At 43.9% G+C, this 144179-nt stretch overlaps 3 protein-coding genes across 10 annotated transcripts in view; 2 read left to right on the top strand and 1 right to left on the bottom strand.

Annotated features, from left to right (window-relative positions):
• The first annotated feature begins 7912 nt into the window (after positions 1 to 7912).
• Positions 7913 to 92098, top strand: LOC115165836 (histone deacetylase 7). 7 transcript variants are annotated; one of them, XM_029719257.1, is made up of 28 exons: positions 7913 to 8250; positions 10683 to 10798; positions 22383 to 22483; positions 35983 to 36051; positions 70240 to 70421; positions 70703 to 70790; positions 72229 to 72349; positions 73863 to 73963; positions 74606 to 74728; positions 74874 to 74998; positions 77431 to 77532; positions 77713 to 77884; positions 78230 to 78432; positions 78612 to 78812; positions 79055 to 79265; positions 79512 to 79645; positions 79778 to 79898; positions 80975 to 81024; positions 81827 to 81934; positions 82063 to 82118; positions 82752 to 82839; positions 83554 to 83673; positions 83910 to 84007; positions 87099 to 87217; positions 87880 to 88013; positions 88228 to 88309; positions 88664 to 88802; positions 88930 to 92098. In XM_029719257.1, the coding sequence occupies exons 3-28, from the start codon at positions 22465 to 22467 to the stop codon at positions 88970 to 88972; spliced, it is 3009 nt and encodes a 1002-aa protein (XP_029575117.1). In that variant the 5' UTR covers positions 7913 to 8250; positions 10683 to 10798; positions 22383 to 22464; the 3' UTR covers positions 88973 to 92098. The 7 variants fall into 7 exon arrangements, with proteins under 7 accessions (XP_029575117.1, XP_029575119.1, XP_029575118.1 ...); XM_029719259.1 differs by lacking the exons at positions 7913 to 8250; positions 10683 to 10798 and having other exon boundaries at positions 22093 to 22483; positions 77740 to 77884; XM_029719258.1 differs by lacking the exons at positions 7913 to 8250; positions 10683 to 10798 and having other exon boundaries at positions 22093 to 22483; positions 74874 to 74983.
• Positions 92099 to 92544: 446 nt separating this feature from the next.
• On the bottom strand, positions 92545 to 97167 carry LOC115165838 (twist-related protein 2-like). Its single transcript, XM_029719265.1, has 2 exons — positions 95032 to 97167; positions 92545 to 92995 (listed from the first exon to the last, which is right to left on the bottom strand). Exon 1 carries the CDS (start codon positions 95768 to 95770, stop codon positions 95189 to 95191), a length of 582 nt encoding a protein of 193 aa, XP_029575125.1. The 5' UTR covers positions 95771 to 97167; the 3' UTR covers positions 92545 to 92995; positions 95032 to 95188.
• Positions 97168 to 107921: 10754 nt separating this feature from the next.
• Positions 107922 to 144179, top strand: part of chchd6a (coiled-coil-helix-coiled-coil-helix domain containing 6a) — a 74404-nt gene continuing 38146 nt past the window's right edge. The window contains exons 1-7 of one of the 2 annotated variants that reach the window (XM_029719266.1): positions 107922 to 108166; positions 113942 to 114038; positions 120331 to 120439; positions 120856 to 121000; positions 129014 to 129037; positions 130304 to 130387; positions 137824 to 137894. In XM_029719266.1, coding sequence (XP_029575126.1) covers positions 108083 to 108166; positions 113942 to 114038; positions 120331 to 120439; positions 120856 to 121000; positions 129014 to 129037; positions 130304 to 130387; positions 137824 to 137894 — 614 coding nt within the window. In that variant the 5' untranslated portion in view covers positions 107922 to 108082. The remainder of the gene's footprint in view (positions 108167 to 113941; positions 114039 to 120330; positions 120440 to 120855; positions 121001 to 129013; positions 129038 to 130303; positions 130388 to 137823; positions 137895 to 144179) is intronic. The other variant, XM_029719267.1, reaches the window with a different exon arrangement.

Here is a 144179-nt window from a genome sequence, read left to right on the forward strand (position 1 = left end):
CAGACAAACGACAAGCCTGCCTCTCCTGAGACACATTGTTTGAGCAGCGGAAAGTAATGGACCTTTTGGTTTCCTACCCAACAGCACAGAAGCCACCGTCCGGCCTTCCTATCTGTAGCTAGGGAGGACAGGTGAGATCCATCTTGACACAACATACAGTTGAAGTCGGAGGTTTACATACACCTTAGCCAAATACAGTTAAATTCAGTTTTTCACAATTCCTGACATTTTAATCCTAGTAAAAAGTCCCTGTCTTAGGTCAGTTAGGATCACCACTTTATTTCAAGAATGTGAAATGTCAGAATAATAGCAGAGAATTATTTATTTAAGCTTTTATTTCTTTCATCACATTCCCAGTGGGTCAGAAGTTTACATACACTCAATTAGTATTTGGTAGCATTGCCTTTTAAATTGTTTATCTTGGGTCAAATGTTGTTTTGAGTAGCCTTCCGCAAGCTTCCCACAATAAGTTTGGTGAATTTTGGCCCATTCCTCCTGACAGAGCTGGTGTAAATGAGTCAGGTTTGTAGGCCTCCTTGCTCCCACACGCTTTTTCAGTTCTGCCCACACATTTTCTATAGGATTGAGGTCAGGGCTTTGTGATGGCCACTTCAATACCTTGACTTTGTTGTCCTTAAGCCATTTTGCCACAACTTTGGAAGTATGCTTGGGGTCATTGTCCATTTGGAAGACCCATTTGCGACCAAGCTTTAACTTCCTGACTGATGTCTTGAGATGTTGCTTCAATATATCCACATAATTGTCTTTCCTCATGATGCCATCTATTTTGTGAAGTGCACCAGTCCCTCCTGCAGCAAAGCACCCGCACAACATGATGCTGCCACCCCGTGCTTTTTTCCTCCAAACATAACGATGGTCATTATGGCCAAACAGTTATATTTTTGTTTCATCAGACCAGAGGACATTTCTCCAAAAAGTACGATCTTTGTCCCCATGTGCAGTTGCAAACCGTAGTCTGGCTTTTTAATGTCAGTTTTGGAGCAGTGGCTTCTTCCTTGCTGAGCGGCCTTTCAGGTTATGTCGATATAGGACTCGTTTTACTGTGGATATAGATACTTTTGTACCTGTTTCCTCCAGCATCTTCACAAGGTCCTTTACTGTTGTTCTGGGATTGATTTGCACTTTTCGCACCAAAGTACGTTCATCTCTAGGAGACAGAAGGCGTCTCCTTCCTGAGCGGTATGATGGCTGCGTGGTCCCATGGTGTTTATACTTGCGTTCTATTGTTTGTACAGATGAACGTGGTACATTTAGGCATTTGGAAATTGCTCCCAAGGATGAACCAGACTTGTGGAAGTCTACAATTTATTTTCTGAGGTCTTGGCTGATTTCTTTTGATTTTCACATGATGTCAAGCGAAGAGGCACTGAGTTTGAAGGTAGGCCTTGAAATACATCCACAGGTACACCTCCAGTGGACTCAAATGATGTCAGTTAGCCAATCAGAAGCTTCTAAAGCCATGACATCATTTTCTGGAATTTTCCAAGCTGTTTAAAGGCACAGTCAACTTAGTGTATGTAAACTTCTGACCCACTGGAATTGTGATATAGTGAATTATGAGTGAAATAATCTGTAAACAATTGTTGGAAAAATGTATTGTGTCATGCACAAAGTAGATGTCCTAACCGACTTGCCAGAACTCTAGTTTGTTAACGAAACAATTGTGGAGTGGTTGAAAAACGAGTTTTAATGACTCCAACTTAAGTGTATGTTAACTTCCGACTTCAACTGTATGCTGTGTTGTGAGCATGTTCTTGCTTGCTCTTTAGTGATTATGTATTCGTGTGTTTCTATTGACAAACTGATCAGTCTGTATACACTTGAGTATAGAAAACATTTGGGAAACATGCTATTTCCATGACAGACCTATCAGGTAAATCCAGGTGAAAGCTATGGTCACTTATTGATGTCACTTGTTAAATCCACTTCAATCAGTGTAGATGAAGGGGAGGAGACAGGTTAAATAATGATTTTTAAGCCTTGAGACAATTGAGACATTTTGTTACGTTACTGGCTTATTTCTAAAATGGATGAAATAGTTTTTTCCCCCGCATCAATCCACACATAATTCCCCATAACACCCATTTTTTTTGTGCAAATGTATTCAGATCCTTTACTCAGTACTTTGTTGAAGCAGCGATTACAGCCTCAAGTGTTCTTGGGTAGGCTTGGCACACCTGTATTTGAGAAGTTTCTCCCGTTCTTCTTTGCAGATCCTCAAGCGATGTCAGATTGGATGTGGAGCGTCACTGCACAGCTATTTTCAGGTCTCTCCAGAGATGTTTGATCTGGTTCAAGTCCGGGCTCTGGCTGGGCCACTCAAGGACATTCAGAGACTTGTCCCACAGCTTGAGACTAGGCGGATTGTGGCCTACCCTGTTCATAACTAAACTGCTAATGTACGGGGAATTCTAGGTCTCAATTACACCCCCACCCTTAACCATACTCACAGAAGCTTACAGTCCGCATCGAAGAATGGGGAGCCGCCTAGACCCATCGTAGTCAAATTCCACTACCTTCTTGGGAAGGAGGATGTCCTCTGTAAGGCATCACAATGTAGTTGGAATAGTACATGGCACAATTAGCTTTTACCAACTAGCTGCGGCTGGATAGCCTCGGTGCTAGGAGGCGCAGTACTAATTAGCCTAGTCGTTGGAAGGCTTGACTGTAATTCCATGATGGCCCAAGTTGGACCATCCTTGTTTTCAAATGTAGAAACCTAATGAACACATTTAGATAAATTTGCTGACCAGTAGTGGTGTAAAAAATGGGGGCTTAAGGATATACCTTTCTCATTCATGGATTTGACTTATTCCAAATTAAGTTGGAAATGTAGCTGTCCAGTTGTTTTGAACATTGACTTGGGAAATGGGAATCATTTGGAATAAGTGCAATAACCTAGGTAAAACAGTCTTAACAGAATGAATGTGACCTGCTAATGAAAATGGGAAGAGACGACCACCTTATGAAATCCTTCTTAGTGCGCGCCAGGACTGTTTTAAATTCAGTTTAAACAGAGCCTTAAATGAGCTTGTGACCTTTATCCCCAAATAAGTAAAGACCTGATGCTCCACCTTAAATGGGAAATTGGCAAACCCAATTCCTTCTGCTTACTGATTAATAGGGAGGAACACATTTTTTGTTAGGTTTAACTTCTAACCAGAGAATATCCAAGAGATAGGGTATGGACTCCACAGGGTTAGAGATGTATGAAAGAAGATTGTCTGCATATAAGGACACCTTGTGAGTTAAGTCGCCCCTTAATCCTCTAGTCCACGTGCAGGCTGATAGCAAGAGGCTCAATAGCCATATCAAATAGGAAAGGGGATAAACAGCAACCCCCCCTATGGAGAGGGAAGTAGCTGGAGGTAACATTGTTGGTGCGAACAGAAGCTACTGGGGACGAGACAAAATCTTAATCCAGGAAAGGAATTTCTTTAGTACTGTAAATAGATATTCCCACTCAACCCGGTTGTAAAGCCTTCTCAGCATCAAGAGAGCTGACCCAACCCTCTGATGAACACAGTTTTGCATGTGTAATTTAATTTAACATCACTTCTGTTTCTATCTTTTGCATTACGATGTGTCTTATGATACTCGTATGATCCAACATTTTTACTTGGCATTTGTTCGTTTTGAATTACATGTATATCATAGATATTCTGGGTGATCTATGCTTTGCGGAGTATTCATCCCTCCTTGCATGTTTATAAGCAAAATATCAATGATTCCCTCTTTATTGTCTCTCTACAACCTCTGGCTGTAGAGTTGAGAGGGCAGAATAAAGAAGAGTAAATAGCCAGCTCATATTATAGAAAGATTACCTACCTGAGACAAATCAGGTTTGGTCAGAGTTAATTATATTAGCCATCACTGTCTCTAAATGGCGCAAAAGGACCTTGTGAGAATTGTATAGTCGCAGCACAAAAGACTTATAGGGCGGTATGAGCCACAGTCTAGGGGATTCTTGTCCTTTTAAGCAAAACTGAAATAGTCGCCTGGGGCAGTGTCTGACTAGAAAGGCTTTCATTGTACATTGAGCTGAGGATAGGGGATAGTTTAGAGGAGAAATTCTTTATAAAATGCAATAGGGAAGCCATCAGGCCCAGGAGCTTCACCTCTCTGCATGGACTGGATCGCCAGAGTAGCTTCATCATTTATTGAGGCATCCATGTTAGTTGGTTCATCTGAATTGAGACCGGGGATGTCCAGATTGTAAAGAGCAGAGTAGAATTACTTAAATTGATTTGACTGATTTCTTTGGGATTGGTAGAAGTTAAATCTGCTGCAAAATAGATTTCAGGTATGGTGATGCAAGCAGCAGATTGTCGAAGCTGGTGAGAACTTGCCAGCTTTCGCTCCGTGTTCATAAAATGGCTGCCTCGACTTAAACAGAAGCTGCTCCATTTGTTTAGTGGAAAGATTGTCAAATTCCAATTGGTGTAGCAGTCTCTCTTTGTAGAGTTCAAGAGTCAGAGAAGAGGCATACCTGTTGTCCACATCTAGAATGAGTTGAGATAGCTCTGATAAGCTTTTAGTGCGCATTTTTTGTCATGCGCTGTGTATGAAATAATTTGGCCCCTTGGATATGCTTTTAATGATTCCCAGTCAGTAGAGTGAGACACATCAGGGGTGCAGTTGATCTGTAAAAAGACATCGATGTGAGTTGATATGTATTTTTTAAAGGCACTAAAGGATAGTAGTAGTGAGTCAAGTCGTCACTCGCGTTGTGACACAGTACTGTCCGGAAAGTGGATATCTAGCAGGACAGGGCTATGGTCTGAGATAGGACAGGGCTATGGTCTGAGATAGGACAGGGCTATGGTCTGAGATAGGACAGGGCTATGGTCTGAGATAGGACAGGGCTATGGTCTGAGATAGGACAGGGCTATGGTCTGAGATAGGACAGGGCTATGGTCTGAGATAGGACAGGGCTATGGTCTGAGATAATGATGCTGTGATATTGGCTATTAGTTAGAAAAAGAAGAATGATATTTTCCAGCAGGAAAAAGTCAATCCTAGAGTATGAGCGGTGGACTGGAGAAAAAACAGTACTGTGTAGCAGTGGGATTGCTCCTCCTGCATGGATTAGACAAATTATAGGATTCTAGAAATGAGTTGATTACTGCACCTGATTTTGAAATAACATTGTTGGGCTTCAGTCTGGATCTGTCTAGACTGGAATGTAATACACAAATGAAATCTCCACCCAGTATCAAATGATGAGAGATAAGGCCAGGAAGTGTTGCAATGTGGTCTGAGCATAATTGAGCGTCATCTCAATTATGACCATAGAGGTTAGCTAGAATAACCTGTGTGCTAAACCATTTCCCCATCACTATAATATATCTGCCATTAGTATCTGAAATTACTTTGGAGGAGAAACACAACGTGCCTTTTCTGATAAGGATGGCTGCCCCTCTGGCTTTAACACCAAAGTTTGAGTGAAATATTTGGTCTACCCATCCTCTCTTTAGTTTATCATGGTCGCTGGACTGGAGATGGGTCTCTTGGAGAAAAACAATGTCCGGATTTAAAGACTTAAGATAAGCATACACTCGGCTATGCTTGACCACATGGTTAATTCCTTTTAAGTTTCAGGTGATAAAGCATGTGGTGCCTGGAGTTCGTGTATTAGTCATAGTAATCGTACTAACATTCATTCTAATCACATGGCCAATGTGCTGAAAAGTTCAGAGTAATGAAATATATATAAAAATAAATACAAGAAAATACCCAGAAAACCTTGGACCCCTATGCTGGCCTTGCTGCATCTACCTCTCCTAGACTAGAGCAAAATACTACCATGTTAAACCGAACCTCAGTAGAGGTCTATCCAACTCACTTCTCTTATGTATCTTATGCAATATAATATTTAATTAGTGTCTAGCCTTAGGTAGCTTGGCACCCATGTTTTGAATCCCACTGTCAAGAACTCCCTTATATTCTAGTCCCAATTCCCGAAATCACTTTAGCCTTAAACAAGCAAGCTGCTTCTCTCCATTAACATCTAATCTTTTAATTTTTTTTAATTCACCTTTATTTAACCAGGTAGGCTAGTTGAGAACAAGTTCTCATTTACAACTGCGACCTGGCCAAGATAAAGCAAAGCAGTTCGACACATACAACAGCACAGAGTTACACATGGAATAAACAAGTGTACAGTCAATAACACAACAGAAAAAAAAGTATATATACAGTGTGTGCAAATGGCGTGAGGAGGTAAGGCAATAAAATAGGCTAATCTTTTCCCAGTGTAACAGTGTAGGTTCCATCCCTCTTCGCCCCAACCTGGGCTCGAACCAGGGACCCTTGCACACATCAACAACTGACACCCACGAAGCATCGTTACCCATCGCGCCACAAAAGCCTTGCAACGCAAGGGGAAACCCTACTTCAAGTCTCAGAGCGAGTGACGTCACCGATTGAAACGCTATTAGCGCGCACCACCGCTAACTAACTAGCCATTTCACATCGGTTACACCAGCATCACAGATTGACACGGCATTCCAGTTCTGACATAGGAACGGTCTGGTGTTTTTATGTGACCTATTTGTTGATGACACATTTGTCTCATTCGATGCTCTGAGGGTTAATATTCCCAATACCCACTTTTTTAGATACCTGCAAACTCTCAGCTTTGCCAAAAAACATTTCCCTTCATTTCTACTAAGTGTCCAGTCGAGAGGTGCTTAGATCTTAACCCGTATCTGAAGGGCAATCTCCAGATTATATCACATAACACAGAACATTAATCTCGCCTTCCTTGGCAAATTCTAAATCTGCATGGGAGCAAGACATGGGTGACAAGCTACCCGAAGATGTATGGTTACAAAGTATTGAGCATATCCACATCTCATCATTTTGCATAAGGCATGGGCTCATTCAGTTAAACATTTTGCACCGTCTCCATTACTCAAATGACAGATTGGCAAAAATATATCAAAATAATGACCAAGTGTTTGACATGACACCAGTGTCCAGTGACTGTGGGATACATTTTGGTCGTGCCAATCTTTGAGTGGCTTCTGGGACCCCATTTTGAGGCACATATGTGTAATACAACTGTTAGCCTCAACTCATTCACCGCCATTTTTGGGGTACTTCCCCTAGACCAGAATACTACCACGCATCAGGCGAATGCAATAGCATTTGCCTCGCTGCTAGCACGCCGCCTTGTCCTCTTTCACTGGAAGTCTATAAATAAAAATATATAAATAAAGTACAAAAAAAATAACAAAGGGATAATGGCCACTGTGTTCTTGGGGACCTTCAATGTTGCAAAAATGTTTTGGTACCCTTCCCCAGATCTGTGCCTCGACACAATCCTGTCTCGGAGCTCTACGGACAATTCCTTCAACCTTTTGCTCTGACATGCACCGTCAACTGTGGGACCTTTATATAGACAGGTGTGTGCCTTTCCAAATCATGTTCAACCAATTGAATTTACCACCGGTGGAATCCAATCTAGTTGTACAAACAACTCAAGGATGATGAATGGAAACAAGATGCACCTGAGCTCAATTTCGAGTCTCATAGCAAAGGATCTGAATACTTACCTAAATAAGATATTTCTGTTTAAAAAAAAAAAAAAAATGTAACTTTGTCATTATTGTGTGTAGATTGATGAGGAAAAAAAATGTGTTTAATCCATTTTTGAATAAGGCTGTAATGTAACAACGTGGAAAAATTGAAGGGATTTGAATACTTTCCGAATACATTGTAAGTGCCTTACAATGGGGTATGGTAGTAGGTGCCAGGTGCAGCAGTTTGTGTCAAGAACTGCAACGCTGCTGGGTTTTTCACACAACAGTATTCGTGCGTGCGTGCGTGCGTGCGTGCGCACACTCTTGGAGCAGGTCCAGTGGCTGGTATTTCTAACCCTGCTGTCAGGGCCTAGCTACAGTCAGACCGTGGGAATGTGGTTAAGGATTTCTGTGGTATTTTTAATGTTTGTTATTAAATACTCCCACATGGGACCATGACCAAACCCTCTGCCCCCCTCTCTCGCTCTCTCCTTCTTCTCTTCCTCCCCTACATATTTTTCTTTCCCGGGGAGGAAAAGCGCCCTGTATCCGATAACAGCGTGGCTCACGTTACCGTGGAGATCCGGGAAGAGCAGCTGACAACTGTTACTGCAGCTGAAGAAGCGAAGCATCCATTGTCACTGCCAAGAGGCAGACTCTACTTTATACCAGCCCCACCCTGCACACCAGCTACAATATACAGGTAACTGACAAAATAAAGGAAACACCACCCTAAAGTGTGTTAAATGGCTTTGAGCCGCCAGACTAGCTTCAATGCGCCTTGGTATAGATTCTACAAGTGTTTGGAAATTCCATAATTTGGTATTTTGTTGATGGTTGTGGAAAACGCTTTCTCAGGCTCAAGTTTTACGTTGGTTTGAGATCTGGTGACAGACAGGCACACACCCTATGCTCCTTTTGAGACCCCTCTTTCAAAGTCACTGAGATCTCTTCTAGCCAGGATAGTCAAAAATAATAGGCAACTAGACATTTTTATACATGACCCTAGGCATGATGGGACGTTAATTGTTTGATTAACTCAGGAACAACACCTGTGTGGAAGCACCTGCTTTCAATATACTTTGTATCCCTCATTTACTGAAGTGGTTCATTTATTTTGGCAGTTGCAGTACATGTAGCTGCTATATCACTGGCTTGCACTGGGAGGAATTTGTCAAAATATGTATCTATCTGTTTGCGATACCAAAGCTGGACAGTTTCAGTTATTTCAGCGAGACATTTCCCCCATTACCCAGTGGGATTCCCAGTTAGATATGGAGCAACAGGTGATACTGTGTCCGTTAGCCAACGCTTAGCAGACAGAATTGAACAAATATCAGCAGCCTATTTAGCCAGTGAGAGCCAACCCTCTGATGAACACAGTTTTGCATGTGTAATTTAATTTAACATCACTTCTGTTTCTATCTTTTGCATTACGCTATGTCTTATGATACTCATATGATCCAACATTTTTACTTGGCATTTATTAGTTTTGAATTACATGAATACCATAGATATTCTGGGTGATCTATGCTTTGTGGAGTATTCATCCCTCCTTGCATGTTTATAAGCAAAATATCAATGATTCCCTCTTTATTGTCTCTGTGGACACTCAATGCCAGCCATTAATGGACTTAATCATACACTAGTTTTATCCCCCAAACTTTCCCCTCAACTATCTTTTTTTAAGGATGCACGCAAGAGAGCATTCACAGAGACATAAAAAACGTCTTTTCCACACAAGCAGCCAAATTTATCCTTGTGGTTTTCCGTGTGTTTATTTTCATTTCTGGAGGGACAACATATCTGCGGGAAAACCAAAAGCTCAGGGCTGGTGCTTTCCCTCTATGGAGTGTAACGCTGGTAAAAATAGGACGTCTTTTTTGGGGACTGGAATTGGGATTGAAATGTGTATCCCAGGGGGTTTACTCAGATTGCATGATGGGGAATCATACTCTTCTCACTCCACAGAAAATGGTAAAAAAAAACATTCACCCTCAAGACAATAGGAACTGGAACATTGTAATTGTCCATTTGATATCCCAATGATTTATTGTATAACTTTCATATGGAACAGCCGCTCTTTTTCCTCAATTCCACTCACTTGCACGGCTCTCCATACCAGCTAATTACATGTTGACGGCTGTAACTGTAGGAAGTATGTGTGGGTTGAGAGGAATTCTGTCATTGGAAAATCCTCCTCTGCTCTGACCTTTGGTTTGAACTATGTTAAGTTAAACTTCTTCGGGATCAGTGTCCCTTCCACGGGACGGTTGAGCTAACGTAGGCTAATGCGATTAGCATGAGGTAACAAGAACATTTCCCAGGACATAGATATATCTGATATTGGCAGAAAGCTTTACATTCTTGTTAATCTAACTGCACTGTCCAATTTACAGTAGCTATTACAGTGATACCATGCTATTGTTTGAGGAGAGTGCACAATTTTGAACATAAGTTATTAATAAACAAATTAGACATATTTGGTCAGTCTTCATACAACAGTTTGGACATAAATGCAATGGTTCATTGGATCAGTCTAAACCTTTGCACATACACTGCTGCCATCTAGTGGCCAAAATGTATATCGCACCTGGGCTGGAATAATACATTCTGGCCTTTCTCTTGCATTTCAAAGATGATGGTACAAAAAATACAAAAGAACGGTTGTTTTTTTCTTTGTATTATCTTTTACCAGATCTATTGTGTTATATTCTACTACATTCCTTTCACATTTCCACCAACATCAAAGTGTTTCCTTTCAAATGGTACCAAGAATATGCATATCCTTGCTTCAGGGCCTGAGCTACAGGCAGTTAGGTTTGAGTATGTCATTTCAGGCGAATTTTTTTTTTTAAAGTCCTTATTAATTTCAGGAATCCATGGTCACTACTTCAAGGGCCACATTAAGCACAGCAGCACAACAAATACCAACAGACCCTGGATAACTGGCAGTCTGGGACTGGCCTATTGTACCATGTTTACCTCTGAGTTAACAAAGGAGAATTCTATAGGACTCAAAGGCCCATTCCACTCTAAGTTATCCATAATTAGAATGTCTGTAGTCTGTGTGTATGCCAGTGTCTGTCAGTGTGTCCATCTGTCTGTCAGTGTGTCTGTCTCCTCTCTGTCCAGCTCCAAATTGCAGACCTGGTCCATACTCCACAGCCTGTCATCATATCACTGCAGCGGCTGAGAGATGGAGTGGAGAGAAGTGGCTGTCGCCGCTGGATTGGTGGCTGGATCTTCTGGTGAGTCAAGTCTCTCTGCTGCTCCTGGATGGGAGGAAGACCTGGCTGGGGATAACAGGTTCGTATGGGCTTAGTGTCACATCTAGAGGCTTGTCTCTGTTAGTGACAGTTTCCTCAATGACTTGTCATCTCCCTCAGAGATCATAGTATTCGGCAGCAGTCCGCTGTCCGTCAGGGTGCGGATGGTTGGCCGGTCCTCTGTAGGGGCCGGCCAGATAGTGTAACTGTGACTAATAGAAAACACAGAATCATGCAGCGTGCACAAACAAAGATGTGCCTGTGTGTCTCCAGAGCTGGGAATGGCCCAGATGATTGGCTGCAAGAGGAAATCATTTCCACAGTTGCCGCTCCATTTCATATAGAGGGGTTTTGTATCTGTGTATTTTGTTCTGCATGTCCTCATACTCTCCAGTTGTAGGACTTTACTACAGTGCCTTGCAAAATAATTCATACCCCTGGGATTTCTTCACATTGTATTGTGTTACAAAGTGGGATTACTCAAAATACTCTAAGGTCAAAGTGGTTGATTAATACAAATTTAATAACTAAAATATAGTTGTCGCATACATATTCAGCCCCTTTGTTCAGGCAAGCCTACATTAGTTCAGGAGTAAAATTTGGCTCAACAAATCACATAAGTTACATGGACTCACTCTGTGGGAAATAATTAGGGGTTAACATAATTTTTTGAATGACTAACCTTTCCTTTGTCCCCCACGCATACAGCATCTGTAAAGGCCCTCAGTCAAGTACTGCATTTCAAGCACAGATTCAACTACGAAGAACAGGGTGAGCCTCAAAGAAGGGCAGTGATTGGTAGATGGGTAACAATAACAAATCAGACATTGAATATCTCTTTAAGCATGGCCAAGTTAATAAGGATGCTGTGGATTATGTATTAAACCACAAAAACAGCTCAAAGATACAGTCGTACTTTTGAACTGAGCTGCAGGACAGGAATGAAACTGTTTAGGGATGTCACCATGAGGCCATTAAAACAGATATAGTTCAATGGCTGTGATGGGAGAACTGAGAATGGATCAACAACATTGTAGTGACTCCACAATAATGACTTAAATGACAGTGAAAATAATACAAATATACAGAGGAAAAATTCCAAAACACTATTTTGTATGCGACAAGGCACTAAAGTAATACTGCAAAAAAACACTGCAAAGGAATCCACTTTTAGGTCTAAACACATCACCGAGTAACTGCCTCCTTATTTTCAAGCGTGGTGGTGGCTGCATCATGGTATGGGTATGCTTGACATCAGCAATTACTGGGGAGTTTTTCCAGGATAAAAGGAAACGAGATGGAGCTAAGCACAGGCAAAATCCTAGAGTAAAACCTGCTTCAGTCTGCTTTACACCAGACACTAGGAGAGGAAGTCACCTTTCAGCAGGACAATAACCTACAACACAAGGATAAATGTACACTGGAGTTGCTTACCAAAAAGACAGTGACTGTTCCTGAGTGGCCAAGTTACAGTTTGACTAAAATCTGCTAGAGATTCTATTGCAAGACCTGAAAATGGCTGTTTAGTAATGACCCCAAACATCTTGACAGAGTTTGAAGAATTCTGAAAAGAATAATGGGCTAATATTGCACAATGCAGGTGTGTAAAGTGCTTAGAAACTTACCCAAGAAGACTCACAGCTGTAATCACAGCCTAAGGTGTTTTATAACATGTATTGACTCAGCGCACTGAATATTTTAGTTATTTAATTCCTATTAATCTTAATTCCTATTAAAATGCTAAAACTGTTCTTCCACTTTGACATTACAGAGTATTTTGTGTAGATTGTTTGCCACTTTGCCCACTTTGGTCAACTGGAAGAAAAAAATGTCTTCATATTTTTAAAGCGGATATAGTATATATGGATTCCTCTCAAAGGGGCTAGGAAATATTATCGAAGGTGCCATAAGAATATCAGCCACCTTCAGTCTGTGAGTAGAAGTGTAAAATAAGGTTATAGACTATAGTAGAGCAGCCAGATGTATTTGATGACTAGATGGTGGTGCAACTACTGCGAGGTCTGAACATGAGGGTGTAGCCCCCAGACCTGTTACAGTATGGAGGACTGCAGTCATGACTGGCAAAAGACGGCAGGCTGCAGCAGCCACAGAGTCAGGGCTGTGCTGTGTGTCTTACAGGAAATGACTTCACGAGGTGCTGGGACCTCCACCCCGCTCCGGGGTTGGTCTCTCTGGTCTCGCTCTCTCTCTCTTGGGCCGCATCCTTCAGTTCAGCCTCAGACAGCCTAAAGTGGGTTATTTATTTTAGTTCGCTTGTGAGAGTTAAAAAAGGAATGTTTCAGCAACATTAAAGGTTTCCTGTTTTGATGACTCCCCCTCTGAAAGCATTCCCTCTGCAGAAAAGTCTCTCAAAAAGGAGCAGTGATAGTCTGCAAAAACAAGTATTTATCCAATTGAATCAAATCATATGTTATTTGTCACATGCTTTGTAAGCAACAGGTGTAGACTAACAGTGAAAAACTTACTGCCCTTCCCAACAATGCCGAGAGAAAAATTGTAAAAACATAACACAAGGAATAAATACACAATGAGTAACAATAACTTGTTATATACATGGGTACAAGGTAATTGAGGTAGATAGCCTATGTACATATAGGTAGGGTTAAAGTGACTAGGCAACATGATAGATAATAAGCATTAGTAGGAGCGTGTGATGAGTCAAAATAGTTACGTGCAAAGGGGGTCAATGCAGATAGTTCATCAAAAAGCTACCTGGACTATTTAGCAATCTTATTGTTTGTGGCTATTGACGCTTTGCCTATTGGATGGCTCATCGGAGGTCGTAGCAGGATTTCTTATAAGTGTCTGGATTAGTGTCCCGCTCCTTAAAAGCAGCAGCTCTAGCCTTTAGCTCAGTGTGGAAACAGAAACAGTCCTGTATCACGTGTACTGTGCATCTTAAAATGCCTGTATCTTTGCACGTGACAGGGTCGTTTGATTACTTCATCAGTAGTGCCTCTATGCAGTTGCAGAATTGGTGATGTGATGTGAGACAGTGTGGGGATGTGAGACAGTGTGTAGTGCCTCAGTCTCTGTCTGCAGCTTCACACCATCAAAGCTGTCTGAACCCCCCCAGCCAAGCCCTGTGGGACCCTGCTGCTGCTAACCTAGTGAATGGGGAACTGACTGTATCTGGGCAGAGCCTTGGCCCCTGTCTCTCTCCCTCCTCTGGGTCTGACCCCCCCTCACATTCCTCCCTCCTCCTGCCTGAGCTCTGCAGCTGCTCCTCTTACTCATGCTGCTGCATGAGAGAGAATTTGGTTTGGGGGCAGTTGTTATAATATGTATGTTTAATACACTATATACAAAAGTATGTGGACACTCCTTCAAATTAGTGGATTTTGCTAATTCAGCCACACCTGTTGCTGACAGGTGTTTGCATGACTATGTGTTTGATTGTAATCTCCAAAGGCAAACATTGGAAATGGAATGGCCTTACTGAAGAGCTCAGTGACTTTCAACATGCCACCGTCATAGGATGCCACCGTTCCTACAAGTTAGTTGGTCAAATGCTCAGCCGCAAAGTGGTAGGCCACACAAGCTCACAGAACGGGACCGACCTTTGCTGAAGCGCAATGCGCGTAAAAATCATCTGTCCTCGGTTGCAACACTCACTACCGAGTTCCAAACTGCCTCTGGAAGCAATGTCAGCACAATAACTCTTCGTCAGTCGCTTCATGAAATGGGTTTCCATGGCCGAGCAGCCGCACACATGGTTAAGATCACCATGCGCAATGCCAAGCATCAGCTGGAGTGGTGTAAAGCTCGCCGCCATTGGACTGGAGCAGTAGAAACGCGTTCTCTGGAGTGATGAATCACGCTTCACCATCTGGAAGTCCAACAAACAAATCTGGGTTTGGTGGATGCCAGGACAACGCTAAAGTTTGGTGGAGGAGGAACAATGGTCTGAGGCTGTTTTTCATGGTTCAGGCTAGGCCCCTTAGTTCCAGTGAAGGGGAATCTTAACACTACAGCATACAATGATACTCTAGTTGATTCTGTGTTTCCAACTTTGTTTCTACAGTTTGGGGAAGGAACTTTTCTGTTACAGCATGACAATGCCCCCGTGCACAAAGTGAGGTCCATACAGATATGGTTTGTCAAGATCGGTGTGGAAGAACTTGACTGGCCTGCACAGAGCCCTGACCTCAACCTCATCAAACACCTTTTGGATGAATTGGAACGCCGACTGCAAGCCAGGCCTAAACGCCCAACATCAGTGACCGACCGCACTAATGCTCTTGTGGCTGAATGGAAGCAAGTCCCCACAGCAATGTTTCAACATCTAGTGGAAAGCCTTCCCAGAAGAGTGGAGGCTGTTGTAGCAGCAAAGGGGGGGACCAACTCCATATTAATGCCCATGATTTTGGAATGAGATGTTCGACGAGCAGGTGTCCACATACTTTTGGTAATGTACTGTACGTAGGTGGCACTGTGCATTATCATTTGTGTGTTTTCACGCTTATGGCATTTACCAACTGTGCTAATCTGCCAAATCTCTTCAATCACCATGTTTACATGATGTTATAATTATTTTGCAAGATAAATGTTTACTTGGCTGAGGATCTGAAATAGCTGTGTCTCTGACAGACAGGCCACAGCTGACTGGAACAGCAATCCCCCATCACACACCCCAACCCACGCACACACACATACAGTCTCTCACACAAATACCTTACTGTGTCTAAAGCACATTTGTCTCTACCAAACCAAAGCCTTTTCTGATGGCTTTCTAAAACCCCTCCATGTTCCTCCTCTACATTTATGGCTGGACCGACTGGACGGTGGGGAGAACACTATCCAATCAGCCACTACATGCCCTGAGACAACTGGCTCTGCTGGCCCCTGGAAGATCCAGCCTCTGGTTCCTTGCTGCCATTTTCCTTCCTCTGTTTCTCCCAGACTCTCTCTTTCCATGGGAATTTCAGTAACAGGGAAAAAGGATTTTCCTCCGACCAGAAATGCTACACCAATGTCTACTGGGATGAAGTAATGAAAGCTAATCTGCACAGACATAATAACAATAAAGGTCAATTAATAGTCTGTCAGATACGTTAATATTAGGAGGACAGTAGGACATTGAGTATGCACAGGGTGTGTTTGTTCATATCTTCCGTATAGGTGTGTGCGTCTGTGCGTGTGCGTGCGTGCTAGAGAGAGTATTATGTGTGGCGAGAGAAACCATGCTCTAGTTTAGCACTACTCTGTAGGGAAGAGAAAAACATGACCCACTGGGCAAAAACTGGTTGAATCAGTGTTGTTTCCACATCATTTCAACCCCAAAAATCTATGTGATGGTGTTGAATCAACATGGAAAACTAGTTAGATTTGCAAAAAGTATTTTTTTCACCTAACTTATAACCATTTCACAATGACATGGTGAAATGTTTTGTTGATTTCACGTTGAATTCACATTAGTTGATAACTGAAGCAAATGGAAATCAAAACTAGACATTGAACTGATTTCTGTGCCCAGTGGTGACCTTTGGGGTGCACTACTCCCCAGCCTGGTCTCATAGATGAGACGTAACATAAAAAGTGAATCCGTGACACTCAAATTAGTATGGTATTTTACGTTTGGTATGGTTGCATAAGAGAGATGGTTACTTAAGTCAAAAACAAAACTATGGTGGTTGGTCGGGATGGATGGGTTGCCGTATAACGCGAAAGTCTAGCAAACCCAAAGGTTGCGAGTTTGAATCTCATCACAGACAACTTTAGGATTGTAGCTCATTAGCAACTTTTCAACTACTTTGTACTTATTAGCTACTTTGGAACTACTTGGCATGTTAACTAACCCTTCCCTAACCCTTTAACCTCTAAACTTAACCTCAGCCCCTAACCCTAACCCCTAGCCTAACTAACATTAGCCACCTAGCTAGAATTTGTCACATACAGTATTGGGCCACAACAGGCAGTACATTTAGACAGTACATTTAGCAAATTCGTAACATATATAATACGAAATAGGTGATGCACATACACAAATGAAGACATACCGAAAGATATCATACTAAATGGAATGTCTCACATTTGTGACTCGTTTCAGGAAACTATGCGTATGTCGCGGGTCACTACTTCACAGGAGAGCCATTTGAACGTTAACTTTTTTTTAAAAATCAAAATGCAGTTTTTGACAGAAATGTCTTCTGGTAGCTTCTGGTAGCTCGTAAATTCACTCTGGCTATCTACTCCGATATCAGAGCACTCTCGTCTGAGTGTGCCAGAGTGCAGAATAACTGACAAATGTACAAATGCTCAGCACCCGTTGAATATGGCTGGTGTCAGTAAACGTTGGCAAAAAAAGCGTAAATTGTTGCCAGCAGCACAGTTGCAGTCACCAACACTCTGGATAACATAAAAACAGCCTGCTAGGGTGAGAAATGGTCAGTGTGCAGTTCTCTCACGTTAGCTAGTTAGCTTAAGTAATTGACTGTTGTTAGAACAGAATGCTCAGATCAAATATTGTTGTCGCTGCGGACTAAGACACTGCATCTCAGTGCTAGAGGCGTCACTACAGACCCTGGTTCGATCCCGGGCTGTATTACAACCTGCTGTGGTTGGGAGTCCCATAGGGCGGTGCACGACTTGCCTAATTAAATAAAGAATACAAATACAAATAAAAAAAGAGATGGGTGGGGCTAAAGCTTAAGAGGGTGTGAACGATGTTGAATGGGTATAGACAGAGAGGAGCTCTACAGTAGGTACCAAATATTCAAAGGTCATTTTCTCAAAAGTGAAGTTACAAGTTTATCAACTTTCAAAGCGGAATTACTTTCCCATTGTTCCTCAAATGCAGTATATGATATACCATTTTGTAGCTCTGTGTCTCTGCTTTTATCTAATGTAAAAACAACAATTTCAAATGTTGTTACATAAGACTGAATCAAGGCAGTTGGTCACATTTACTGAATAATACGAAATGCTCTGAGGCCAGGTTGCACTCCCTGAGAGGCCAGAGTCAGTACTTAAACCCTGGGACCAGTCAACATGGAGTCATTCATCACATAATACCAGACCCAAACCCTCCTACTCGTCTGTCTGAGAGCGCTCTCCCAATAGCCAACCTCTTAAGGATCGGACCCTTTTTTTCAATTTTCGCCTAAAATGACATACCCAAATCTAACTGCCTGTAGCACAGGACCTGAAGCAAGGATATGCATATTCTTGATACCATTTGAAAGGAAACACTTTGAAGTTTGTGGAAATGTGAAATTAATGTAGGAGAATATAACACATTAGATCTGGTAAAATATGATACAAAGAAAAAAACAGGCGTATTTGTTATATATATTTTAATCATCTTTGAAATGCAAGAGAGAGGCCAGAATGTATTATTCCAGTTTAGTCGCAATTTCGATTTTGGCCGCTAGATGGCAGCAGTGTATGTTAAAAGTTTTAGACTGATCCAATGAACCATTGCATTTCTGTTCAAAATGTTGTATCAAGTCTGCCCAAATATGCCTAACTTGTTTATTGATACATTTTCAAGTACATAACTGTGCACTCTCCTCAAACAATAGCATGGTATTCTTTCACTGTAATAGCTACTGTAAATGGGACAGTGCAGTTAGATTAACAAGAATTTAAGCTTTCTGCCCATATCAGATGTGTCTATGTCCTGGGAAATGTTCTTGTTACTTACAACCTCATGCTAATTGCATTAGGGCACGTTGGCTCAACCGTCCCGTGGGGGGTCACCGATCCCGTAGAGTCCCAACCCCTTCACATAATGTGCACCCTACAAAATATGTGCCCCCTAACTTCTTACATATTACTTTTGAACTTCATTAAGGGAATATTCTAATCTGCGCATCCAGTGATGCAATTTCTCTCTTATTTATTACTGGAAACCAAGGTAACCTTACTCCATAATTGATACAGTGAATAATGTTGAGAAACCAGAGTATTGCCACATACATAAATCTAAAAGTAGGTCAAGATGAAAAGTGTTTCCAAGTCTTTTCCATAAACATGTTGATGTAATGGTGACCTACAAAAGCAGATGGGGTTGGGGGCCCTCTACAGTCGCCTGGCTGTTTGGGCCCAAATGCCTGTTGGCTGTACAGGAGAAAAAGAGCACCGGCCCTTTAAAATCGCCTTCTCAACACACCGTTATGTCCTGCTCCCTTTTTGTCTGTTCTTAATGTTTTTCAGTTTGATTTCTGGCCGTGTCAATATTAAAACTGGATGAAAACTATTTCCCAACAAATTCCTCCACCTCCGTGAAACAAAGCGATAGAATACATTTTTTTTTTATCCAACTGTTGTTGTTCTTTTTTCCAACAGCAGGCAGATATGTTCCACTTGATGGAACATAAAGAGTAGGGTCTCCTCTGAGTGAGCAGCAGCAGCCCAGGCTCTCTGTCTCCACAGAATCCATTATGAATCTCAGAATCATTACTAAGGTCAGGGGGTCAAAGGCTTATGCCTGCTCTTACATCACAACCACGACCAGTGTTAATTAGCATTATCCACCATGGCCTCTCAACTCAACTTTCTCAACTCTCAGGACCAGACCAGGCCGATCGAACCTGTGCTCAACCATGGTTTGACCATGTGATCCAGTTGATGACGACAGAGGGGACATGATGTACCAGATTTTAACCCAAGGAAACAGTCCTCTGGAGATGTTAAACATCCTCTTGTGTGACTGATATTGGTGTCTAATACATGGTGCAGAAGCATCCAAAGCATGCTGTTAAACCCACCACTATGTCCTTGAGCTGAGAGCTCTGTCTGCTACAATCATCAGATATGGCCTTAAAGATGGGCCTCACAGAGATTTTAACCCAGGCCCAGGCAAGCATCTGCAGCCTGGGCAACAGGGAGGGAGGGATTGGACACGGAGGAGGAGAGAAGAGAGCATGCATTCTTGCTCTGTTCTGGTTGCATGTGAAGCTGAAGGCTACATTGCGTTACTGTGGTTCTGTGTGCTGTGGTGAGTCAGGCCTGTTTCCCAACAGCACCACATACACAGCTGGACCAGACCACACAGACACCAGGACCCCGCTGGGACTCTCTGCCCGCCTCTCACAGAATCTCTCCCTCTTGCTCTCGCTGTGTGTGTATTAATCCCACTGGACTGTTTCCTCTGTCATTCTATGTCCTCAGTTCCCCATGTTTTTCTTTCCACCGTCTTTTTATCTAAATGTTGAAGATTCTTTGTCAGTATGCGGAAGAGGAAGCGACAAATTATACTGGAAATGAAATAGGAGTCTGCAGCTGAATGCACAGTGATCCAAAAACAATCTGAGTATTGTTATCATAGGGGTAGATTTATTTGACTGGTTGTAAGGGTTGTGTACAGGCCAATATTAAACAAGATGAAAGCCTAAATCAAGCAGGAGAAAGGGAGGTTGACTTGGTTCCAGCCCAGAGAAGGAATTCCTCTTTCCCAAAGGGGAGTCGTCACATGTCGATTTTTTTTTTTTAAATGTTGCATTTTACAAGGGAATTGTAACGGAGCTCGTTTCAGGATACAGTGAGGGGAATGTAAAATAAGACATCCCCCTAGCCACTGTCATACAGTTTAGTTTTATAAATCCATGGTTCACTCATTTGTGTTATGAAAATAAAGCTAATAGACATAGTAACATATACAGCAACAATCCGGCAGAGAAACATTCCATTCATACACTCTAAGGCTTCCAAAGGAGTTCTTCGGCTGTCCCCATAGGAAAACCCTTTTTTGTTCCAGGTAGAACTCTTTTGGGATCCATATCAAACCCTCTGTGTAAACGGTTCTACATGGTACTCAAAAGGGTTCTACCTGGAACCAAAAACGGTTCTTCAAAGGGTTCTCCTATGGGGACAACCGATGAACCCTTTTAGGTTCTGGATAGCACCTTTTCTAAGAGTGTATGGGTTCCGCTCCACAGACTCCCCAGTCTGACTGAGATCAGTACCCATCCTTAGTGGCTTTCTACTTCTACACTCGTAGAACTGTGGCCTTTGGCATCGAGTCAACATCCACCTAGACTAGAATGATATATATTCCACACCATGTTCTCTAACAGACAGATCTACAGTATCATGGAATCTACATTCAGAAAATAATATTTTCACATTACATCCCCAACACTCAGATTGAAAGATTAAGTCATTTTTGAAATACTGTACATTCTCCATCAACCGCACAGTTGCATGGTCCCAGTTGTTGGACGTAAACATTGCATAAGAAGAACATGTACATTCATTCCACATCTCTTTCAAAACGGTGTACATTGTAAGCAGGGCTACAGGGAGTCTAGACTTAGTGCCTCCTCTCTCCTGACAGTTGAAGAGCAGCGTTAGATTTAAGGCTTAGCAGAGGGGTTGGTAAACAAAACAGAGGGAAGAGGACACAGATCAATCACTGCAAACATCACACATCCACATCTGTAGGTGTTTCGGTTTGTGCGTGTTACATACCCACTCTAGTAGGACCTCAGCCATGCATTTAGTCATGTTAATGATAAACACATTCACTGTGTTTGCCATGCTGCTCTGCCGACAGTGACGCACAGCATTGTTTTATTTTTCCAGAAAGAAATTCATCTGGCTTGAACAGCCTTCATAACCTGCAGCCAATTTATCAAGTCGTATTACAGTAATGAATGTGAAGGGCTTGGACTGTTTTTGTATATGGAACTCTGCTCTCTAGTTTGATCCACAAAACTGCAGACTAATTAGTCAAAGTGACCCAGTCAACAGTTTACTAACAATTAGCTAATCATCCCATCTACTATCAGCTCTCCCCAGTGTGAGACGGGCAGCTCCACAAGAGACATGTTAATCCATGTCCCCTGGTTCACCTTTCCCCCAGGAGAAGAAATTGAATTAGGATGAAATCCATCCCCCTGTGTGTGCAGTCAGACTGGGGACAGAATACTGCCTGTTGTGGCCCAGCAGGAAAGGCTAAACAGGGAGTACTGGGGGAGCTACTGTTATCACAAGATATGATTTGTGTGTGTGTGTGTGTGTGCATTCCTAGCAGTGAAACAGTGATGTTGGTATACAGTAGGACAAACAGCAGGGCTAAAGATCTCTTATCTTTACCATTGTTGTTTTGTATATCATTGTTTGCAGTCGAGGCATAGTTTGTTTTCCATGTGGATGTCATTCTTTTTGCTCTTTTAAATGATTTTTGCATCTGTGTTTTGCCTCCTGATATAGTGCTTCCTGCCATTGTCTTTAGTAGACTGCCTCTGGCCCTCTCTGAGCAGTGCAGGTCCCTCCTACCTTAACCCCCTCCCGCCGCCGCAGCTCTGCTCTCTCACTCACACACACACCGCTACACACATCGCTACCCACACTCTAATCCTCTCTTTCTCTTTCTCTACTCTCCGCTTCAGCTTCTGATGCAACTCTGACATAAGCTGCCCCAGAGTCAGCAATAGGGGGGGGGGGGGCAACGGCGTACAGGCTGGGCATACGTGTGACTGTGTGTGTGAGAGAGAGAGGGAGAGTCCACCAGTCAGCTCAGTGGTTCATCTCTTTCTCCCACTTCCTCACTCTCTCCCTCTGTGCCTTTTGTTCCCGCCCCTCACTTTCTCCCTGCTAGCCTGGATAGAGGGAGCTGACACTGTGCCTGCCTGCTGTGGACTGGATATGGCGTAGAGACACCCTGACGCTAACCAAACTGGATGTTCACCCTACGAACTGGTAAGACCCTGCTCCAGCTCTACTCTAACTGTGATAGTATGCACTAGAAAAAAAGGATTCCAAAAGGGTTCTTCGGTTGTCCCCCTTTTGGATTCTATGTAGAACCCTCTGTGGAAAGGGTTCTATATGGAACACAAAAGGGTTCTACCTGCAACCAAAAAAGGTTCTTCAAAGGGTTCTCCTATGGGGACAGCCGAAGAACCCTTTAAGGTTCTAGATATAACTTTTTTTTCCCACGATTGTGGAAGGAGAAAGTCTCTGTAGAAATGCCTTATTTTGTGTGTGAGAACTGGCTGTTAATATAACAAGTCATTGGTGTAATAACTTTATGTTCTATGTAAACTTTTATTTTTTTAAGTCCGTGCTTTAGATATTAACTTTGTACCCAATAAAAGTGCTCTCTCTCTCTCTATCATTCTCGTCCTTTCCCTGGCTTCTTTCCCTCTCTTCTCTTCTCCCCCGGCTCATTATGCATCCCCCTGCTCATGTTACCGGCTTCCTCCTGTGGTTTTCAGCACAGGTTTCTCCTCTGCTCTGAGTGTGCTCCCACGCTCCCTCAAAGAAAGGAAGGAAAACAATGAGAAGCGTCTGCGGAGCCACGAGACAGAGCTGCTTTAGTTTGGCCTGTGTCTTTAATAGAGTGGAACATTGAAGTGTGGCTTTTTTTGTTGCTTGTTTTGTTGTTTTTGGAAGAACGTTTTCTTTTTGGGGCAGAGGGGTGAGAAAATTGGAAACAGACCCACCCACACTTTAGTGAGTCAGCCTGCATTTGTGGAGTGTTAACTTTAAGAGGACAGAAAAATTGTCAAAGAGAGGACCTGCTAAAGGCAGAGGGAATTTGTTTTTGGTTATTCTGTTGATGTCACTTAATCCCCTTAGTTTACATGTGCTTAGGAACCAGAGAGGAGGGTGCTCTGGCCTCTGCCATTGGCTTTTTTCAAAGGGAGGGAGTGGCTTGTGTTCATCTGGGACAATCCCAAGTGCTGAGTGCTGAGACCCTCCTCACCCTGCTCCTCACCCTGCTCCTCACCCTGCTCCCAAACACTCTGTTTCCCTTTGCATACACAACTGTTGGAGGGGTAGCAGAGTTAACTTGACTGTGCGTAGGCTGGGAGAAGTCAGTGCATATGTTATCATAATAACACCAAGGGTTTGTTATGGCGATACATACAGTATTTAACCACCTTGTCACTACAAACTCAAAATCCATCACTCTCCACAGTGAACCGCATGCAGATTTGTTTTACGTTCATATACTGTACAAACAGACAATCTCAAAGAATGCTTTCTATCTAATCTTAGTTGTTAGATTTGTGTATTTTTGTCACCGACCGTAACAAATACCTTAATCAGGCTGATAATGTGGCATGCACCTCACTTTAGAGTAGCCTATCATTCCCTGTCCACATCCCTTACATTCCACTCTTTGATCCTATCAATTTATCTAACTTTCTATCCATGTAGCCTTTGTCTTCTCCCTCAATCTGACTGTTGCTGTCTGTCACTCATCCATCTCTCTCCCCAGCCCTCTTCCTCCCTGCTGGAAGGGCAGCCTGTGTAGTCAGTGATAAGGGGCAACAGCAGTAGCCCTTCCTGTCCTGGCAGGAAGTGTTGATTTCCACTCTAGTCTCTGGGCAACCCTGTGCTGCGTCCACTGGGAACCCCCTTCCACTCTCAGCATGTGAACAGCTCGCAACACACATGGATACACATGCACACACACTCACACACAATTATTTTGATCAGAGTGGCTGTGATTTCATGCCCTACTGAGTAACACCTCATTCAGACTGGAGGTAGCATAGTGGTGTGGAGGGTGCACAGTGGCTGTGTGTGCTGGGTCTGAGCTGGGTCTATGGCTGTAGGTCAGGAAGGGTTAAGGGGTCACATGGAGCCCAGGAGCAGGAGTTCAGAGCAGGATATCCTGTCAGGATATGGTTCTCTCTCCCCTCTATTCCCAGGCACGGGGGGCTGTGTTGGAGCTTGGAGTCAAAGCTGAGAGTGAAGGCAGGGGGCAGGGTGGGTATTGGTCTGGTGTAAAATGTCCCTCATGTCTCAAAATACATGGAGCGACACAAAGTTTACACATTGCCATCCAAGGGTTGTGTATCTATGGCAAACTTGTTTGGCGTATTTGATGTTGGACAATAGACAATGGTAGGCCTGATTAGTGCCTAGTGAATCAATATGGAAGTTGGGAAATTATAGCCTACCTTTTGTTTTGTTGTGTTTGGTATTCCAGAGATGTTCTTGTGGACATGAAGTCTTTAAGTGAAGAGGTGATTCAGATGAAGGGGTTGAGAGTAATGAGGTGGAGTTAGAGGGGTCATGGAGAAGATGAAGCTACAGGGCAGCAGATGGTCCAGAGGAGACAGATAAAACACTGGAGTGATTTCCTTCCTTACTGCCTGCCCCCCTCTGGTGATAGACTGTAACTACAGATGCTGAAATTCAGGCCTGATAACAAACAGTGTTGATTGTTACAATCAGAAAGTATTTTAACTTAGTACTCGTGTGACATTTTATATAATTCTAGGTACATACAGTTATCACATACAAGGACTAGATAAGCAGATAGGCAACAGTTTCCTTGGCATCATACAAGTAACCGATGCAGAGAGAGACAAAGGAAAGACAGCAGGAGAAAGCGTGACAGGCTGTTTTTGGATCTCCGTTTCCAACACCCACCTCCTTTGTCTTGTTATCGTTGAGAATGGTGTGTTGAGATATGAAATCTCATTCTGAATGTCATTACAGATATTGTGGTGCCCCTCTGGGATTCCCCCTGGGCTATTTTGTTCTCTCGTACCATATTGATATTGTCTGCAAAAAAAAAAAGCATGAAATCAGTGTCAAGTTCCATTTGAGTAGGAGATTTGCTTAACTTTTTTTTTTCATGACAACAGTTGAGGTTGAAAACTGTTCTAGAGAGACCGCCGCTTGGGCTGTGTTGGTTGGTTTTGGAAAGTGACTCGATGAGCCTGGTGGGGTACTGAGTGTGAACAGAGCTGCTGATGATGTCGAGGATGAGCTGCTGTAACCAAGACTTTCCAGTTGGGCCTCTGACACAGCCGTATGTTTCACACGCTCGCTCTCACACACCCGCCCACCACGTTAGTGAATAAATGGACACTAAAAAAACCATGGAAAATGTGTTCTGCGTGTCCCTGTGAAGGTGTGTGTATGAAGTGTCTGATGTGCGTGTGACGGATAAGCCAGGGCCAACTGACATACAGTATGCTCACCATCATGCGCCTAATTGGTGTCCACTGCAGTTAGTCATGTATGTGTACAGGGATGTTTTGGTTTCTGTACTGTAAGATGAAGGGATACTACTGTAAATAAACCTGATGGAACTTTGCCTCAGTGACAGGATTTTACCGAACTGGTTCTGGTTCGACTGTTTCTTCATGTAGCCATATAACAGAGAACAGAGTGCATCGTTTTACTACAAACAGTGTGCACAGTAGTTTGACCATATTGTGCAGAACCACACACAGGGTTAAGAGGAGAGCATTATATTTGTTTTATCATAAAACCAAAGAAGAGCCCCAAAAATGGCCCATTCTTAACCGACTGAGCACTTTTCTCATTTAAAACTTGTAACATGGGATTTCCACCAAGGTGCTGAGTGCTTGGCAGAGAGTTGAGATTCTTTGCCAGGCCTTACTGTTGTACAGAATGTGATTTAGTCTTGCAGCAGCATTGAAATATTGGCTTGGTGTAGATGTGGAATGACTCACAATCCTGTACTGTAAACCCAGACCACACCCTCCCTCACTGCTGCTCCCTGCTTTTACAAAGCTAGCACACCCTGTTATCCAATTTCTGTCAACCTCTTTCAAACACACGCACAGTACACGCATGCACACACAGACATGCGACTCCACCCTTCTCTAAACTTCCACTGATCTCATTCTCAAAAAAACTGTCACTGAATAAAAATCCCTTCTCTCTCTCTCTCTCTCTCTCTCTCTCTCTCTCTCTCTCTCTCTCTCTCTCTCTCTCTCTCTCTCTCTCAAAATACTGTTAGTGTTATAACTGTATGGCTGGTTATAACTGTATGGCTGCTTCCATAACTCCTTATCCAATATTCATCACATTCCTGTTGGCTTCTTAAAGAGAAGGACCATGCTGGTCACTGGGACCTCACAGCAGACGCTCTACTCCCTCCTCTCCCTTTCCATCTTTTAGTTTATTTCTCTCACACTGCAGTAACAAGGTAGAAGCCTATCAATTGACATACACTGAGTTTACAAAACAGTAAGGATATCTGCTCTTTCCTTGACATGACTGACCAGGTGCAACTCAATATTAAGAAGGTGTCCTTAATGTTTTGTAAGTGTATATTTCTCTGTTTCACGCTTCCACGGGCTAGTGTTTCTGTTCAAGGATATTTACCAGGAGGTTTTCTGCATATAGTCGCTACACTACTGATACTATTCACACCATTGTGTATTGTGTTTCATATTGGTGAACTGAGTCATACTCCACAGATTTAAAAATTATCTCATTTATATACACTCAAGTAAATGCACAGTACTGAATTTTCAAAAGCAGACAAATGCATTCTGTCCACACATGTAGCTAACATAAAGCCCAACAGTGCCTTGATCTAAACAGCCTCAGGAAGTTTGATTCAGTGGAAAGTCTCTTAACAGCTGGTCCACAGAACTCTAATGTAGTTACATCTGTTTCTATATTGAATTAAAATGCTCGTAATTACCAACTTGCTGCTTTAGGAGGACTTAGTGCCTCGGTTCTCTTTTAAGCGCAGAACAGAAGTGGTTCTCTTTTAAGCACAGAACAGAAGTGATTCAAGGCAGGAAAACATATTTCACACAAATATAGAAATATAGATGAAAATTCACAAATTTAAATTCTAAAAAGCTCTATTCAGGAAGAAACCCATTGACAACCATGTCTATATTTAGATAGTGAGAAAACAACATTTTTATTATTTCTTAAACCATATACACTGAGACGCTGAATTACTGTGGACATCTCTTATCTTGATAATTTGTTCAGTGGTGATGGAGTAGTCCTACAAGGCATCATTTATACAACAGAATGTTAAGTTGTGTGTGTAAAGATCAATTGAGAGGCAGGGTGTTACATGAGTTGTGGTAAGCTGCAGGCTGTCTGCCTGACATTTTACACTAAACAACAACCACCACTGTTGGCAATCTCTGGTCTCTCGGTAGCTGAATGCCACATCGAATCGGATTAAACTCCCTAAATGGATGGCTTTATAGCTATGCTACCCCTTCCCTGGTCATCTTGATCAGACATTGTACTAGACATCAGAAAAATTAAAAGTCCCTGTTTGTGAATGAGTGTGTGCGTGTGTTTCTGTGTGTTGGAGACAAGAGTGTAGAGTAGATGCGTTGAGGCCAGGGCAGGCAGAGAGAGATGTAATCGGATATAGTTGTTTCATATGACCGGGTTTGCAGGCTGGTTGGCATTCAGGGGCCAAGAGGTTTCACTAAAGGTCACAATGACAAAGACACACTGTGCTTGTGTTGTGTGTGCATGACTGACTGAATGCTGACATACACTTCTGTATATTGTATGTGTATGAAGGTACACTACCGGTCAAAAGTTTTAGAACACCTACTCATTCAAGGGTTTTTCTTTATTTGTACTATTTTCTACATTGTAGAGTAATAGTGAAGAGCTCAAAACTATGATATAACACATATGGAATCATGTAGTAACCAAAAAAAAGTGTTAAACAAATCAAAATATATTTGAGATTCTTTAAATAGCCACCCTTTGCCTTGATGACAGCTTTTCACCCTCTTGGCTTTCTCTCAACCAGCTTCATGAGGTCATCACCTGGAATGCATTTCAATTAACAGGTGTGCCTTAAGGTCACTTGTGGAATTTATTTCCTTAATGCGTTTGAGCCAATCAGCTGTGTTGTGACAAGGTAGGGGGGTATACAGAAGATAGCCCTATTTGGTAAAAGACCAAGTCCATATTATGGCAAGAACAGCTAAAATAAGCAAAGAGAAACAACAGTTCATCATTACTTTAAGGATGAAACTGTCTCTCAAGTGATAATGGCGCTGGAGAAGAAGGCAGAGGTTTTACATGTCCCCAACCGATAATGTTTTTGTTTGTTTATTTGTGTTTTTTGTAACAGATTTTTTTTAAATCTTATTTTGTACATAATGTTGCCGCTAACGTCTCTAATGACCTAAAATACCTTCTGGACATCAGGACTGCGATTACTCACCACGGACTGGCAGAATCCTTTTTTTCCTTTAACGAGCCCGACGCGAACGATATACTGCTTTCTCGGGAACGGGCCCAGATCCTCGTGATTTGCATGAAGAGGATGCAGAGAAAAAGGGGCCAAACGGCGGGCTGCCTTCTGAGAATTCCTAGGTAATCGAATAAACCCCCTCTTCCTTCCATTCCTGAGCAAACTTGTAATCTTTGGAGAATAAAATAGATGACCTACGCTCAAGATTAAACTACCAACGGGACATTCAAAACTGTAATATCTTATGCTTCACGGAGTCATGGCTGAACGACGACACTATCAACATACAGCTGGCTGATTATACGCTGTACCGGCAGGATAGAACAGCGGCGCCTGGTGAGACAAGGGGTGGCGGGCTATGTATTTTTGTAAATAACAGCTGGTGCACGATATCTAAGGAAGTTTCAAGCTATTGCTCGCCTGAGGTAGAGTATCTCATGATAAGCTGCAGACCACACTATCTACCTAGAGAGTTTTCATCTGAATTTGTCGTAGCTGTTTACATAGCTGTCAGAGGCTGGCACTAAGACGGCAAACAAGAAAACACTCACCCAGAGGCGGCGCTCCTAGTAGACGGGGACTTTAATGTAGAGAAACTTAAATCTATTTTACCAAATTTCTATCCGCATGTAAATGTGCAACCAGGAGGGGGGAAAAAAACTCTAGACCACCTTTACTCCACACACAGAGATGCATACAAAGCTCTCACTCGCCCTCCATTTGGCAAATCTGACCATAATTACGGTGAGGGAAAAAAGTATTTGATCCCCTGCTGATTTTGTACGTTTGCCCACTGACAAAGAAATGATCAGTCTATAATTTTAATAGTAGGTTTATTTGAACAGTGAGAGACAGAATAACAACAACAAAATCCAGAAAAACGCATGTCAAAAATGATTTGCATTTTAATGAGGGAAATAAGTATTTGACCCCTCTGTAAAACATGACTTAGTACTTGGTGGTAAAACCCTTGTTGGCAATCAGAGGTCAGACGTTTCTTGTAGTTGGCCACCAGGTTTGCACACATCTCAGGAGGTATTTTGTCCCACTCCTCTTTGCAGATCTTCTCCAAGTCATTAAGGTTTCGAGACTGACGTTTGGCAACTCGAACCTTCAGCTCCCTCCACAGATTTTCTATAGGATTAAGGTCTGGAGACTGGCTAGGCCACTCCAGGACCTTAATGTGCTTCTTCTTGAGCCACTCCTTTGTTGCCTTGGCCATGTATTTTGGGTCACTGTCATGCTGGAATACCCATCCACGACCCATTTTCAATGCCCTGGCTGAGGGAAGATTTGACGGTACATGGCCCCGTCCATCGTCCCTTTGATGCGGTGAAGTTGTCCTGTCCCCTTAGCAGAAAAACACCCCCAAAGCATAATGTTTCCACCTCCATGTTTGACGGTGGGGATGGTATTCTTGGGGTCATAGGCAGCATTCCTCCTCCTCCAAACACGGCAAGTTGAGTTGATGCCAAAGAGCTCCATTTTGGTCTCATCTGAGCTCAACACGTTCACCCAGTTGTCCTCTGAATCATTCAGATGTTCATTGGCAAACTTCAGACGGGCATGTATATGTGCTTTCTTGAGCAGGGGGACCTTGCGGGCGCTGCAGGATTTCAGTCCATCACAGCGTAGTGTGTTACCAATTGTTTTCTTGGTGACTATGGTCCCAGCTGCCTTGAGATCATTGACAAGATCGTCCCGTGTAGTTCTGGGCTGATTCCTCACCATTCTCATGATCATTGCAACTCCACGAGGTGAGATCTTGCATGGAGCCCCAGGCCGAGGGAGATTGACAGTTCTTTTGTGTTTCTTCCATTTGCGAATAATCGCACCAACTGTTGTCACCTTCTCACCAAGCTGCTTGGCGATGGTCTTGTAGCCCATTCCAGCCTTGTGTAGGTCTACAATCTTGTCCCTGACATCCTTGGAGAGCTCTTTGATTTTGGCCATGGTGGAGAGTTTGGAATCTGATTTATTGGTTGATTGATTGCTTCTGTGGACAGGTGTCTTTTATACAGGTAACAAGCTGAGATTAGAAGCACTCCCTTTAAGAGTGTGCTCCTAATCTCAGCTCATTTCCTGTATAAAAGACACCTGGGAGACAGAAATCTTTCTGATTGAGAGGGGGTCAAATTCTTATTTCCCTCATTAAAATGCAAATCAATTTATAACATTTTTGACATGTGTTTTTCTGGATTTTTTTATATTTTGATATACACTTTTTTGGTTACTACATGATTCCATATGTGTTGTGTCATAGTTTTGATGTCTTCACTATTATTCTACAATGTTGAAAATAGTAAAAATAAAGAAAAACCCTTGAATGAGTAGGTGTTCTAAAACTTTGGACCGGTAGTGTATGTCGGTAGGTTAAGGTTCTATCTGCATTTTTGTCAAAATGTAATTATTGACGTAGCCTTGTTCTGTTCAATGTTCTCTACCTATATATTTCTCTAAATACCACAGTTCAAATTGCTGACACCATTCAAACCAATGAGGGTTCGGAACTTTGAAGCCAGTTATCTCAGAATCATCTTTTTGCAGATAGAAGCTTATATATTTTAGATCCCAGTGCCATTGATTTCTGTGCAGTTGTTTTTGTTGAGTTTTAGCATGGTTTCAATCCCTTTCGACTCACATGATTGACTTTGACTTAAATGAACACATCAGACATGTCATTATCAGGAGCTACATCTCAGAAAAAAGACATTGGCTAACAGTTGACTGCGCTGTTGCTGCCATTCTGAGAAGTAGGGCTGACAAAGACGATCTAATTAAACGGATAAAGTTAGCTGAATCTAAATTTGACCTTGCATTTCATTGAGGGACATGATTTAGAGAGTGTGTGTGTGTGTCTGCCTGCCTGCTCAGAGACAATAACCAGTACTGAAGGTTTAGGCTAGAGGCTGGGCTCAGTGTTTACTCTAACCCGTGTGCCGCATGGTGCCACAGCATGGAGCTTGGTGTCCCAGGGGCCCAGCTGAGCCCTGCCTGGTACCCAGACAATGGCTGCCTTCATCCTGGCTTCCTCCTCCCTCAATCCCTGTCTGCTGCCCTGCCTCCATCCTCTCTGGACCACCTTGTGATCTGGGGCAGAGGTTGCCAGGTCTGATCCTGAAAGGCCTAAAATAATATCTGTATCTAGTTAAATGACTTGGAATATACAGAAAAGTACATCTTGCCTATTCTAATGTAACTTAGAGGAAGCCCACGATCTTGCCGTGGAACTTGGTTTGGGGAATGTATTTGAGAGTACTCATCTTGCATCTTTTTGGAATCTTTGACTTATTTTGCATAGTGATCTGACATTTAAAACTGTGTGTGAGACAGTGAATCCTTGTCAGTTTGTGTAATTGTGCAGGTGGGCGTTAACTACGCACATATAGAACCCAGCGCACCACATCCTGTACATATAGAACTAACATAGAGGCCTCTTCCTCTCAAATTAACTGACATCTGAACACTGCTAAGAATCTTACAAAAAATACATTTCAACATGTTTTCACAGTGTCCTCTCTGATTCTAGCTTCTGTTTTGACATTTTGGATAAATTTGATTCAATTATATTCTTGGAAATCCTAAGAGTGTGTTGCAGTGGCTTTCAAAGATTGGTATTTAAGAATTAGGCACTACATCTGGGGAAAATAAAACAGTTTAGCATCAGTCTAGAGAAACAGATTGGCCACTGCTGTCTTTTCCATTTGGGTGTTACATACAGCGTGGTTCACGTTGGCCAGCGCCTTGCCTCCTGTGAACCTAAGCTTGTGTCTGTGTTTGATCATATGTGTGTGCAGTGGCGGTCGGTGCCGTTTAAGATGAGGGAGGAAGATTTTCTTTATTTAGGAGCGTGGCCTTATTTCTATTACAGCATTTGGATTCACACAGCTCAATGTAACATGGATAGGTTTAGGCCAGGGTTTTCCAACCCTGTTCCTGGAGAGCTACCTTCCTGTAGGTTTTCACTCCAACCCTGTCCCTGGAGAGCTACCTTCCTGTAGGTTTTCACTCCAACCCCAGTTGTAACTAAGATGATTCAGCTTATCAACCAGCTAATTATTAGAATCAGTTGTGGTAGATTGGGGTTGGAGCAAAAACCTACAGAAAGGCAGCAGGGCTGGAGAGCCCTGGTTTAGGCTACTACATGATACTTGATTTTTCCCTATACCCACCATGAGGTTGCTACAACCTAGCCAACGAATTATGGTTTACAATGTAGGGGCACAGGTCGTGAACATTCTTAGTAATTAAGGTGACAGACCATGACATTCAATAACGCCTTGCACACTCTTGCCTGCATCTAACTGATCTACAGGTGTAATCATTAGTCCAACAATTGCAAACGAGAGTTGCTATTGGATAAATTCAGGTATGTTTATCCACATTTGCTTCTGTTTAAGATTTTTTTTTAACAGGAATGGCAGATTGAATACATCCCTGATCACCCGCAAACACTTTCATAGCAGTCACATATAAATAGCATGATCACTTTGCGCATTGTATAACTCCTTCTCGCATCTACGCGCTCTCCTCCTCTCACCTTTTCCCTTCTCTTTGCACAACACAACAGTGACCAGGCGAAAAAACCTTTCCAAGCCAAACCTTCATACCATAACCGCTTACCGCTACACACAGCCTACATTGTTATCACCATATTAACTAACGTCCTAGTCAACATAGCTACTAGAACTAACGCGTTAGTAAACCCGCTACAATCATGCAGTCCAGTGTACAGCAAGCAGTTTAGCAGTCAACTACTTACCACATTTTATGCACTGCAGTGCTAAGCTAGCTGCAACTTATGCTTCCAGTACTAGATTCATTCTCTGATCCCTTGATTGTTTGGACAACATGTCAGTTCATGCTGCAACAGCTCTGATAGGTTGGAGGACATCCTCCGGATGTTGTCATAATTACATTGTAAGTCTATGGAAGGGGGTGAGAACCATGAGCCTCCTAGGTTTTGTATTGAAGTCAATGTACCCAGAGGAGGACTGAAGCTAGCTGTCCTCCGGCTACACCATGGTGCTACCCTACAGAGTGCTGCTGAGGCTACTGTAGACCTTCATTGCAAAACAGTGTGTTTTGAATTCATTATTTGGTGATGTGATTATATGTATTATAGTTTAATCTAACCCTAACTTTTTTAATGTTTCACTATTTTTATCTTTATGAAATTCACTGAGGAGGATGGTTTTCCCCTTCCTCCTTTAAGGAACCTACACTGGTGTGTGTGTACCTCGCTGTGGGCTCCTAGACTGCTGTGCCATTTCACTGACACACAGGCTGTGGTCTCGTTATTTTCAGCTCATACCGGATGTGATTCAGATTGGGGGATTGTGTAATTGACAAGACAAACCACACACGCGCACACATTCATAAACACCCACACTTTGGGAGGATTTCTGGTAAGGGTGCTGGGCTCCCCCTGAGCTTATGCATTTAAAGGTGAGTATGGGCTAGAGCACAGCTTGCATTAGGTTTCGTTTTTGGTGTGCATGAACAGTTTGTTTTACTGTTGGGCTTGGAAACTGGATCACAGATGCTGAGTGGAAATAAAAGCAGTGCTCAAGCTGGGAAAACAGCCTTTGAAAGATTAACTAAACTCTTTCATCTCATTGAGCACTTTGTCATTTCCTGTCCTCAAAACACACACAGTCCATGCAGGTGATGGTCAACTCCCTTCTCAAACCCTCACATTGTATTCTACGCTTCTCTACAAACAACTGTCATTCGAATGTTTTAATCTAAACGTCACTGTTTATATCATTACTGTTATACAAAGCATCAGGATCACAGGAAGAGGCAGTGGGAGGCCTGTGCATCATGTGACAGATAAAGGGACGTGTATGGGTTACCTTGTCTGAGAAATACACAGGAAGCCCTTGGTAACTATTCCTTCCTCTTCCAAGAAACGTTAATCTGTGATGTGACTCATAACAGGAGGAGAAAGGTATTGGTCAAGGAGCACCGTTTCCTAGAAGGCTATGCACTCATTAAGACATTTCGCAGAATTCATCTGTGAAAATTAAAGACTTTAGTCTTTTCTCACAGTTTCATATTTCCCTGCTATGCTGCCTGCTTCATGAGCCAATAACTACTTAACCACTTGTAAACAATCTTTATCATACTGTGCAGTTTACTTGATTGTGGTCATAAATGTACAAATTAAGCTTTAACCATACATGAAAATGCTACTTTGAGAAACATTTTGGAAGAGTGGATATGCGTTACTACACAAGTTGTAACATGTTTATAGTAGTGTTGTCCAGAAAGTGCAAGTAAAGGACTGTTGTAACAGTTATTCTGTTGCAATAAACAGCTGTTGCTATGTCAGCAGGTGGAGCTGTAGAAGCCATCTGACAACATCAACTGTGAACAAAGTTTCAGACACTGATAAGTAGTGGTTCGGATTGGCTACACAGTGTACCAATAGAAAGCTCCTATGCGGAAACAATGGTAGAGAGAACTCGTGTGACGCTATTTTTGGTGCTACCCGCTTAGATTTCTATTTTCGTCTTCTTCAGGGGCTGGACATACCAAGCTGCTTGCGATAACTAATTATTTCTCCCTCACTTGTAGCCTACTGACGAATCTCATCCTTGGCCACTGGTCTCTTTCCCTGTATGTTACTAGACAGTCCTTCCACAAATAGGCATCACAGGACGAGTAACAGACATCATTGGCTTTTTGGAGGAATATTTATAATGTGGATTTAGAACCTGTTGCGTTGTTGTGACTTATTCTTACAAGGTAACACATTTTCTTTCATGTGCATAACTTGTGGATATCAGCTAATTGTTCTGTGTTATACAGTATTACAGCAGTAGGCTAACCTACCTACCAGATGAATCTGAGAATGTAGCCTATTATTGGTACGTGCAGTTAGGTCTGTCATTCTAGAAATAGGCAGCTAGGCTACATTTCCAAACATAAGTCCATTTCAAAGGGGCTACAAGCATCGTATCCTGGTGGGATGTCTTTTAAACGCTGTCCTCGAAGCAGATGTTCAGGGCAGCAGTTGTTTTTCAGAGTGAGAGAATTTGCATTCCACTGCTGAATTGTTACACATTTCTCGGGAAAAATGTATCTTACAATTTTCAGGTTCTTTGTTTTAAACAGCTTACACTTCTCATATACTTTACTTTAAGATAGCGATCATATAGGGGGCATGGATAATTCATGGCTGGTGGTTGTGAGTAATAAACTTGATCTCCCCTGTCTGCAGATGGAATCACGGCGCCGGGACCTACCGTAGACAAAGACCTACCGGACAGCTTTTTTTCAGGAGTGTCAGGTAGCCCCTCTAAACTTGTCACTTGAACCGTGCACTGACGAATATGTAACATCTCATTGCCACACATCACCTCACTGTCTTCAGAATAGTAGACTTACAAATATTATAGATTGTTCCTCCAGAATGAGCCATAAGTTTAGATAGGCTACGTCTGTTTGCAAATTAGTCATCCCCAACCAACTATTCAAGGTTGTTTGAACAGGTCTCAAAAGTAATGCAGTTTTCAGAAACTGTCAGACCTAGCCTATTTTGTATGTCGATAACAATCTATGCACTGACAAATATGGAAATATTCAGAAGAAACATTTTGTTGTGGTATATGCTGCTAATGAACATGTTTATTTTTTCTTCATAATTTGTCACTAGCACGATTCTCTAGATATATTTACTTTTAGAGCAACACAGACACAGAAGCGAGAGCATGCAAGCACACCACAAGACTACAGTAGGGGGACATTGGCTATGTTCTTATGTTCTCACACCACAAAGTACTACCAGAATAATAAAGTAAACACAGTACATATGAAGAAGTAAAACATGTACAGCATCTGTTTATTTTGTACTTTTAGAAAGGCTGATATGTGTGTGGAATAGTTAGCACTGAGAGCTAAAGTCTGACTGTCCGTTAGATCTGAGTGATAGCCCTAGCTCTTGCTGTGCCAGGCATATGTTCCATCCATGCAAAAGAGTCCATCTTCCTGGAAAAACAGAGTGAGGTCATGTCCGAAGCTGCAGTGTCCCATTTCATGTGTCATTCCAGGCCAACTGACACGGCTCTTCTCTTTTGTGTCCCTCTCTGTCTAGGGTTGAAAAACGAGGGTATATTAGTTGACCAGTAATTTATCATCATTTTGGTATCTTTCAAGGATTTTATGTAATCTATCACAAGACATCTAGTGACCCTTTTGGTACTTCCGATAATCACAGGTGTCTGTAATAATGTCTGGCCTTCTGTGTGGCCGTCTCACATGTAAAATACAGTATTTGAAATAATTAAATAAGACGATTAAAAAAAATGGAATGACAAAGCTTTTAAACATTATCCTCCAACTTAGTGAATACCATTGGGATTTAATATGGTGTGTTTATTTGACTAAGTCAATATGTATTTGTTTTAATATGGTGTGTTTATTTGACTAGGTCAATATGTATTTGTTTTCTATGTTTTTGGTGTCAAACTGGTGGCAGTTGTGAAAAAAGGCAATAGTTGGACGAGTTGCAGAGGTAATTAAAATTGTTTTAAGATACTTTTTTCATTAACTAGGCTATATTCTATTGAACCATATGGTTTATCTACTAGAAACTCATAGACAATATGGACACAAATATAATAAATGAATACTATATATTAATACATTTTTTTTTAAGTTATTCAAGTATAAATTACCAAAGTTACGACAGATTGCCATAGATTTTCTGTTAATTACCAAAATTATTGAAGATTTCGTTAACTTTGGTAAATGACCGGTAGCTTTACAATCCTCTAATCTGTCCCTATTCATCAGAACACTCTGCCTCTCATTCTCCTGTAGCTGTTAATGCGGCTCCGATGAAACACAACAAATCCCCCTTAACGAAGTCAACGAGGTAATTAAAACTAGGCTGTGGTCAGTCAGTACCTTGTGGATGTCACTCAACTCCTCCTGGTGTGATTCTACCGCCACAATGGGTTTTTGTAGAGGGAAGATAATGTTTCCGTGGTGGGTTATGTGCCCAGGTAATGGTAATGTATCATTCCATAGCATGAAGCTCAGCATCAGTTAAATATCTTTTCTAGTCATTTGGATCATGCCCCCCTGTTCAGAGACGTGAACCGAGTCTGTGGTTTGGTCCTTGCCTGGACGAGGTATCTGTTGCTTGTAAAACCACGTAGTGAAGGGTTGTGATACCGAGAGGGAAGAGGATGGGAACCTAATAAACATATGGTCTTACATTTCCTTAACATACCAGGAGAGGAGGACAATGTAGAGTGATCACAATAGCAAGATTGTTTTGCAGGGAGCTGCAGTAAAGATCAAGTTTCCGGTTTCTGGTTGAAACCAGGGTCAGCTGACTCCCTCCTTCCCTCCACGCCGTCGCTGCTGTCTTGAGAGAAAAAGCCCAGAGGGTTGAACTTAACTCTTTTATTCTTAGTCAGGGAGCTGGAGACTTTTATTCCTGTCGTATTGCTACTGTATGTACGACACTACTGAAGGATGGAGTGATCGTTCACGGTGCCTTATATCCATGAAGTCATTTGATATGGTTAGAGTTTCATTGTCCTTGTAGGGCCAGACCTTGTGATCTCTGGAACCAAACGTTATTGAACGTTAAATGTGAGTCTGGATCCCTGAGCTAGGCCTGTAAATTCTGCTGTGTCAAATCAATTAGTCAGGGTTTAACCTGGTGACTTGCCCCTATTTAAGTTGTCCAGAATTTGCTTTGGTAATGGCAGCATATGCCTATAGCATTTCCCTCTGAGGCCAGTTGGATATGGTAGAAACTTCCAGCTCTGCACCAGGAGCTCTGTCTCTGTACTCAGGTTGTGGCGGTCTGGGCGCTGGTCTGTTGTCTGTCAATGGTTTGGTGGTGGCAGTCAGACTCAAAGACCAAGGACCGTGGGGGACTTGTACTGGTCTAGGATCAGATTGCCTGTTGTTGCCAGGCAGGTCATGTGATCCCCTTTAGTCTCCGGCGTCTGGCCTGTGTAATGCAGACCACGAGAAAAGAGCAAAGGCCACGGAGAGCTGCTTTCCCAAGATGCACTGTGGCTCTCCTCTTTACCGTTCTCTGGTAGTCAGGTCAGATCAGTTCGTGTGAGAGGCTGTTGCTATAACGACAAGCAGGGAATCATAGTCTCACCTGGCTCTCCATCCTCCACATCACACCTTCTCTTTTTTTCTCTTGCTTAAAGTTTATGCTTGATACCGCAATGTCTCCGATAGACAAAATCCCCTTTGCTTTACTAGAACATGGCTGTTCACAGAGCACCACTAGTCTATAACATGGCCTTCCTGTGGTCACTTTAAATGCCAGGAACCAAGAAAATAAATCTACTTCTAGATGGGAGGCTTGTTTACTGGATTTATAGATTGATAGGTTTCTGGTCTCTAACGATTGTGGGTTTGCAGTTATGTATTCAGTATGTGTATGTGTGTGTGTGTTACCAAGAATGTTAACGTCCTCTTGTTTTTGTTCATTCAGTCAGAAAAGTGTGACTGCATATTCATGAGGTGTGTTCCCTTCAAAGGTTTTCCCAGCACATTTGTTAAAGTTTAAAGTCTCAGAGTTCGAGAGAAAAGAGGGGGAGAGATGGATAACGAGGGAGAGAAAAAAAACTTGATAACTGCAGAGGGACTCAGGGACTCAAACTCAAAGAGCAAAAAAAGAAGAGCAACAGAGAGAAGGAAGAGAGCCAGGAGAGAAGGAAGAGAGCGCGGGAGAGAGGGAAGAGAGCGCAGGAGAGAGGGAAGAGAGCCAGGAGAGAAGGAAGAGAGCGCGGGAGAGAGGGAAGAGAGCGCAGGAGAGAGGGAAGAGAGCGCAGGAGAGAGGGAAGAGAGCGCAGGAGAGAGGGAAGAGAGCGCAGGAGAGAGGGAAGAGAGCGCAGGAGAGAGGGAAGAGAGCAGGCAGAGAGAGAGAAGGGAGCAGGCAGAGAGAGAGAAGGGAGCAGGCAGAGAGAGAGAAGGGAGAAGGGAGCAGGCAGAGAGAGAAGAGAGAAGGGAGCAGGCGAAGAGAGAAGGGAGCAGGCAGAGAGAGAAGAGAGAAGGGAGCAGGCAGAGAAGGGAGCAGGCAGAGAGAGAAGAGAGAAGGGAGCAGGCAGAGAGAGAAGAGAGAAGGGAGCAGGCAGAGAGAGAAGAGAGAAGGGAGCAGGCAGAGAGAGAAGAGAGAAGGGAGCAGGCAGAGAGAGAAGAGAGAAGGGAGCAGGCAGAGAGAGAAGAGAGAAGGGAGCAGGCAGAGAGAGAAGAGAGAAGGGAGCAGGCAGAGAGAGAAGAGAGCAGGCAGAGAGAGGAGAGTAGGCAGATGTCAGAAATATGTCATTATCTGCATTTTTGTGTGCGCTCATGTGCAGTTTAACATAACCACTGAATTATACTGTAGCCTCTCCTGCTCAGGAAGCAGTAAACGTAGCAGAAACTCTCCTTCATGACTCTCTCTGCCAAGCTGGCCTTTGCTTGTTCTGTTTTCACAGTACCTTAGGGTTAGCCACCCAGGGGCCTTCCTCTCTTCTTCTCCATCTCTCCCCACCAGGAGCCTTCCTCTCCTCCATCTACACCCACCCAGGAGCCTTCCTCTCCTCCATCTACACCCACCCAGGAGCCTTCCTCTCCTCCATCTCTCCCCACCCAGGGGCCTTCCTCTCCTCCATCTATCCCCACCCAGTGGCCTTCCTCTCCTCTCCTCCATCTACACCCACCCAGGAGCCTTCCTCTCTTCTCCTCCATCTACACCCACCCAGGAGCCCTCCTCTCCTCCATCTACACCCACCCAGGAGCCTTCCTCTCCTCCATCTACACCCACCCAGGAGCCTTCCTCTCCTCCATCTCTCCCCACCCAGGGGCCTTCCTCTCCTCCATCTATCCCCACCAGGGGCCTTCCTCTCCTCCATCTCTCCCCACCCAGGGGCCTTCCTCTCCTCCATCTCTCCCCACCCAGGGGCCTTCCTCTCCTCCATCTCTCCCCACCCAGGGGCCTTCCTCTCCTCCATCTCTCCCCACCCAGGGGCCTTCCTCTCCTCCATCTACACCCACCCAGGAGCCTTCCTCTCCTCCATCTCTCCCCACCCAGGGGCCTTCCTCTCCTCCATCTATCCCCACCAGGGGCCTTCCTCTCCTCCATCTCTCCCCACCCAGGAGCCTTCCTCTCCTCCATCTCTCCCCACCCAGGAGCCTTCCTCTCCTCCATCTACACCCACCCAGGAGCCTTCCTCTCCTCCATCTCTCCCCACCCAGGGGCCTTCCTCTCCTCCATCTATCCCCACCAGGGGCCTTCCTCTCCTCCATCTACACCCACCCAGGAGCCTTCCTCTCCTCCATCTACACCCACCCAGGAGCCTTCCTCTCCTCCATCTATCCCCACCAGGGGCCTTCCTCTCCTCCATCTCTCCCCACCCAGGGGCCTTCCTCTCCTCCATCTCTCCCCACCCAGGGGCCTTCCTCTCCTCCATCTCTCCCCACCCAGGAGCCTTCCTCTCCTCCATCTACACCCACCCAGGAGCCTTCCTCTCCTCCATCTACACCCACCCAGGAGCCCTCCTCTCCTCCATCTCTCCCCACCCAGTGGCCTTCCTCTCCTCCATCTCTCCCCACCCAGGAGCCTTCCTCTCCTCCATCTACACCCACCCAGGAGCCTTCCTCTCCTCCATCTCTCCCCACCCAGTGGCCTTCCTCTCCTCCATCTACACCCACCCAGGAGCCCTCCTTTCCTCCATCTACACCCACCCAGGAGCCTTCCTCTCCTCCATCTCTCCCCACCCAGGGGCCTTCCTCTCCTCCATCTACACCCACCCAGGAGCCTTCCTCTCCTCCATCTACACCCACCCAGGGGCCTTCCTCTCCTCCATCTACACCCACCCAGGAGCCTTCCTCTCCTCCATCTCTCCCCACCCAGGGGCCTTCCTCTCCTCCATCTACACCCACCCAGGAGCCTTCCTCTCCTCCATCTCTCCCCACCCAGGAGCCTTCCTCTCCTCCATCTCTCCCCACCCAGTGGCCTTCCTCTCCTCCATCTACACCCACCCAGGAGCCTTCCTCTCCTCCATCTCTCCCCACCCAGGAGCCCTCCTCTCCTCCATCTCTCCCCACCCAGTGGCCTTCCTCTCTTCCATCTCTCCCAACCAGGAGCCTTCCTCTCCTCCATCTACACCCACCCAGGAGCCTTCCTCTCCTCCATCTCTCCCCACCCAGGGGCCTTCCTCTCCTCCATCTCTCCCCACCCAGTGGCCTTCCTCTCCTCCATCTCTCCCCACCCAGGGGCCTTCCTCTCCTCCATCTCTCCCCACCCAGGAGCCTTCCTCTCCTCCATCTCTCCCCACCCAGGAGCCCTCCTCTCCTCCATCTCTCCCCACCCAGTGGCCTTCCTCTCTTCCATCTCTCCCAACCAGGAGCCTTCCTCTCCTCCATCTACACCCACCCAGGAGCCTTCCTCTCCTCCATCTCTCCCCACCCAGGGGCCTCCCTCTCCTCCATCTCTCCCCACCCAGGGGCCTTCCTCTCCTCCATCTCTCCCCACCCAGGGGCCTTCCTCTCCTCCATCTCTCCCCACCCAGTGGCCTTCCTCTCCTCCATCTCTCCCCACCCAGGGGCCTTCCTCTCCTCCATCTCTCCCCACCCAGGGGCCTTCCTCTCCTCCATCTCTCCCCACCCAGTGGCCTTCCTCTCCTCCATCTCTCCCCACCCAGGAGCCTCCCTCTCCTCCATCTCTCCCCACCCAGGGGCCTTCCTCTCCTCCATCTCTCCCCACCCAGGGGCCTTCCTCTCCTCCATCTCTCCCCACCCAGTGGCCTTCCTCTCCTCCATCTCTCCCCACCCAGTGGCCTTCCTCTCCTCCATCTCTCCCCACCCAGGGGCCTTCCTCTCTTCCATCTCTCCCAACCAGGAGCCTTCCTCTCCTCCATCTCTCCCAACCAGGAGCCCTCCTTTCCTCCATCTCTCCCCACCCAGGAGCCTTCCTCTCCTCCATCTCTCCCCACCCAGGAGCCTTCCTCTCCTCCATCTCTCCCCACCCAGGAGCCTCCCTCTCCTCCATCTCTCCCCACCCAGTGGCCTTCCTCTCCTCCATCTCTCCCCACCCAGGGGCCTTCTTCTCCTCCAGCATTCCCCACCCAGGAGCCAGACCACGACTCAATACACAACACTCCCATAATGCTGACCTCTGAGTTAAGTGTCAGAACTTTTGTTTACCTGTTCCGCTCTCAGGGTGATGTAGGAAGAGAGGGTGAAAAGGGAAGAAGAGGCTTCAGGGAAGAATAGTACTCCAACAGTGGAACTGGACTTGTAACTACCATGTAACTGCCATGTTTTATTTCTAATGACAAATTCCACATAAAGTTTGACTTTAATGAAAGCATCTCGCATAGTGTTTCTCTTTGAAGTCATGGTTATATAGTAAATGAAATCTAATGTTGTGTCACATGCGCCGAATACAACCGGTGTAGACCTTATAGTTAAATGCTTACTTACAAACCCTTAACCCACAATGCAGTTTTAATACAACCGGTGTAGACCTTATAGTTAAATGCTAACTTACAAGCCCTTAACCCACAATGCAGTTTTAATACAACCGGTGTAGACCTTATAGTTAAATGCTAACTTACAAGCCCTTAACCCACAATGCAGTTTTAAGAAACATAAGTGTAATGAAAGTTCTTACTGGGGGAAAAAACGAATTACAAATAAAAAACAATAATGAATAATTAAAGGGCAACACAAAAAATGACAGTATCGAGGCTATATACAGGGGTTACCGGTACAGAGTCAATGTGCATGTAGGTAGAGGTGAAGTGACTATGCATAGATAATAAACAGTGAGTATCAGGAGTGTAAAAATAGGAGTGGGGCGGGTGTCGATGCAAATAGTCCGGGTTAGCTGTTCAGGAGTCTTATGGCTTGGGGGTAGAAGCTGTTAAGAAGCCTTTTGGACCTAGACATGGTGCTGTGGTACTGCTTGCCGTGCGGTAGCAGAGAGAACAGTCTATGACTAGGGTGGCTGGAGTCTTTGGCAATTTTTAGGGCCTTCCTCTGACACCACCTGGTATAGAGGACCTGGATGGCAGGAAGCTTGGCCCCGGTGATGTACTGGGCCTTACACACTACCCTCTGTAGTGCCTTGCGGTCGGAGGCCGAGCAGTGATGCAACCAGTCAGGATGCTCTCAATGGTGCAGATGTTGAACTTTTTTGAGGATCTGAGGAACCATGCCAAATCTTTTCAGTCTCCTGATGGGGAATAGGCATTGTTGTGCCCTCTTCATGACTGTCTTGGCGTGTTTGGACCATGTTAGTTTGTTGGTGATGTGGACACCAAGGAACTTGACGCTCTCAACCTGCTCCACTGCAGCCTCGTTGATGTGAATGGGGGCGTGCTCGGTCCTCCTTTTCCCGTAGTCTACGATCATCTCCATTGTCTTGATCACGTTGAGCAAGAGGTTGTTATCCTGGCACCACACTGCCAGGTCTCTGACCTTCCCCCTATAGGCTGTCTCATCGTTGTCGGTGATCAGGCCTACCACTGTTGTGTTTTCGGCAAACTTAATGATGGTGTTGGAGTCGTGCTTGGCCACGCAGTCATGGGTGAAGAGGGAGTACGGGGGGGGGACTGAGGGGACTGAGCACGCACTCCTGAGGGGCCCCAGTGTTGAGGATCAGTGTGGCAGATGTGTTGTTACCTACCCTTACCACCTGGGGGCTGCCCATCAGGAAGTCCAGGATCCAGTTGCAGATGGAGGTGCTTAGTCCCAGGGTCCTTAGCTTAGTGACGAGCTTTGAAGGCTCTATGGTGTTGAGCGCTGAGCTGTGGTCAATGAGTAGTATTCTCACATAGGTGTTCCTTTTGTCCTGGTGGGAAAGGGCAGTGTGGAGTGCAATAGAGATTGCATCATCTGTGGATCTGTTGGGGCGGTATGCAAATTGCAGGGGGTCTAGGGTTTTTGGTATAATGGTGTTGATGTGAGCCATGACCAGCTTTCCAAAGCACTTTATGGCTACAGACGTGAGTGCTATGGGTTGGTAGTCATTTAGGCAGGATACCTTCGTGTTCTTGGGCACAGGGACTATGGTGGTTTGCTTGAAACATGTTGGTATTACAGACTCGGGACAGGGAGAGGTTGAAAATGTCAGTGAAGACACTTGCCAATTGGTCAGCGTATGCTCGGAGTACACGTCCTGGTAATCCGTTTGGCCCTAGGGCCTTGTGAATGTTGACGTGTTTAAAGGTCTTGCTCACATCAGCTGCGGAGAGTGTGATTACACAGTCATCTGGAACAGCTGGTGCTCTCATGCCTGCTTCAGTGTTACTTGCCTTGAAGTGAGCATAGAAGTAATTTAGCTCATCTGGTAGGTTCGTGTCACTGGGCAGCTTGCGGCTGTGCTTTCCTTTGTAGTCCGTAATAGTTTGCAAGCCCTTCCACATCCGACGAGCGTCAGAGCCAGTGTAATACGATTCAATCTTATTCCTGTATTGACGCTTTGCCTTTTTGATGGTTCATCAGATGGCATAACGGAATTTCTTATAAGCGTTCAGGTTAGAGTCCTGCTCCTTGAAAGCGGCAGCTCTACCCTTTGGTTCAGTGCGGATGTTACCTGTAATCCAAGGCTTCTGGTTGGGGTATGTACGTACGGTCGCTGTGGGGACGATGTCATCAATGCACTTATTGATGAAGTCTGTGACTGAGGTGGTATACTACTTAATCCCATTGGAAGAATCCTGGAACATATTCCAGTCTGTGCCAGCAAAACAGTCCTATAGCTTAGCATCTGCTTCATCTGACCTCTTCCGTATTGAGCGAGTCACTGGTACTTCCTGTTTTAGTTTTTACTTGTAAGCCGGAATCTTTAGGATAGAGTTATGGTCAGATTTGCCAAATGGAGTGCGAGCTTTGTATGCGTCTCTGTGTGTGGAGTAAAGGTGGTCTCGAGTTTTATTTCCTCTGGTTGCTCATGTAACATGCTGTTAGAAATGAGGTAAAACGGATTTAAGTTTCCCTGCATCAAAGGCCCTGGCCACTAGGAGCGCTGACTCTGGATGAGCATTTTCTTGTTTGCTTATGACCTTATACAGCTCGTTGAGTGTGGTCTTTGTGCCAGCATCGGTCTGGGGTGGTAAATAGACAGCTATGAAATATATAGTGTGGTCTACAGTTTATCATGAGATACTCTACCTCAGGCGATCAAAACCTTGAGACTTCCTTAATATTAGATTTTGTGCACCAGCTGTTATTGACGTATAGACATAGACCGCCACCCCTTGTCTTACCGGAGGCAGCTGTTCTATCTTGCCGATGCAGCGTAAACCCAACCAGCTGTATGCTATCTGTGTCGTCGTTCAGCCACGACTCGGTGAAACATAAGGTATTAGTTTTTAATGTCCCGTTGGTAGGATAGTCTTGATCGGAGCTAATCCATTTTATTATCCAATGATTGCACGTTGGCTAATAGGACTGATGGTAGAGGTGGATTACCCACTCGCCGTCGGATCCTTACAAGGCACCCCGACCTACGTCCCCGATATCTCCGTTTATTTTTGAATCACAGGGATTTGGGCCTTGTCGGGTATCAGCAGTAAATCCTTGGCGTCCGACTCGTTAAAGAAAACATGTATGTCCAGTACGAGGTGAGTAATCGCTGTCTTGATACCCAGAAGGTCTTTTCGGTCATAAGAGACGGTGGTAGAAACATTATGTACAAAATTTGTTTCAAATTACGCAAAAAAAAAAAAAAAAAACACAGTGCCACAATTGGTTAGGAGCCCATAAAACGGCAGCCATCTCCTCCCGCGCAATCTCAGATTTGTGGTGCTCCTCCATGGTTCAGTGCAACAGGCTTGTGACACACCCACCCTGGGATGAGAGGCTGCTATGGAGGCCGTTACTGGGTGCACTCTCTAAACAACATGACCTAGAATGAAACATGCAAGACAAGTGCATCCTTCCATATCATACCACGTAGGCTGCGGCACAGCACAGCGGCACTTGATGCGACTCGTCTGTCAGTAACGATGTTACGTTTTTTATTTTCTCTCTAAGAGATAGGGTGCTGATACAGTGGTGGCATGGCTGAAACAGGTGTGTGTTGTTGTGTGGTTTGTTGATGTGGGTGTGTTGGGCCAGGCTGACAAGGGGACCATGCTGATTCCTTTCCTTTGAAAGAGCTGCTGTGTTGAGTGTCCTATCTCACTGGGGCTTTGTGGGGAATGTGTTTGATTTCGGAGGTGGGTGGAGACACAAGAAGGGCCATGGGGTAGGTAAGCAGACCCGGAGGTCTGGAGGGTGTAGGGTAAGACTGATATTGTCACTCTTGAGAGATAAAGATGTCATCTGTCACGTCTTAGCTACAGCACACCTGGCTACAGCTCACTTCCAGGGAACCATGTCATCTATTGTTCATCAGTTCCTGTGTGTTTGTGTGCGTGTGTGTGTCTTAGTGCTGAGCGATTAACCAGAATTTTGGTTATTTTTGTTTTTAAACAACTAATTCACCACTGTTCAATTATTTCAATTTAGTTATTTTTTTTCTGTGAGCTCAATGGCAGTTTTTCTAGAGATAAATAAGATCAAACCCGAACTGTGTGATGTAGTTTCCAACAGGCCAATATTCAACAGAGGTTAGTGCAGAAAAGTGCTAATTAACTACAATGACAATAATCCATTGCGCGCCTACTTGTCTTGTCTGTGTTTCTTTTATATCTGATACATAAAAGAGAGAAGAAGGCATGATTGAGGCATAGAAAGCAGTTGCTTCGCGAGGTATCTCTAGCTAAAAAAAAAATACATTATCTAAGTGATTGATAGTTGGTATTCAGAGGTGGTAAAAGTATGCCTTATTTACTTTGAAGAACTACTAAAATAGTGATTTTGTCAGACAGCAGCTCTATAGAGATGAGATGACGACTTAGAATTAAATAATAAAATGTAAAAATGTAGTATACACAACTGAAATATTTTGTATAGTATTGTGAATAAATGATGCTTAATAAGTGATAAGTAGTAATGGGCAGTCAGTACCATCATGGGACTTTTATTGTGTGTAATGTCTTCCCTGTGGCTCAGTTGGTAGAGCATGGTGTTTGCAAAGCCAGGGTTGTGGGTTCGATTCCCACGGGGGGCCGGGTACAAAAAACAAACAAAAAATATATATATATATTTAGCAGACGCTCTTATCCAGAGCGACTTACTGTAGTGAATGCATACATTTCATGCATTTTTTTATATATATATATATATATAAAAATGCATGAAATATATGCATTCACTACTGTAAGTCGCTCTGGATAAGAGCGTCTGCTAAATGACTGAAATGGAAAGGATGTGGTTGGTCCACTAGGGCCATCGCTTTAGGGTCATTTCGACACAGAGGGACGGCGATGACTGGAATGTTTATGTAGTGAATGTGACTGAGTCTGAATTTAGAATGGCCTGGTATAGCTTTGACGTGCCTGCCGTGCATGGAATGCCTTGTAAAAATGATTCTAAAAACACCTGTCAAGACAAACGCAATGATTTACATCTTGTTTTTCTGACCGCTCAGAATAAGTTCAGCTTTTTAAAGGCACTTTACACATCTTCATAAGCTTAATTTTGGAAACCTGCAATGCAATTGGACTAAATTACACACAGAGGTTAGCGTAGGTTGCACGCACCACTAAGACAAACGCTATGGCAGGACACACACTATATTATTCACTGGAAGACTAAGGTATGGACAGACGGAGAAACCCTCGAAATACTCTGAGACAGACAAGCAGGCATCCACACCCGCGCGCATACACACACACACACACACACACACACACACACACACACTGACTTTAAAGGGATAATCCAAACCACTAATTTTATGATTAACAGTGTTAAACAGTGATAAATAACATTAATATGTGAAAACAATATTTTTTTGTGGATAAATGTTTCATTTTGTCATTATAACAAGGTTGGTAACAACATGTGAAAATAGTTGTGGAAATCTGTTGCAGCTCAATTGGACAAAAAAAACCCACAATGCAATAATCTCTTACGCTGTCTGGCTAGCTAGCTAGCTACACACAAAATGACCAAAGTCAATATCAGCATGTGAAGTAGCTAGCTAGCTGTAAAACCACCTAAACCAGCTGCACTATTCATTTAAGAATTTCAACCTGCAGTTTGTCTCGAGTGGCGAGTATGTTGCTACGGCAACAATGGCCCTTTCCCACAGACACAGCAAGGTGGTAGGTTACTTGAAGAAGAAACTGAGTTGAATAATTTGGTGCAATGTTTAGATTGAACACATCTAAGCAAAATATAAACTTTGTCATGTGGGTCGGCAGCTAGCCTAGCGGTTAAGAGCGTTGGGCCAGTAACCGAAAGGTCACTGGTTTGAATTTCTGAGCAGACTAGGTGAAAAATCTGTGGATGTGCCCTTGAGCAAGGCACTTAACCCTAACTGCTCCTGTAAGTCTCTCTGGATAAGAATGTCTGCTAAAAGACTAAAATGTAGAATGTCATGACGATATAGACTGATGGATGAGTTCTAGACAGTGTATGCCCATACCATCTATTGGCTGATTTGGTGATCTGAAGTACAGGTCATTATTTTAAAGTGTTATGAAATGTGATAAGGGATAACACTCTCTTCACTAACAAGGACTTTCTAGGTATGACAAGTTCCTACACGATTTCCTAATTTCACAGATGGACCACTTAGAAGTAAAATCATGGTGACCATTTTTATTTGAACCACTGACAGAGCATAGACATTCACCAAATTGACAGGAATTTCATGATTTTCTTTGGGGGGGGTGGATTATCCCTTTAAGGGAGGGACTAACCGGATAGCCTCACCAGCTGCTGCTGAAGCAGAGGGTCTGAATGACAGCTGTGGATTCCTTCAGACCCTCAACGAAAAAAGATGGAGAGCTATCAGGGTATACAGTATGTGAGTGACAGGTGTTATGATTGGAAATTCTGTCTTGCACAAGGTTGATTTAGCAACAGTTAAGAGAAAAACACCAATATCATGACCGTGGTAAGACGCCACTGAATGCTGAGGAAGCACACATGTATTACACTACATTACTAATACATTCAGGTTTATAGGAGTCAATGGCCTTGATGAAACAGAGTAGGTTTTAACTATCAATCCCTTACTAACTCTTCCATCTCTCTTCTCTCTGTTGCTGTTGGTTCATTTGTTTGTTGTCCTGGCGCCTATGTAGTGAGTTATCCATTAATTCACTCAGTTAAATGGGTAGCAGCTCCCCTTCAGCCATTTACTGGCTGGGCTACTGGCTGGGCTACTGGCTGCATGAAGCTGGGGCTGGGGAGATAGGAGAGGAAAGTCCTGCTGGCCCCTAGTCTTTCAGCTCAAATTCCATGTGAGGAAGAAAGTATTTTTTTCACCCTCTACAGGAATAGCTTGGTCTTGACAATACTGAACTAGCAACACAATCATTTGACAGCCTGTCTGAATAGATGTAGAGTTATATCTCTACACTCATGGTTTGTTTGTAGAAACATCTGGTGTACATTATGTTTACTACTGTTCATTTCAGAACAGTGTCACGTGGTTATTTAACAACAGTAGTAAAGTGCATATGTTCTATGTTTTGCATCTGAAGTGTGTATTTGCGTTCATTTTGCCACTGTGAGCTTGGCTTTGGTTATAGCTTTACATAATACCATCTCACCAGAAGTTACTGGCTGGGAAGAAACCAAACCGAGGCTAAACTTTGCAAACAGGAAGTGTTTCTTTCTGGCTCATTGTTGTATTTTTATAGACTGCACTTCCTTTTGCCTGCTGTGGTTGCCATGGTTACATCAGCCCCCTGATCTCTGGTGGTGTTTATGGGATGGCCCAGGGCAAAGCAGAGCAAGGCTCTGTCTGTCTGTCTGTCTGTCTGTCTGTCTGTCTGTCTGTCTGTCTGTTCTGAATAACGGCAGTGAGAGGAGGAGGATGTGGTCTGCTCAAAGATGACTACAGAAGGGTGTAGCACCTCTGACTAATTATAGAGCACAGAGGCAGAAGTGCTGCTGTGTGTGTTTTCATCTCTTGCTATTTTGAAGCGTGGTTGGCTTGTTGTTTGGGACCTGGCCTTGTTTCTGTCTCTGTCCCCCTGTATGTGGCTGAAACATGAGTTCTGATCACTAAGACGTCCTTGCTTGAGCAGGAAACGAAACAATAGACTACTATCAAAAACGATGTCAGGGGAGCAGTTGGTGGGGAGGGCTGAGTGTGTTTGTTTGTGTGCGTATGTCTAATTTAAAAAATGTCTGAGTGCTTTTCTGGTGAAGATTAAAGCACTTGCTCTGTTCTCCCTGCTCTCTGGGGCTGTCTGGCTCTCTGGAACCCATATTCACACTGCTCCGTCTTTGTAAAGGGAGTAATGGCTGGATACAAAAACTGAACAGAAGCCTGTCGAGAGCGAGAGAAAGGGAGAGAGGGTATAGAGAAACTGGATAAGTGCAGAGGGACGCAGACACTTGGTTGTGGCCCCTTTAAGAGCGGCGCAGGAGGATTTAGAGCCCAGTTCTGAGAGCTTTTGTCCAACTTTTTGTACAGTGACAAATCTCACCCAATTAATACCAGTAGTATTTCAATCACCCATGTTACGGTAATGGAATCTTTCTAATGTTCCGTAGTAACACACTGTATGGAGAGACAGTGAAGCCCTCGTAATACATGGCCCATTGTGTTGTTTTCTCCCTGCACCTCCTGAACCTGCAAAAGGAAACCTGAGGTGTTCTGGAAACTCAGGTCAGGACAGAGGAAACCTTAGCCTGGACAGAATGCATAATGCATAAACCTCTGCTCCACTGTCAAAGAAAGAGGTAGACACACACACACACACACATTGTGAGTTGACATTTGTTAGCTTTGACATTGTTTCCCTTGTCTACAGGTACCTGTAATCTATTCTGTCTTGAACAGTGTATATATAATGAGATGTGCTTGTCTTAGCTGAGAAGTTAGAGAGAAAGTCTCTGTTTTTATTCAGAAATTAAACTGGTCTGTGTTTTCCCTGGAGCTGTCAGCCATTGTTGACAGATCCATTTCACTTCACTATGTTTGTTATCCTTGTTATACAAGCTGCCCTGTGGGCAGAACCTTTCAATGCGGATCTCTCTCTCACTCTCTATGCTAGAGCTGCTGCAATCAGATAACACACACAAAGGTAGGCCTCAGGTGATTTACATAACGATGAGGGCTGGAAGCACACCTTCCATTGGTTGTCTATAAATAGCTCTTTGGCAGCCCTGTCCTACCACACAATCAAATGAGCTGGCCTGATAGGATCACATCACACTATACCAGTCACACTGACAGGATCACACTATACCAGTCACACTGACAGGATCACACTATACCAGTCACACTGACAGGATCACACTATACCAGTCACACTGACAGGATCACACTATACCAGTCACACTGACAGGATCACACTATACCAGTCACACTGACAGGATCACACTATACCAGTCACACTGACAGGATCACATCACACTATACCAGTCACACTGACAGGATCACATCACACTATGCCAGTCACACTGACAGGATCACACTATACCAGTCTCACTGACAGGATCACACTATACCAGTCACACTGACAGGATCACACTATACCAGTCACACTGACAGGATCACACTATACCAGTCACACTGACAGGATCACACTATACCAGTCACACTGACAGGATCACACTATACCAGTCACACTGACAGGATCACATCACACTATGCCAGTCACACTGACAGGATCACACTATACCAGTCACACTGACAGGATCACACTATACCAGTCACACTGACAGGATCACACTATACCAGTCACACTGACAGGATCACACTATACCAGTCTCACTGACAGGATCACACTATACCAGTCTCACTGAGAGGATCACACTATACCAGTCTCACTGACAGGATCACACTATACCAGTCACACTGACAGGATCACACTATACCAGTCACACTGACAGGATCACACTATACCAGTCACACTGACAGGATCACACTATACCAGTCACACTGACAGGATCACACTATACCAGTCACACTGACAGGATCACATTATACCAGTCACACTGACAGGATCACACTATACCAGTCACACTGACAGGATCACACTATACCAGTCACACTGACAGGATCACACTATACCAGTCACACTGACAGGATCACACTATACCAGTCTCACTGACAGGATCACACTATACCAGTCTCACTGACAGGATCACACTATACCAGTCTCACTGACAGGATCACACTATACCAGTCTCACTGACAGGATCACACTATACCAGTCTCACTGACAGGATCACACTATACCAGTCACACTGACAGGATCACACTATACCAGTCACACTGACAGGATCACACTATACCAGTCACACTGACAGGATCACACTATACCAGTCACACTGACAGGATCACACTATACCAGTCACACTGACAGGATCACACTATACCAGTCACACTGACAGGATCACACTATACCAGTCACACTGACAGGATCACACTATACCAGTCACACTGACAGGATCACACTATACCAGTCACAGGACCCCATACAATGTCTTATTCCACAGCAGGTTATTTTGGCCTTGTTTATATCTTCTTCCTATGGGAAAGTTTAAGCAGTTGTATTTCAGAAGTCATACTAATCTCCAGTGCTTTATCAAGCTGGAGTTGTTTCTTTTCTGATGTCCCTGTTATGTGTGCTGTTTGTTTTTAGTTCTGTTCTAAAGTGTATTAGTGGGAGGTCGATGGACACAGTGGGCCATGAACATTCCTGCTGTAATTCCTGACATACTTTCCCTGCAGAGAAAATATACATGCTGCTGCTCTCTGTCAACCCCTCTTTTATCTGACCCGACGTTCTGTCTATCATACTGCTACAGCTCAGAGAGAGGGGAGGATGGGAGAAGAGAGGACAGGGAGGAGAGGATGAGAGAATAGGAGAAGAGAGGGGAGAGGAGAGGGAGGAGAGGATAAGATAACTGAGGAGAAAGGAGTGGACAGGGGAGGAGAGGATAAAATAATAGAGGGGACAGGAAGGAGAGGATAAAATAATAGAAGGGACAGGAGTGGACAGGAAGGAGAGGATAAAAGAATAGAGGGGACAGGAAGGAGAGGATAAAAGAATAGAAGGGACAGGAAGGAGAGGATAAAAGAATAGAGGGGACAGGAAGGAGAGGATAAAAGAATAGAGGGGACAGGAAGGAGAGGATAAAAGAATAGAGGGGACAGGAAGGAGAGGATAAAAGAATAGAGGGGACAGGAAGGAGAGGATAAAATAATAGAAGGGACAGGAGTGGACAGGAAGGAGAGGATAAAATAATAGAGGGGACAGGAAGGAGAGGATAAAATAATAGAAGGGACAGGAGTGGACAGGAAGGAGAGGATAAAATAATAGAGGAGACAGGAAGGAGAGGATAAAATAATAGAGGAGACAGGAAGGAGAGGATAAAAGAATAGAGGAGACAGGAAGGAGAGGATAAAATAATAGAGGGGACAGGAAGGAGAGGATAAAAGAATAGAGGGGACAGGAGTGGACAGGAAGGAGAGGATAAAAGAATAGAGGGGACAGGAGTGGACAGGAAGGAGAGGATATGTCATGTGTGCAGTCATGTGTGCAGCGGTTAGGACAGAGTCAGGTGCAGGACACAGAACTGAGTAAAAGACGTACTTTACTCGAAAAGAAACAACAATGATTTCCACGCAGGGAAAAACACACCAGCTCACAGAAGTCTTGAACACTAAACAAAGAACAAACACGCACAAAACCATGTGGGAACCAGAGGGTTAAATAGGGAATAAATTATAACTTTTTGGGAACCAGGTGTGTACAATCAAGACAAAACTAATGGAAAAAAGAAACGTAGATCGGTGGCAGCTAGAAAGCCGGTGACGTCGTCCGCCGAACGCCGCCCGAACAAGGAGAGGCACCAACTTCGGCGGAGGTCGTGACAGGATAAGAGAATAGAGAGGAGAGGAGTTGACCGGGAGGAAAGAGCAGGGTGGAGGGGAAAGGTCCTGTTGAAAGGTTCAAACCAATAAAGCCCTTCATCCTCTAGCAGTGGACTGGAACATAGTTTAGCACTCCCAGTAGGATCCAGGCCAACCATCACAGCAACACATACCTCACTAGTGACTACCTACCCTGACTGACCTACAGCCAGACGGATAGGCCTCACTAGTGACTACCTACCCTGACTGACCCACAGCCAGACGGATAGGCCTCACTAGTGACTACCCTGACTGACCTACAGCCAGACGGATAGGCCTCACTAGTGACTACCTACCCTGACTGACCTACAGCCAGACGGATAGGCCTCACTAGTGACTACCTACCCTGACTGACCCACAGCCAGACGGATAGGCCTCACTAGTGACTACCCTGACTGACCTACAGCCAGACGGATAGGCCTCACTAGTGACTACCTACCCTGACTGACCCACAGCCAGACGGATAGACCTCACTAGTGACTACCTACCCTGACAGACCTACAGCCAGACGGATAGGCCTCACTAGTGACTACCTACCCTGACAGACCTACAACCAGACGGATAGGCCTCACTAGTGACTACCTACCCTGACTGACCCACAGCCAGACGGATAGGCCTCACTAGTGACTACCTACCCTGACTGACCCACAGCCAGACGGATAGGCCTCACTAGTGACTACCTACCCTGACTGACCCACAGCCAGACGGATAGGCCTCACTAGTGACTACCTACCCTGACTGACCCACAGCCAGACAGATAGGCCTCACTAGTGACTACCTACCCTGACTGACCCACAGCCAGACGGATAGGCCTCACTAGTGACTACCTACCCTGACTGACCCACAGCCAGACGGATAGGCCTCACTAGTGACTACCTACCCTGACTGACCTACAGCCAGACGGATAGGCCTCACTAGTGACTACCTACCCTGACTGACCTACAGCCAGACGGATAGGCCTCACTAGTGACTACCCTGACTGACCTACAGCCAGACGGATAGGCCTCACTAGTGAATACCTACCCTGACTGACCTACAGCCAGACGGATAGGCCTCACTAGTGACTACCTACCCTGACTGACCCACAGCCAGACGGATAGGCCTCACTAGTGACTACCTACCCTGACTGACCCACAGCCAGACAGATAGGCCTCACTAGTGACTACCTACCCTGACTGACCCACAGCCAGACGGATAGGCCTCACTAGTGACTACCCTGACTGACCTACAGCTAGACGGATAGGCCTCACTAGTGACTACCCTGACTGACCTACAGCTAGACGGATAGGCCTCACTAGTGACTACCTGCCCTGACTGACCCACAGCCAGACGGATAGGCCTCACTAGTGACTACCTACCCTGACTGACCCACAGCCAGACGGATAGGCCTCACTAGTGACTACCTACCCTGACTGACCCACAGCCAGACGGATAGGCCTCACTAGTGACTACCTACCCTGACTGACCCACAGCCAGACGGATAGGCCTCACTAGTGACTACCTACCCTGACTGACCCACAGCCAGACGGATAGGCCTCACTAGTGACTACCTACCCTGACTGACCTACAGCCAGACGGATAGGCCTCACTAGTGACTACCTACCCTGACTGACCTACAGCCAGACGGATAGGCCTCACTAGTGACTACCCTGACTGACCTACAGCCAGACGGATAGGCCTCACTAGTGACTACCTACCCTGACTGACCCACAGCCAGACGGATAGGCCTCACTAGTGACTACCCTGACTGACCTACAGCCAGACGGATAGGCCTCACTAGTGACTACCTACCCTGACTGACCTACAGCCAGACGGATAGGCCTCACTAGTGACTACCTACCCTGACTGACCCACAGCCAGACGGATAGGCCTCACTAGTGACTACCTACCCTGACTGACCCACAGCCAGACGGATAGGCCTCACTAGTGACTACCCTGACTGACCTACAGCCAGACGGATAGGCCTCACTAGTGACTACCCTGACTGACCCACAGCCAGACGGATAGGCCTCACTAGTGACTACCTACCCTGACTGACCCACAGCCAGACGGATAGGCCTCACTAGTGACGACCTACCCTGACGGACCTACAGCCAGACGGATAGGCCTCACTAGTGACTACCCTGACTGACCTACAGCCAGACGGATAGGCCTCACTAGTGACTACCTACCCTGACTGACCCACAGCCAGACGGATAGGCCTCACTAGTGACTACCCTGACTGACCTACAGCCAGACGGATAGGCTTCTGTTGTCAACAACTGCATTACAAGAATATCGCTATATTGTATGCATATTTTGTATGCATATTTTGTATGCATTCAGTCCTAGGGTTGTAACAGTAATTGAATAACCGTGTAACTGACAGTTATAGATGAAGACCGCCATGAAAGTAAAACAACCGTCAAAAGTGTTTTTGGCCTACATTTGTAAAAAAAATCTATTAAACTGTTACTTTCTTTTCATGTAGATACGCTTTACCTAAGAGCGGGAGCGTTTACTAATGTTTTGTTAACTTAGTCTGTCTGTTAAACTGTCTACATCTCCTCCTCTTTCCAACTGTCATTAGATGGTCGAGCAGCTAATCCGCTAGATACATGGGGGTGGAGAAACACTAGTCTATAGGCCATGGCACTTCAGTAAAGAAATCCTTTGATGTGTGGACTTTGTTTTGCACAATGCACGTTTTCAAGGTAATTCTGGCTCTGAGGCCTATAATGCGCTAATGTTGTGTCAAATGGACAATGCACCAATCCTCTCCAACCTGGCCTGGTATAATTTGATATAGATCTTTTCTTAATTTATAGTCTAATCAACGCTGATAAATAGGCTATGGATGTGTGTATTTGTTTCTCTTTTAATGATTGTCATACTATAGCATAGCTGTCTCTCCCCTTCATACTTTCCCTGTTAATTCCTATTTTATAGCCTTCTTTCAGAAAGCCTAATGGAGGCCTAGTTTTATTTTAAAAATGTTTTAAGGAAAGGAGAAATATTTGCTCTTGTGTATGACAGACGCTGGTGGCTTTGATTGACGGGTCCTTTTTACGGGGTGTGAGTTTGTGAGTTTGCTGATTCTCTCTCTAGGCCTGTGAGGTTGACCAAATGGTTGGATTGGAGCAGTGAGGAGGCAAATTGAGGAAGATTTTTGTCAATGTGAGGATTTTATTAGCAAACATGAAGCTGTAAAGCCAACGACTCTCCAAGTACCCAAGAAAGCAAAGGTAACTGAACTAAATGACTATAGCCCCATAGCACTCACTTCTGTCATCATGAAGTGCTTTGAGAGACTAGTTAAGGATCATATCACCTCTACCTTACCTGACACCCTAGGTGTCAATTTGTATTCCGCCCCAATAGATCCACAGACGATGCAGTCGCCATCCCACTGCACAATCCCATCTGGACAAGAGGAATACCTATGTAAGAATGCTTCCAGACAGCAACCACACAAGGCCTATATACCAGTAGTATTATATTATGTAAATAAGAAAGTGTCCTAAACTAGCATGTCTGGACTCCATCTCTTTAATAAGAATCAAACGCTTCTGTCATGATTTCATCTTGTAAAAGGCCTATTTTTAGTAGCTTAGGCTACATTATTTCTATGACGACACAGGGCGAGACTCAGATGCAGACACAGGAGGCAGATGGTTCGAGTCTCTGATATTTATTAAAATACAAGGGGCAGGTCGAGGACAGGCAGAAGTTCATAAACCAGGTCAAAGTCCGAAGGTACAGGGGGTCAGGCAGGCTCGAGGTCAGGGCAGGCAGAACAGGTCAGAACCAGGAGGGCTAGAAAACAGAGATTAGGAAAAACAGGAGCACAGAAAAACACGCTGGTAGGCTTGACAAGATAGTATGAACTGTCCATGACTGACCCAGCAGACTCGGACCGACTCCGCAACGCTGTCTCCCTGCAAGGAGCCACCATTGAAAAACACGATAAGCTACTTCAGAGCCTTATGGAAGGTCTCCATATGCTGTTTGGATGCCATGACCAGGGTTTCAAGACGTTACTAGAGCAATTCCATGGACTATCTATCAGGCAGCTGGCCAACGGAGACCTCCCGGACGCTCAGTAATTCACCAGCCAGTGATGATTTTGTACAGCCTACCCGGCTTCCCGAGAACCCCGCTTACTTCCTCCTGAGCGCTATGTTGGGGACCCTGGAACCTGCCAGTTGTTTCTTTCCCAGTGCTCCCTCATCTTTGAGCTGCAGTCCTCTTTGTTCCCTTCGGACCATTCGAGAATAGCGTATCTTATAACGCTAATGTCTGGTAAGGCGCTCTCCTGGGCAACAGCGGTTTGGGAGCAACTATCCGCCATTTGCGTTCGTTTGTAGGATTTCATTGCGGAGGTGAGGAAGGTATTCAATTCTCTGGTGTCTGGGAGAGAGGCGGCCCAAAAGCTACTTCGACTACGCCAAGAACCGCGTAGTGTGGCAGACTACGCAGTAGACTTTCGCACGTTAGCCGCCAAGAGTGCCTGGAAACCGGAGTCTCTGTTCCTTACCTTTCTTCATGGACTATCCGAGGAGATTAAAGACGAGCTCGCAGCTCGGGAGTTACCCCTGGACCTCAACTCCCTCATAGCCTTAACCATACGGATCGATGGACGTCTATGGGAGCGCAGGAAGGAGAGGTCTGTTTTCGGCCCCACTCGTTCGTCCACAGCTGCTTGCTCACCCCCCAAGAACCCGGAAGTCCCCGACGCCTGCATTTCCGAGAGGATCCGAAGGCAGTCCCCTCGGGAATCATCGGGAACGAGCGACTCATTTTCTACTGTGCCTACGCAATCGGGCAGAGCTAGGTTGTCGCCTCAGGGACGACTACAGAGGCTTAACTCCAACAGTTGCCTGTTGTGGTGCTACAGGCCATTACAAATCCGCCTGTCTAGTAAAATACCAGACTCATCAGCTAGGTAAGAGTACTATGGTGGGCCAGTTAGTACTATAACGACACAGGGCGAGACCCAGATGCAGACACAGGAGCCAGATGGTTTGAGTCTCTGATATTTATTAAAATACAAGGGCCATGTCGAGGACAGGCAGAAGTTCATTAACCAGGTCAGAGTCCCGAAAGGTACAGGGGGGCAACGGAGCAGAGGTGTGGACTCAAGCCACATGACTTGGACTCACTTTAAGTCACAAATATGATGACTTGCAGCTTGACTTTGACTTTAACACCAATGACTCGTGACTTAACTTGGACTTGAGCCTTTTGACTCAAACTGAATTGATACCCTCTCCAAGCAAATATTAAAAATGATGCTATTAAAAAAAGTGTGCAGTGCATCAACTCTTCATTTAACGGATTACTGTTTGAATCGGACAGCAGCCAATCAAATTGTGCCAGCTGAGAAAAAGTTGCACGTGGCAATGCAGAGGAATGGTGGGTGAATTCAGTTGGAGCCCCTGGGAAGATGATACCCAAAAGTATTATTTTCGGATATAAAGACTACGCTGTAGTCAACAAAAAACGGATTGCAACTTGCAAAACATGCGGGACGAAAATGACAGATGGAGGAGCAACAACTTCCAACTTTGTTAGACATTTGAAGCTGCACAAATAATGGTAAGTCGTGGCTAATATAGCCGACAGCTATATATAACTTTGCTTGTGTAGCATGTAGGCTAACATAACATTAAGACAACGAGCCTCCACACAGTCAGTCAGTGCGGGAACGTAATCATTGCACCCAGGATTGAGCTACAACTGGCTAGGCAGTTGGTAGCCTAAATCCTGCCTGATGTTACTGCTGTTCCTAAAACCGTTGACATACGTTAGCCTACTGTAACCACACACACAGAGTGAGCCTACAGAGTGTGTGTGTGTGTTAAGGTTGGGTATTGTGTACAAGCCTACGTCACCCGATTGCGCCCCATAGTGGGGGTCTTTCTCATGGCTACCCATGTATTTCCATGGAAATATAATGTTTATTTGGAAAGTTATATATATATAAAGCATTCATGATTTGCGTAATATACTAACTATTACTCTTGTTAAAAATATGAAACCACGCTGGTAGGCTTGACCAGATAGCACGAACTGGCTACAGAGAACACAGGTATAAATACACTGGGGCTAATGGAAAGATGGGCGACACCTGGAGGGGGGTGGAGACGAGAACAAAGGCAGGTGAAACAGATCAGGTTGGAGTGGAGGCAAGCACAAAGACAGGTGAAACAGATCAGGTTGGAGTGGAGGCAAGCACAAAGACAGGTGAAACAGATCAGGTTGGAGTGGAGGCAAGCACAAAGACAGGTGAAACAGATCAGGTTGGAGTGGAGGCAAGCACAAAGACAGGTGAAACAGATCAGGGTGTGACAATTTCTCTCATTACGGCGTCCTCTCTACACTGCCATCGAATGACCGCAGCAGCAGGGTTTGTGACGTTAGAAGTGAGAGTGATTTTTGTTCGGTGCGTCAAAATTATTTTGACATACGAAAATGCAACAGATCCTCTTTAATCTGCCATTTTTTATTTTCTATATTAATATAAATTATAAGTAATAACCTAAATAATTATAATGAAATGCCATGATAATAAAAAAGTGTAATGGCTTGTTTTAAAATAAAATATTCGGAAGTAAATTCATATAAAAGTGTAAAAACAGAATTGTTACCTCCCGTTTTTACATAGGGCCTTATAGGCCTAAGACAACTAACATTTCAACAAAAAGGAAAAACCAGTAACAAGGTGTAATACAATAGTGAAAATGCATGTTTCTTTTGAGTCTTATTGCCTATGCGTGACGTTGTGTCAGTGACAATCCTCTCCAATCTTACATTTCTTCATCTGTAGACTAGACTAATACTTAGAGGTGATAACTTGAATACTTATATTTCGATGTTACTGATAATAATGGTAAAAGTAAAGTTGCAGAGATAAAAGCCACTTGTTTCTTTCTGAATAGTTATGTCCGTGAACGTGTACGTTGGCCTGGCCGAGTACCGTATCCTCAAATTCCAAGACCGTCACAGCCCTATTCAGTCCTTACGTTTACTGCAGGGCTATGCTACCTGTTGTAGCTGATGTGGTGTCCGTCCTAAAAGTTGTGCTTGGCTGGAACAGTTCCGTTATGTTTCCACATGTTGAAAACAAAGGGCAGCTCCGAGACGTACACAGCACAGCTAACTCTGCAGGAAATCCTGTGCTGCAGACAGGAATGGCTGGCCAGGGTTGACCTAATGCACTACACACACACACACACACACACACACACACACACACACACACACACACACACACACACACACACACAAACAAAGCAACAGGTGGGCCTGCAGGAACAGGGAAGAGGAAAGGAGGTGTTGAATTATACTGAGAGATGGTGAAAGTACAACACACATAGAGGGTGGGATCCTAATAACACGGTGACTTTCTCAGGGGTGTCAGGTTGTCATAACAATCCCCTGCTTCGACCTCTCTCCCTTTTCTTATCCTCTGCTCTCTACCCTCCCCTCTCCTCCTCTCCCCTCTCCTCTCTGCTCTCTCCTCCTCTCCCCTCTCCTCCTCTCCTCTCTGCTCTCTCCTCCCCTCTGCTCTCTCCCCTCCCCTCTCTCCTCTCCTCCTCTCCTCCTCTCCCCTCTCCCCTCTGCTCTCTCCCCTCTCCTCCTTTCTCCTCCTCTCCTCTCTCCCTGGGTGGAGATTATAAGAGTACATGACCATTAAGGCCAGATAGTTATTCAAGATGTTCAAACCATCATATATGACCAGCAGAGTCAAATAATAATCACAGCGTGAACGAACCCTTCCACTGTTGAACTTGACTTGTGTTTTCAGCTTGGGAAAGTGCAGTGTGTTGTAGTAGAGTACATTTTGTATTAAAAAGGAACATTTTGGAAGAGACAGTCAGATAATTGACACATTAGCATACACTGGAATGTAGACCAGAGGATACAGTGGTGGTTGTACCCCTGACTGTCACCACTGACACACTTCTGTAGACTGCCTTCAATACTTTAATGTGAGTGACAAGACTTATCTACAAACCCTAAGGAACTGTGCACACTTACACTCAGACACACACCTTTGCAGTTGCTACATCCATTTTTGGACGTATTAATCATATGTACCCATTGATTCTTGAAGGATATAACTTATTAATGAGTGTGGTGCTGTAAAGGGCAAACCCTCTTACCACGCCCTTCCAGAACCCCAGCTGGGCTCTATTAGCCTCCTAACTGGGAAGGTTCTAGAAGGGCGTGGTAAGAGGGTTTGCCCTTTACAGCACCGCAATGCCTCATGAGTTAGTTCAACTGTCATACTCCATCAGAACCCAAAATATAAGCTTGTTTTACTCCAATATTTGTAAACAAAGTCAATGTAAACACACTGTATAGCCTCGACATATTTTTATGTCATGGATGGACAGTTCCTTTTTTGTTGTTGTTGCTTTTTACAGTAGCAGTGGTTCGCTTTGTTATCGTTTCAACTGCCAATATCTTCAGCAAGGTTACTTTTTAAAAACTGCATTATGCTCAGACATATTCAAGCCTTTTTTCCTTGGAGGATGTAGTTTGTGCTACATATCCTCTCGGCCGATGGATCAGGACCTCTGATGAGGAGGACAAACAAAAGTCACCATTGAAATTAGCAGCAAAGCCTGAAAGAAATGTTCCTCCCACCCCAAAATAGATGTGGAATCCATGCCAATTAGAGACTCCATTCCAGTCAGGATCAACAAGAGGAGGAGGAGGGGGAGGGGGGGGGATGGAGGGGGAGGTGTCTGACCAAAGTGGAGCAGATGTCACTTGGTCAACACTTCCTGTTTTGTTGGCCTTTTTATTTTGAGACGGCTAATTTGGAGGGCCAACCAGTCGCTGAGTCTTTGGCTCTGTGTGGAGCCTGAGATTTACACTGACACTTTGGCTTCCATTGTTCCCTTTTCCCTTTTCTCCTAGCAGACCTGACCACAGAGGACATCACTCAGCTTCAGCTCAGTGTGTCTGTCTGCCTGCCTCCATCACCACAGACTTGCCACAACTATCTTTTTACCAGACTTTACTTGTTTTGTAACCCCAAAATAAGGACACAAATCAGCAGTTCACATCTGTTAGTTTTTTCCCCTGGATGTGTGGACTTACTCCAGGTTCGTACTACAGTTATGATAGTGTACAAATAACTTGTTCATGCAGAATGAACACGTCAACTCATGAGTGGTGATAGAGGTTATAAGAGGTAAAGTGGGTCTAGTTACAGAAAGACTCTCGGTTTCATACTTTCTCAATCAGTCATTCTGTGTTCTGCCTAATAATCTTGAGGGACCAGAGGGATAGAAGTTCCCGTACACACTGGTCATACTGGTAGAAGAACGATAGAGTTCTGGGAAGGAGATGAGGAGGAGTGACTGATTGTCTGTTCAGTGTCCAGTGGGACTCATCCTAGCCCTGAACCAGGCTTCAACAGACACATCTGATCTTCATCATCGCATCACACCATGACTTGTTGGCTCTGAGGAACAGTTTGTCTATCGGCCAGGTTCAGATTTCAGACACTCATTGTGAAGACGCACAGTTGACCTGTGAGTAGGGCTGACCGTATTACCGCCACACCGACAGTCATGTATCACTAACATTGAGTGGCTGCTGCCAACATGACTCAAATCTGTAGCCACTTTAATAATTCAAAATTGGATGTAATAAATGTATCACTAGTCACTTTAAACAATGCCACTTTATATAATGTTTATATTACACATCTCATATGTATATACTGTACTCTATATAATCTAATGCATCATGCATATGCCGTTTGGCCATCGCTCATCCATATATTTTTATGTACATATTCTTATTCATTCCTTTACACTTGTGTGTGTATAAGGTAGTTGTTGTGAAATTGTTAGATTATTTGTTAGATATTACTGCACGGTCAGAACTAGAAGCACAAGCATTTCGCTACACTCGCTTTAACATCTGCTAACCATATGTATGTGACAAATACAATTTGATTTGCTTTGATGAACGCAGTAAAATTCTAGGTGACCGTTGAGTCACGGTAATGTCCTCTTATGCACTCTGGACATGCGTTAGTAGTACTCAACTCACTAACGATTATCAGGTCCTAACTGCCTGGTACTCAGGGCTCTATTGTCCCTCCATCAGGTCCTAACTGCCTGGTACTCAGGGCTCTATTGTCCCTCCATCAGGTCCTAACTGCCTGGTACTCAGGGCTCTATTGTCCCTCCATCAGGTCCTAACTGCCTGGTACTCAGGGCTCTATTGTCCCTCCATCAGGTCCTAATGGCCTGGTACTCAGGGCTCTATTGTCCCTCCATCAGGTTCTAATGGCCTGGTACTCAGGGCTCTATTGTCCCTCCATCAGTTTCTAATGGCCTGGTACTCAGGGCTCTATTGTCCCTCCATCAGGTTCTAATGGCCTGGTACTCAGGGCTCTATTGTCCCTCCATCAGTTTCTAATGGCCTGGTACTCAGGGCTCTATTGTCCCTCCATCAGGTCCTAATGGCCTGGTACTCAGGGCTCTATTGTCCCTCCATCAGGTCCTAATGGCCTGGTACTCAGGGCTCTATTGTATCTCCATCAGGTTCTAATGGCCTGGTACTCAGGGCTCTATTGTCCCTCCATCAGGTCCTATTGGCCTGGTACTCAGCCTGCTATTGTCCCTCTAACTACTCTGACATAAATGCAAATACAACTAAAATCAAACACTTATCATCAAAACATCATCATGCTTTTAAAACTCACCTCACTATGATGATCAATTTGAAGTAAGAAGTTCAACAGCAGGTTGAAACTGAGTGGAAAACATGGTCGTTGTGGATGTTGTTTCAAAGCCAAACACAACGAAATGGACAGGTGATGATTAATTTAAAACACCCATATACATAGCATTGGTCTATATGAGTCCAAGCCCCCCCAGAAATCCTGAATTAAATGAATGATTGGGCCGTTCGATAGATAGCCTACTGCGTATTACACATGGCAGAAAAATAAAACAAAAATACTGATTAAAGATATCTTTGGCACATAATTGGTCTAGCCTAAATTAAACAAATTCAAAGTTATTCCACAATTACAGTGAATTTGTATTTTATTTAGAATTTATGTGTGTAATTAATACGCTGACACATGACCTTTTAGCTAGTGAATATCTCACCACCATGTGTTTTCATCTCTCTCTCCTTCATTCCTTTTTCCAGCGCGCAGAGAGAGGGGCTGTCAACAGTTTAATCAAATATGTTTCATTGTGAAAACATGTTACTGTCGATGTTCCCCAACAGATTTCACTTATTTTCCCAAATGAAGTACTGGGTAGCTGCAGGAACAGGGTGGAGAGCCCATGGCATACAGATTGTGGGAGGAATATCACCTGCCTTACGTGAACTAACCAGAGTAGCCTACCTGATAAGCTGTAGACCACACTATCTATCTAGAGAGTTTTCATCTGTATTTTTCATAGCTGTTTACATACCAGCACAGACTGAGGCTGGCACTAAGACAGCATTGAACGAGCTGCATTCCGCCATAAGCAAACAAGAAAAAGCTCACCCAGAGGTGGTGCTCCTAGTTGCCGGGGACTTTAATGTAGAGAAACTGAAATCTATTTTACCAAATTTCTATCCGCATGTAAATGTGCAACCAGAGGGGAAAAAACTCTGGACCGGAGTGTGACAAGTGTAGGTCCAAGAGGCTTCTTAACAGCTTCTACCCCCAAGCCATAAGACTCCTGAACATCTAATCAAATGGTTACCCATACTGTTTGCGTTGCCCCCCCCCCCCTCTTTTACACCGCTGCTACTCTCTGTTGTTATCATCTATGCATATTCACTTTAATAACTCTACCTACATGTACATATTACCTCGACTAAACGGTGCCCCCACACATTGACTCTGTACCGGTACCCCCAATTATATAGTCTCGCTGTTGTTATTTTACTGCTGCTCTTTAATGATTTGTTACTCTTATTTCTTACTCTTATCCGGATTTATTTAAACTGCATTGTTGTTTAGGGGCTCGTAAGTAAGCATTTCACTGTAAGGTCTACCTACACCTGTTGTATTCGGCGCATGTGACTAATAACATTAGATTTGATTTGAGTGAAATGAACCAGTGTGAAAGCGGCCTCCATTCACTATTCCAGTGCATACAGACGATATCTCTTTTTGCTCTTGTTCCTGCCCATTGGATAATGGGCCATTCTAAATCTAAACTAATTTGACATTTCAGTAAAGACGAGATTAAATTGAGAATAGTCTGATGGGTGAAAATAGGATCACTTGATGAGAGAACAGCGTGTGCAGCCTGAGGCTCATCAATAGCCAATAGTCACATCATGCAGCATATTTACACTGCCGTTCAAAAGTTTGGGGTCTCTTAGAAATGTCCTTGTTTTTTAAAGAAAAGCACACTTTTTGTCCCTTAAAATAACATCAAATTGATCAGAAATACAGTGTAAACATTGTTAATGTTGTAAATGACTATTGTAGCTGGAAACGGCTTATTTTTAATGGAATATCTACATAGGCGTACAGAGGCCCATTATCAGCAACCATCACCGCTGTGTTCCAATGGCACGTTGTGTTAGCTAATCCAAGTTTATCATTAGAAAACCCTTTTGCAATTATGTTAGCACAGCAGAAAACTCTCTTCACTGTTGACGTTGAGACTGGTGTTTTGCGGGTCTATTTAATGAAGCTGCCTGTTGAGGACTTGTGAAGCGTCTGTTTCTCAAACTAGACACTCTAATGTACTTGTCCTCTTGCTCAGTTGTGCACAGTTTTCAGCTGTGCTAACATAATTGCAAAAGGGTTTTCTAATGATCAATTAGCCTTTTAAAATGATAAACTTGGATTAGCTAACAACGTGCCATTGGAACACAGGAGTGATGGTTGCTGATAATGGCCCTCTGTACCCCTATGTAGATATTCCATAAAAAATATGTCGTTTCCAGCCACAATAGTCATTTACAACATTAACAATGTCTTCACTGTATTTCTGATCAATTCTATGTTATTTTAATGGACAAAACATTTGTTTTTCTTTCAAAAACAAGAACATTTTTAAGTGACCCCAAACTTTTGAACAGTAGTGAATCTCTTGATTTCCAAGGCATTCTAAGGTTTGTATCATTCACAACTAAAGTTTCTAGCATATTGGACCTGTTTCAAATGATCACTTTTATGGTCGACATAGACAATTCATATGCGCACTTGCTCCGGAATGGGAAAAATTGCCTTTCTATTTTATTCAGCTAAGTTCAATTATATTTTTCTTACTATAAAATCATATAATATAACATAGAGGCAAGGGACTTGTAAGTATATCTTTTCTGCTAAATGAACAAGCCTACAGCCTATGGCATGGAGCATAGCCAGATAACATACAGTACACCAACTCATTTTCTGTTCTTCTGAAATACGTTTTATTCATATCATGTTTGTTTAGACCTGCCTAAAATAAATAATGGATTCATTGTGATGGTGTGTATTCAATTGATTTATTAGACTTTTTTAAATGTATTTGTTCCAAAGGCAGGCGTCAGCTGCTTGTATGTTTGGAAGCCTGGAGATGCTAAACGTGTTTATGTTAATTAACGGGCAATTACCGTGAGAGCGGCAATCTTTTGCATGACAATAACCAGATGACAAAATGTCATGACTGCCATGGTCAGACAAACAGGGTCTCTTTCTCACCTGACACACAGGCAAACACGCACACACCCACACACTCACCCCCTTTCCCAGTAGGATCCATGACTGTGGAAACTAAAGGCGAGTCTTAAGTGTCTTTCTTGTGAGAAACAAACTAGTTGTGTAGGTAAATGTGGTCCCTCTCTTTGTGTTGTAAATATAGCTGGTAGTGGGAGAGAGATGGAAACAGGACAGACACGGGTGTTTTCTGCTGATGAGTGGCCCCTCTGTTTCCTTAAATGAGACGCTGCTGTTACGTTCCTGGAATAATCCACGTGTTCCTCTGACTCCCAAATCTCACCCTATTCGCTATATAGTACACTACTTTTGACTAGGGCCCATAGGGCTGTGGTCAAAAGTAGTGCACTATATAGCGAACAGGGTGCCATTTGATCGCATCCACAGAGCCTGTTGACTCCTCGTCAAGAAGGATTTAAATCATTCCAAACATTGATGGCGTTCATGCAGCCCCTGCCAAGTCTTTCTCCTCCCTCCACTCCAGCCTCCTAATATGGATGCCCTAAACCCAAGGCTGTGTCAGAACATGTTAGGGCACAGGTGTTACAGCTGCATTTACACACAAACAACAACTGGACTTTGACAGACAGAAATGTCTATCAGAACGTCCCCCCACCACATTCTTACACAGAAACACACTACAGCGTGCGCACTCACAGACACACACACACACACACCTCATCAGCTCGTTTTCATTCGTACAACAGGGTTGTGAAAAGCGAATCTTTCATTCTATTGATAAACGCACCGTTTTATTGTTGGTTCATTAGCAGTGGGGAGTGATTGATGTAGTCTAACGGTACTAGTCTAGTGAACAATGGACTGTTTGTGTAATGATACAGTATATGTTGATGCTGTGCACCGAGGGCCTGTAAACAGCCCTTTGATTTCCATGGACGTCCGAACTAAAGCATGAGTTCCATCATCCGTTTCCACATTCAGGGGTTGAGAGCACACAGCTGGCTATAGCAGTGTGTATGAAGGAGGCTTTTCTCCTCAAACACAGTGTGCACCACGCTAAACACTAACGCTGACAATTGCCAGGGACCTCACGAAACGATATTATCACAATGCTTAGGTGGCGATGGCAATATATACTGCGAGTCTCACAATTCAACAGCAGTGTTAATGGAATCTACGGTCTCTCACCCTCAGTCACAACACAACCTCTTTAACCCAGCTGTGAGGTGAAGATTTACTGCCTGCAGATCTTTACACTAGACAGAAACACTGTGTTTATACAGGATTTTCCCCTTTCATCTTTTTTTTACTGGTGCTGCTCATAATTTGGACACAGGCCAAGTCAACTTTCATGAGTGACATGTACATAATTTGACTCAGACACTTGAGACCTGGCATGTAGTTATAAACTCTCTACCCAAGACTATCTGGGAAATGTCATGACAAGTCTTTTTATTTTATTTTTTGTCTGTATGCGAGTGCGTGTGCACGTGTCAGTACTGTGTAGGAAGACCTGCATCTCTTTCCCAAACCCTTCCTGGATCCTGTTGTAGAACGCGGTGAGGAGTCTTTCCCACTGACTCCCCCATGCAATGCAAATGTCCCGGAGCAGCATGCAAAGCCATAAACATCTGCCATTTATGTCACTGAAGAATGTAGAGTTAGGAGAGGAGTGCAGCCCATTGGAAGAAAAATAGAGCGCTGGGAGTTAAGTGTTACTGCTGTACTGTAAGAAAACACTTGAACTGAAGTCCAGAGGTTGGTAGTAAGAAATTGATTTTCTGAGAAACTCAACACTCTCCCTCCCTCCCTCCCTCCCTCCCTCCCTCCCTCCCTCCCTCCCTCCCTCCCTCCCTCCCTCCCACTATCAGAGTCCTCGGTGTCGGCGCCCCTGGGGTCAGTCCCCATGGACCTGCGTGTGACGGAGCGTGTGATGCGGCCGGGTTCGGACACAGCCCTGCTGACGCCCCTGCACCCCCCGCTGCTCCTCAGCCCCTTCTCCCCCCAGGCCTGCACCCCTTTCTCGCAGCAGCAGCTGCACCAGCACATACGGGTATGTTCTGTATGGCTCTGCCCAGTCCCAGCACACAGTCCCCAAACACTCTCACCCTAATGCCACTGGAATCCATGCATTTCATTACATGTACTGTATTTCATGTTTTAATGCCTGTAATGTTTACATTTGTGCAAATCATATTAGTAATGACTTTCATGCTCCATTCAAGCTCATTAGTCCAAGTCTTTCTGTCACCCATATGTCACACATTCCCAGTCCAGAGGGGCACTTTTTCCTGTTTCCACACATACTTTACTGAGTGTCTCATCGTATTTCAGTTCAACATGGAACAACGGAGACGTGAGCAGGAGCAGGAGAAACAGCAAGAGCTGCAGCAGCTGTGGCACAAGGACAAGAGCCAACAGAGTGAGTTTTACTGTGTGTGTGTGTTTAGTTGTACTATCTTTGTGGGGACCAGAAGTCCTCACAAAGACTGTAAAACAAGGGACAACTCGGACAAGTGTGGACATTTCGCTGGTCCCCACAAGGATAAAGGCTATTTTAGGCTAATTTAAAATTAGGGTTAGTGGTTAAGGGTAGGTTAAGTGTAGGAAAAATAGTATTTTGATTGGGAATCAATTGTTTGGTCCCCACGAGGACAGAAAAACATACGTGTGTGTGTGTGTGCTTGTACATTGTTGTATTGTTGCCCTGATTTGAAAATGTTCTGCACATTCTGGTGTAAAGAGAAATAGATCCATCAATGTCACTTTCACAAGATAAACATCCTGCACACACACACACACACACACACACACACACACACACACACACACACACACACTATGCAAATGTATATTTTCACCCCAACTAACTTAATGCCTTGTGCAGAAAAACCATGTAAACCCACCCAAATGAGAGGCATTTACCTCTGCCTTTTCCCAGCAAACTGAGTCATCATCAATTACACCTATACAGAAATAATACCCAATGTCTTACAACAAGCAGAGGAAAACAGTAATGTTGTGCTCTGTCTTTGTGTGGTCATAAATACATCTGTGTGGTCTCTGAGCCTTCCTCCAGTCAGACAGTATCTGGTAGGGCCCTGAAGAGGAGGGGAGAGGATGAGCTGAGTAATGTTGTTTTGACCTTTGCCCTGTGGGTCCCAAACCTGGTTCTCTGTGAGTGGCTGTCAATGGACCATTGTGGCTCTGAGCTGCTTATCTCTGTGTTTTGTGGGCTGGAGCTGAGGCATGCTAGACTTCACGTGTTACCTCGTCCTCACACAGATCCCACTGTTCCCATTGCCTTACACACACACACACACACACACACACTGGAAAGGTCAGGTCCATCTGTGGATAGAGGGAGAGACTAATAGAGGGCCATTCCCATTGTTTATTTTATTTGTTTATTTCACCTTTATTTAACCAGGTAGGCTAGTTGAGAACAAGTTCTCATTTACAACTGCGACCTGAACCAAGATAAAGCAGAGCAGTTCAACACATACAACAACACAGAGTTACACATGGAATAAACAAACATACAGTCAATAATACAATAGAGAAAGTGTATATACAGTGTGTGCAAATGAGGTAGGTTAAGGGGGGTGAGGCAATAAATAGGCCATAGTGGCGAAATGATTACAGTACGGCAAATTAAACACTGGGGTGATAGATGTGCAGAAGATGAATGTGCAAGTAGAGATACTGGGGTGCAAAGGAGCAAGATAAATAAATACATACAGTATGGGGATGAGGTCGTTGTGACAGGAGGAGTGTCATACTGTATATAGTCTATCTTCAGTTACCAGACCCTGCAGAGTGATTGGTCTGATGGTCTCTATATCTGTGTTGATTGACAGGTGCCGTGGCCAGTTCCCTGGTGAAGCAGAAACTCCAGGAGGTGATTCTGAAGAAGCAGAAACAACAAGCCCTGGAGAGGACCAGCTCCAACCCTCTCAGTGGTCCCCCTGTGGGCTACAGGTGAGAACTCTTTACACCTTCAGTAGAATGTGGGCTACAGGTGAGAACTCTTTACACCTTCAGTAGAATGTGGGCTACAGGTGAGAACCCTTTACACCTTCAGTAGAATGTGGGCTACAGGTGAGAACTCTTTACACCTTCAGTAGAATGTGGGCTACAGGTGAGAACTCTTTACACCTTCAGTAGAATGTGGGCTACAGGTGAGAACTCTTTACACCTTCAGTAGAATGTGGGCTACAGGTGAGAACTCTTTACACCTTCAGTAGAATGTGGGCTACAGGTGAGAACTCTTTACACCTTCAGTAGCATGTGGGCTACAGGTGAGAACTCTTTACACCTTCAGTAGAATGTGGGCTACAGGTGAGAACTCTTTACACCTTCAGTAGCATGTGGGCTACAGGTGAGAACCCTTTACACCTTCAGTAGCATGTGGGCTACAGGTGAGAGCTCTTTACACCTTCAGTAGCATGTGGGCTACAGGTGAGAACTCTTTACACCTTCAGTAGCATGTGGGCTACAGGTGAGAACTCTTTACACCTTCAGTAGCATGTGGGCTACAGGTGAGAGCTCTTTACACCTTCAGTAGCATGTGGGCTACAGGTGAGAACTCTTTACACCTTCAGTAGCATGTGGGCTACAGGTGAGAACTCTTTACACCTTCAGTAGAATGTGGGCTACAGGTGAGAACTCTTTACACCTTCAGTAGCATGTGGGCTACAGGTGAGAACTCTTTACACCTTCAGTAGCATGTGGGCTACAGGTGAGAACTCTTTACACCTTCAGTAGAATGTGGGCTACAGGTGAGAACTCTTTACACCTTCAGTAGAATGTGGGCTACAGGTGAGAACTCTTTACACCTTCAGTAGCTTGTGGGCTACAGGTGAGAACTCTTTACACCTTCAGTAGCTTGTGGGCTACAGGTGAGAACTCTTTACACCTTCAGTAGAATGTGGGCTACAGGTGAGAACTCTTTACACCTTCAGTAGCATGTGGGCTACAGGTGAGAACCCTTTACACCTTCAGTAGCATGTGGGCTACAGGTGAGAGCTCTTTACACCTTCAGTAGCATGTGGGCTACAGGTGAGAACTCTTTACACCTTCAGTAGCATGTGGGCTACAGGTGAGAACTCTTTACACCTTCAGTAGCATGTGGGCTACAGGTGAGAACTCTTTACACCTTCAGTAGCATGTGGGCTACAGGTGAGAACTCTTTACACCTTCAGTAGCATGTGGGCTACAGGTGAGAACTCTTTACACCTTCAGTAGAATGTGGGCTACAGGTGAGAACTCTTTACACCTTCAGTAGCATGTGGGCTACAGGTGAGAACTCTTTACACCTTCAGTAGCATGTGGGCTACAGGTGAGAACTCTTTACACCTTCAGTAGCATGCTTTCATTTTTTACCATTACATTGTGTCAGTATGTGTGTTGTGCTGAGTCATTTCACCTTGATTTCAGTTTCCAATTGATTATCCGACTGACTGTGTTGTGTGTCTGTGTTTTGTTTCTGTAGGGAGCTGGCTCCAGACCCCAGTGGGCCCCCCCAGCCTCTAGTGTCCTCCCCCGCACAGGGTTCCAGCGACGGCTCAGATGACACTCCTCTACGCAGGGCAGGTGAGACACCACACACACACACACACAAACACACACACACACACACACACACACACACACACACACACACACACACACACACACACACACACACACACACACACACACACTAAACCAGGTGTTTGCCATGCAAATATTTAGTTCTCACATGCCTTGTGCCTCAGGCCCTGATGCTATGAGGTTACACTCTATAATTAGCCCATAAGATCCTTGTTGCAAAGCTGTAATGCTGTCAGCTGAAGCACGGTTCCCTGCCCTACACACAGCCCAGAGAGATGACTGACAGAGTATTCATTATAACACAGTTTTGACACGCAGTTAATTAGCCACGTGGCTGCACACTACTTCATCACTGTCATCCTGTTCATAATACCTGTTTGGAATCGGATCTAGGCTTCACAATGCCTGTAGAACCTGTTTTAGAGAAGCTCACGGTAAATCTAGATGTTTCCTACATATGGTACATTCTGTACATCAGCAGAATTAAACTGCTGAGAATGTATGAATGGAATGGAAATTCTGTCTTTCAATGGTATTGATCCTGATTTCTACATTGTGCTCGGCTACTAACTTTCTTTTGTATTGGATCGTTTTCGGAGACAGTAAATTTATACTAATGATGTTATCTCTGTCGTTGAGCAGCCTCAGAGCCCAACCTGAAGGTGAAACACAAGCTGAAGAAACACCTGAACACTCGTAAGAGTCCTCTGACCCGCAAGGAGAGTGCCCCGTCCCCCATCAAACACCGGGTGCCCGACACTCTGGGTAAGTCCCTCACTCCCACTAACACTGCTGCCCGCTAGGCTCTGTGGTGCCAGGGCTAATAGAATGACTGGGACATGTTGTGTTTTGAACTCTCTCTCTCGCCCTTTCTCTCTCTCCCTCCCTTTCCCCCTTTTTCTCTCTGCAGACTCGTCCCCCAGCAGCAGTAGCACACCAGTGTCTGGCTGCAGCTCGCCTAACGACAGTCTACCCAATGAGAACGGAGTGCTGCAGTCTATTGGCGGGCTGTCCCATGAGGTTATTATCCGATTGGTATTTACCCAGCCTCCCTTCCCCTACACACACATACACCTATACATATACATGAAGCTTTGATTCTCCTCTAGTGTGTTTGTGTGGAGATGGGACCAGTAGAGCCTTAGTTTCTGGACTGTTTGTTCAGTGTGTTTCTCTAAGCTATGCGGTCTGGGTAATGAAATGTTTAAAACAGTGATACTGGATAAGGACATCTGTCTGTAGCCCTGTAGCTGAACACAACACCAGATCTGGTCACCTAATCAAACTCTCTCCACCTCGTTGAACACAACACCAGATCACCTAATCAAACTCTCTCCACCTCGTTGAACACAACACCAGATCTGGTCACCTAATCAAACTCTCCCCACCTCGTTGAACACAACACCAGATCACCTAATCAAACTCTCTCCACCTCGTTGAACACAACACCAGATCACCTAATCAAACCTAATCAAACTCTCTCCACCTCGTTGACCACATCACCAGGTCACCTAATCAAACCTAATCAAACTCTCTCCACCTCGTTGACCACATCACCAGGTCACCTAATCAAACCTAATCAAACTCTCTCCACCTCGTTGAACACAACACCAGATCACCTAATCAAACCTAATCAAACTCTCTCCACCTCGTTGAACACAACACCAGATCACCTAATCAAACCTAATCAAACTCTCTCCACCTCGTTGAACACAACACCAGATCACCTAAGCAAACCTAATCAAACTCTCTCCACCTCATTGACCACAACACCAGATCACCTAATCAAACCTAATCAAACTCTCTCCACCTCGTTGATCACAACACCAGGTCACCTAATCAAACTCTCTCCACCTCGTTGACCACAACACCAGATCACCTAATCAAACCTAATCAAACTCTCTCCACCTCGTTGAACACAACACCAGATCACCTAATCAAACCTAATCAAACTCTCCACCTCGTTGAACACAACACCAGATCACCTAATCAAACTCTCTCCACCTCGTTGAACACAACACCAGATCACCTAATCAAACTCTCTCCACCTCGTTGATCACAACACCAGATCACCTAATCAAACCTAATCAAACTCTCTCCACCTCGTTGAACACAACACCAGATCACCTAATCAAACCTAATCAAACTCTCTCCACCTCGTTGAACACAACACCAGATCACCTAATCAAACCTAATCAAACTCTCTCCACCTCGTTGACCACATCACCAGGTCACCTAATCAAACCTAATCAAACTCTCTCCACCTCGTTGAACACAACACCAGATCACCTAATCAAACCTAATCAAACTCTCTCCACCTCGTTGAACACAACACCAGATCACCTAATCAAACCTAATCAAACTCTCTCCACCTCATTGACCACAACACCAGATCACCTAATCAAACCTAATCAAACTCTCTCCACCTCGTTGAACACAACACCAGATCACCTAATCAAACCTAATCAAACTCTCTCCACCTCGTTGATCACAACACCAGATCACCTAATCAAACCTAATCAAACTCTCTCCACCTCGTTGAACACAACACCAGATCACCTAATCAAACCTAATCAAACTCTCCACCTCGTTGAACACAACACCAGATCACCTAATCAAACCTAATCAAACTCTCCACCTCGTTGAACACAACACCAGATCACCTAATCAAACTCTCTCCACCTCGTTGACCACAACACCAGATCACCTAATCAAACTCTCTCCACCTCGTTGAACACAACACCAGATCACCTAATCAAACTCTCTCCACCTCGTTGAACACAACACCAGATCACCTAATCAAACTCTCTCCACCTCGTTGAACACAACACCAGATCACCTAATCAAACTCTCTCCACCTCGTTGAACACAACACCAGATCACCTAATCAAACTCTCTCCACCTCGTTGAACACAACACCAGATCACCTAATCAAACTCTCTCCACCTCGTTGAACACAACACCAGATCACCTAATCAAACTCTCTCCACCTCGTTGAACACAACACCAGATCACCTAATCAAACTCTCTCCACCTCGTTGAACACAACACCAGATCACCTAATCAAACTCTCTCCACCTCGTTGAACACAACACCAGATCACCTAATCAAACTCTCTCCACCTCGTCGTCTAGCCTTGGCCTATCAGAATAAGCAGGCTGTCCCACATGCATTTTGTATGATACTCTCACTTGTGTATACACTTAAACACTACACAAACACACTTCTCTCAGTCACACACACACACACACACACACACACACACACACACACACACACACACACACACACACACACACACACACACACACACACACACACACACACACTATGTATTCACTAACATAAAATCACATAATCACATACATGTACAGTACACACAAGACCTGCACCTGCTGAGGTACCTATCAGGTTTGAGAATAACACAGTCAAGGCAATGTAGTTGAATTCATGTTGTGTCCCCTCAGGCCCAGAGACTACTGCTCCAGGATGGGTCTCTAGCCCACTTCAGCGTCCAGAGTTCCTCTGTCCTACCCACCATCACCCTGGGCCTGCCAGCCAACACCAGGGTAAGAATATCACACAACCTGAAGAAAAAGATGTAGACTTGTAGATGTTATGGAGGTTATGAATTAAATGCCTTTCATAATTATAATGAGAGAGAGCAATTGTAAAAAATAACAACACTAAGATTCTTCTTTGATAGCAACTAGTTAACTTATCGCCACATTCTATGCGTATGTGTACAGAGTGATGGAGACTTGTCCCCTCTGAAGGTGGGCCGGGTGCCTATGGTGGCGGGAGGCCAGTCTGTCTACCTTCCCCTGGGGACGGAGGAGCAGAGTGGGTCGCTGTCCCCTCACTTCCAGCCTGTCCTCATCCTGGAGCCCTCCAGACTGGTGCACGCCCCAATGCTCGCTGGTGAGACACCACAGCATTCACATACAATTCTGGCTTGTAAGAAGTTTGACTTCCAATAAACACTGCCTTTGTATACGGTAGTGAAAATTCCTTTCACATGTAACTTGACTTTGACATAGAACAGGAGAAGTCCTTGCCAGGAATGTGTTAGTTATAAAAGTATGAAATAATACTGAATTGCTAAGGTGGATTCTGTCGGCATTAGGACTTTTCTTCAGCCTCCTGTGAAAGAACAATGGAGAAAAAGTTTATGCTGCTGCCATAGGTATTGTGACACTGCCACCTTGTGGCCTTGACAAACAGTCAGACTTACAGCCACACTCTGCCTGTTTCCTCTGGTCTCAGTTCCAGGCCTGGGCCCTGTTCCTCTGCAGTTTTCCCCCCAGACGGATCATCTGGCCCCGGAAGGGGGCCCTCACAAGCCTCTGAGCCGGACTCGCTCAGAGCCCCTGCCCCAGAGCCCCAGATCCCTTCACCCCCATCTGCTGCAGCAGCACCACAACTGCCAACTTTTGGAGAGACTTAAACAGCAGACACATCTGGGAAAGGTGAGTGATTTACACACCCTCACAAATACTCTCATGCTCACTCACTCTGTTGTAATGAATTATCGATTTTTGTACAATCCAAGGAGGGCTTCATCTGCCAGCAGCTGTCTTTTTGGGCGAAAATACATCGATAGAATTTAATGAATAAAGCTAAATGGATCATTATTTGTGTGTTCAAGCTGATGTCTAAGACCAGTGAGAAGCCTCGTCTTAAACAGATCCCCTCAGAGGACATGGACTCTGAGGAGGTGGGGCCAGCGCCCAGCGACATCTATCAGGGAAGAGCAAGGGCGGAGTCACTGAGGGAGGCGGAGCTCGTGTCTGCGGCAGACAGCCAGGGAGGACAGATCAACCTGCAACACACACTCATACTCAACCAGGTAAGATACAGACACACAGAGGATGGTAGAGGAACACTAGAACATGTCTCCTTGAACCTCCAGCAGAGAGCAGCAAAGGGTTTGATATTTTGTTGGTGCAGGTTTGGCATACTCTTATGTATATAGATTTCTGTGGGTTGAAAATCACAACAATCTCTCTCCCTCTCTATCTCTCTCCCTCTCTATCTCCCTCTCGCTCTATCTCCCTCTCTCTCTCTCCCTCTCCCTCTCTTTCTCTCTAGTCGTTGCTATGGGAGAAACAGAAACAGCTGCAGCAGCTGCGTCGCCAGACAGCCCACATGGAGACACTGGCGGTACCTATTATGCTTGGCGGTGCCCACCGCCCCCTCTCCCGTACCCAGTCCTCGCCAGCCTCCACATCCCTCACGTTGCCAGACAAACCCCTACCCCTGTCCACCCCAGAACCACAGAGCAAACCACGCTTCACCACCGGTAAGAAGTGAACCACAGACACACTGCCACCACGAGGACCTACCTAGGTGTAGGTTATTATCACTACTGTGGCCGTATTTCAATATGAGGCCTGCTCAGGGATTCTCTGATCAATTGATATTATTTAATTGCATTTGTTTGATTAGCTTTCTCATTGTGGTTAGATCTGTCTTATAGCTGTTGATTTGGAGGAAATGGGTAGTAATCACGGGAAATAGTCACGTTAATGTCTGTGTTTGGTTGCAGGTCTGGTTTATGACTCTCAGATGCTGAAGCACCAGTGCACATGTGGTGACAACAGCAGCCACCCAGAGCATGCTGGGAGGATCCAGAGTATCTGGTCACGTCTCCAGGAGAGAGGTCTCAGGGGCCAGTGTGAGGTACAAACATCATCATCATTACACACGTATTACACATACATCCATATCACTGATTACAAGTTACTAGAAGACACCATAGCTGTCTCCAACTGGTCCATTATCTGTTGCTCTGTCTGGTCCGTGTTCCAACAGACTATCCGAGGTAGGAAGGCCACTCTGGAGGAGCTGCAGTCAGTCCATTCAGAGCGTCATGTCCTTCTGTATGGCACCAACCCTCTTAACCGCCTCAAACTGGACAACCGCAAGCTGTCCGGTACGTCCTGACTACAGATGTTTGATGTACTGGTCGACTGCATCAGGCCTTGTGCCAGAAGCCTTTAGGTCAGTGGCTCCCAACGCTGGTCTGGAGTACCCCTAACAGCACACAGTTTTGTTGTCGCCCTAGACAAACATGCCTGATTCAACTCATTGTGGGCCTAAAGATTAGTTGACAAGTTGAATCAGGTGTGCTTGTCGGGGGCTACAATAAAAATGTGTACTGTTGGGAGTACTCCAGGACCGGAGTTGGGAACCACTGTTTTACGTAACTGGTAACAGTTTGGAAACAGCACTGTAAAGTAAAGCTACTTGCTCTGGTGTCCCTAGTAACTCTGGTGTCCCTGGTAACTCTGGTGTCCCTAGTAACTCTGGTGTCCCTAGTAACTCTGGTGTCCCTAGTAACTCTGGTGTCCCTGGTAACTCTGGTGTCCCTGGTAACTCTGGTGTCCCTAGTAACTCTGGTGTCCCTAGTAACTCTGGTGTCCCTAGTAACTCTGGTGTCCCTAGTAACTCTGGTGTCCCTGGTAACTCTGGTGTCCCTAGTAACTCTGGTGTCCCTGGTAACTCTGGTGTCCCTGGTAACTCTGGTGTCCCTGGTAACTCTGGTGTCCCTGGTAACTCTGGTGTCCCTAGTAACTCTGGTGTCCCTAGTAACTCTGGTGTCCCTAGTAACTCTGGTAACTCTGGTGTCCCTGGTAACTCTGGTGTCCCTAGTACCTCTGGTGTCCCTGGTAACTCTGGTGTCCCTGGTAACTCTGGTGTCCCTGGTAACTCTGGTGTCCCTGGTAACTCTGGTGTCCCTGGTAACTCTGGTGTCCCTGGTAACTCTGGTGTCCCTGGTAACTAGGGATTTGTCTTTGGTTAAAGTTACAGCTGAGTGATAGTGATAGCACTTTGGAATCCGTTATGTTTAGTAGTCAACTCATTCATGTATTTAAGTTGTCACTACAGTGGTGGTACACAAACGTACAGTAATGTCTGATACTCATTTCTAATGTAAGATTGTATGAAAAGGAGCTGTTAACATTGATTGTTTGGTTAATAAAACCTCTTTGCATTTTTCTCCCTCAGGCATTCTCTCTCAAAGGATGTTTGTAATGCTGCCATGTGGAGGAGTAGGGGTACGTGAGAGGCCCAACACACACACACACACACATATTTTCCCCTAGCTCTCTCTCACTCACAACACTCACATCTCTCGATTTCTGTTGGCAATTCTTCCCTCCAAGTCCTTGACAACGGTTATATGATACGGTCCATTCAGATTGATTAGAGTGATGGTAGTTGTTGATGTTGTTTCCAGGAGAGGGCCATGAGAAGACGAGGCGGTGGAAATGAAAGAGGAAAACATGAGTGCGTTGGGACATGTCAATAAATTGCCTGACGATCTCCATCGGACCGTGACAATTCAAACTAATAGAAACAATATGCGCATGACGAGGGATAAAAGAAATGCCTCCAATTTCATTGTCTGAGCCAGACGGCTAGAAATGCGAGTTTGTGAACAAACAGAAAAAAAGAATGAAAGGATAGATAAAATGGAGTGGACAGGAGAATGTTTAAGTCCCTGAGGGAATGCCAACCCCTCAGGTCTGTATATACAACACCATGAATGCTATGCATGGTCCTGTTTCTCTGTTGCTTGGATAGCAAATCTCTATGGCACAGAGTGTGTCTGTGTAAATATATCAGACAGCTATTTTATAGTCCGGTAAATGATGGAGGTGAGGTCGGTTTATAGTGTGCCTGTAGTACTATTAGACGGTGTTGTTTAAACCATGGAAAGAAAAACACTTCACCTGACACACTGTAACTCCCTATAGCATGCTAGCAGATTCTAAACGCATGCTTATGACCGCTTCCATCAAGCTTGACTGCTGTCCTGTCACTCACCCTCATGTTGTTTTGGTTTTTGATTGGCAGGTGGATAATGACACAATCTGGAACGAGTCTCATACGTCCACGGCATCGCGCATGGCTGCAGGCAGCGTCACAGAGCTGGCCTTCAGAGTGGCCAAAGGAGAACTCAAGGTAAGACACCGATCTGGACTCCATTCCTCATCCAATCACACTCTGGTCTGCCTCACCAGCTGCCTTAGGCTACTTGACAAAGAATACTGAATGATAATGCTTTGTTTTGTTTGACTGTTTCTCTCCAGAATGGCTTTGCAGTGGTGAGACCCCCAGGCCACCATGCTGACCCCTCCAACCCAATGTGAGTCTGTTTCATATTCTCATATCTACTGTGTGTGTGTGTGTGTTGATTTTCGTGTATACTATACTCCTTGTGGTGGTGCGTGCCCAGGCTAACCACAGCGGGCTCTGCTGAGCTTTGCAGTGTCAGCAGCCTGTCTGACGATGGATATTTATGGGCTGATAGGGAAGCTGGGAAGGAGAAGAACAGAGAAGATTTATGCCTCTTCTCTACTCTCCTCCGATTAGTGTGCTGAGTTGGCTCCTAGGAATTCCACCATTTTCTCTCTTATCCTAACCACTATCATCTTGTATTGATAATGTATGTTTCTCTGCCCTCCACCCTGTCTCTCTCTCTCTCTCTCTGCCTCTCTGCCTCTCTCTCTCTCTGCCTCTCTCTGCCTCTCTCTCTCTCTCTGCCTCTCTTTGCCTCTCTCTGCCTCTCTCTCTCTGCCTCTCTCTCTCTCTGCCTCTCTCTCTCTCTGCCTCTCTCTCTCTCTGCCTCTCTCTCTATCTGCCTCTCTCTCTATCTGCCTCTCTCTCTCTCTGCCTCTCTCTCTGCCTCTCTCTCTCTCTGCCTCTCTCTCTCTCTGCCTCTCTCTCTCTCTGCCTCTCTCTCTATCTGCCTCTCTCTCTATCTGCCTCTCTGATACAGGGGTTTCTGCTATTTCAACTCAGTGGCCATCGCAGCCAAACAGCTGCAACAGAAACTGAGTGCCAACAAGATCCTCATCGTTGACTGGGTAAGGGGCTACAGTTGTAGTGGTTGTAACATTAATAGTAGCAGCGTGTTGCTGGTGTCCTCGTCTCAGTTGAATTAGTACTATTTTGACAATAACCATGTATAAACACATGAATTATGTACAGGTAACTGCCAAAATAAAGGAAACACCAACATAAAATGTCTTAATAGGGCGTTGGGCCACCACGAGCCAGGACAGCTTCAATGCACCTTGACATAGATTCTACAAGTGTCTGGAACTCTATTGGAGGGATGCGACACCATTCTTCCATGAGAAATTCAATAATTTAGTTTTGTTGATGGAGGTGGAAAACACTGTCTCAGGCGCCACTCCAGAATCCCTTTAAACCCCCTATGGTCCTTTGAGATCTGAAGTCTCTTCTAGCCATGGTAGCCAAAATAATTAACAACATTTTATACATAACCCTAAGCATTATGGGATGTTTTAATTGCTTAATTAACTCAGGAACCACACCTGTGTGGAAGCACTGCTTTTAATATACTTTGTATCCCTCATTTACTTGTGTTTCCTTTATTCTGGCAGTTACCTGTATGTGTACATGTATGTAAACACAGGTACAGTATACACATGAGTTCTGTCTCACATTAGTTACTGGTTACTATTGATTAGGCCTAGGACATGACATAACACGAGCCAGCAGTTATTGGTTTTAATGATACCAAATGTTCTCTTCCATCTCTGTCCTGTTGCTAGGATGTTCACCATGGTAATGGGACCCAGGAAGTGTTTTACAATGATCCCAGTGTGCTGTATATCTCACTGCATCGCTATGACGACGGCAACTTCTTCCCTGGCAGCGGCGGGCCGGCTGAGGTAATTGACATCATTGATTCAGCTCTACACGGGGAATTCTGCTAGTAGGCCCAGACGACGTCAAGAGAAACTCAAAGAGCTAGCTAGGTTCCAAAGTTACAGTGGAGAGATGTCTGTCGAGATTATACTACATGTGCTGTGCCTCTAGCACCTCTATGTTACTCTTATTGACTGTATCCTCCTCTCCATGGAGAATGCTTTGTCTCAGTAGGTCTCTGTGTGTGTCTGTGTTGTAGGTGGGATCTGGTGCTGGAGAGGGCTTCAATGTCAATGTGGCCTGGACTGGAGGTCTGGACCCCCCTATGAGTGATGCTGAGTACATCACTGCTTTTAGGTAAGACAGCTCCGACCAAGGTTATTATAGTAAACAATAACTGAAACTAAAACAAAAACGAATCATGAAAAAAGTCAACTGAAATAAAATAATGAACCAACAGAAAATACTAAAACTGTTATCTTTGACTGACTCCAAAACGAACCAAAATAAAAACCATGATGAATTATGTTCAGTTTTTGTTCTCTTTCTTGAAAGTTTTGGCAAAAATGTAATGGAGTTTTCAATGGGGTTTCTAGCTTTTTTTGTAATGGGGTTTTCAAGCAAGGTCACATTGAGATTCACTTTTACTGCAGTGGGCTAAATCAGGGTCATACGGAGTGAATAATTGGTAGTCTTAAACAAATCTACTTTGAAATAAAAGTATAGACCTAAAAAAAACAAAGACACTTGTACCATGTCAGATATAGAGTTGAAATGTATAACTTTTTGAGTTTGCATCCCAATATTACACTTTATATAAATCACAGAATATAAATATATCAAAACTGTTTGACATAGAAACACCGGATTTTTGTCGTGTTTTTATTATGAACAATATGAACAACATTCCACCCATAGGGTCATTGACTGCAGGAAAGGGTTACAGGTAGACTCAGCGAAATGACGTTGCCACGGTGAGCGCCGCAGCTATTGGTCGCGTTCCCCTGCTCAGACCTTGCATCAATCAACCACGTCATCCACTGTGCAGTTGGGCACCAGATTGCGATAACATGTTGGTTGTGTTCCTTTACTCAGACGTTGTTGATGCATGCCAGATCTTACAACGCCTACATAGATAGGTAGGTAGATAGGTAGGTAGGTAGGTAGGTAGGTAGGTAGGTAGGTAGATAGGTAGGTAGGTAGATAGGTAGGTAGGTAGGTAGGTAGGTAGGTAGGTAGGTAGGTAGGTAGGTAGGTAGGTAGATGGGTACGTAGATAGATGGGTGGGTAGATGGGTAGGTAGGTATTATACGTATCAGTTAACCACATCATATGGTATAGCAGTCTGGTGCCTGACTCCACATACGATGACATGCAAACAACCATTGGTTGATGCATGCAGCGTGTAAGCAGGGGAATGCGACCATGATGTAATTAGCTTACGGGTAAAATACCTATCCAGGTATTGTATGATCTGGCTGGCGCCAGCAACGTCTGAGGACAGCAACGTGCCCATTGAGATAAGTGTGACGAGAGACTGCTCTCCTACAACATGGTGCTTCAGGACCAAAACAGCAGAGAAGTTTAGCCTCACGTTTCAACGCTCCTGGTTGTTGAGGAAATTGACCCACTACTACTGTTTACTTGGTGCGTCTTTGTCATCTCGCTGACTCTACATTTAAACCTAATGTAACTTGACCTGGCCCATCACATTGTTTTACTGCCCCCCAGTGGCAAGAAGTGACATCACCCACAAGTTCCAAAACGATACAACACGTTGGAAGCTATACGGACACGCATGTTGCCCAAATCAATGATGTGTGTCTCAGAGTTAACAGTCGGGTGGAGACGAATGGTTAGTTTGGTCAGTTGTCCTGTTAACCCCTTCCCAGCCAGTGTTCCCAGCTAGCTAGTTTATGATGCAGCATGACGCTAGTTAAAAGGTGTAAAATGAAGTGATGTTTATTTCGATGGGTGAGGGAGAAACATCTTGGTCACCATCTGGATGTCACTGTGACATGTCGCTGGCGGTAGCTAACGTGGCGAAGCTAACGTGGCGTAGCTAACGTGGCCATTTTGTTCTATCCCACTTGATTTTTATCCCCAGGATAGCAGCCTACACGAGAAATAAATTGTAATATTGGTAGTAACCATCTGGGTGTCACCGTGATTCAGTCTACTGCTCACTGGGGAGAGTTTGCTCTACAATCCGGCAAAACAACACTCCAGTTTACCGAGCACTGCTGTCAATATACTGTAAATTGATTGACGCACTTCTGAATCCCAGTCATTTGAAGGGCATGCGTATGGTCCCAATTTAACATTTTAATAAGATTTTTTTGTAAGATTAAATTGTCTCCAGGTTTGGTTGTTGTATTAAACAGACATTTCACTGCCACTTCCTCCATGGCACTTAATTGCCACCGGTGGGAAGTTTAAAGTTCTAATGAAGTCTCTGTATGTTGGTTTGGTCTGCTGTCTGGTGGCAACCATAGGAAACTGTAGCAACCACACGTAAGAGGGTCCACACTGCAGGCAGACAACCAACTGGGTGGGCCCCACCTCTAAGCCAGCGTAACAAAATGAGAATGACAACATAGTACTGGAAAAGTTTCAACAAAAGTTTTTAACTTCAACTTAAAAAGTAACAAACCAGAGTATTCCTAATATACCTTACTTTTCCACACAATAATGCACCATCCTTGGAAATAATAATTATAACTCTGTTTTTGTTATCTGAAAAGACATATTTTGTTGCCACACGTCTGTCCCACACAGATTTAGAATGCGCAACAAATTTGTTGGTGAAATATTGTCAGTCAGTTTCTCTAAACTCCAGGGGTAGGGAATGCTGCCATCCACCACATACCTCTACACCCCTCCCCACCTCCCTGTCTCCTCTCTCTCATTCCTGTTCTCCTCCTCGCCTCTCTCCTTCCCTCTCTCTGATTGATCTTTAATGAGCCCTCTCCCTCTCTCTCTTGTTCTCCCTGTAGTCTGTCTATAGCTGGGCTCACAGGGGAGTATGGAGGTTTTATTGGTCTACAGGGGAGGCAGGGTTAGTTAGTGCGGTGGGGAGTGGGGGGGTCTGGGCTGGAGGAATCCAAACGCAGGATAATGAACCCAAATGGATCCCAGATGGCATGCTGTCAGTGACGTGAGGAGAGTGACAAGCTCCAAATGGGAACCAGACGCGCCTATGGCGGCTTTGAACTCGGGCGGCAGCGGAGATGCCTGCGTTAGCTTCCTTGCTAGCTGGCGGCTCTGCTCTGCACTGTGCTGGTTGACTCTGACAGAGAGGGGTGATGGACACCAGCCCAGAAAACAACAGGAGGCCCACTCCCTAGCAGCTCAACCCCAACCATGCTCTCCTCACTGTCTGAAACAGCCAGGCAGGGCTGTTAGTGGACTAAATGACATAGATGTTGTTTAATGTTTCTCCCTGCAGGACGGTGGTGATGCCCATAGCTCAGGAGTTCTCCCCTGACGTGGTCCTGGTCTCCTCAGGGTTCGATGCAGCAGAGGGACACCCTGCACCTCTAGGGGGTTACAAGGTCACCGCCAAATGTAAGCAAGGTTTTCCTCAGTACACTTTAGACCCCGAGCTAGCCTATAAAGTGGTTTTAGAGCTTTGCTAGTTAGTTCTTGATAAATGGAAGGTAAGACATTTATAAGCATTGACCTGGTACACAATATAAAATGGCATGATAAAAATCAAGTAGGAGGGACAATACAGATGTTGGATCTTACTGTAATCCCCCTGTTGCAGGATAGCTTTTCTGCAATTTAGGAAATGTTCAACTTGTAGTGTATTTGACGTTTAAAAAGGCTCCTAAAGTTAGTACTTTGAAATTTCAGACTTGATTTTCCCCTCACGAATAATGGATCAACACCTACAAAAATCCACATAATCATTTACATTTCCCTGTTACCGCAGGATTATTTTCCTGCTGTAGCAAACTGGCTCAAATTAAGATCCTACATTTGTAGTTGTATTGTTGTTAGTGTTGTAAGTGTGTGTCTTTAGGGATTTACTGTATGTTAATCTGCGCTGTAAATATCATTAAGATTGATACATGCCCTGCAGTATATTCCCATGTTGTCAATCTAGAAAAGGGGTTAACATGCCGTATTGAACATGATTTAGGCTGGTTTAACATGCAAAGTTCCCGTGCTTAATTGGCCACCACATCCCATATTGACTGTGTTGATGTGGATGTGTCCGTCAGGTTTTGGGTTCCTTACCCGGCAGCTGATGGGTCTGGCTGGAGGCCGGGTGATCATGGCTCTGGAGGGAGGTCACGACCTCACGGCCATCTGTGACGCCTCTGAGGCCTGCGTCAGTGCTCTGCTGGGTATTGAGGTGAGACTGGTTTAAGGAGCATTAAAGCAGTTTATAAACGACTTTAAAACCCCTTCCTAAATCATGTTAAGTACACCACACAGGTGTATGTGAAGTGTATTCCCTCATAAGGAATATTCAATGATATGAGTAAGAGGAAATCTATGGAGGGCTGTTAAGGTGAATGTTGTTGAGTGGTCTGATGCCTTCCTGTCCCACGGTGTTGTCCATACAGGAGCCTCTGTCAGAGGAGGTGCTGCTGCAGAAGCCCAATGCTAACAGTGTTTGCTCGCTACTGAGAGTCATACAGATACATGGTAGGTAAACAGTCATTCAACTCCTCATGTCTCAAATAAAGGACACCCCTGTCCCCCTTTTCCCTCTCTGTTTCTCTCTCTATTGTATTCTTGTCTATCCCTTTATTCTTGTCTGATCCTAATTATTGTAAAATGCAGAGACTTCCTGAGTACACACAATGATTTAATACAGTAGGCTACGAGGCTATTAATCATATTGATCTTTCACTATATGGACCCATGTAGTAGGAGGGACTAGCATTTGTCAGTTGGACGTTCAGACCTTCTGACTGCAGCCGAAGTGCCCACTGCTCTCATCCAAGTGTTTGTGCTTACTGGCTTTGGTTTAGGCAAATAAAGTGACCTGTTTTTCAGGTCAGTATTGGCAGTCCCTGAAGCTGTTCAGTAGCTCTGTGGGACTGTCCTACCTGGGTGCTCAGAGGAGAGACTGTGAGGAGACTGATGCTGTCAATGCTCTGGCCTCTCTGTCTGTGGGGGTCCTGACCAGCAGGAGGTATGACTTGACCACCAGTACCCAACACTCCAAAATGTTCACAGTAAAGGGCAGACTCCCCTGTACAGTATGTTACAAATGTGATGCGGGATGTTTTCCCTAACCATCTTCTCTGTGTTTCCTCCAGCCACCCAGACGAGCCTATGGAGCAAGATGAGGACTCCATGTAGAAGATGCTGATCTTTGACCTCACAGACCTCTCCTTCAGGACATCCCAATAGGCTTGGAGATCCTTCCCTGTCACACGATGAGGGGGAGGAGTGTAGATTGTGGATCTTTGCCTTAACCAATGAGGCCCTTTGCCTTAACCAATGAGGCCCTAAAACCACACAGTGCCTCAAAGACCACCGTCCATTCTCCTCAGACTATATGCAGCGCACCTTAACACAGTGAAGAATGAACTCAACACAGTGGAACTAATGTAGCCTTCTGACACCACACCAAAGCCCTGTCAGTGTATATGTGCGATAAAAGATGTTCTCATACAACTGATGATTAAACTAACTCTGTCTATGGTCTAGCCCCAGCAATACAGAGTCATTTATATTGTGTGTATTCAGAAGGATACCAGCCCGGTGCTGTGATATTGACCACTTTTTGGCCTTTTTTTTTTAAAAGTACAGACAACATAGGTCTTACTGAGGCACTTACAGTAAAGCAATACTAGCACCAGGTCTGTGGGTGTCTGTTGTTGTGTCAGTGAGCAGAGCAGACACCAGTCAGTGGCTCTGAGGATGGCCCTGGAGAGAGAGAGACCGAGACCGGCCAGCACCTGGCAACTGCTGAATGGCTCAGTCAATCCTTGATGATGTCATTAATATTCAGTTGAACCACTAAAGAAGAAAATGAAGATGTGGTTTTATCTGTCGTTTTTGCACTGTGCATTCCGTAATGTGAACCGTTGAAAATTCCAAACCTCGGGGGGGGGGGGGGGGCTCTAGATTATTTAATTATCTGTTCAACTTTGAGGATTGGAAGATATTTTTCTCCTCTGAAATTCATTCACATTCTAAGAAGACTCATGCATGTATACACAAATTAGTATTTCTAAGTGCATTTGCAAAAACTTCCTGTTTGCCCAGATTGTATTCTGATTATTCCACTGCTGTTCTTAGACCAGTGTCTTTATACATTGTTCGCATGGACACACACACACGCACGCACACACACACACAGTCAGAAATGCATTTCATTCGCACACTATTTCCCTTTACGTCTTACTGACATGATGAGGACCAAACTGAAACAAATAAATCATTGAATCTTAAGAAGAGCTGAAGATCCACCACTGTTTGGGAGGAAATACTAAATGTATGTTCATTCCTACGGTAGCTATATTGTATAGTTTTATTATGCTAGTCAAAGGCTCTAATGCACTTAATGGACATCTCCCAAAGAAAACTGTCTTAAATATGTCTGCAGTGTGACCATATTACTGCAGTGGACCAGCGAGGTTACAGTGTTAAGTTGGTGTTTGTTTTTTCAGGACCAGCATTTTGACCTGTAGACATGCCTATTTTATTGTGTACATTAAATTCACAGTTCAGCTGCCTTGTTATTATCCACAAGCAGTTATATCAAGTAGAGCTGAATACGGTTGGTTATATCAAGTAGAGCTGAATACGGTTGGTTATATCAAGTAGAGCTGAATACGGTTGGTTATATCAAGTAGAGCTGAATACGGTTGGTTATATCAAGTAGAGCTGAATACGGTTGGTTTGGTGTGTTATTCTATGTGAAAACCTTCTTTATGGACCATCCAACAGACTATTACTGTTCGCACTATGGAGATGTTGCTTTAGGATGGTGCGTACTTCTCCTATAGACCTTGTGGAGAGAGTCCATCTCCACTTGAATGTATGATACAGTACTTGACATCATGCTGATTATTCATTTTCAGATATACTGTACCTATACACAGCCACGCTAAGCCTGCTCCAAACTGAAACTAGTTTGTGAGAATTCCTCAAGCCTATTTTGTGTGTTCATGAAATGACATCCAACGTAGATCGTTTTTGTTGTGAGTTGAAATGTTTACCACATTCCACTTTCCACAGTTCCATTTTCTACATTCATTCTAGATGTTATGTAGTTTGTCTTAATGAGCGTTTCATCTAGATTGCGCTCATTGTTGGAAGCTATTCGCTGAATGAAAAGAGACTGGCCACCATCAAATTCAGAAGACATAGTTATGAAATGTGTTTTAAGATTTACAATATTATTTTGTATATGACCCCGTACCTCTGGAGTGTGGCTAAATGTTTAAATGTATCATACGCTCTCTATTACTGCGTATTATTGCGTTTTCCATGTTGAAGAAGTCATGTTCTTTTTTATCCAAAATCAAAGACAAGACTGAGAGAGAGCATCCACTTCTGTCTAAAACAATATTTACAAGGCGTCTTTTGAAAGGAACATGCTCTCTGTGCTGGTGCTCTGACTGGTGACACACATCAATGTTGTCTTAACTAGACATTCTTCTCTAACCTCAGCTGCATCCTCACCTCTAGTTGGCATTGAGAGAGAGAGAATGGTAACCATGCTAACAAGTCTTTTAGCCCTTTCCTCTTATGCTCTGTACCAACCACTGTGGATAGCTATGTGTGTCTAGGAGACGGTGTATGTGCAAGAAAGTAATAACTATTGCCAGTTTTCATTGTTCATTATTCATTATTGTTTGTACTAGCTATATGTTTTGTTTTCAAGACTCTGGGCAATGTTTGCCCATAAGGTCGCCTCAAAGACTTGTATAAAATTAAATAGAAGCAGCCACCATCATTCAAACGCTCTTAGAACTGACAGTGACTGTGGTGTCTGTCTCTTAGAACTGACAGTGACTGTGGTGTCTGTCTCTTAGAACTGACTGTGTTGTCTGTCTCGTAGTGCACCAGTGGGTATCTGTTGTCTATGAAGGGTTTAACTCTGTTAGAGTTAAAGTGTGTTGAATACTGTACATTAACTCTCCTGTAAAGTTTTCCAGGGGCCTATGGGCCACGCTCATTTTGTCTTAGTGGCCAGTGGGCCACTCCTCTCCATTTCTTTTTATGATCTACTTGCTGTTTTTTTTTATGATCTACTTGCTAAAGTCACTGTAAATAGATACTCAAGACCAAAATGCATCACACATGTGCCTTGAATCATGTATTGGTAGCCTTCACTAACAAGTTTGGAATAACAGAAAATTACATACTTTTATTTTACCTTGTTTGTTTCCTCCATATTTCCTATGTATGTATAGAAAGAATGTCTATTTTGTACTGTTTTTCTCTTAATTAAAATTGAAAATGTTGTGTGTGCACATGTGTAGGTGTGACATGTTTGATATACAGTCTCATGGTCCATTAATGCATGTATCCACATGTGCTTCTGTGCTTGGGTATATGATAAGATTTCTTTCCAACCAATAAATATTTTAGAGGCCTTATTTTCCCCCAAAAGAACAACAGCTTTATGTGCAATTATACCTTAGTCTGCCAGAGCAGACTTCTTAACGAGGCGTATGTTCTAGAGCACTAATTAAGGCTGACAGGGTAACTCGTAGATAGATCCCTGGTAACCCAGGTTATTTCACACACAAACACAAAGAAGGATAATAATCTATGTATTTCATATGTATTTGGTGTTTAGAAATGCTGCTGTGTCATCGTCCATCTCCAGATGTTGACTGCTGATGGTGGACCATGCTGGTGTAGTCGCAGTACAGGGTTTAAGGTGAGACCGGTTATAAGACGAGACTGAGAAAGATGCTCAAATACACATTTTATTATATGGACAAGAAAATCACAAGGCATATTTTATCCACATATCTACAATTGTAATACAAATACATTCTTTACAGCAACTGATTCCCTTTTAATCAAGAATGTTCTATTGGTTGTGACTACATGTATTTACACGAGAATAGGAACATTCACATGACTTACATTTGTGTACAAAACTGTTTCTAAGTCAAAGTTGCAATTTCCAGGTCATAAAAAGCTATAGTTGTCCCTCTTCCAGGCCTGCTGGTAGCTCAAAATTGTTGTCCCGTCGATTCTGTGTGCGCTCGAGGAAGCCGAGTCTCTACAGTACCTCTCCAGAGGGAGGGCAGGGCTGAGACCTGTGATTTAGTTGGTCCAGAGGTGTAAGTACAAACCAGTAATCAAAGGGATTGCAGACCAACGCGAAGGCTTCTCAATCGCCTTGGTCGGATGCTGGGGAGACACAAGATAGAAACATTCTGTAAGTGCCACAACATAATGCTAAATATGCTATTTCCTTTTGCTTTAAAGAAAACACACTCTTAGTTCATGATGCCTAATGAAATCTCTGTACTCTAACAGTTAAACTGGTAATGGGCATAAACTCCCTCCAGTATTAAAATGTTTATGTCCATTTTCACTGGAGGTCAGGGCTGTGTGTTTTGTTGAACATGTCCTTGTAAAATGTGGTATTTTCATTAAATGCAACTGGACAATATCAATAAACATGCATATAAAGGCAAAAGTAAACTCAATAAATATTTATAAATGTCCAATCGAAAGCCAGAGTGTGGCAATAAGTTCAGCGACAAGAACAAAGCAGGCTAAAACACCAATGTATATTTGATCTCCTTGAAAGACAGGGATGAACAATGACGCCTCCCTGACAGAATACAAATCTGTATTCATGTGGCATACACACACACACACACACACACACACACACACACACACATCCCGAAGCAACCCCATAGAATAGCAGGGAGAACCTTCACATGAGAAAGGTTAAGAAGACATTAACTGGAGAATACAACAGGACCCTAATGAGAAAGGAGCAAAGCATGTCTTCCTTCAGTCAGATTGCAGACACAACAACAACGGCCAACCCAGCAAACACAAACACTGAGAACGCATCTATCATGTCTAACCGCCCGTTTCGCCTATATTCATTTCACCTGGTATTTAAGAAAGGGTCAAAGGACATTTCGCTTTCATTCGCCTCAAACACAATTTCTAGAGGACAGTGTTTGAGAATGTCACAGCGAGTAACATGTCAACGTGGGCTAGGTTGTATGAACACACTGTGCTGACTGTAGTATGAAAAAGGCATCCCTCAGAAGCGTTGTGACGGTACCTCTTGTGAAGTGGCTAAAGCAGTGGTTTCAAATGGCAAATGTGTTGCCACTGGTGAAGGGAGGCACGGCCACTGATGAGGCGTCTGATAGCCATCTTTACCATGGAGATGGGGAACTGGAAGCATCAATGGCACCTCTTTCATCTAACTTAGTGGTTTTTGGGAGTGCAGTAGACAGCAATCACTTCTCCTTTGATGGCTAACTGCTGCATGGTTTCTCAAAACCAGGTTATTTTTGTTGAGCCTCGTCAAGATCTATCTCATTTTCGTCCAGTGTAGCAAGTTTAAGCCAAAACGAAAGGAAAGAATTTCAAAGGAAAGTTTTAGTACCAAAATAATAAAAAAGGGACTTGGTTTGGGCGTAGGAAAGTGAAACTTGTAATGTTACTTTTTCCACAATCATTTGGCTTCAAAGGCCGATTAATATTATCTAAAATGTTGAGACTATGAGGTACAATGAGTTATGGCTGGCTGGGTAAAACTCTCTCTCTCTCTCTCTCTCTCTCTCTCTCTCTCTCTCTCAGGAGGAATGTATTCTTATATGCCTTTCACATAAGTATATAAATATATATATATATATATATATATATATATATAAAAAACCAAGTCTATTGTGAAGTTGCATATGATTAATTTCATGATTTCTTGTCCAAATACAATTTGTATATGTATAGAAACTAGAATACAAAGAAGATTATGTATGGTGTGATTTGTTAGTGTTCAAAGGCTATTTCTTACAAAATGTATGAAATAACAGCTCTATGGCCTCCTATTAGGTCCATAATCATGATGATAATCATGGGATACATTTAGCTACCATCGTATATCAATTTTCAGGACAAACTGATCTTGTAGAATAGTTACAGTATACCTTGAATGTAAAAAGAGATTTGTGGTAACCTAAGATGTGCTGTTCTATGATCCTCCCTTGTGATTTACTTACTTTGCAAAGTTATTAGGTTTCATTCTAGCAAATGTCCAGCATTGCATTTGATACTATATTAAAACACCAGGTTAATCACTGATCACCTTCAGCAGATCTGTTGAATTACTACTTCTTTGCATGCAATATAAAACAGTGACATTTTGTTTTGGAAAGATACTATTGAGTATGAATGGTTTGTATGGTGCATACCTGGTGTAGAGTGGTGAAGGAGTTAGATGATGTGAGGATGAGGGTCAGAGAGCAGGGGTCAGAGGTCATGGGAGATTTGGTCCGGAGGGCGCAGCTGTGGGAGGGCGAGGGGGCAGGAGGGGAGGGCGAGAGGGTGTTAGAGAGGTAAGTGGGAGGGCTAGTGGGTAGCGGACATGGACCAGGCCCCCTCCATCCTCCACACTGAGAATGCATAGCTGAGTCTCTCGTGGGCTAGGTAGTTACAGCTGGCCAGCTTGGCGTCCATCTCATCACTCTGCAGGACTTGGTAGAGGAAGTCAATGTAGCGCGAGGCCAGCTTCAGGATCTGGATCTTGCTCAGCTTGTCTGACGGCAGCGTGGGGATGATCTTACGAAGCGAGGCAAAGGCGTCGTTCAGGGACTGCGTCCGTTGGCGCTCCCGTACATTGGCGACCACCCGCTGGTGCTGAGGGTCCTCTAGGGGCTGGCCTGGGATGGGGAGAGGAGACAGGGAGGGCTGGGGACTCTTCTTAGGCCTCTTTGGTCCTGATGGGATCAGACTGGGAGGCCCTCCTGTTGTTGACTTGTTGTCCTCTGTTGGCGATGAAATGTTGTCTTTCCTGGTGACCCTTTTACGCCCGCCAGCCCCGGGTGTTACCACCACCACAGGGCATTTGTTTGGAGCGCAGTCTGGCTCTTCCTCGCTGGACACCACCCCTCCCTCAGGGTATTCACCACAGCTTGACGGATCCTCTCTCATGGCAGTCTATCTACCTAACCCTGTTTCTACACCTACACTGTTTCAATCCCACTCCTCTGTTCTCTCATTCAGGGCCTCTAATGGGCTATGCCTCCTTTAGTTTCTCTGTTCTATGGCAAGCCTGTATATAGAAATACCAGAAGTGATCTGCCAGGTCTGCTAGCAATAGAAAGCAAATGGAAAAATAATCAATTCTCAGTATTGGAAATCCATATGTTGCCTACATCTAGACATGACAACAATTTAACAATACAATCTGCTCGCTACATTCAGAACGGCAGTTGCGTCCAGTATCCTAGCTCAATGTAAGACAGCAGCCAACCTGCATCTGGCTTTTTAAAGAAGAAAGAGGATGTAACTTGTAAGTTCCCACCCATCTGTTCCACAGATTGGTCCAGCTGGGTTCTAAGGCACAGCCAGGCCAAGCATAACAGGAAGAGAATGCGTTTTGTGATTGGTAAGGGTAAAGGGATGAGGCGGAGACAAAGGCACGTGGGTTGACCAATCAGATGAGGATATTCTGCCGTTCTTTTTCGTATAAGTTGTCCAAGTTTATAGGTTCCAGATTTCTTCCAAAACAAGTAGCTCCCCTCCCCCATACCTCCTTTTCCCTTCTTAAAGTCTCCACAACTCAACACCATCATCAATTCCTTTGGATTTTGAAAGTAGGAACTAGACAATATTCTCCTCACATGATGTACTATAACTCCTCAGGACAGACCTCATTAGTGTGCCCAGGTTTCTAAGAATAATTAGAGCCTTTGCATGAGGAAGAGAAAAAACACTCTTTAGTAGCACTAGAGCGATAGATACTATAGAACTAGGCTGTCATTATCTTAGCCTTTCATCGAACTGAATCGTCTGTACAGTTTCATTGCATTCAGTTTCACAGTTCCATTGTTTTGTGAGTCAGAAAAAGCCTCAGAGACAGTGTGTTCAGATTCGCTTTGTTTTACTGGAGACCTGGCGCAGTCTTCTGAGCGGTAGGCTAAAGGGGAAACTGGCATACCAGAGTAGCAGTGAAGTCTAATAGCAAAATGAGCTCAAGTAAAGGAAAGAATGAGAGGTTCTGAATCTAAGGGGTGCCTCTGGGAACATTTGTTTCATCCTCTGTGCCAGAACACGAACATACCCTTCAGTTCTACCACCATCACTCAGTTCTCAAACATTGCGAACATCCACAACACAAGAACAAAATCTATTGCTTGACTTTTGAGATTCGATTCGAATATGCCTCAGTCCAAAACAGTTCCACGAATGCCCTCCAATGTAAAAGTGCACTGAATGCATCAGGGACATTGGGTTGTGTTGCACTAGGGTACAATGTTTATACGTGGAATCCCTTGAGTGCATTTTGTATGTGGTGTGGGTTATACTCTGAAGAAATGTGGACCTGCGGAAAGAGACTTCATGTCAACATACTTACAGTACACAAACAAAATTCACCTACAACTGTTTTACCTACCAAGATTAAGTACGTGCTAAACTTTCTAGGTAAAACAAATGCCAGACTTCCACTGTCCGGTCCAGATGGGCAGTAAAGGCGGTGGAATCGGTGATCTGTTGATTTAAAATAATTATCTTGGTATAATCAGGAAACTGACCTGAATGAATACCCAACAGTGGTCAGCGTATAGGCCTAGTATAACAAGCAACATTACCTTTAAAATCCTTCATTTTTGGACATCAATAATGATATATACCCATTGATTCTTGAAAAATATAACTAATAAACGTCAACTGTCGTACCACACCAGTACCCCAAATATAAGCTTGTTTTACTCCAATGTTTGTAAACAATGAAAATGTAAACAAACACTGTATAGCGTCAAAACACGGTTTTCATTTTGATGTCCTAGATGGTCAATCCTATATATACAGTATATATACACTACTGTTCAAAAGTTTGGGGTCACTTAGAATTGTTCTTGTTTTTGAAAGAAAAGATCATTTTTGGTCCTTTAAAATAACATCAAATTGATCAGAAATAGAGTAGACATTGTTAATGTTGTAAATGACTATTGTAGCTGGAAACGGCAGATTTTTTTATGGAATATCTACATAGGCGTACAGAGGCCCATTATCAGCAACCATCACTCCTGTGTTCCAGTGGCACGTTATGTTAGCTAATCCAAGTTTATCATTTTAAAAGGCTAATTGATCATTAGAAAACCCTTTTGCAATTATGTTAGGGTCTAGGCAGAGTTGCAAAGAAAAAGCCATATCTCAGACTGGCCAATAAAAAGAAAAGATTAAGATGGGTAAAAGAACACAGACACTGGACAGAGGAACTCTGCCTAGAAGGCCAGCATCCCGGAGTCGCCTCTTCACTGTTGACGTTGAGACTGGTGCTTTGCGGGTATTATTTAATGAAGCTGCCAGTTGAGGACTTGTGAGGCGTCTGTTTCTCAGGCTAGACACTCTAATGTACTTGTCCTCTTGCTCAGTTGTGCACCGGGGCCTCCCACTCCTCTTTCTATTCTGGTTAGAGCCAGTTTGTGCTGTTCTGTGAAGGGAGTAGTACACAGCGTTGTACGAGATCTTCAGTTTCTTGGCAATTTCTCATATGGAATAGCCTTCATTTCTCAGAACAAGAATAGACATGAGTTTCAGAAGGAATTTCTTTGTTTCTGGCAATTTTGAGACTGTAATCGAACCCACAAATGCTGATGCTCCAGATACTCAACTAGTCTAAAGAAGGCCAGTTTTATTGCTTCTTTAATCAGAACAACAGTTTTCAGCTGTGCTAACATAATTGCAGAAGGGTTTTCTAATGATCAATTAGCCTTTTACATTTTTTAAATTAACCAGGTAGGCCAGTTGAGAACAAGTTCTCCTTTACAACTGCGACCAACTGTGAAAATGATAAACTTGGATTAGCTAACACAGCGTGCCATTGGAACACAGGAGTGATGGTTGCTGATAATGGGCCTCTGTACACCTATGTAGATATTCCCCCAAAAATCTGCCGTTTACAGCTACAATAGTCATTTACAACATTAACAATGTCTACACTGTATTTCTGATCAATTTGATGTTATTTTAAAGGACCAAAAATGTGCTTTTCTTTAAAAAACAAGGACATTTCTAAGTGACCCCAACATTTTTTGAACGGCAGTGTATATATGTGATGGAATGTGTACATTATGGACAGTATGTGGATAGAATATATAGTATATTTGAAGAATACGTGGATAGAATAGGATAGACTTGAGTAGAATACAGTATATACATATGAAATGGGTTAAACAGTATGTAAACATTATTGAAGTGACCAGTGTTCCATTATTAAAGTGACCAGTGTTCCATGTCTATGCACATACAGTATGGCAGCAGCCGATAAGGTGCAGAGATGAGTAACCATGTGGTAGCCGGCTAGTGACTAAGTTCAGGGCAGGTTACTGGGTGTAGGCCAGCTAGAGACTGCTATTTAACAGTCTGATGGCCTTGAGAAAGAAGCTGTTTTTCAGTCTCTCTGTCCCAGCTTTGATGCACCTGTGCTGACCTCGTCTATGAATTTGAGAGTGGATACATTTCTCCAGGCCCATCCCTTAGCTTTTTACCAAAACAGAGGTGGGGTGACCGCTTTGTTATTGTTTCAATGAAAGACTCTAGCTTTAATTGGTACAATGGAGTGCATTGTTAGTGTGTCCTCCTCAGAGTCATCGAGACGCCTGTGACTGATCAAACTATTTATACATTACAATTCCATTGAACACCCTCACCGTAAAAATAAATATCTCAGAGCTAACGGAATAATGGAAAATGGATATCAGGGTTGATATAAACACACATATACACAGCACATTTCCAAAGAGGGGCCAAGCGTACTCACAATACCCTGTGTTGTATGGAAAGCCCCCTGGAGATAGCCGACGTCTGGAAAAGGTAAGAAATCTCTGCCTTCTCCTGTTTGAACTGCACGCTCAAACGAGGACTTAGCCTAAATATTTCCACTGAGAGAGACGGCAGAATGTTATCACATGTGGAGGTTATATACACACCCTCACGCATATGCACAGACATACACACCTACATGCCCTTATACACACAGACACACACATGCACCACATGAATAGACACACATGCATATACACACAAACATCCCTGTAACACAAACATTACTCCACATTTGGATATAGAGATGTGATGACAGCATATGGGTATACCTGAGACCTTTACTCAATCAGAGAAACAGTAAATCATCTCCAGCTCAGATATAAAACGGAGGGGTGTATAAGAACTGAGACAGGTATCGTCTTCTGACTGGTTCTACCTTGCGTGCCACTATGTCATTGTCTCTGTAACATGGAGAAATGCCTGACAGGAAAAACAAGAAGAACCCTGTCTCAGAGTAGAAAAAGGGAATGAACGAAGGAGAGAGGCAGGGAGAAAAAAGTCTCCCCAAACAGAACCAGATGGAGGGTGTGGGGGCGCTCTTTGATCTCCTCTACTCTGCCTGATTGATGTTGCACATTTCATTTCCTCGTCAGGGATGTGACATAATGTTTCGGCCACTATTTTCTCTTTTTTACTAAATCTCTCTTTTTTCTGCAGTGGTAACACACCAAACAATGAAAAGACTGACCATTGAAATCAAACATGCTGGAAGAAGACAACTTGACTGGAAATAGTTGTGAACCCTCCAGTTCTGAACCCTCCAGTTCTGAACCCTCCAGTTCTACTCGTAATGAAGCAGTTCACAGCTAACGTGTCATAATAAGACACAGTGAAACTGCTGTGTGTGAGGGAACATGTCTGTTATAGCATGGCTGACATCCACCGGAATGTTCTATACTTTAGCTATGACCTCAGTCCACATCTATTCTAATTCAACAAGAGAAATGAGTAGTAAAGCAGAGATCTCCAATGGTGTAACCCAAAGCTTTAATGATGACTGCAAACACACTGCTTTAATATCTAATTTCCCGACAGGTTATTTTGGACTCAGAATTGCTATTTAATAGATCTATTATACGGTGGTGAGTGAGTTATGACTCTACACAGGGTTTTTTCAATTATTCTTACAATATTTTGTGTGTGAAACATTGGCAGCCTTGAAGAAAAACTCCATTGCATGTTAAATTCGTATTATTTTCCCACATGCCAGATACTTTGAAATAACACTCAAACCAATCCCAAAGAATGGAAGCTAACAAAGTGATGAATTGCACAAATTCCAACAGGGATACTTTCCCCTCCCTCCTGTCACACAGGCACCCTTCACCCCACTGCCCAAAGCTGTGGGACACCCCCACATCTGGCCTCCATTTCCTCCAGCGAAGAGACACTTCCTGTGGGCAGGGTTTGAGGGGGAAAGGGACTGCATGTCTAATGTTTGGATATGCTGAGGGTGCAGCAGGGGCAGAGGTGATATAGATTTGGACACAGTTCAGGGTCAGAGGGGTATCAACTAATGTTATGGTTAGAGCAGGATGGGCTTGGCCTGGATGAGAGACGGTTGCAGTAAAGAATATTACTGAAATCTCATTGTCTCCTTAACATTTTTAAAAGTTTCAAAATGTCAGTCTACAGTGACAGACAGTTATTGGTTGCAACTTTCTCCTCATATCTTAGTAAATGTAGAGCAGTGTTGTTTGATAGAAATACAGTAAGACATCAAATGTAACCCTGTGTAAATTAAACTACTGTATAGTAAACAGTATATACAGGTATAGGAATATTTAGGCATCTAAGACATCTTACGGCCGTTGTAGAGTAAATCCATAAAAAGTGTCCTTTATATCTGACATTGCTTGAAAAGCGGTGGGATATTTGTTTTGAAGTTGGCTCTTGTAAACCCCCCCCCCCTTATGTTCGAAAAAGACTCTGTTTCTTTACTGTTCCAAGATGGGGGCTTTAGAATGCTTTTTTATGGATAAAGTTCATAATCCCCAAAAATATGCCGGCCTACTGATTCTTTCTAAGGATTGACAAATTATAATTCTCTCTTGCTCTCTACCCCCACCCCCCCCCCCCCCCTCTCTCTGCTACTGTGATGGCACACTGTGGTATTTCACCCAATAGATATGGGAGTTAATCAAAATTGGGTTTGTTTTCAAATTCTTTGTGGATCTGTGTAATCTGAGGGAAATATGTGTCTCTAATATGGTCATACATTTGGCAGGAGGTTAGGAAGTGCAGCTCAGTTTCCACCTCATTTTGTGGGCAGTGTGCACATAGCCTGTCTTCTCTTGAGAGCCAGGTCTGCTTACAGCCGCCTTTCTCAATAGCAAGGCTATGCACACTGAGTTTCTACATAGTCAAAGGTTTCCTTAAATTGGGGTCAGTCACAGTGGTCAGGTATTCTGCCACTGTATACTCTCTGTTTAGGGCCAAATAGCATTCTAGTTTGCTCTGTTTTTTTGTTAATTCTTTCCATTGTGTCAAGTAATTATCTTTTTGTTTTCTCATGATTTGGTTGGGTCTACTGTAATTGTGTTGCTGTCCTGGGCCTCTGTGGGGTCTGTTTGTGTTTGTGAACAGAGCACCAGGACCAGCTTGCTTAGGGGACTCTTCTCCAGGTTCATCTCTCTGTAGGTGAAGGCTTTGTTATGGAAGGTTTGGGAATCACTTCCTTTTAGGTGGTTGTAGAATTTAACGGCTCTTTTCTGGATTTTGATAATTAGCGGGTATCAGCCTAATTCTGCTCTGCATGCATTATTTGGTGTTTACGTTGTACATGGGGGATATTTTTGCAGAATTCTGAATGCAGAGTCTCAATTTGGTGTTTGTCCCGTTTTGTGAATTCTTGGTTGGTGAGCGGACCCCAGACCTCACAACCATAAAGGGCAATGGGTTCTATAACTGATTCAAGTATTTTTAGCCAGATCCTAATTGGTATGTCGAATTTTATGTTCCTTTTGATGGCATAGAAGGCCCTTCTTGCCTTGTCTGTCTCTCTCTCGTTGTCTGATTGAAAATTGCTACAGTATTTTAGAGAAAAGGGTGCAATGAAATGAATAAAAAAGTGGTGCCTCTTCAAAGCCCAGCATATTACCAGGAGTTTAAAGTTACCTGTGGTGCCAAAGGAGTTTTAATATGCACTGGGACATGGCACACACCCTCGCAAGTCAGGCTCTGCCTCTAAAGGTAAACCAATCTGCCTCTTAATAACTAAATGGCAATTTATAAATTACAACTCAAATCTCTGCCACAATAGCACCAAATTATTCTCTCCAAACACACTGTAGCACAGCAAAGTCAAGTCCCAGTCCAACTCTCCAGCAGAGGATGCCAAAGGCACTATAGTAGTGAATTAGTAGTGGATGGCTAGCGGCCTGGAATGTTTTTGGGGTACTCTCCCTGACATAGGCCACCTGTGTGCTCTCTGATGGTGTCAAGTTACCTCGATATTACTAAAGGTGTCCCTCAGGGGTCGATTTTGGGACCTGTCCTCTTTACTATTTATATAAATAATTTTGGTTTATCTGCAAAAACCTGTAACATTCATCTGTATGCAGATGACACTGTTATGTATGGTATTTCCCCAACGTCTGACCAGGCTATGTTGGAGCTGTAATCTGATTATGTTGCCTTGCAGAAAGTCCTTGTTGATTTAAATTGGTACTTAATGCAGGAAAAACTACATGTATGCTGTTTTAGATGGCTTCCACATTTATGCATTGGATGGTTCTTTCATTGAGCAGGTTCCCACCTATAAATATCTGGGCTTTTGGATTGACAATCATTTGGAGTTTAAAAAGCATACAGATGAGCTAGTTAAGAAGCTGAGATTGAAAGTAGGCTTATTTTATAGAAATAGATCATGCATCTCCCTAAACAGCAGGAAGCAGATTGTACAGTCAAATTTCCTGGCAGTTCTTGACTATGGTGACATTTGGATGCCGTCTACCATAGCGCCCTTTGCTTTATCACATGCGACAGGTTTAATATGCATCACTGCATCCAGTTTCAAAAGGTTGTCTGGTCCTCATTGAAGTCCCGTAGATCACTTCATTACCCCCTTGTTGTTTACAAATCTCTACTACACAAGATTCCAACCTACCTCACTTTACTCTTAACATTTTAAAATATGAGACACCAAACCCGTTCACAGGTCTCAAGGTTCACAACTTTCGACATTCCACTAGTACGTACCGATAAAAGGTAAATTCGCCTTCAGTTTTAGTGCCTCCAATTTTTGGAATAGCCTACCAAACTCCCTACATCTTGACACTCTGGTGCCTCTTGGCCAGTTTAAGACTTTAATGTTGAATGAATTTAATGAGAATCACAACTGTTTCGATTGAATGTAAATAACTGTACTTGTGGTGTTTGAAGTTGTAAGTGTTGATTCTGTAATTTGTTGTTTACTTTTATTTTTATTGATCATTTTGAATTTGTTGTATTGTTGTCCTCGGGTCACCATTGTAAATGAGACCCTGGTCTCAATGGGTTCCCTGAATAAATAAAAGTTAAATGTCAACATCCAAGATACTGTTGTTTTCATGCAATTAATTGTATGTTTATTATTTAGCGTTACATAACACCTTGAATTTTGTTATCATTTTGAGGAGAATTTTAATCTGCAATATTCCATGATATAAGGTTGGGTTCAATTCCATTTCAATTCCTGTCAATTCAGGAAGTACACTGAAATTCTTCAAATTCTTGGAATTTGGTTTACTTTCTGAATTGACTAGAATTTAAATAGAATTGAGCACAACCCCGACAGGTGACGTCACTCCTACGCAACGCTCGTCCCTAAATCAGTGCAGGCGGAATCGTCGCACGATCTGATGTAAGACAATGTCCCAACTCTGCTCTGTCTGTTGTTTGTTATCTAGGCCATACGTTTTAGTCATGCTGTATGATCACATGAGATGTCATCTCCCCCCCCCCCCTTGCTTGAGGAACAATAAAGGAGCGATAGAGATGTGCCTTTTGTTAAGTAAATCACATGATAAATGAGCTGAAAAGGAGACTGAAGTATGACTTTAAGCCTGCACTGAATTCTGTGTTGGCTTGTTTTTAGCTGTCCTAACTAAACTAAACCAAAAAAATAGAGACCTCTTCTTATCCGCTGTTGACCTGGCTTAAAACTTGTAATTTTCCACCACTTCTGTAAAAACACAAAACAAAAAACACAAATTGGGAGACACTGGAATTGTAATTTAAAGTGAAGTGTTTACAGTAAACACGCTAAGATGGGGGACATGTTTGTATGTACAATACTGAGTTCACCCATCTTACATTGCAGTTAGTAGGCCAGGCCTACAGCACATGTGAATATTAGATACTTTATATTTATATTTGTATCAGGGAGAAGATGAAACAAACATGTGTGATTTGAAAATCAGTTCACTTTAGATTCATACACAATGAACAGCTATAAGGCTATGATATTGTACTTTGTGAATTGATTCAAAGTGGTTGTTGAGGAAAGACTTGATCTTCGGGGAGACACAATGCTCAATGTTTATCTTACAAATAAACAGTGGTGGAAAACAAATGTCATACTTGAGTAAAAAGTGAAAGTCACCCAGTAAAATACTACTTGAGTAAGTCTAAAAGTATCTGTTTTTAAATGTACTCATGTACAGTGGTCTTCAGTTGACATACTTGAGTAAAAGTAAAAAGTAAAAGTAAATGCTATACATCAAATGTCTTATATTAAGCAAACCAGACGGCACAGGGGCACACTCCAATGCTCAGACATCATTTACAAACTCAGTATTTGTGTTTAGTGAGTCTCCCAGATCAGAGGCAGTAGGGATGACAATGCGTTATATTGATAGGTGTATGAATTGGACCATATTGCTGTCCTGCCTCAGCATTTGAAATGTAACGAGTACTTTTGGGTGTGAGGGAAAATGTATGGTAGAAAAAAGTACATATTTTCCTTAGGAATCTAGTGGAGTAAAAGTAAAAAGTACAGATACCCCAAAAAACAACTGAAGTAGAACTTGTATGAGGAGATATCCAAGGCTTCAGAAGACTTAACCTGTATAAATTAAAAGAGCAAAATGATGTCTGTCCACAGTTCAAATGTTGAAGTCAGTAACTTAGTAGGACAGAGGGTGTGAAAGAGATGACTCTAACAAAGCTTTCCAGGAATAACATCCCATGAGGCCCCACTCTGAAAGGTGAAAACAGTTTAACAGTTGTCACTTTCACATGCTGTACCCATCTTCAATTAGAACAACAAATCGACCTTGACAAACCAGCGTAAATACACTGAACATTGTCAAAGACTCCCCTGTAGCCTTCCCTGTAGCTCAGTTGGTAGAGCATGGTGTTTGCAACACCAGGGTTGTGGGTTCAATTCCCACGGGGGGCCAGCACAGAAAAAAAAAAAAAATGTATGAAATTGTATGAAATGTATACATTCACTACTGTAAGTCGCTCTGGATAAATGACGTAAATACAAATACTCCAGTCACCCAAGTCATAGACTACTCTTTCTGCTACCGCACAGCAAGCAGTACCCGAGCGCCAAATCTAGTTCTAAAAGGCTCCTTAACAGCTTCTACTCCCAAGCCATAAGACTGCTGAACAATTAATCAAATGGCCACACGGACTATTTACATTGACCCCCCCCACACCCCTTTGTTTTTACACTGCTGCTATTTGCTGTTTATTATCTATGCATAGTCACTTTACCCCTACCTACATGTACAAATTACCTTGACTAACCTGTACCCCAGCATATTGACTCGGTACCGGTACCCCCTGTATATAGCCTCATTATTGTTATTTTATTGTGTTAGCTTTTATTTTATTTTTTACTTTAGTTTATTTAGTAAATATTTTCTCAACTCTATTTCTTGACCTGCATTGTTGGTTACAGGTTTGTAAGTAAGCATTTCACGGTAAGGTCTACACGTGTTGTATTCCACGCATGTGACAAATAGATTTGATTTGAACACAAATATAAATGCAACATGTAAAGTGTTGGTCCCATGTTTCATGAGCTGAAATAAAATATCCCAGAAATGTTCCATATGCACAAAAATCTTACTTCTCTAAAATGTGGTGCGCAAATTTGTTTACATCCCTGTTAGTGAGCATTGTATCCTTTGTCAAGATAATCCATCCATCTGACAGGTGTGGCATATGAAGAATCTGCAGAGGAGTATTTCTGTCTGTAATAAAGCCCTTTTGTGGAGAAAATCTCATTCTGATTAGCTGGGCCTGGCTCCCCAGTGGGGTCTTCTTGGCTCCCAAGTTGGCTGGCCTATGTCCTCCCGGGCCCACCCATGGCTGCGCCCCTGCCAAGTCATGTGAAATCCATAGATTAGGGCCTAATGAATTTATTTCAATTGACTGATTTCCTTATATAAACTGTAACTCAGCAAAATCTTTGAATGTTGCGTTTATATGTTGCATTTATATTTTTGTTCACTAAACATTTCTCACACTAAAGGACCTGGCAGGCAAAAATAATCTCTTAAAGGGACATATGCTGGTGATTGTCCTAAGGCTACAATGTACTAAAACTACCAATTAAGAATAATCACATTTGATTGTTAACCTATGGTTGCCTCAATGTCCACTGTTGATTTCAGAAGAGCAAAACAGACATTCATCCTTATGAAAGCCCTTTTACAAAAAGTCCCACTGTACCATACAAATCACCACACCCGGTCTCAGGGATGGTTAACTCTGGGAATTCCTTATGTCTCTACGTAGTTAGGAAATCAGCTTTTAGTTTTCTTGCACCTTATTTGTGGAACAATCTTCAAAATGTTCTTACATTTTATGTTCTGGTTTTTCTAGGCCAATTCAGAAAGCTGACTGAGGACCTTATTGCTGATTCATGTGTTTGTTTTTTATGACCATATTTTTCTTTCTGCTTGCATTTTGTATTTATATTTTCATGTGTGTATTTTCTGTCATTTATGTTACTCAGGGCTCATCTATAAAAAATACCTTGGTCTCAGCATGACTCCCTGATAAAATGAAGGTTAAATAAATAGAAAATGATTAAGTAGGTACCCCTCGATATGACACACTGGTTTCTGTCTTCCAACCTATCTTGCCCTACAAAACACATATTGGTTCTGACAGCTCATGGCCTGCGTATTTTGCAAAACTTTGTGCACAGTGCCCTCTACTGACATATGACGTCGGAAATCGCATTAAAACAAATTAAACTACATTTCCCTTTAACCTTTCGGTAGCACCTCGAACGTCCACAAATTCCATTGGATCACATCACATTATCGTCCTATGGCGTCCGAGAATACAAACCCATCCATTTATATTCAAATTCGTATGAATCGTTCTCGTATAGAGATTCAATCTGTCAACACAGTGGGGAAGTGAACACCCTTTTCTACCATTTGAAAGACTATTTGGACGATAGAGATGGGATCTGGTCAAAGTGCGACCAGGAAAGTGTCTTTTGGAGTGGATGATGAGGACAGAGTACGGGTTCTTCGTGGAGTAAAGGTAACATTCTTGGCTGCTATCATAATTCTAGCTAGCTAGCTAGTTACACTAGCGTTAGCAAGGTGGTGTTCAAATGTGTCACCAGCGTGAGACGAATGTTTCAATTTAATAGCTATTTGTCTAACTGGTACAATAGTATTTGGTCCAATGGCTGTGAAAGGATGCTAGCTACTTGTAGTGAGTGATGCTGCCAGACTAGCGCAACGATGCCACCCCTATGTCTGTCACCTTGTATGAACTGGGCGAGGTTAATAACGTTAGCTAGCTAGGACATACGTGGTCATATAAAATGAGCCATTTAGGCGGATGTATGCAGGAGAAGAAACATGTCATCACAGCAATGTATGTTAGCTAACTAGACATAATCTCGAGGCCTACTGTTCTAGTGGTTTACACTATAAGCCGATTGGGTATGGTAGCCAGCTAGTGACTAGCCAGACATCTGCAGGTAGGATAATGCTGATCAGACCACTCGCGCGAATGTTGATTTTGTCCACCCACACCAGACGCGATCAGGACACGCAGGTTGAAATATCAAAACGAACTCTGAACCAACTATATTAATTTGGGGACAGGTTAAAAACAGCATTTAAACATTTATGGCAATTTCGCTGGCTAATTTCTCCTGGGATATAAACCTTGGGTTGTTATTCTACCGGAAATGCACAAGGTCCTCAACTCCGACAATTAATCCACAGATAAAAGGGTAAACCAAATTCGTTTCTAATAATCTCTCCCCTTCAGGCTTCTTCTTTAGACTTTATATGGCAGTGGCAACCAATTTAAAGGCGCATTACCACCACCAACTGGACTGGAGTGTGGACAAATTAGCTAGCAATAGGACAATAGCAAGCTAGCTAGCTAAATTACCATACATGTTTAATCAAATCAAAGTTTATTTGTCACGTGTGCCGAATACAACAGGTGTAGACCTTACAGTGAAATGCTTACTTACAGGCTCTAACCAATAGTGCAAAAAAGGTGTTAGGTGAACAATAGCTTAGTAAAGAATTAAAAACAACAGTAAAAAGACAGTGAAAAACAGTAGCGAGGCTATATACAGTAGCAAGGCTATAAAAGTAGTGAGGCTACATACAGTCACCGGTTAGTCAGGCTGATTGAGGTAGTAAATACATGTAGATATGGTTAAAGTGACTATGCATATATGATGAACAGAGAGTAGCAGTAGCGTAAAGAGGGGTTGGTGGGTGGCGGGACACAATGCAGATAGCCCGGTTAGCCAATGTGCGGGAGCGCTGGTTGGTCGGGCCAATTGAGGTAGTATGTACATGAATGTAAAGTTAAAGTGACTGTGCATATATGATAAACAGAGAGTAGCAGCAGTGTAAAAGAGGGGTTTGGGGAGGGGGCACACAATGCAAATAGTCCGGGTAGCCATTTGATTACCTGGGGTAAAAACTGTTGAGAAGCCTTTTTGTCCTAGACTTGGCACTCCGGTACCGCTTGCCATGCGGTAGTAGAGAGAACAGTCTATGACTGGGGTGGCTGGGGTCTTTGACAATTTTTAGGGCCTTCCTCTGACACCGCCTGGTATATAGGTCCTGGATGGCAGGCAGCTTAGCCCCAGTGATGTACTGGGCCGTACGCACTACTATGCTTTTCAACCTATCCCCAAATTAATATAGTTGGTTCAGAGTAGAGGTCGACCGATTATGATTTTTCAACGCCGCTACCGATTATTGGAGGACCAAAAAAAAAGCCAATACCGATTAATGGGCCGTTTTTTAATTTATTTGTAATAATGACAATTACAACAATACTGAATGAACACTATTTTAACTTTAATATAATACATAAATACTATCAATTTAGCCTCAAATAAATAATGAAACATGTTTAATTTGGTTTAAATAATGCAAAAACAAAGTGTTGGAGAAGAAAGTAAAAGTGCAATATGTGCCATGTAAAAAAGCTAACGTTTAAGTTCCTTGCTCAGAACATGAGAACATATGAAAGCTGGTGGTTCCTTTTAACATGAGTCTTCAATATTCCCAGGTAAGAAGTTTTAGGTTGTAGTTATTATAGGAATTATAGGACTATTTCTCTCTATACGATTTGAATTTCATATACCTTTGACTATTGGATGTTCTTATAGGCACTTTAGTATTGCCAGTGTAACAGTATAGCTTCTGTCCCTCTCCTCGCTCCTACCTGGGCTCGAACCAGGAACACATCAACAACAGCCACCCTCGAAGCAGCGTTACCCATGCAGAGCAATGGAACAACTACTCCAAGTCTCAGAGCGAGTGACGTTTGAAACGCTATTAGCGCGCACCCGGCTAACTAGCTAGCCATTTCTCATCGTTTACACCAGCCTAATCTTGGGAGTTGATAGGCTTGAAGTCATAAACAGTGCAATGCTTGAAGAATTGCGAAGGGGTGCTGGCAAAACGCACGAAAGTGCTGTTTGAATGAATGCTTACGAGCCTGCTGGTGCCTACCACTGCTCAGTCAGACTGCTGTATCAAATATCAAATCATAGACTTAATTATAATATAATAAACACACAGAAATACGAACCTTAGGTCATTAATATGGTCGAATCCGGAAACTATCATCTCGAAAACGAAACGTTTATTTTTTCAGTGAAATACGGAACCGTTCCATATTTTATCTAACGGGTGGCATCCCTAAGTCTAAATATTCCTGTTACATTGCACAACCTTCAATGTTATGTCATAATTACGTAAAATTCTGGCAAATTAGTTCGCAACGAGCCAGGCGGCCCAAACTGTTGCATATACCCTGACTTTGCGTGCAATGAACGCAAGAGAACTGACACAATTTCACCTGGTTAATATTGCCTGCTAACCTGGATTTCTTTTAGCTAAATATGCAGGTTTAAAAATATATACTTCTGTGTATTGATTTTAAGAAAGGCATTGATGTTTATGGTTAGGTTCAGTCGTGCAACGTTTGTGCTTTTTTCGCAAATGCGCTTTTGTTAAATCATCCCCCGTTTGGCGAAGTTGGCTGTCTTTGTTAGGAAGAAATAGTATTCACACAGTTCGCAACGAGCCAGGCGGCCCAAACTGCTGCATATACCCTGACTCTGTTGCAGAGGTGACACATTTTCCCTAGTTAAAAGAAATTCATGTTAGCAGGCAATATTAACTAAATATGCAGGTTTAAAAATATATACTTGTGTATTGATTTTAAGAAAGACATTGAAGTTTATGGTTAGGTACACGTTGGAGCAACGACAGTCCTTTTTCGCGAATGCGCACCGCATCGATTATATGCAACGCAGGACAGGCTAGATAAACTAGTAATATCATCAACCATGTGTAGTTAACTAGTGATAATGATTGATTGATTTGTTTTTTGTAAGATAAGTTTAATGCTAGCTAGCAACTTACCTTGGCTTCTTACTGCATTCGCGTAACAGGCAGGCTCCTCGTGGAGTGCAATGTAAAGCAGGTGGTTAGAGCGTTGGACTAGTTAACCGTAAGGTTGCAAGATTGAATCCCCAAGCTGACAAGGTAAAATCTGTCGTTCTGCCCCTGAACAAGGCAGTTAACCCACCGTTTCTAGGCCGTCATTGAAAATAAGAATGTGTTCTTAACTGTCTTGCCTAGTTAAATTTTAGTTTTTTTTTAATCGGCAAATCGGTGGCCAAAAATACCGATTACCGATTGTTATGAAAACTTGAAATCGGCCCTAATTAATCGGCCATTCCGATTAATCGGTCGACCTCTAGTTCAGAGTTGATTTAGATTTTTCAATCTGCATGTCCTGATCGCGCCTGGTGTGGGTGGACAAAATGAACATGCGTGCGATGTCGCACGCGTGAGAGCGGTCTGGTCAGCATGTAACGCGATCGTGGCAAAATACATTTAGACATGCATGTAATTTAATAATTTCATCCAAACTGCTCGCGCGCATCAACGAGCGTCTGCGTAGTCAGGCGCTAAAATAGTTTTGGTTATATTTTTTGATGCTTGATGCGCTGAAAGTCCCACCTCTCCCATCTCCTCATTGGTTTTTAGGAGCATATACCCACATGGGGGATTGAAAGATGAACTGAGGTCCATGCTCCAGTCCAATTCGTGGTGGTAATTCACCTTAAAGTTGGTTGCCAACCGCCATATAAAGTCCACAGAAGAAGAAAACTGACAGAGGAGAGATTTCTAGAAACTAACTAACTGTAAACGTCCCCTTTTATCTGTGTATTTATTCTCGGAGTAGAGAACACACTCAAAATGGGTCAGAATTCTACAAAGAACCAAGAAAAAAGGACCTTGTGCATTTCAGGTAAAATAACAACCCGATGTTTATGTCCAAGGACAAATTTGCTAGCAAGCTAATGACTATGACTATTGTAGCTGGAAACGGCAGATTTTTTAATGGAATATCTACATAGGCGTACAGAGGCCCATTATCAGCAACCATCACTCCTGTGTTCCAATGCCATGCTGCGTTAGCTAATCCAAGTTTATAATTTTAAAAGGCTAATTGATCATTAGAAAACCCTTTTGCAATTATGTTAGCACAGATGAAAACTGTTGTCCTGATTAAAGAAGCAATAAAACTGGCCTTCTTTAGACTAGTTGAGTATCTGGAGCATCAGCATTTGTGGGTTCGATTACAGTCTCAAAATGGCCAGAAACAAAGAAATTCCTTCTGAAACTCGTCAGTCTATTCTTGTTCTGAGAAATGAAGGCTATTCCATACGAGAAATTGCCAAGAAACTGAAGATCTCGTACAACGCTGTGTACTACTCCCTTCACAGAACAGCACAAACTGGCTCTAACCAGAATAGAAAGAGGAGTGGGAGGCCCCGGTGCACAACTGAGCAAGAGGACAAGTACATTAGAGTGTCTAGCCTGAGAAACCGATGCCTCACGAGTCCTCAACTGGCAGCTTCATTAAATAATACCCGCAAAGCACCAGTCTCAACATCAACAGTGAAGAGGTGACTCCAGGATGCTGGCCTTCTAGGCAGAGTTGCAAAGAAAAAGCCATATGTCAGACTGGCCAATAAAAACACAGACACTAGACAGAGGAACTCTGCCTAGAAGGCCAGCATCCCGGAGTCGCCTCTTCACTGTTGACGTTGAGACTGGTGTTTTGCGGGTATTATTTAATGAAGCTGCCAGTTGAGGACTTGTGAGGCATCTGTTTCGTCCAAATCAGATGTTGGGTACTATATTTAGTATCATCTGAATCCTATAAATTTAAATAGGCAATTTGGGTGCAATCAATTATCTTAATTTCTCAGAGATCAAATAAAAGTTCAACAAAATAATGTTTCAGGAATGTTTCAGGAATCAACTACAGAAACGGATTTCAGAACAATCTCTGATGGTGGGTGTCATAGCTTGCTGAAATGACATGGAATGACTCAGCTGTTAAATTAGAAAATCTTGCGCCTGCTCAGCTGGGCACACACACTCGTTGCAGACTGTTGAGCCTTTGCACCTGCTCTCTGCCCTACGGGGAGTTTAGTCTAGAATAGACGTTGCCTTGTAAAATAAAAAAAGTATCTTCTTGCTATTGATCAGTTTCTCTGAACTCATATCAACACATTATCATTGTCAACTAGTGAATAGAGTTTGATTATGGCATACAAAGGTTTTAAGAGTAACACATTTTTCAAAATTATGTGACGTACAACTACTGATAAACCCTTAACGAATCCTTTATAAATTGTAAATAAAGAGGTTACTGAAGAATGACAAAATAAATCCCAAGGGTTTTCGGAGATATGTTAGCCTTAATGCTAATCTTCCCTCTCGTCACTGTTTTGTTCAGCTGTCAGAGGATGTTCTCCAGAGGATGAGGGGAGCAGGTCCTGCCAACCAAACAGCAGACCTCAAACCACCGCCCCCCACCAGCCCCAAGAAAGAAAGTAAGCTAATTTACCACCTCCACTTTTCAGTCCTGCTCAACTCTTTAGGACCCAACATAACAGAAAAAATGTAATAGCTGATGATAAATCTGTTTCACACAAGTAAGTGGGTTTTGAGACTTGAATGTACAGCCTCATTGACCAGAGTAGGTGACACACTTTACTAACTGGTCACAATAATACACCAAGGACATACAGTGCCTTTGGAAAGTATTCAGACCCCTTGACTTTTTCCACATTTTATTACGTTACAGCCTTATTCTAAAATTTATTTAAATTGTTTTTTCCCCTCATCAATCTACACACAATACCCCATAATGGCAAAGCAAAAACAGGTTTATAGAAATGTTTGCTAATTTCTTAAAAATATAAATATCACATTTACATAAGTATTCTGACCCTTTACTCAGTACTTTGTTGAAGCTCCTTTGTGATTTACAGAATCGATTTACAGAATGTGATTTACAGAATCGAGTCTTCTTGGGTAGGACGCTACAAGCTTGGCACACCTGTAGTTCTTCTTTGCAGATCTTCTCAAGCTCTGTCAGGTTGGACGGGGAGTGTTGCTGCACAGCTATTTTCAGGTCTTTCCAGAGATGTTTGATCAGGTTCAAGTCCGAGCTCTGACTGGGCCACTCAAGGACATTCAGAGACTTGCCCAGAAGCCACTCATGCGTTTTCTTGGCTGTTTGCTTAGGGTTGTTGTTCTTTTGGAAGGTGAACCTTCGCCCCAGCTCTGGAGCAGGTTTTCATCAAGGATCTCTCTGTACTTTGCTCCGTTCATCCAGTCCCTGCTGCTGAAAACATCCCCACAGCATGATACTGCCACCACCATGCTTCACCGTAGGGATGGTGCCAGGTTTCCTCCAGACATGACGCTTGGCATTCAGTCCAAAGAGTTCAATCTTGGTTTCATCAGACCAGAGAATCTTGTTTCTCATGGTCTGAGAGTCTTTAGGTGCCTTTTGGCAACCTCTAAGCGGGCTGTCATGTGCCTTTTACGGAGGAGTGACTTCCGTCTGGCCACACTACCATAAAGGCCTGATTGGTGTAGTGCTGATGGTTGTCCTTCTGGACGGTTCTCCCATCTCCACAGAGGAGCTCTGGAGCTCTGTCTGAGTGACCATCGGGTTCTTGGTCACCTCCCTGACCAAGGCCCTTCTGCCCCGTTTGCTCAGTTTAGCCTGGCGGCCAGCTCTACGAAGAGTCTTGGTGGTTTCAAACTTCTTCCATTTAATAATGATGGAGGCCACTGTATTCTTGGGGACCTTCACTGCTGCAGACATCTTTTGGAACCCTTTCCCAGATCTGTACTGAGACACAATCCTGTCTCGGAGCTCTATGGACAATTCCTTCAACCTCATGGCTTGGTTTTTGCTCTGACATACACTTTCAAATGTGGGACCTTATATAGATGGATGTGTGCCTTTCCAAATCATGACCAATCAATTGAATTTAGCACAGGTGGACTCCATTCAAGTTGTAGAAACATGTCAAAGATGATCATGGAAACAGGATCCACCGGAGCTCAATTTGGAGTCTCATAGCTAAGGGTCTGAATACTTATGCAACATTTCAAAAACCTGTTTTCACTTTGTCAGTATGGGGTGTTCTTGTGTGTAGATTGTTGAGGATATATATATTTTTTAATCCATTTTAGAATAAGGCTGTAACTAGGAATGCACGACATATCGGTGAACATATCGGAATCAGCCGATATTAGCTAAAAATGCCAACATCGGTATCGGCCCGATGTCTAGTTTAACAACGATGTCAAAGCTGACATGCATACCTATATAACGTATGTACATGACGTAATGATGCCACGTAAAATGTTGCGCTACATGTGCAACACAGCATTCCTAACCTAGCCCACAATGTCTGCTGTGTGCATCGATCAGTCAACAAGTCAAGCAGTCATTTGAAAGAGTAAGACATTTTCAGCAAGACAACTTAAAGGCGAAATCCATTAAAGCCAAGATAATGGAATTCATTGCCCTTGACAATCAACCGTTCTCTGTCGTGGGTGATGTTGGCTTTCGCCGACTGGTTGAGCACCGATACACACTACCAAGTGCGCTATTTTTCAGATGTCGCCCTACCGGAGTTACACAGTAATAGCGTCACTGCTATACATACTATGGAATGCCATTTGGGTCTTTGCGTGTCAAAAAAGATACAGTAGCACTGTCAAAGCTGTATAAAAAAGTCTACAAACATGCAAACACTGGCCACGAACGATGTGTTTACAATATCGCGTTGGTAATAAAGCATCATTTGTTTGACTGCAGCTTCTGGGGTAGCTAGCTTTTGCTTGGTACCTTGCTAGCACCAATACAACCAGCCTGAAAACAATGACCAGTAGAAACTGCAGTTATTTTCATTATTCTTAGCAATGATTTAGGAATCCTTGTGAGTAAGTATTAGCTAGGTTGCCACTTGTTTGCCTATCGAAATAGAACTTCAGTTCATGAAAATAAATAGCTAGCTAGCTACTTAACCCTGTTGCCCAAAGCTAACGTTATAAGCAGCCAGCTAGCTTCATCTGGCTAGTGAGGCTTGACCGGACCGGGTTATGTGTTGTGAAGCTAGCCACAATAAGCATTAGGCACAATAGTGGAATTTGTGGTTTCAAAATAAAAGTATGTCATTGACAGTGATGCAAATGAATACGAGTAGAATTTTGCCATACTTTTATTTTGAAGGCTAACCTCAAAGTCCACTATTGTGGCTAATCCTTATTGTGGCTAGCTTCACATAGATGGGTCCGACCACCATTAATCAAATAAGAACTGTGTTATAAATTAGGGTTATTTAAGATGATGACACCTAGCTAGCTAACTCTAGCTACTGAAACAGATGTCGTGTTGCTATGTTTTTGGGGAAGAACACTGTTTGCATCCATGAGCTAGCTAGCTTTTTTTTTATGACCAGCACTGTAGGTGCGCGAGACAACTTTACCAGCATCATAGCATACGTATCGATGAATCGTTGTGACATATGAAATACGAGTGATAGTGTAATCAATGTGTAATAACTACGTTAAAAATTATGTGACGTGAAGTCATATTCAGGTCCTGATTGGTCAACAAGCTTATTTGATACTTAAATAGTGTTATTTGACGTGTATCTTTTTTGACACACAAAGATCCAAACGGCGTTCCTTAGTGGTCCTGGTTGAGAATGAAACGACTGAACAAATGAACAACGAAACAGCACAGCAAGTATGTGAAGGAAATAGGTTTTGATTATGTTTTTACTGGTAATGGGGACATACGTAAATAACTTTTTGGTTTGTGTGTGTGTGTGTGTGTGTGTGTGTGTGTGTGTGTGTGTGTGTGTGTGTGTGTAACCTTTTATTTAACTAGGCAAGTCAGTTAAGAACAATTTTTTATTTACAATGACAGCCCGGACGACGCTGGGTCAATTGTGCTCCGCCCTATGGGACTCCCAATCACGGCCGGATGTGATACAGCCTGGATTCGAACCAGGGACTGTAGTTATGCCTCTTGCACTGAGATGCAGTGCCTTAGACCGCGCTGCATCTGTGTGTGTGTGCTAACTATTTAACTGTACTAGAATGCTTGAAAGGCCGCAAAGTTTTTTTAAATATCGGTATCGTGTTTTTTTGGGCATGGAAGATATCGGTATCGGCCAAAAATGTCATATCGGTGCATTACTAGCTGTAACGTAACAAAATGTGGAAAAAGTCAGAGGTCTGAATACTTTCCAAAGGCACTATATATGCAAATAATTGTCCAATATTGACTACTTTTTGTGATCAAGTCAGTGCCCTCGTACATAGATTTGCAGATGCTATCAAGGGTGCAGTGAAATGCTTATGTTCCTAGCTTCAGTGCTGTGGTAATATCTAACTATAACAATACAAATAGCTACCTAGACTATCTGCATTGAACCCCCTTTGCACTAAATCTTTTGACTCATAACATACGCTGCTGCTATTGCATACTATCTATCTTGTTACCTAGTCACTTTAACCTACCTATATGTACATGTCTACCTCAGTTACCTCGTATCCCTGCACATCGACTCGGTACTGGTACCCTGTGTGTATAGCCAAGTTATCATTACTCATTGTGTATTTATTCCTCTTGTTATTATCATTCTATTTTTGTCTCTGCATTGTTAGTAAGTAAGCATTTCACAGTTATTATACACCTGTTGTTTACAAAGCAATCGACAAATCAAATTTGGTTTGACATGTATAATACAAAAAGTAAAATGAAGAAAAAAACTAGAAATTAAGAAATACCAGAGCGAGCAATGTCAGAGTCCAGAATATATATATATATATAGACTGTGTGTGTATATGTACAGTATCAGTCAAAAGTTTGGACACACCTACTTATTCCAGGGTTTTTCTTTATTTTTACTATTTTCTACATTGTAGAAAATGTGCCTTGTTAAAAGTTTATTTGTGGAATGTATTTCCTTCCTAATGCATTTGAGCCAATCAGTTGGGTTGTGACAAGATAGGAGTGGTGTACAGAAGATGGCCCTATTTGGTAAAAGACAAAGTCTATATTATGGCAAGAACATCTCAAAAAGCAAATGGAAATGACAGTCCATCATTACTTTAAACATGAAGGTCAGTCAATCTGGAACACTTTCAAGAACTTTCAAAGTTTGTATAAGTGCAGTTGCAAGAACCATCAAGTGCAAAACACGAGCAATGGGACCGGTGGAAATCTGGACCAGCATCATCATTCCATCAGCAATCTAGTGTTTCAAGACTGTAATATGGCTCCACCTATGGTATGCTAGTGTAGACATGCTAGTGTAGGCCCCGGTGCACAAGAGACAAGTACATTAGAGTGTCTAGTTTGAGAAACAGATGCCTCACAAGTCCTCAACTGGCAGCTTCATTAAATAATACCTGCTGTCATGACGTTGCCGTCTTTGGGTACAGCGAGCACCATCCCCCTCTCCCTCTCCATACCCCTTTAATCAGGCTCTGTAAGAGAGGTCGTAAATTCCTGCAGGAGATCCTCTCCTCATGGCCACAGTATAGAGAGAGAGAGTGAGTTTCATAGAGAGAACAAAGGAATTTCTTCCACCTCACAGAACTGGAGAACCGAACAACATTTATGTTCTGGAGAAGGTATAAAAGATCGGTGAAGAATCCAGCTACACACTGGTCCGTTTAGTACAATTTTGTGAAACTCTTGAGAGACTATACCGCCACATTACCATAACCATGTTTATAGAAGAGTCTCAGGTATGAGACTTACATCTAATGGTTGTATAAAATGAATGAATAAGGATGAAGCTATTTGTGAGATGATGGGATGCTATGTAATGATGTTAATGTGAGAGAATTGTATTTCTGTTTAAAGTTTCACTAAGTCATCGGCACGCCCCCAGGGGCACAGACAGGACCTGGCGTCATGAGACAGCCTTTTTCTCATGTCCCGAATAAAACCCCCACCTAGGTTTTCTATCACCAGACTATTTAATGAAGCTGCCTTTTCAGTTTCTCAAACTAGACACTAATGTACTTGTCCTCTTGCTCAGTTGTGCACTGGCGCCTCCCACTCCTCTTTCTATTCTGGTTAGAGACAGTTTGTGCTGTTCTGTGAAGGGAGTAGTACACATCGTTAGTTTCAAAAGAAAGTTATTTGTTTCTGGACATTTTGAGACTGTAATCGAACCCTACAAATGCTGATGCTCCAGATACTCAACTAGTCTAAAGAAGGCCAGTTTTATTGCTTATTTAATCAGAACAACAGTTTTCAGCTGTGCTAACATAATTGCAAAAGGGTTTTCTAATAATCAATTAGCCTTTTAAAATGATAAACTTGGATTAGCTAACAACGTGCCATTGGAACACAGGAGTGATGGTTGCTGATAATGGGCCTCTGTTCACCTATGTAGATATTCCATAAGAAATCAGCCATTTCCAGCTACAAAAGTCATTTACAACATTAACAATGTCTACACTGTATTTCTGATCAATTTGATGTTATTTTAATGGACATAATTTACTTTTCTTTAAAAAACAAGGACATTTCTAAGTGACCCCAAACTTTTGAATGGTAGTGTAAATAGTAAAGTAAAATACAGATACTCCCCAAAAATACTTAAGTAAAAGTACTACTTAAGTACTTTACACCACTGGTATTGTGTGTAGATTGATGAGGGGGAAGAAAACAAGTTAATCCATTTTAGAATAAGGCTGTAGCGTAACAAAATGTGAAAAACGTCAAGGGGTCTGAATACTTTCCGAAGGGACTGTACATAGAAAAGGTGTGATGAATGTTGTTGTTTGCAGGTCCCCCTCCATCTCCCCGTCCATCGCCAACTCAGCAGCAGCGCCAACCCGGGCCTCAGCCCAGTCCACAGACAGCCCACTCTGACATCAAGGAGGAGCTCAAGAAGAGGTGGGGTTCTGAGTGAAGGACAGTTACCTGGGGGGGGGGCTTGTAAAGGCCTGGTAAAAGTCTCATGACCGTAATGTTCATTTCATCGGCTCCAAAACAAAAACATTGCAGACCAAACAATAACACTAGTGTTTGGATGTTTATTTTTCTGATATTGACTTTCTCCTTTCACCTGTACTAAAAGACACGTTATGCGAAAAGTAATCCCTTATGAAGGTAAATATAAAATGAGATGATTTTTGACAATTGTCTTCTATTGTAGACGTTTCACACGGGTCATACATGTGGTATTTCTTGCCCCCTTGTGGGATGTTGTAAATGGCACAGTTAAAACAGAATGGCACCATTGTAGGATGGACAGTTGTGTGTTTCATGCAGCGTGTCAGATCACAAATGTGTTTGTGTGTGTTCCTCAGGTATGAGCGGCAGCAAACAGTGGTTCAGGAGGAGTTAACGAAGGTGGCCCGGTGGGAGAGAGAGGCAGCCAGGACAGAGATGAGCAAAGCACTGTACAGAGAGAGACTTCAATCATGCCAGGAGAGGGAAAAGACCAAACTACTAGTAAATCTCTCTCTCTCTCTTCATCTTCTTCTCTTTCTAGCTTTAGTTCTCTCTCTGTGTCTTTCTGTCTCACTCCCTCTGTTTTATCTTGTCTTCCCCTCTGTAACGTCTCTCTCTCATCTTGGAGAGCCACGGTGTGTTCAGGCTTTTTGGAGTAATGTATAATCACACCTCTAGGTATCTGTCATTGGGAACTTTTTCTTTCCACTGTACTTTGCGTGATCTTTCTATGTTGCTTCATGTATCTGTGTGGGACATTCTCTGAAACCACAATCATTGCAGTGTCCGCTAGCATGCCATAGGTGGAGCCATATTACAGTCTTGAAACACTAGATTGCTGATGGAATGATGTTGCTGGTCCATGTCTCATGCCCCCCCCCCCCCCAAAAATAAATAAAATAAACAACCACAAACGGTGAACTCTAACAGTCTGAAGCCGGCAGTCGAGCTTCACCTTGGCAATATGCATTATACACACAGGTAAATGTGTGTGAACAGGTGTCGTAAACATACGTGTTGCATCCACAGGCAGTCATATGAAGAGATGCACACTGCACAGACATGCACTGGTACATGCATTTACATATGACATATTCCTGTCACATCTTTGCATTGTTATCTTCCTCAAGTCCCCTCGGGTTAGTAAGGAGCCTGGTTAAGTTTTCTTTCACAAATAGAGCATTTGACAGCGCTCAAATTGCTTCTTTTTGATTATACCAATTTCCACCTAACCCTGTTTCTCTCCCCACCCCCCTTCTCCTCCCACGCTCCCCCCTCCCTCACTCATCACCCCCAAGGTTGTGGTATCTTATGGTGTGTGAGCGGTAAATTGGACCCAGAGAGTTTCCTGGGGCTTTAGATAGGAGGGGAACACGTGTTTTACACGCAGCCCCTTTCAGGAAGCCTGCACAGAGATGTGTTTTGGAGGCTCTTATCTTCGCTCAGACACACGTCGGACACTAATAGAAATTTGTTGGAGAGGGAGCGTGTGGGGAATGCTCAATGAGCCACCGGAGCCCGGGCCTCTGATGTGAGAGGAGGGGTAACTGGTAATTGCAGTTGCTCCCCCCCTCACACCCTTCCTCTCCCCCTTTCCATCTCCCCAATATGTCCCCTCCCTGCCTCCTGATTAGTCAGGACATTAATGACAGTGATTGTAACCGTGGCAACCCTTAACCTTGGTGGATCTGCAGCTGTAGTAGTATACCATCCTCCATCCTCCTCAAATGTGGAAGGAGACATGATTTCCATGGAAGATCCTAACTGAATACGGTACCAATGGCCTGTTTATGCTTTACGGTGGAGATGATGCAGGCTGACCCTCCATGTTAGTGAGGAGAATGTGGGGTTGTAGGGGAGTCATCCAGGCCTACATTGTGCTCTGCCTTGCCTGACATGCTCTCCTAGGCTCTGGCCTGGGCATCAATGGCTCTGTGAATGGACTCAACTCCAAGAGATCCAGGATGAACTGGAGCTCTGGCATAGCCTAACCACCAATCTGCATCCCTATCAGTTACTGATGACAGGGTCTGTCCCAGAGCGGGAAGTCACAAGCTCTGCTATGTAAAAGCCTAATTACGATCACCAGAACAGCTAAACCAAAACGTTTTGATGACCATTTGGGCTCTAAAATTAGTTCATTATGATCAAATCCGATCCCCACAGTGAAGTCTTTTAACGTTCGCTACAAATCGAGATATTTGAGTAAATAGTGATCCATTCTGACTACTACAGTCTCAAGTCAAAGTTGAGGCCTGAGTCTTGAGGCTCCAAGTCCAAGTAAAGTCTCAAGTTATTTTATTTTCTATTAAGTCGTGTCCAAGTCATCTGACTCGAGTCCATACCGCTGATTAGTATAAGGAAAATAACTGGTTAATGAAGCATCATTTGACTTCTAGGCTAATTTCCTGGGGGACTATTGTTGGTGTTAGTGATGGTTCACTATTTGACCATGGACCCGCTGGTCTGATCAATAACTCCCCTTCTGTGATTCACTGTCTCTGACAAACAAACAAAAGGTCTCTGCATCAACTCAATTCATTATCACACTATTACACTCATTGTTCAGCCCCTCGTGTCTTTTGTCAGACTGTGTAAGAGAATAGCAATGTTATTATTAGAGGGAAGATGATAAAAGCGTTTCTCTTGTCTTTGTCGGGGTTGGCGCCGAGCATCAGCCAAGGTCACTAAAAGCCAAGTCACTGGAGGATGTGAAGCGGAGCGTCAGCGCCCTCCTTTTATTTTATCCCTCGTTCCGGCCTTTTGTCTTCATCCAACTAAACCACTGGACCTCCTCCCTCCCTCCCTCCATCCCTCCCTCCCCCTCTATCTGCCAAGGCCCTTGCTGCTCTGCGCCCTACAGTATGAATACTCATTGTTAATAGCACATTTTCAGAAGATGAGAGAGAGAGACACACTAAAGGGATTTTGTCTTTTAAAACGTATTAATGCCGTTTTGCAGTCTGTCAGCAGAAATGGCTAGATAGTCATATTAGCATACTGTGGATTCTTCCCCCTCTCAGCTCTGTACAATTAAAAAGCTAATTTCATTAGCAGCCTCCCAGCTTTGCCATCTATGGTTTCTCAGGGCTGTTTGCACATTGCGACTCACTACATGAATCACAGTGAATCCTTAGTACATACCGCATAAATACATATGTAACAAGATCTGTATTTGTTATGGCTCGACCGTACAGTATCTTATCCCTCACAGCAAGTCCTGTTTGGCTCGGTTCCTTCCCTTGTCTTCGACATGTCCTTTTAGAGTTAAGTGGTTGTAAACTTTGTTATCGCTACATTAGCATGCAGTTAACCTGATGCTTTTGTGAATGTATGACAAGGTTAACTGCAGGCAGTGCCCCCAATCCCAACCGGATTTCCATTAGACACTTCCTCATCTCAACACCAGATGGCAGTATAAGTATTCCATATCCCAGGTCTGGGTCTTATGTGCTGCATGAAGGCCTACAGTAGGCCACTCGTCTACCTAAGTGTGCCATTTCCCTCTCCTAGGAAAGCTAGAGACAAATGTTATGATATCACCCCAGATAATCGAATGAGCCCTAATCGCTCTCATTTTCACAAGGATATCCGTCCAGCAGACTAAGCCATTTACCTCCATTATAATATGGATGGTAGAGTGGTGCTGTACAACAGTATAAGCATAGTAAACTATTCTCTAGTGAAGATGGATAGGGGATTTGAAGTGGCAAGCTGCTGTGTGAGCTGACAGATGTTTAGTTTGATTGGAAATCTTTACCTTTCCGTTTTACGTTATTCACGTTTCCTCAGCTGTGGAGCCTATTGTCTCTAAAACTAGCGTCTTACATACTCCGACTACATTCCTTTATTGGTTTTCCTCCAAATTGGAACAGCTGTGTGCTCAGCGCTTCTAGAAAGATCCACTCTACTTACTGTAGACATATAGCAGCCTGCTTCATTACTGTGGCTCAGATGCATACAAAATATAAATCCAGCTATATATTGTTAGCGTTTCTGCTTTTGGCTCGCGTTCATACAGAAACCTTGTTAGAGGTTGAAGCAAACGGCTGAGAGGAGCAGAGCAGTGAAGAGCTTCTGCTCTGTTGTGATGCAATAGTTTACAACTGGCAAGAACTGTGCCAGTTGAGGGTTAGTATGAAATCGATCAGACCAGATTGAGGGGAGTCCCAGGTGACAGTTTTGGCTGTCCTCTCGTTGTCGTGACCTGTCGTGTGTGATAGATTGGACAGCCCTGGGTTCTTTTCTGAGATGGCAGACAGAGCCACTAGTTATCTGTCCTTAGATGCTCTGTAGTGTATCCCTGGTCCTCTAGAACACAATCAGTACAATTCTCTTCACTCACAAATCATTTTCTGCTGGACTGCTCAGTATGGATGCTGCAGAAGTTTAAAGTTAGCTAGTAAATTTGAGTCTTTTTGGTTTGTAACTTCTTGTAGGGTGCTCACACCTCTTGTGTTGATTCAATTCATACCCTTGTTCTCTGTCTGTCTGTCTGTCTGTCTGTCTGTCTGTCTGTCTGTCTGTCTGTCTGTCTGTCTGTCTGTCTGTCTGTCTGTCTGCCTGTCTGTCTGTCTCTCTGTCTGTCTGTCTGTCTCTCTGTCTGTGTCTGTCTCTCTGTCTGTGTCTGTCTCTCTGTCTGTGTCTGTCTCTCTGTCTGTGTCTGTCTCTCTGTCTGTGTCTGTCTCTCTGTCTGTGTCTGTCTCTCTCTGTCTCTCTCTGTCTCTCTCTGTCTCTCTCTGTCTCTCTCTGTCTCTCTCTGTCTCTCTCTGTCTCTCTCTGTCTCTCTCTGTCTCTCTCTGTCTCTCTCTGTCTCTCTCTGTCTCTCTCTGTCTCTCTCTGTCTCTCTCTCTCTCTCTCTCTCGTCTCTCTCTCTCTCTGTCTCTCTCTCTCTCTCTCTCTCTCTCTCTCTCTCTCGTTTATCAGAGGGCTAGTAGTAGCAGGAGTAATCGGGGCTGTGCAGAGAGAGTGAACAGGGCTTGCACAGATAACCCAGCTATCGGTAATTGTAATCTCAGAGCTGACATCTTTCTGCATGTAAAGCTATTAAGGCTCCGCTAGCTGCCTCTCACAAGCAGCCCAGAATGGCAGTAATTGCAGACGAGATGACGGCAGGTGGAGGGGACAGAGATTTTATCCCTCACACTCTGAACAGGCGCACCACGGCACACAACACACCCGCTGCTCACTACTCTCCTCTCAGAACGTGTGGAGTGAGAGGGAATTAGTCAGTTGGCTTAAGCTGCTTCTGGAGATCTTAAACAGTAGAGACAGAACACTTTGGGATTATTTGTGTCTGATTTTGTTTAGTTTACAATGTGAACAGACTGTGTGGCCAGACTGTCACTGCTTTGTTCAGTCAATAATCATTGGTTTGACTGATAACTGAGGTCTGAAAGATGCCTAATGAGACATCTTATTGGCTGATATCAAGGGTATTTGCACATAATCTGGTGTGTGTGTGTGTTTGATTTGTTTACATACATTGTGAGACTAGCTTAAGCCTTTATACTCTTTGTGAATGTGTGTGAGTGCCTCTCTCCCTGCTCTTTTTTATTTAACATCATTACTGTCAGGGCAGCCGGTTCCTCTTGGATAAGAAGAACTGGAGTTGTTTTCCACCGTGGAGCCGTGCTGTAGAGTTATTAATGGTAGAAGAGATGGGGGAGAGGAAAGCCGGTGGCCCATATTGTCCTGCTCTCCAGACACCTTCCACTCTGGGTAATCACTTTGATTACTAACTGCTCATTTATTGCATAGCTGGGAGCTATGTGTTAAATACATGCATCAAAGTAAATAAACAGAGGAGAGGAGCAGACGGAGCTGTGGCTGCTGCGATCAGATGGCTACTCGGCACAGCACAAACAACCCAGAGGAGAAGAGACGCAGGCAGAGTGCAGGGGTGTACAGGCTCTGTGGGGTTGAGTTAGTGAGCGGTGCCCTTTTAATGTGCTCTAGACTAACTGTACTGTTAGTACAATCAGTTCTAGATTAGAGTCGTCTCTCTCTCTTTCTCTCTCTCCTCTCTCTCTCTGGGCCTTCCTGTTTCTCTGTATCCACTCCATCCGGCCTAGGTTCTGAGTTACAGCCCAACAGATAACCAGGCATGGACGGCCTTATTTATGAGTAACCAGCGCCTAGCAAGCTTCATTTCAAGACTTATCTGTGTAATTCATGTTTGGCTGAGTATTATCTGCGGGCTCCAGATTCCCGGAGAAGGAGAGAGCCCGTCCGATTGCCTTTTGTCTCTGCTACAAATGAAAAGAGGATCTGTTATTTTAAATGACGAGGTCTGTGTGTGGTCAGGGAGAAAGGGATTAGGCCTGGCACTATAGTGCTGCTGGTCCATTGGTTCAATTCAGGGTGTCACTCATTAGTATTAGTGATGGTGCGTGCATGTCGATGTCCAAATGTAAGGCTCTCAGATTGTATGTTAGCTATAGAGATGAGGCTGTAATTTAGCAGCTTGCTGTAACTACCTATAGAGAAAGTACAATGAAACCCCAGCCCGTCTTGACCATATACTGTATAATGTGACGTGTGCCTGGCTACATATGTAGGCTGGAACGAGCTCTTTTCTTGAAAAACATGTGGCACACAAACTGCAAGTGTGAAGACTGGCAGACATGCAGACAGTAAGTCAGACATACAGACAGTAAGAGCGTAACACAGCAGAAGTGTTTTCAGAGCTAATTCCCCTCTCCTCGCTCAACTTTCAGCCAGTCCTGAACACCAGGGACTAATAGAGAGATTTTTCTTAGGCGTTTTACTGTGATTGTAACGCCTGTAATTTACGCTGGAGCTGCTGTCATCTTCACTCCTGGCCTGGCTGGCTGAGTCTAGAGGGGAGAGGAGAAGCTATAATGAAGCAGACACATACTGGAGACTTGAGGGTCTTTAAACGGTGTCAAAGACCCTTCCACACAGGAAAGGACAGGTGAGGCTCTAAGCAGTGACACCAGCTAGAGCGATCCTCTAGGCTAAATGCGTTGTGTTTTTGAAGCACGTGCTGGCTTGATTAGGAACCCTGTTTGAAGAACAGTACAGTGACTGAAAGCTCTCTAAACTTTGGACCCTGGTTGATTTCTGTGAGTGGAGAAAGAGAAAGTCAACGTCTCAGAAATATTCTTTACTTTGAGTTGCAGAAAAGGGCCTTGGGGTTTGAGAACTGTCTTAACTGGGCAGAACTCTCAATTCAAAGAAAACACTGTTGGACAGTTCTACCAAGCCCATGGCTGTAGCCCACAGCCTCTATCTCAGACAGTGGGAAGTAACCATCCTTTACTTGGCTCTTTGTACCGTCTACTTTTTATACCCCACCGAGGCATTCTCAGCCAAACTATAGCTTTCTCACAAGAGCAGAACTCTTAATGAAATCAAATTACCACCCTCCCATCCTGCAGCCTATTTATTTAACACACCCATTCTGTGTTTAGTAGATTTACCATCCTGCAGCCTATTTATTTAACACACCCATTCTGTGTTTAGTAGATTTACCATTCAGCAGCCTATTTATTTAACACACCCATTCTGTGTTTAGTAGATTTACCATTCAGCAGCCTATTTATTTACCACACCCATTCTGTGTTTAGTAGATTTACCATCCTGCAGCCTATTTATTTAACACACCCATTCTGTGTTTAGTAGATTTACCATCCTGCAGCCTATTTATTTAACACACCCATTCTGTGTTTAGTAGATTTACCATCCTGCAGCCTATTTATTTAACACACCCATTCTGTGTTTAGTAGATTTACCATCCTGCAGCCTATTTATTTAACACACCCATTCTGTGTTTAGTAGATTTACCATTCAGCAGCCTATTTATTTAACACACCCATTCTGTGTTTAGTAGATTTACCATTCAGCAGCCTATTTATTTAACACACCCATTCTGTGTTTAGTAGATTTACCATCCTGCAGCCTATTTATTTAACACACCCATTCTGTGTTTAGTAGATTTACCATCCTGCAGCCTATTTATTTAACACACCCATTCTGTGTTTAGTAGATTTACCATCCTGCAGCCTATTTATTTAACACACCCATTCTGTGTTTAGTAGATTTACCATTCAGCAGCCTATTTATTTAACACACCCATTCTGTGTTTAGTAGATTTACCATTCAGCAGCCTATTTATTTAACACACCCATTCTGTGTTTAGTAGATTTACCATTCAGCAGCCTATTTATTTAACACACCCATTCTGTGTTTAGTAGATTTACCATTCAGCAGCCTATTTATTTAACACACCCATTCTGTGTTTAGTAGATTTACCATTCAGCAGCCTATTTATTTAACACACCCATTCTGTGTTTAGTAGATTTACCATTCAGCAGCCTATTTATAATGATGACGAATCATCCCTCTGCTTCTCGCTTGACCCCCTCCTTTACCCACTCTGCCTCTCAATATTCACCACAGCGGCCCGCTTACTTTTCTTAACTTCCTTTTCCTCTCTCTCTCTTTCTTTTCCTTCCCGTCCCTCACGTTCTCTATCGCTCACCTTTCTAGCCTGCTGAAGAGGTGGATGCCTGGGTAAGCACAGCCTGATGTTCTGTTAATATCCTCTTTTCCTCCCAGTTCCACCGTGTTGTTGTTTCCCTGCGTTAAGGCTGTATGTGTGCATGCAGACAGGCCACTCTGCCGCTGCGCTACAGAGCTATCCAGTTAGAAAATTGCATATGATCTGCGTGCTGATGGAGGTTGTTTTCTGTGCGAGAGACACGGGAGATGGGAGGAAAATGGGGTGATTTTCGCCTGGGTGTAATTTAAGGTTGCGTTCTGTTGTCTGGCTGTTACATGCTACGCTCTCTCTCTCAGCGCTGCAGGAAGCCCTCGCATTGCCTCTAGCGTCTGCCTTGCACTCTGAGCACAGCCGTGTGTGTGTGTGTGTGTGTGTGTGTGTGTGTGTGTGTGTGTGTGTGTGTGTGTGTGTGTGTGTGTGTGTGTGTGTGTGTGTGTGTGTGTGTCTTTAAGTGCATCCCTGCTGTGCTATGTGCATCTCGTCAGCCCGAGCCCCAGTGACCTGAACCCGTCCTCCCTGGCCATTTCCTCAGTTGTCTCCAGACAGTTTAAGGAAAGCAGCTGTCCTCCGTGACGTCTGTTGCTCTCTGTCCCTCCTCGCCACTCAGCTCTTAATCTCTTCACATACTACTAAACTAACTGTCCTACAGCCATACACTACTTACTTCCTCCTCTTTCTCTGGCTGCTGTACTTCTACTGATCTCTCTCTCTCTTCTACCTCTCCCACAGACACTACTGTCTCTTTGGTATTTGCTACAGCGAAATTCAATCAATTTCCTGGTTTTCCAGAAGTCGTAGTTGGGGGATTCCGGATTTCCTGCTTATTCCCTCCTGATTCCGGGAATCCTCTAACCAGAATTTGGGGAAAATCAAGGAATTTATTGAGCGTTTTTTTTGTTTTGCTGTTGCAACACTGGCTACAGTTATTACAGGCCACTACACAGGAAACTCACTGGCGTGGACACAACACAGCACACAGCCAGAGAGACAGGAGCACAGTGTCATGGATGAGGACGAGGAGTACTCTAGCCTGCGTGTCAGTAGCATGTTTTGTAGTTGTTTGTAGTCATGGGGGTTGGATGTGTTCCTGAATGGTACTTCCTCATCATCGTCATTTTCAATGCTTTGCTTTCTTTCACTCTGCTTGCTTTTGGGATCCTTTCAGTGTTTTAATGTCCTCTTTGCATTGTGACCGACTGTCCAGCCATGTGCAGAGTAGTCTGACGAGTGACTCCCTGGCCAACCTGACCACAGTGTGTGTGCTTTCTCTCTTTCAGGCTAAACAGTTGGAGAAGAAGGAGGCAGAGCTGAAAGCACTGGATGCCTTTTTCAAGGAGCAGTTGGCGCAACTGGAGAAGAGGGTACGAGACCATTCTCTAAAGAGAAACACACAGTAATACTATGCTACACACCACTGTCCCTGACGTACAGTGTAATGCTCCCATTTCTTCCCAAGCATAAATCAACGTAATTATGAAAATGGATATAAATGGCGATTGTTTCTTGACTTAATTATGAAGCCAGCCGTTAAAGCGTGAACATTCTCTGTGCGCCTCTTCACTGAATGTGTTGGGTGAAATTTCGCCCATCTGTTGTGATGAGCTTTCTCCGCATCACAAATGCACCCAGCAGTCCCATGCTTTCACTTTACTACCATGGTCAACAAGAGCAATTTACCCTTAGAGGGGAGGGGAGTAGTGTTTTTCTGGCTTTTAAGACCTTTCCCATCATTTTCCCTGACATTTCCGAGACATAAAAGTGGCTATGTGAAGCGCTAAGCAGCAGCTCTAACAGGCGCCGGCAGAGAGGACCTTTAATATGTCAGGCAGAGCAGAGGTAGTCCTGTAGGACCAGTAGGGAGACTCCTGGGGAGTTAGCATGCTATTTGTCTCGCGCTGCTGGCAGGGAAAGATGCAACTTGTGAACTGTGTCAGGAATTTGATAGGGCAACAATTGCCTCCCATAGAGACACAGCAACAGTTAGAGAAAGGTAACGTAACATAAGTGATTTACTGTTAATGGAAGCAGTGTTGGAGTCAAAAGGGTTGATCTTTTAAACATGTAGCCTACTGTATGATGGTGGTAGTAATGGTGGAGACAGCTTTCATACTACATTTATTATGACATGCTTTGTTACTCTTGGCCACAGATGGACTGGTCTGGGCTTGACTGTTTTCACACATTTTAAATAGCCTTTTTAATAGTAACTCTGAGTTCTATTACAGGGTAGTGAAGTGCTCAGATGGCTGCAAACGACAAAGATAATTACGAATATTTTCTCCCTGAGGTGGCGAGATGAAGTCCATCTGCTTCATACTGGAGGTCATAAAGTGATGTCTTTGTTCAGCTGGCCTACACAACTACGCCTTGATTGGCCCCATCGTCGTTTAGACGAGTGAGGAGGAGACATTAAATGGAATGGGCTTTCCTTGCAGTGTGAGACGCGATGGAGCAGAAAGCGTCTGAGTGAAGCTGCCTTAAAGCCCATTGAGCTATTGGCTAATGAAGTCAGGGCCATTCTCCAAGATTTGCGATTGAATTTTTCAGAAAGAACAGACGTTTTCTTCTTCCCTATGTCTCGTCTCTCATCATTTACACACAGGACAAAGGAATGTTCTCCTCTTGTGCGTTCAGTCAAATGGACTGGTTGATTTAGAATAAGGTCCTTTTTTAAATGAAGGGAGGGATCTGTTGGTATTGGGTGTGAAATGGTCCTCACCAACCTGTGTGTAGCCTTATAGAAGACTCTGGCACCGCTGTCATTTCCTCTGCGTGTCTTATTATATTGCTTCATTGATGGAAGCACCTTGTTGTCGCCAGAAATCTCCCCCAGCCGCACACTGACAATCATAGTCTGTCTTATGTGGATTAGCCCACATTTTAAAGCACTGCAAGGCAACGCTTTTCTTTGTTTTTCTGCCGACTGCTGTTACTGTGTGGCAGTCTCAAGGAACAAGGACTTATATCAGAAATGTTTTACACCCTGCTAGATTATTATTGTAAAATGTATTCATAGCCTTTTTTGTGTTTGTTCACTTAGGATCCATTATTTAAACTAGATAGCATGTCCAATCATACGTTCCGATCTTCATGCATGGTCATGTGAAAACCAAGGGTTTGAGAGGGACGTATTACCAGTAGAATGGCTGTTCGTGGTTTGTTGTAGCGCTACTTTACCACACCACTGTCTTCTTTATAAACATTTAGTTCCATGTCATGTAGCAAACACTTTCCTCACTACCATTCTTTCCTGGCAGTCAAATCAAATCAAATTTATTTATATAGCCCTTCGTATATCAGCTGAAATCTCAAAGTGCTGTACAGAAACCCAGCCTAAAACCCCAAACAGCAAGCAATGCATGTGAAAGAGGCACGGTGGCTAGGAAAAACTCCCTAGGAAAAACTCCCTAGAAAGGCCAAAAACCTAGGAAGAAACCTAGAGAGGAACCAGGCTATGAGGGGTGGCCAGTCCTCTTCTGGCTGTGCCGGGTGGATATTATAACAGAACATGGTCAAGATGTTAAAATGTTCATAAATGACCAGCATGGTCAAATAATAATAATCATTGTAGTTGTCGAGGGTGCAACAAGCACGTCCGGTGAACAGGTCAGGGTTCCGTAGCCGCAGGCAGAACAGTTGAAACTGGAGCAGCAGCATGGCCAGGTGGACTGGGGACAGCAAGGAGTCATCATGCCAGGTAGTCCCGAGGCATGGTCCTAGGGCTCAGGTCCTCCGAGAGAAAGAAAGAGAGAAAGAGAGAATTAGAGAGAGCATATTTAAATTCACACAGGACACCGGATAAGACAAGAGAATACTCCAGATGAAACAGACTGACCCTAGCCCCCCGGCACATAAACTACTGCAGCATAAATACTGGAGGCTGAGACAGGAGGGATCAGAAGACACTGTGGCCCCATCCGATGATACCCCCGGACAGGGCCAAACAGGCAGGATATAACCCCACCCACTTTGCCAAAGCACAGCCCCCACACCACTAGAGGGATGTCTACAACCACCAACTTACCGTCCGAAGACAAGGCCGAGTATAGCCCACAAAAATCTCCGCCATGGCACAACCCAAGGGGGGGGGGCGCCAACCCAGACAGGAAGACCACGTCAGTGACTCAACCCACTCAACCCAGTCAGACTTTGACCACCGCATTGTAAACTGTCAAAGTGCCTGTTTGGGCACCAGGGGGCAGCTGTCTTGTGACAGTCTCCAATATTGGTTCGGTCCACAGGCAGGCAGGCGTTGTAGATTAGCACAGACTGATCATTAATTACCATGCAATCATCATAAATAAACATTTAATATCCAGCCTCTATTCACCCGAGCAGCACATTGAGCCACCATGTGTACGATCGCAGTGAGTCGTCTAGGCCCTGTGTCAGATGCCTCTGTTTATATTTACCTCATTATAAGAACGCGGCGTTTGCCAAAGGGATCAGTGACTGGCAGTGAAATGTTATGCGCAGTATTTGCTGTTGGGCTTTGGTTGTGTTATGATGGAGCCGGACCAGGGAGGCAGATAATGCTGTGAAGTTGGCGTGTCTGTTCAAACTGCTGTCACTCTGTTTGGGGGAGGTGGGTAAGTCCCTGCCTGACAGACTGAATCAGAGAAGAAGAGGGATTCTGGATTTCATACCCTGACTTCCCATTACAGCCAATGGAAGCCGTTCATTGGAGCTGTCTGTCTACAATGTATAGGTAGGCTGCAACTCTGACGGTCTGAAACTGTGAGGAAGGCTTTCGATGAGTGCGAGAGTTTTTATGAAGACGCCACACGTAATCGCCTTACGTCTGTGAATTCTCCTGAATGCTGGAAGTCAGAGAGCTGTGAAAACTACTGGTTGTAAACAGCAATGTCCCGCTGCTGTTTGAATTAGCACAGGCTCTCACTAATCCAGCTAAAGCCTTCTGCTGGCTCCGCTGCTCTTGTCTACATCCCTCTGCTGCACCGCTCCTTGCTTCAATATATCTGCGTTTCAAGGCTTCCTCAGCCCCCCACCCAGTACCCCCTCTTTCTCTCTCACTCCTCCTTGTCACTAGTTGCAAAGCACTTTGACACACTTGAACGTGGGTATGAGATAATAATCCTCCTGAAATCCTGACAGCCGTGTTGACACGCTGTCGGCAGGGGCCTCGTTCTGGAAATATCTGCATGACTCCCCCATCCGACCAGCTGAAGCAGCGTTTACCTGAATGGACAGAGAGCAGAGCAGCCGGCCGCCAGACAGCCAGCCCCCTTTAGCCTCGAGACCCGCGGTAGCTAACCAATCACGAATTCATTTTCTTCAAAGCTTAAGGGGAGACAAATGCATTTTAATTTAATATTTTTTTTAGCAAGGATTATTTTCCCAGCATGCCATACAGATGTAGGCACATGTCAGGGGCTCCAGGGGGTATAATACCTCTCTGCCTCTTAAACTGCAGGGGCAGCGGTTAGAACGATAGAGGACGGGAGAAGCATTCTAATCAGAATACTGTACAGGGTGCCTTTTCTCCGCATTAAAACCATATTTTGCTGTGTTGCTGGTTTCTTATGGAAATGTAAGAAAACTTTGATGCTTTCATGTGAAAGTTATCTGCTTATGTGTTACGTGAGCTCTAAATTAGCCATATCAATATTTAAAGCGCAGTATGTTCCATCTGGAGATGTTGATAGCCTAAACATTGGGATGGGAACATTACCTAACATTTACCCTTCTATAAAGCATTAGAGTAAGAATGACCCATCGGTAGTGTTGCTTTCATTTTGATTTTCTTTGGATCTTTCCGCTCTGTAATGTTGGGCACAAAAGTTATAGCTCATCTCCCGATACAAAATCTGAGTTTGCTCAGACAGACAGCTCATACAAAGAGAGACAACGAGAGAGACATTTTGTTAGTTCATTGTGCTGTCACTCAGCAACTTACATGGATTTACTAGGAGTTAAATGGAAGGTGTTGTCTAAACCAGAGATTCTGGAGGACTAACACATCCTCCAGGCACCACCAGGCACCACCAGGCACCTCCAGGCACCTCCAGGCACCTCCAGACACCTCCAGACTCCTCCAGATACCTTCAGACACTTCTAGAAGAACAGACCAGACACTGAGTGACTGGGACATCCATTACTGATCTCCTTGACTCCTTATTGCCTGCAGAAGAGGATCCATCTCAAACACAAGCGGCAGGTTGAGGTTAATACGTCTGGTGTCTAAATATCTCACTGCAGAATTCACTTTGCCCTCACTTTTTCTTTGGTTTTCTCAAAATGATCGCTAAAACAGGAGTGTGCGTGGGCTGGAAGCCTGGTCTTTTTACAGCGTGTCAAACTAGCGTGGCAGTTGGTGTCAGTGGTGGGATCGTTTGCCTGGGGGATAAGTGCTCCTGGTGGAGGTGTGTAAAACAGCGCTTAGCCCACATCAACACCAAGGCAGAGCCACCCTGCACAGATTAAGATATCGATTGGATTAGCGCAGCAGGAAATGGCACTGGGGGTGGAAGGAGGGAGTGAAGGAGGGTGGAAGATGAGTGTGGCTGACTGGGGTTGCCAGCCAACGAGACGAGCCAGGTGCCAGCTGCTGGATTTGCACAGGCAAATCCGGTTAATGCGGGTAGCATTGCACACAGCAACGGGTGCCTTAGCACAGCTGTATTCAGGAATGCAAGAGGGAGTCCCATCTTTAGTGTCATCTTCTCCTTGTTGTATTCACAAGGGGTGGGTTTAAATGCCCCTGGGCCATTCCCTGTGGACCCATAATACCCCTACTGCACATACAGTAGGAGAGAGCTTAGACTTTCTACTGTTTTAATAACAGACACAAGATGGTAATAGTCTCTCAACAGGGCTCCTGAACCATCCTACTGCATTTCATCAACGTTTTCAATGAATCCAGGTATTTACATTCACCTCATTTTATATATACCCAGTCCCAGCTGTCAGTTTATTTTGGTGAAATATTTGGGACATCCAAAGACGCCTCTAAGCCCCCCTGGATAAATGTGAAGGAAGAGCTCCAGGTATTGAGGATTAGTTTTTTGTTTTGGGTTGTTCTATGTGCTCCCTGGTGGCATGAACAGGCCTGAATGGAGATCAGCCAGTCAAGGCTCTTTGAATGGATAAGAAGGAGATTGAGTACTATTGTAGTATCTAGGTCAGTGTCTGCAGTCTCACTTCACTGTCTCACCTTGCCAGCCTTCATTGTAGTGCAGACATAGAGCCACACACACACACACACACACAGACATTCACTCACTCACTCACTCACTCACTCACTCACTCACTCACTCACACACAGACTATATTCCAGCATTTTCCCTCACATAAATGGGTTAATCATTTTAGGCATGCACCACGTGGCTACACAATACTTATTCCAGAGAAGCACAGTGGGTCACTGCTCTTTGGTAATTGCAAGCATCATAATCTCCTGGACTGGTGTTCACACAATAACAGTCCCCGCTGCAGTTCCTACTGTAGCTAGTTATGAGAACCTCTTCACAGCCTCATTAAAGCCATTAACATTTAAGAAGCGGCAGCCCTTAATGGGGGCTTCAGAGAGAGATGAGGCTGAGCAGCGGTGGGCCTTGTCTGGCCCGACTCCTCCCTCCTCCTTTCACTCTGACTGGAGAGGATGAGGGGAAGGAAACGGATGATGATAGTTATCGGATTAGGTGTGAATGCGTACGAGTGGTGCTCCCCTGTTTCCACTGTCGGCTTCCTCCCCTTCAGATGACTTGTGCAGGGATTAGATGGTGTGAAATATGACAGAGACTGACCCCACTGGAACTTGGTGAATTGATGGGGATTCAGGGTTGGGGTTAAGCGATGATCCCATCACATTCCTGCTCTACTCACTTCAATTACCCCCTGCTTTCCCTCCCTCTCCCTGTCAGAGGAGAAATATCCAAAATAATTAAGGGAAGCCTGTTTAGCCTGGGTTTATGGATGGCATTCTGAGGCACGGCCGTTACCTCATTAAACTGAGGTGCTGCCTGTCAAGGTACACATGGAAATGGGATTCCACCTTGGCTGTCTCTTTCCTGGGCAGCCACATCAGTGATTGTGAAACTGAAAACCTACGGTACAGAGGCATTAGACCTGCAGTGCTTTGGACCGATTTGATTGTGTGCTATGGGCATGGAGTCTCTTCAGCAGTAGTTAGAGCTGTTACTGAGGACTGCGTGGGTGATGATGGTCTCTGGGATGGTCTCTATAGCCTAGTGAAGAGACTGTGTGTCAGTGACCAGACCTGGGAACACCCACTAACTACACCATTATGGTCATTAAGGTTCTAACATCTTTACAGGTTCCTCTGTACACTCTAGCAAGGCATTTAACTGCAATTACATCAGCTTAATATTTAGTTCTTAAATGAACTGGCTGTTACCGAAGGCAAGGATTTGGGATGGTGGGAAACGGAGGTGGTGATACTGACGATAGTTGTAGTAGTATTTTAATTAGCATTCAAATAATTGCTGGATTGTATCATTTAAAAAAAATCTCTGCCATCAATTTTATGGCTTCTCCACATCTCTCCAACTACTGCTAACCTGACCGTCTACGGACGGTTGTTGAAAGAATCCGCCAGGTGTGAATGCTCAGTTGGTCACTGCTGTACAGTACATACTGTAGATGTGTTGGAATGTCGGGGAAAAACGATCCACTAGATGCATTTGGTCAGTATTGGGAGGTAATTGATGTGCATTTTATCAGGGGATCATGATATTTTCTTTCATCATGTAGAATTGTACACTAACTGACCTGTAAAATTCTGCGTTTCCTCATCATGTTTATTTTTATATTTCAGAATTTGGATCGATACAAGCAAACCGAGAAACAGTTCCACGACCAAGCCACAAAATCCGAAGCTCTTGTAAAGTAAGTAAAACCGCCTGTTCATCTGTAGTAATGTTCACCTCCAGACTCCTATGTAGATGAGCCCCATCTCAACACCACAGACAGTCATTCACAAGCTATAACACTTGAAAGCATTCTACAAGATCTGTGATGGATCCGTGTACTCTGTAGAGAGCTTTTTCATCTCTGCTTTGCTGTAAATTATACAGTGATTGTATACTAGTTGCTCCCCTGATTTGTCTCCCACTACAATTCACAGTAATTGATGTTGTCAGAATGGCAGAAGAGCTTGTATAAAATCGGTTTCCAGAGCCAACTAGTGCTGTGCTTTTGGTTTCCATGGAGATGGGTTTGGCTCCCTTATACTCCAACAAGACACATGATGAGGTGCATTTTTTCCTCTAATTCACAAGAAAATAAAATGTCTTTCTCAGATGGAAACAGCCCAGGGATAGCAAGGTGCTGTGGATGTTTTCTCGTTATTATCATAGATAAGACATGGTAACAGTAACAGGTATGGCTGAGAGAACTGGAGAATGACAGATACAGTATCTATGACAGAATGTATTCACCTATGCCTGGGCTGCAGACTCAGATTAACATTCCCCCTGAGCAGATCTGACGCTCGTGGAATGAATGCAGATTGTTTGTAGTGCCATACAACTGCTGGACAATGGAGCTAGGCTAGTAGCCCATCACACTTACACACTTTGCCTACTCATTATCGCCAAAGTAAATGTCAGTGTAAATTCAATTCAATTAACCTCAACCGTACTTTATGCATGAGCAAATCACCTGCCCAGATAGCAATCTTTTCTTCCCCAAACACTCCCCTGTGCAGAGTCCTGTAAATCCAATAAGCTTTATTTGGCAACTGTTTGATTAATCAGCATTCAAGAATGTATTTTTCAGCTAAATAATTATGATGAGAGGTGGGGAAACTGCTGACAAATGACACTGCAGTTCTAACTTTATTTCAGAATAGGGAGGCATTTATTTCCATTTCCTGTCAAATTGTGAGCTTTCACTATTCGCCTTATCACATTGCCTACCAGTTTACTTGCCTTCTTAGCTAATGCATTTACTAATGCATGTTTTCCAAAGACTGACCTCAATTCTGCACAGTACAGGGATACCCTAATGACTATAGATGTCCATAGTAAATCCATGTGCTTTATTGGAAAGCCCTGATGTTAAAGAAGTGTTAAGCTCCATTTAGTTTGCATGGTTATGGTGAGTATTGAACATCTGGTGTTCCAGTCCCATTGTAACGAGCTTAAACCTATTTTATAATACACTGTTCATTTGGTCCATCCTTCCCGACGTGTTCATATAGAACCCAGTAGAATCATGTAATACCAGAATCCTGTGCTACTTTGGCGGTGAGACCCTGTAGATATGGGAGCACAGAACGAATCATCATTTTTATTCAGAACTATGATATGAATCAAACTGCAGTTGGGGACAAAGGTCCTGTACGGGGATGACATCAGTCAATTCATTGTCATGCTGTAGATATACTGTAATCAGTAATCCAGTTAATTACCATGACCAAAAGTTGGAAGTAGAGCAGAGTAGTAGTACTACAATCTGAGATAAATGTGTTCAAATCCCCTAATGTCTTGGGGAAAGGCAGCTCTTCTCTCTTCTGCATCATGTGTAAATGAAGCAGTGTGTGTCAGGATGGTGGCAGCTGGTTAGGGACTGCTGTAATCCCTGCCTGTTCTGTGCTAGCATAGCTCCTTGTTGCTAACTAACGCAGGCCTCTAATCAGGGATTTGAGCTGCTAAGCTCACGTTAGCGTGTTGCCGTCTGAAGACACTTCCTCCCAGGCAGGAGAAATGGCTACACGCGCTCCTATCAGATGGCCATACGATCAGAGCGAGGTGTGTGTGTGTGTGTGATGTGAGATGGATGTTTCTTCTCTGCCTCCAGTGCCTTCTGTTGCCGTTTTGGCCTACCAGGTGAAGGTTAGAAGATTGAGTGAGCACACTGGGGTAAGAAGATCAAGGGCAGTGGGTTGCGGTTGGCCTGGGAAGGGTTACAGTGGAATAGAAGCCAGGATGTGGTCAGGGGTTATGCAGCAAGACTGGGTCTAAGGTTAAGGGGGTTAAAATAGGGCTGCAAGGCCTGGGCTGGGTTTGCAGAAGTTTTCCTGAGCTCTACTACCAGAGCTTAAGCAGACAGTGTCAGTTTGCCTGGCTCCTACCTGCCTGCCTCTTCCACGGCATGGCACTCACTGTGTGATGTTTTAATTCCGTTTTTAATCCCTAGACTTGTAGAGGGTTTGCCAGGAGCGTCCTGTCCCTGCTTGTCGTCCCTGCTTGTCGTCCCTGTGTGCACGCTGCCGCCTCATCTGGGCTGCAGGTCTCCTGACTCTCCTGGAACATGACAAGGCTGCTTTCTAATCTCTCTGTCTCTGTCCCTCACTGCTACCCGACTTAACTCCCGTTCTAGCACACAGAGCAGAGCACAGAGCCAAGGAAAGATGGGATTCAACTGCTTTAAGTCAATCTCTAGTGTCCATAGTCTTCTAGCTGTTTTCTCTCTTACATCAGACACTCAACCTCTCTGACAGATGCTCTGCCTATCAGATATCTTCAATTGAAGAGAGATAATGTGCTTTATTGGGGTTTACAAGTGCAGTAGTGGCCAAGGCACTCAGTAGTTTGTAGCAGTCTTGAAGCATTGCTGTTAATGCTGTATTGTGACACTTCTTCTTCATTGTCTGTAACGCACACCTTTTGAGCCTCCCAGACAAAGGAGGGTATCTTTGATGGAACAGTCGAGGTGGCTGCACCATTAATCATCTTGGCAACATGCCAAGGCACTGCAGACCTGTCTGAGGTGAACAGAGCACCCTGCTACTGACGAGCTCCCCTCACTGAAGACAAAAGACGACACAGAAACTAGCTGTTCTATGGTATTGATATTAGCAGAATGCCCTGTAGTAACACATTGACATTACCATAGCCTAGCTCCGGTAGAGTAGAGAGGGGGAAGAGAGAGAGGATATCAGACTGATCAGGGGGCTGTACTGTCAGACACAGCGTGCTAGCTACAGCTAACAACTGGCCAATTAGCTAGCTCCAGCCAGACATTGCTCTTGTTGTTCTTGCTCCTGGTGTTATGGCTTCGCAGAGAAAAGGCCCTCATTATAGAAGACACCGGCTGTCCAGGGAGTTCCAAACTGGCACTCCTCAGTGGTTGAGCACAGAACCGGACCAGCCCTGGGCCTGCTCTCCTTCCCTTTGCTGCTATATTGCTATCTCTACCATGATACAGTACCACAGCTTTTGTTCATGATCATTCATGATACGGCTGTCTGGTGCGAACAGCAACTATGCTGTAATTGAGATTGTCATGCATAAAAGATGACCACTTTGTAGAGGTCATAAGGATCCTCATTTTGACATGCACTATTCTCTACTGTAATTGTGGCTGAAATGTAAGGAAAGATCCTGTCTGCCGTGTGATCCATGAGACAGCCCTGAATAAGACAGCCTGACCATTCCTTTACAGCAACTCTGTGTGTGTGTGTGTGTGTGTGTGTGTGTGTGTGTGTGTGTGTGTGTGTGTGTGTGTGTGTGTGTGTGTGTGTGTGTGTGTGTGTGTGTCGTCAACAAAAATAGCGACAACTATTTTTCAGTGGCAATTGACAAGACTATAACTAATTAAATACACCCAGAAAAAACTAACTTAACTAAAATCATTTTTCATTTCAGTTGACTAAAATGAGACGAGACACGTTTTTTTTCTGTGACATTAAATCTGACTACTAAATTAACTAGACAAGAGTTTTTGGAGAGATTGAGAGCTTTTCAGTGATAAGCACTATTTAATATTAGTATCACAGATGTGCAGTTCTGTTCAGCAGTGGGAAGGACGTGCAACACCCTGCAAACACAGCCTACATCAGCTGGTGAGCTGCGGGTGAGCAAGCGATGAGTGTGGGCAGACACATCGTGCAGGCGGCTCTCTTGCCTCACCTTAGCTAACCAGTCACCACCAGCCTTCTAGTTAGCTACCCGTTGCCTAGTTAAGAACCACAAGCTGCTTTCCAAAATGTTAAACAATAGCAGCATTGAGTTTAATAGTAAAACAACAGTCAAACTGTTTTTCTCTCCCTTGATTAAGATATAGAGAAGTAGGCTGTCTTTGAAATGTTTAGTCTCGCTCAACCCTCCCACTTTCCCCACTGCATTTCATATCCAGGTTCTGTAGCCAATGTAGCCAAGTCTCCCTCTTTTCCTCAGAGAAAACGGCTTGACTAGCCATGAGGCTACCGTTCAAAAGACGAGCCATAATACCGGGTCTGCGTTTTTTTTCTTCTTTCTAACGTGCATTAGCGGGCTGCATTTTACATTCATAAAGAATATCGCGAGCCATTATAAAACTAGGCTACTAGGCAGACCGAACCTTTAACCATTTGTTTAGGCTACATCTTGTTCAGTCATGTTACCTTATTAGCTAGCTATAGCTAACAACATTTTGGAGCGTTCAGATAGAAATATACTATGTAGAACAATCATGCCTCTCTGACATGTTGAATAAAGAATAATGTTGGCTCTGTTACATGAATAGTTAGCTCTATTCGAGAACGTTTTTCAAATGAACGTGGCCCTGATAACATCACCAGTAGCCTATATGCAAACATTTAGTAGCACAGAAGAAAACGAAAAGAGATTGTCGCTGCACTATTTCTGACTGGTTAAATCATTTTATGTTGAGTTAATATGGACCCAGTGACTCAGACTTGAGCACTGGGACTTGGACTTCAGCGCAGGGGATTTTGGACTCGATTCGGACACGAGGTTTACTGACTAGACTGCATCACTGGGCAAAACAGTTATTAGCTCCCAGTCAGTCATTAACCCCCCTTCTTCTTTTGGACATCAATGTGGCTGCTGCGTCTGTGGAACGTTGATAACAATGGTAGCGACGCGACCAGGTGATCGAAGTGCAACCCATACTACTTTGCCAATACTTTGAGGCACCATCTGGTGATTGTGCTCTGCAGTAGTAATTGTCAGCGGTGTCAGATCCCTGCCTGTGTATGAGCTGAGCTCTCAGCGCTCTGCCTCAGGCAACTCCAGGGCTGACAGGCTTAAGTGGGGGAGCATTGTGTGGAGGAGAGGAGGGAGAAGAGTCCAGCCCTGCAGGTGAGATTGGCTGGGGGAGGAAAGGAGAGTGGAGGGGAGGAGGCCTGCGCTCCTCACCAGCTCAGTAAATGTAAAAGCTGTCAAAGCCGGGACCCTCATCTGTCTGCCGAGCAACAGCCAGGGTTAAAGAAACGCACCTCTAATCTAGTTAATTCCAGCCCCTCCATCCCCAAAACATGTCAGTGAATTCCCCTGCAGATACAATTTGGGGACTTTACAGTGTACAGCCAGTGTGATTCATGTATTTATCTGGCTCTTGCAGTAATCTGCTGTGGCTTGGCTGAGGATGGCAGATCAGAGTTATCTCGAGGCGATGCAGTAGCTACTCTCTCTGACATTTGAGTGAGCGCTGGTTGCCCACAACAGCAGCAGCGGTGTAGAGATATGGGTGCCTCTCCTCTGACTCCTTCTGATAGCACCTGATCAGCTGTGAGTTACAGAACTAGCACACACACAACCTCTGCCCTCAGCCAATCACATTCAACACAACAACTCTTTTTGGAGTTTGTTTGTGCTGCTTAGCATTTCTATTGATTTGAATATACGTATTGCAGGCTTGCTAATGGAACCTTTTGTAATTATTTTTCCTCTTTCCATTTGATTTCTAGTCTTTCATTTTTCCTTTTGCCTCTCTAAGCTCGGCAGACTTTCAGAAGTCATCCTTTGTTTTGCCACTGCGCGTTCTCTGGAGGAGATTAAAAATAATTGAAATCTGCAGTAATTAAGGCCTCTGTGTGTTCCGTTATATTTACTTACAGATTTTGAATTCCGAAATTACTGCTCATATGCACAGCCTGCTTCACTCAAAGCGGCCTAAGCGGCTCAGTTAATATTTTTATTTAAGACCTCGCCTTCAATTTGGTTCAATTCGGTTCAGCTTTGGCTGCGGCAAACCAATTTTCTGCTTCAGGCCCCTTTAATAAACCTGCTGCGCTATCTGGAGCTTCCTTCCCTGATGAAGGCAGTTTATTTTAAATTAAAGGAGAGTTCCTTATCTTACCAGCGCAAAGAAGAGCGTTGCTTTAGTCTTTTTCTCTGCCGCTGTCGTTATTAAACAGACGAAGGAAGAGCTTCAGCATTGGGTAAAACGGGGATCTGATACACGGACTCATCCTCCCTTAAACACGCCTTGATGGGCTGTTGA

This window comes from Salmo trutta, chromosome 28, assembly GCF_901001165.1.
Source record: "Salmo trutta chromosome 28, fSalTru1.1, whole genome shotgun sequence".
NCBI classification, from domain to species: Eukaryota; Metazoa; Chordata; class Actinopteri; order Salmoniformes; family Salmonidae; genus Salmo; species Salmo trutta.

What these genes read in the sequence shown, in the direction of transcription:
- LOC115165836 (XM_029719257.1), top strand. An exon ending in CACTCCTCTACGCAGGGCAG is followed by an intron (nt 73,964 to 74,605) that starts GTGAGACACCAC and finishes GTCGTTGAGCAG; the next exon opens with CCTCAGAGCCCAACCTGAAG. An exon ending in TGGCCAAAGGAGAACTCAAG is followed by an intron (nt 81,935 to 82,062) that starts GTAAGACACCGA and finishes GTTTCTCTCCAG; the next exon opens with AATGGCTTTGCAGTGGTGAG.
- LOC115165838 (XM_029719265.1), bottom strand. Translation starts at nt 95,770, where the DNA reads ATGAGAGAGGATCCGTCAAGCTGTGGTGAATACCCTGAGGGAGGGGTG.